General features: G+C 40.8%; 2 protein-coding genes across 2 annotated transcripts; both read left to right on the top strand.

The window, feature by feature from the left end:
- Positions 1-29,642: 29,642 nt before the first annotated feature.
- Positions 29,643-43,473, top strand: Psma1 (proteasome subunit alpha 1). Its single transcript, XM_008853520.3, has 10 exons — positions 29,643-29,784; positions 31,013-31,057; positions 31,426-31,527; positions 31,645-31,748; positions 34,124-34,212; positions 34,693-34,763; positions 35,338-35,467; positions 38,205-38,284; positions 41,107-41,217; positions 43,119-43,473. The coding sequence occupies exons 1-10, from the start codon at positions 29,782-29,784 to the stop codon at positions 43,173-43,175; spliced, it is 792 nt and encodes a 263-aa protein (XP_008851742.1). The 5' UTR covers positions 29,643-29,781; the 3' UTR covers positions 43,176-43,473.
- Positions 43,474-48,545: 5,072 nt separating this feature from the next.
- On the top strand, positions 48,546-92,617 carry Copb1 (coatomer protein complex subunit beta 1). Its single transcript, XM_008853519.3, has 22 exons — positions 48,546-48,674; positions 49,303-49,451; positions 56,327-56,556; positions 57,378-57,547; positions 59,243-59,357; positions 61,525-61,617; positions 66,352-66,489; positions 68,540-68,659; positions 69,178-69,285; positions 69,368-69,514; positions 70,248-70,393; positions 71,711-71,807; positions 72,973-73,133; positions 74,582-74,702; positions 77,999-78,226; positions 78,399-78,578; positions 80,170-80,314; positions 86,281-86,400; positions 89,196-89,341; positions 90,363-90,452; positions 91,504-91,659; positions 92,251-92,617. The coding sequence occupies exons 2-22, from the start codon at positions 49,361-49,363 to the stop codon at positions 92,308-92,310; spliced, it is 2,862 nt and encodes a 953-aa protein (XP_008851741.1). The 5' UTR covers positions 48,546-48,674; positions 49,303-49,360; the 3' UTR covers positions 92,311-92,617.
- The last annotated feature ends 10,727 nt before the right edge of the window (positions 92,618-103,344 follow it).

Here is a 103,344-nt window from a genome sequence, read left to right as displayed (position 1 = left end):
AGAACATTTGGTCTTTGCCCAACTTTATCTACATGGCACATGGTAATTAAAAGCACCAGACTGGTGGAACTAACATTCTTGGATGTTTAACAGATATACTTTGAGCTTATACTAATTTGGTAAGAGGGACATAAAGGACAGTTTTTGGCCTTGCCCTCCTAGGTCAACTAGTTCCAGGGGACTATGAGCATCTCTCAAAATGTCCTGTAATGGTAGTGGGTCACCTGTCCCCTTGATCAAAGAGGCTGAGGAGACCCCACCAGATGGACTTGAACCAGTGTCCAGTCTACAAAGAGGAGGGTCAACACAGAGGAAACATTTCCTCCATGCTTCCAAGGGAAGCCAACCATGGTCGAATAGGACCTTTGACTTATCTTCACATAGGTGGATATGGTAAAAGAAAGGAGCCAGGGGCTCCTCCCAAGCCCATGTGACCCCTGAGGAACAGATCCTCAAATGACCTTAAGAGTAAAAATAAATTGGTATATCAGGGCCAACTGTATGGCCTTAAACATCCAAAAGGAAAGTATAACCAAAGATTAAAGGGGCCAATATAATTTCTTAAGAGTCCATATGCATAGCTAAAGGCTACATAACAAGCAACAATGCCAGATAGGAGATACCTTCTTTTGAGTTGTCGGCCAGGGTGAACAAAGGGACTCCCAAATAGTAACCGAGCATAGAACTGGGAAAATGAACAGCAGACCCCAATCTTATCCAAAGGAATATTGACAACTGATTGCTGCTAGATGAGGAACAGCTGACCCTCCTAAAACAAAGACCTCCAGATAGGCTGACTAGATTCACCAGCAGGGCAAGTAGTGGGGAATGGCTGTAACAGGGATATCAGACAGTAACAGGGATATCAGCGTATAAGGGCTCTAGTGGGGGGAGGGAGGCTGTGGGAGGGCCATCTGGGAAGCGGGTGTATAGTTGAATAAGATGGTTTGGGATGTTCTGAATGATATACACACAAAAAAAATCAACAAATTTTTTTTTAAATGTACTATAATTGAGGAGGAAGCACAGAAATTTACATCATGTTAATTAGTAGAGGTGATAAACATTACCATTGAAATCCACCTGATGACTTCATAGACATACACAGGCGCCAAGGGTCCAAGTGCAACCAAGTATGACCAGTAATAATCAGATGCATACAGATTAGAGATGCATGCGTGAGCATGTCAGTGTTAGTAGCAAAAACAATGAGTCTTTCTGCAAGGAACAATATATTCTAAAATGAAATGGAGATTCTTTTTTAAAGGTTAAAAAACTCATTCAATTTTACATCTTACAGGGCTTATACTGAGTTCAATATTGTATAACTGTATTAACTCAACTGTGAACCTAGAAACTTGCACCCACTTGTGAAAGAGATGTACTCTTGCTCTGGAGCGTGTTACTGAGTATGTTAAATCTGTAGTGAAATGCTTTGTCTAATCATTTAGTTATTAAAATTTTTTTAATAAATCCCCTTAATTTTTTTTTTTCTGGTCTTTTTGAGACAGGGCAACCCCATAGTTACAGACAGTTGTTAGCTGCCATGTGGGTGCTGGGATTCGAACCTGGGTCTTCTGCAAGAACAGTCAGCATTCTTAACCGCTCAGCCATCTCTCCAGCCCATGGAGATCTTTTTTAAAGGCTAAAACCTCATTCAGTTTTATGTCTTACAGGGTTTATACTGAGTTCAATTTTATATGACTGTAAATTCAACTGTAAACCTAAAAATTTACAGCCAATTTTGAAAGAGATGCATTTTAGCTCAGAAAATTGTTATTGAATATGTCAATGCTGTTTTAATGAAATGTTTCTTCTAAGTATGTGGTTATTAAATAAATAATTAACTGGGAAAAAAGTGGGAAATAAAGAATTATGTAGAAAGAGCACAGAACTGAATCAAGATGTCTTAATTTTTATTTTAGACAAGGTTTTATGTGGCACAGGCTAGCCTCAAACTTGCTAGATAGCCTAGGATGAAACGCTGGGATTACAGTTTGTACCGCCATGCCTGGTTTTATGTAATGCTGAAGATCAAAGGCAGGGTCTCTTCAAACATGCTAAAAAAGCACTCTTCCAGCTGAGCTACACAGGCCTCTGTCTCTGTCTCACTCCCTCACTACAGAGATCTTCATCCTGGGATTGAGGATCCCCTAGGAGTCTATAAACAGAATTCCGGGTGTTCATGAACTTGGAGAGAAAACAAAATTGCATCCTGTTTTACTTCTATCTGAAACCCAGTATTTCCTCCAGAATGTGCCCCACCCCCTCTTCTGCCTCCTCTCTTTCATGGGTTTACACTGGCATATGGTCCTTCAATTATTAATGCAGCACAGAGAACCAGCAGTCCTTACAAGCTACACCAGGAGAAATCAGAGATAGCTTCCTACTGTTTTTATATGCAGGTGGGTATCTCAAAATACCATATACTCTAATCCGTACTTCAAAATCATGGTCTTAACAGGTCCACTGCCATATCTCATAGTTTAATACAGAAACCTGAATCACTGAAACTGTTTGGAGAAAACACAGACAAGATATAGGTACGGTAAAGGACTTTCTAAATCAGACATCAGTTGCTCAAGAATTAAGGTCAACAATTGACAAATGGGACCTCATTAAACTAAAAAGCTTTTGTACAGCAAAGGAAACAACCAATTGAGTGAAGAGGAAGCCCACAGAGCGGAAGAACATCTTCACTAGTTACACATCTGACAGAAGATTAATATACAAAACACAGAACTCAAAAAACAATCAAGAAAAAAGTGACCCAGTTAAAAGATGGGCTACAGATCTGAACAGAGAGCTCTCAAAAGAAGAAATAAAAATAGCTCAGAAACACCTTAAAACCTGTTCAACAGCCTTAATAATTGGGGAAATGCAAATCAAAACTACTTAAAGAGTCCACCTTACCCCAGTAAGAATGACTAAGATCAAGGGAACAAATGGTACCAAATGCTGGTGAGGATGTGGGGAAAGGGGAGCACTTATTCACTGCTGGTGGGACAGCAAACTCGTGCAAATATTGTGCAACGTGGTGTGGAGAACTCTTTAAAAATGAAAAATAAGTCTACCATATGACCCAGTGATACCATTCCTTGGCATATGAGCAAAGGACTCATCCTAACGCAGAGACACTTGTGCAGCCATGTTTGTTGCTGCTCTTTTCACAATAACTAAGAAATGGAAACAACCTAAGTGTCCCTCAGCTGATAAATGAATAATGAAAAGGTGGTACATTTTACAATGGAGTTCTACTCAGTAGTAAAGAAGGATGAAATCATGAAATTTTCAGATAAATGGATGGCACTAGAAACAGTTACACTAAGTGAAGTAGCACAGACTCAGAAAAACAAGCGATTTATGTTCTCTATCATTGGTGGATATTAGCTCCAAATCCTTAGATACAAGTGAACCTCTCACCACTCATCAAAGAGTCTTCCTTTTGCAACAGATGGAGACTATTTCAGAGTTCCACAACTGGTCAAACACAGAGAATAAGTGACTGTAATATGCCCAGCCCTACATGACACATCTTCAATGTAACCTTTACACCTAAGGCTTGGGGAACATGGTGGGACAGATAGTGATTAACATAGAAAGCCACAGTGGCCAAAACATAGAGAATAAAAGGCTGCAGAGTGCAAGTCCCTGGGTAGGGCTCCTGTATCAAACCTCTGCCACCCAGGGCTCAAGGACCATTGTAGAAAAGGGGGCAAAAAGATTGTAAGAGTCGAGGGTAATGGATGACCACAAGGAAACAGTTTTCCAGGTGGCTGGGAACTTGTTCATATGAGCTTACAGCAGTGGTAACAGAATGCACAAGACCCATGCAAACTCAAACCAGACAAAAATGCAGCAAGGAAGTGGGAAAATAGGTGAGAAGCCCCAACCTTAGCTGAGGAACTGTTTGCAACTGATCACTTCTGTAGGAGGGAGAGTTGGTCTTCTTTAAGGCAATGACGCTAGATAGGTTGACCAGGCTCCAGTGACTGAACTCACACAGAAGGACATTTGGGGACACAAACTTGACTCAACAAGCCTTAACGTATATGACAGAATGCATGAAATCCAGCAGGGGAGGGGCAGATATGGAGGGGTACAAACAGGGGGAGGGTCTAAATATGAGTAAGGTGTAGTACATGAAATGCACAAAAATTAATAAAAATTTTAAAAAATAAAATCTTTCCTCAAAAAGAAAAAGAAATAATTATGGTACAATAAATGTATTTAGACAATTCTTTATCATGAAAAATAATGATAAGGAAACACATTACCATAATTTTGATTTCTAATATTCATTAGATGTCAATAGACTCCATTTCCTTTATTTAGACTCTTGGGTATTCTATTTTTTAAAATATCTTCATTGGGATCATTCATATAAAATTCACCCATTTAGAGTAAACAATTCAGCCAGGCATGGCGATGCACGCCAGTAATTCCAGCACTTGTAGGAAGAATAGGGAGGCTGTGGGGCAAGTTGAAGCCAGTCTGGTCTCGGCAGCAAGTTCCAGGCCATCCAGAGATACACAGTGAGAGTCTGCCCCTGATCCCAAGTGTACAATTCATTGGTTTTACCATTTTCACAGAATTCTGGAATCATGACTGAAATCCCAACTCAAAACACTTTTCATCACCACAAAATAAACCTGTACCCTCCAGCAGTCACTCAAGCCTCCCTCCTCTCTCCAGCTCTTCGGAATTTTAGCTCTTAACTGCCGAGAGATCTTCCATCAACTGGCTATACCCTGCTTTATTTATTTGGCTATGCTGATGGACAGATTGTTTCCGAGGCTGGGGCAGGCTGCCTGGAACGGTTGTGACTGGAGCATGTGTTCAGCTATGGCCGCAGGCTCTCAGATGCTGGAGTGTACAAACGTGACTGTGAAGTGTCTAGAACAGCTGTGCTGCCGTGAAGGCGGTGCAACCAACGGCCAGTAGAGGGCCTGCTTGGGAAAGCTCACACCCAAAGTCGTCAGGCATAAGGCAAGGGCCTATCAAATTCCAGCTCTTGACAGTTTTAATCATTCACAGAAACCATTAAGCAGGTGGTTATGGGACTGAGGCGATAGCTTAGTCAAATGCTTGCCACACAAGCACAAGAATCTGAGTTCAGAATCCCAGCTCCCAAGTAAAAGCTGGGCAGAGTGGGGTATACCTATAATCCTAGCAGAGAAAGGTGGACCCCTAGAGCTCACTGGCCAGCCAGTCCAGTTGCCTCAGAGAGCTCCAGGGTCAGCGAGAAGACCTGTCTAAAAAAATAAGATGGAGAGTGACTGAGGAAGACACCCAATATGGACCTCTAGCCACCACAGACACATACATGTGTGTGCATCTGCACACATACATACAGGAACATGTACACACACATATACCACATACACACACACATACACACACACACACACACACATAAAGAGTGCTTATAGTAAAGACAAAAGCTCAAAATGAAGCTAATCATTCTAAAAGCATTTAAGAGTACTTTAACAACGCTTACAAGTGATTACTTAATTCCTACCTGAATGCCCCAGGGTGAGGTGAATGCCTCTGTTGTGGCTCAGTATGAACAATTCTGCTATGAACATTCACGTACAGGTTATCATTGGAGGTATGTGTTCATTTCTCTGGGGTTTATACTTAGGGGTGGAATCACTGGGCCACATGGTAAGTCTATGTTGAAAACTTTGAGGAATTGTTGGACTGTTTTCTGAAATGATTGTAACTCTTCCATCACTAGCAGCAATGTTTAAAGGGTCAGTTGCTCAGTGTCCTCTCCAGCCCTTGTTATTATGTGCCCTTTTTATTATAGTCATCTTAGTAAGCACAAATCCGTATTTCTTTGTGGTTCTAGTTTGCCTAGTGTCTAATGATGTCTAACTTTGTCCATGTGCTTAATGGCCATGTGTATATATTCTTTAGAGAACTATCTACTCAAATCCTTTGTCCATTCTTTAATTGGGTTATCTTTTTATTGTTGAACTACAGATGTTCTTTATATATATGTTCTGAATAAAAATCTTATCAGATTATGATTTGCAAAGATTTTCTCCCATTCTGTGGACTGCCTGTTCATTTTCTTGATATTATTATTTGTAACATAAAAGCTTTGATTTTGCTGGGCTGGACAGATGCCTCAGTGGTTAAAAACATTTGCTGCCCTTGCAGAAGTCCTGGGTTCAGTTCCCAGCACCTATATGGTGGTTCACAACTATCTGTAACCCCAGTTCCAGGAGATCCAATGGCTTCCTTGAGCACAGGCATATACATATGATGCACATACATACATACATACATACATACATACATACATACATATATACATACGTGCAGGTAAACACTCATACACATAAAATAAAAATAAATCTTTTTCTTCAAGACTTTTAATTTTGAGTTGAGCATGGTGATACACACCACACACCCACACCCCACCACACATACCATATCATATACACAGACCACACACACACACACACCACATCATACACACACAAACACAGTAACAAACAAATAAATCATGTTTTTAATTTTTAGACAATATATCTTTTTGATACAAGGTCTCCCTGTAGCCCCAGCTGGCCTGGAACTCACTATGTAGACCAGGATGGCCTTGAACTCACAGAGATCTGCCTGCCTCTGCCCCTCAAGTGCTGGGATTAAAGGTGTGGGCCACCACGGCCTGGCTACCTTTTTCTTTTATTGATAGGCTTCTGAGGTAATAGCTAAAAAAATTATTGCCTACATGATGCTTAATGCAACTCTGAAAGTATATGAAAACTATTGAATCATATACCATACATGGATGCCTTGTATAGTTTATAAATTCATTTCACTAAAGTTGTCTTAAGAAAAAGTCAGAATGGCATATAGAACAACCTAGGCCCTGGTCTCACTGTGTGACATTCTCTGTATATGAGCCAATAATTCTCTATACTGTTTTTTAAAAAAAAAAAAAAAATCAGGCCTGATGCTGCCTGCACAACTCTATAGACATTAAAAACAACCATATATTTCAAATGGATGAAATATTTCAGTTAAGCAAACGATCTACTATCTAATCCACAATGTGAAATGTATTCTTATGTTTTCTCTTAAGAATTGCACAGTTCTCACTCCTACTTTTAAGCATCTGATGTATTTAGAGTGAATTTTGCATATGGTGTAAGAAAGGGGTCCAGCTTCATGTGGTTTATTTTACGCTCTAAAAAATATCACTCAGAAGGGGATAAGATGCTCCCATACCACCTAAGAAAACTGCACAAACAGATGGCTGTGAGAGGGGCAGAGACACTCTTTTTCAAGTATAGGACTCTTGGTAAGTTAACCAGGCTCCAGTGGATGGACCCACACTGAAGGACATTTGGGACACAAATTAGACTCTATAGGCCTTAGTATATATAATAGAGTACATTAAATTAGGTGAAGGGGCAATAGGGGAAGTGGAGATAGGGGAGGTGATTAAATATTATCAAATTATACTCTGTGAACATCTCAAAAATTCAGTTGAAAAAAATCACTCCGAGAGGGAACCCCTAAAGTTTTCTCCCGCCTTATCAAGGTGGACAGCGACGGAGAAAAAGGCACTCTTGCTTTGACGTGGTTTCCCCGGTCTCTGAACTTCATTTTCCTCTCCGTAAAAAATCTACAGAACAGACAGAGCTGGGAAGGCCCTCCCATTCTGTGCTACTGCTGACTGTGCAGACGTTGTGAGAGGAGAGCATCCTGGGTAATTAGATACCTCAAGTAAAAGCCACTGCTTCTAATTTCGCCCCTAGAGGAAGCCATTGTCTGGTCACCACAGGAAGACTCAAGCCAGAGCTCTGAGAAGTATGCTAGGGGTAAAGGTGACACAATAGGGGAAGGAAACAGTTTCTCTTGAAAAGTTGTCAAGTGCCTGCAACAAGTTGCCAACAAACTGGAAAGTTTTGTTTTGTTTTGTTGTTTTGTTTTGTTTGTACGGCTGAATGCCAGTTTGGGGAAGGTAAATAAAGGCTAGGTGGATGAATTACAGTCACCCTCAAATGAGGGAGGGGGCTGTTTGGACAGAGTTATCAGGAGGAGAATGTCAAGTATGAAATGAGTCACTGTCATTGAAGTCAACAAAGGGAAATTAGGAAAATATACCAGATCTCCACCTCAACATCGTAAAGGCCTTCTGCCATCCCAGATCACTGCTCTGCCTTATTTTCTTTTTTAAAGCAAATGCCATAGGTCACGGTGGCACCCATGTGTAATCCCAACACTCGGGAGGCTGAGGCAGACGAATCATGAGTTGAAGGTCAGCCTGCGCTGTACACATAGCAAGACCCTATTGAGAGATACAGGAGGGGATGGGGCATATGTCATGGAGGATTTTAAATATGGATTGGTTGAGTCTCTTTCAAAGTTAATTGAGAGATGAATTGCATTTTAAACAACTTTAGCTCCAAGTTCTAGTTATTTGATGCATTCATTCTTCCTGGAACCCATTTCACACAGTAGAAGGCAAAATGTACATGTTTGCCTCCCACTAAATATTAAGTTCCATTAAATGTGGACTTTCAAGCTGAGTGAGGTGGCTCAAGCCTATAATCCCAGGTATTCAGGAGACTAAGGCAGAAAGATCAGAGTTCAAGGCCAGCCTGGGCAATGTGGCAAACTGCTATATCAAGAAAAAAAAATTAACAGCTTCTGTGGGCCATGCAAATACAGAGGGCTGGGGATGTAGCTCAGGAGTTAAGCACTGGATTCAGTCCCCAGCATCAGAGAGAGAGAGAGAGAGAGAGACAGAGAGAGAGAGAGAGAGAGACAGAGAGAGACAGAGAGACAGAGGCAGAGAGATTATGAGATTTGGAGAAGAGGTAGCATATTCTCCTGAGATTTCAGAACCATCCATCCTGATGCACAGACCATGCTAAATTCTCTACAAAATTTCCATAGAACATATTGAAATTCTTTACAACTAGTAGTCCCATTCCCTCATCAGGGAAAGGAGAAAATTCTCAGGGGCTCCACAGTCAAGACTTCTCCTTTATATGTCTCGGGCTTTTCCCCCTTCTAAGATGTACATACCAGCAATGTGGGAAGAGGAGTGTGGACAGTGAGAAACCAGGGTCAGAGCTCCTGAGCGCTGCCAATTGGTTAGAGGCCAAATGAGAAGGGACTGTCAGTGAGAGCCACAGGGAAACAGAATTGCACTTGAGGCAGCTGGGCTGGATGGCGGCCAGTCTCTATGTCCTCCTGGGTCAGAAAGGAGCTCCCCTACAGTGTTGTGAACCCCTGCACAAAACAAATCGCTCAGCAGACATAGGGTCTAGTTTCACCTTAGTAGGTGAACAGATTGAACTGGGTTTCCACAGAGGGTCAAGGGACAGAGGACAGGACGGAGAAGCCCAAAACCGAGTACGTGCTGTGTGCTGCGTCAGAAACTTGCAGACTTGTTTGGAAAGACTGAAACTAAATAAAGACTTATTAGCATAAGAGTTGAGAAATCTGGTCAAAGGGTTTTATGCAAGGATGCTCTTTTTTTATATATGTGCTTTTGTGGCAATGAAGAAAGTAGAGAAAAACACAGTATTTTAATTAAGGAAGGAAACTTGTTATATATTAACTCATCTTTCCCATTCCAGAAAAATTTTTCCTTTATACTAGAACGTGGGAACTACTCCTAAGTTTTGGAGTAGTTCTTTCCCTTACGAAAGAGAAGTAAAATTATTTTTACAAGAGTGTACTTTAAAAAGTTTTTTAGAAACTAGTAAGCCAGTATTAGATAACTTACTTTTTCTCATTTTTAGACAATTTAGTCTAAGACAATCTTCTTTAACTGAGCTTTTCTTCAGACTTTCTAAGAGGAAAAGCTGATGTCTAATTCCACCTTTGTTCCTTTTCTCCTTCCGTAAATTTTTTTCTCATATTTCCTTCATGGCGGGAATAGTATTTTATTGTTCTGTGAAAATCAATTGCAGTCCAACCAGTATCAGTTTTTGGTTAGAAAGTATGTGGGAAACTGAAAAGCAGGCGTTTACATGCAGAGAAGATGAACTGTTTTTGCTCTCTCTGTGACAGTTGGAATCTCAGCTTATTTTCTGAAAATGTGCTAGTATGGTGATATTGTACCTCTCCTGGGGACATAGTCTTTCCTAAATGCCTGTCTTCATAGTGAACTTCACTATGTTTTTCAGAGGAAAGAGCCCCAGGACTGGGTCCAACTGGGAGGAATGTTACACACACAGGGCTGGATGCACTATCCCCATTTTCATCATTTTTGTTGCAAGGAGACAAGGTCAGGGCACAGAAAGCAACTTTGTGCATCTGTGGGGACACAAACGCAGAGAGCCCCGGAGGGAGGCTGGAAACCAGGGAGTAAAGCTCTGATCAGAGCGGAGTGGGTGGACAGGGTCAAAGGAAGCATTTTAGTTGCGAAGCCACAAGCGAAGCCTGTGCCAGAGCGCCCTTTTATGCTGGCTGCAGAGAGGTTCAGCTGCTCCAGTGGCCGGCCACCCATCACTCCCGCCAAACCCTGCAAATCAGCAGATAGGGGAGATCTAGTTGGAGACTTTGAGTACTTCCTTTTCAAGACCATTCCCTTTCCTCCCATGAGTCCTGTATTTAAGCTCTGTTCTTCCCAGCACTGAATTCATTCTTTCCTCTCTTTCTCTCTCTTCTGGTCCCCTTTCTTCCTCTTCTTCTTCTTAGAGCTCTCCAAAAGCTGGCATTTTTCCTCCTTTGTTCATGCACTCTGATCTTTATTTCTTACATTTATTTATTATTTATTTATTTATTATTTATTTATTTATTTGTTTGTTTGTTTGTTTTGAGACAGGGTTTCCAGGATTCCAGGCTGCCCCTGGACTTGCTATGTATCTAAGGATGATGCTGAAGTTCTTTCCGCCTCCGCAGTGCAGGGATTACAGAGCCTTACACCACTGCACCACCTTTTGTGTCCTAGGGATGGAACCCGGGGCTTGCTTTCTGCATGCGAGGCAGGCACTCTGCCAGCAGGGCGGCAGCTCCAGCCCCAAACAAGGACTTGATTTTGGCCTGGATTTCTCAGGTCTCTAATCAACTGTGGAAAGTGGAATTGCTTGGCAACAGGCATAATAATAAATAATAACTTAAAAAACGCTGAGCACAGAGAAGTAAGAAGGAAAGCGACATGGACACAGGGTTTCATCTGGAAATGTCTCTTCTAGTCAATTATGACGCACACTTGAGTGCAAACGAGCCACTGATGTCTCTCTAAGAGGAGAAAAGCAAAGCCACCGCGGGGAAACTGCCTTCAAGTGCTAAGCTTCTGCTGTGTGTTACCTCCTGGTGCAGTTACCACATACAAACCAAACTTTCAAAGTTCAAAATGGGAGGAAGGAAGGAAGGAAGGAAGGAAGGAAGGAAGGAAGGAAGGAAGGAAGGAAGGTTGGTTCAAAATGAAAACAGTAGTAGTCACTGGTAAGATTTCCACCGGTGCTTTAAAAACAGAACAGATTTGTTTTCCTGGTACAACTGCTTCGGAGAAGTTCCCACTTAAATCCATGTTCGGTCATTTTGTATCTGGCATTATGCGTTCTTGTTTGCTGAATGTAAGTCTTGTCAACTAGTTATTTCAAAAAGAAAAATACTTTTTGAAATGACCCACACCCCAAACAGAAGAACTGCTCTGTGTACACAAATGCTCTGGAAAGGCCCAAGTCAGGCATTGGGTGTAGGCACAGGACAAACCGCACGGTCTGCCTTGGCAATCCTATCCTCACCTGCAAGCTGCCCACACACACTCCCTTCCAAAACGGTGCTTCTTTCCTGCCAGTTGGCTGGCTGGGCTGCTGTGGGAGGAAGCCTGTCTTGGGGGTGAGGGGGGGAGTGACAGGATAAATATCTTATAAACTCAGCTTCCAGCTTAAAACTTGATTCACCCTTTCAACAAAATTCACACTGGAAGTCCTACCTCATAAAAATCTTGGGCATTCAAGAGTTAAAGGGTATGGGAGCTGGTGTAGTCTGGGGCTGTCATCCAAGGCCAGCTGAACAGGCAGCAGGAAGGGTTTGGCTCTGGCGAGGCTACAGACGGGCCATCTGGAGGCAGGAAAGGCTGGGAACGCCAGCAGCAGCGTTTGTTTCTTCTTGGCGCTCAGCGTCATCAGAGTCCACCCCCGAGTCTTTAGTTTAAGACACAAACTGAGACTCGTCTTTCAACAGAAATTTGATACTAGGAATCTTATATAAAATGAACATCCACTACATATACTTTTTCAGCAAAACGGTCACAGGGGCAATGTGTGCACAACTAAGCATACTTGGAGAAATCAGGCTTGGGCTGAGGGAAGACTAGTAACACAACACCCCCCACCCCCCCACCCCCGTAAAGCTATAGAACAGATTTTCTAAACTTACAAATAGAGACTCGTGTTGAATTTAAATCATTTTGCTAGGAATATGGAAATTATTTGGGGGAAAAAGTTTTTCTTTTTCATTTTATATAGAATATTTCTCTGTATTTTTATAAAGAAATGGTTAATTATTTTTTCTATAGGCCACTTGAAAAAGTGATTTTTGCCATATGGAAATTGTCTTTAGGTCTTTAGAATTATTTCTGTTTACTTACAGTACACTGACAATTCGTTATATTAGGCATAATGTTAGTATAACCAACTGGATTTCCTTTCATAGGAATTCATACGTAGTCTTAACAAACTGCTGAAGGGAAATTGTAGCAACTTGCTCCTCTGCACCACTTGTCAGCACGCACTATAGAGCCACTGGCTCTGAAAGAGACCAATCTTCCTTCGCTAGAGCAGCTGATGCTTGATTTGTATGTGTAATTCTTAACAATTGAAGATGGTTGTAAATTCACTTGGGCAAAACAAAGCAGACTATTAGCCTCAAGAGAATTCTTATTTTGTGGAAGAGAAAATGTAGGTATCTTTCTAGGCACAGGGATTGGGGTGAGGAAATAATTTTTAAAATATTTATTTATTTATTATTTATCTATTTTTCTCTCCAAGGCATTAACTGCCACCCAGCAGCAGAGAAGGGAATTGCACACTTAGCTTTGGACTGAGATCCTAGAAAACATTTCCAAAAGGCACATTATTTTATTGTAAGCAATACCTCAGGAATCATTAGCCTACCATTAGGAACTGAATTTTTTTCTCTTTCTTTTTGAGGAAAGAGAAAGGAGCAAAGCAGATGAAAATGTCTGACTTGTTTACAAAAACATTCTTCCTATTATAAAATGCCTGTTCTGTTACCTTTGCCACCTCACAAACAGGCCCAAGGAAAAAGAACCCTAGAGCCACGCTGACTGGGACCCAGAGAAGAAACGGTTGTTTTTAGTACAGAGAGCACATGCCAAAATCTCAGGATACATCTCTATTTTTTTTTAAGTCAGAGCAGAATATATTCATTGTATAGGAGGAGGTCTATTTCTTTTAAAAAGAAGGCATTTTATACGGGATAAAATAATTTCTATATTAAACTATTATTCAAATATGTGAAAGACGGGCGTCTTGGTTTCTTTTTAAATCTCGGTTTATTTCTCTATACTTGTGTGCATGTATGATGTGTGTGTACGTGTGTGTGTGTGCACTCAGATGTGTGCATGCCATAGCATGTGGAGGTCAGAGGACAACGTCAGGTGCTAATCCTCACCTTTCACCTTTGTTGAGGCTGGGTCTCCCCTCTTCACTGCTGCATGCAAGAGGCTAGCTGGCCTTCAGACTTCCAAGGATTCTCCTGTCTCTGTGTCTCATTTCACCTGGGGAGGGCTGGGATTACAGATACTCACTACTGCGTCCAATGAGCCGCCACCTCCTGGACCCCTGATGCCTTTACTTCAAACCCTACCAGCACAGTTTTCCTTTTGTACCAGTCACCCTGAATGCCAAAGTTTTAAAGGGGAGTCTCTGTGGTGCTTCACCGATCTTGGCAGCTGTCAAAAATAAGTAAAGTTATCAAAAGAGATTAAATAAACACGAAAAATTTAGGAAGACTTCAAAAGCAAGCAATATGAAAAAGGCAGGTTTGAGCTAAAAGGGTAACTTATTTAAGAATGAGAGTGGATGGGGGCAGGTCGCTGTGAACATCTAGCGTGCCACTCCTGAGCTACATAAACAATATGCGTTGCTGCTATCCTGATTCTAAGCAGGTGTGATCACCAAGGCAACAGTAACACTGAAAGATTGATGATTCTACACGGAGTACAATGTTAGCTAAAGTTTATGGAGTACTTCCCATGGGCCCAGCAGTAAACTAAGCACTTGTCATAAGAAACATTGCCAATATGATCTGCGTTTTCCCACTGGGGTATGTTCGCTGTGCATGGTACTGGGTTACACAGGACCATTTTCATATAAGTACACAATGTACTTTAAGTGTACCCCCATATTTCCTCCCCTCCTCACCTCCCATTACTGCTTGTGTTCCCCTTTGTTCCCCTAGACAATTTTTCTTTTATTTTCATGTCATATACACATACATGATCTTAGGCATCTATATAAAATCTAGGATCCAAAAATGAGAAAAAGCATCCAATATTTATCTTTGTGATACGGACTGAATTTGCTTAAAATGATCATCTCAGCTGTATCCATTTTCCTATGAGTGTCATATTTTCATTCTTTATGGTTGAAAAATTCCATTACATATATATATATATAATGGAATATATATATATCACATTTTCTTTTTCTTTTCTTTTTTTTTTTTTTTTTTTTTTTTGTGTTGGGGTTTTTTTTTTTTTTTTTTTTTTTTTTTTTTTTTTTTTTTTTTTCTTTTCTTTTTTTTTTTTTTTTTGAGGCAAGGTTGCTCTGTAGTCCCAGTTGACCTGGTATTCACTGTGTAGACCAGGCTGGCCTCAGTCTCACAGAGTACCTCCTGCCTCTGCTTCCTGAGTGCTGGGATCAAAGGTGTGTGCCACCATGCCCGACTTTACATCACATTTTCTTATCCATCCTCTTGATGAACTAGTTTTCTTCCATAACTTAACTATTGTGAATGGTGCTTTGATAAACATAAAGGTGCAAGTATTTATGATATGCTGACTTGATGTCCCTTGGGCAGCCACCCAAGAAGAGGGTGGCGGGATCGTATGGTAGTCTCTTTTGGGGAATATTTTAAAGAACCTCCAAACTGATTTCCATATTGACTGGACTAAATTCCCACCAGCAGTGTATAAGGATTCCCTTTTGTCCACATCCTTGCCAGCATTTGCTGTTATTTGTATTCTTAATGATTGCCATCCGGATTGTGGTGAGAGAGAATCTTAATGTGATTTTAATTAGATTTCTCTGATGACTATTAAGGATGAACATTTTTTCCTATGTTTATTGGCCATCTGTGTTTCAGCTTTTGAGATGTCTGTTCATTTCATTAGGCCATTTATTCACTAGTTGTTTGATTTCTTATTAAGTTTTTTTAGTTCTATGTATATTCAAGATATTAATTTGTCAAATGCATAACTAGTAAAGATTTGCCCCCATTTTGTAGTACGTCTCTTCATTGAATAACTGTTTCCTCACAGTGCCGAAACTTAAGTTTCATGAGATCCCACTTGTCACTTATTGGTGTTATTTTCTGAGTAACTGAGTCCTATTCAGGAAGTCCTTGCCTATGTCTATATATTAAGGTGTTTCATCACTTTTTTCTCTAGCAACTTTAGAGTTTCAGGTTTTACATTAAGGGTTTTGATCCATTTGAAGTTGATATTTTGGAGCAATGTTGGGGCTCAAACTCAGCTTTGCAAGTGCTAGACACACATTTTACCAATGAACTTCATCTCCACTGATTATCTCTATTTAACATGTTTCAACAACAACAACAACAAAAAAAAAAAAAATGAAGGCATGGAGGGGCTGGAGAGATAGCTCAGTGATTAAAAGCACTGACTGCTCTTCCAGAGGACCCAGCACCCTCATGGCAGCTAACAAACTGTCTGAAATTCCAGTTCCAGGGGATCTGACACCCTCTTCTGGCCTCTGAGGGCATTGCACTTCTATATATGCAGGCAAAACACTCATACGCATAAAATAAAAATAAATAAAACACAAAGGTTTGGAGAGACACAATAAGTTACCAAAGACCTTGGAGCTTCTAAATAGCTAAGCTCCACTACAAACCTAGACCTGCCATAGCTTGGGAGCGCCCCAGCATATAGCAGCCCTTGGAGCTCTTTTCTACTAGTCTCACTCGTCTATTCTAATTAAACTCTCCATGAAAATGACCCCCACTTTTGGATTCCAGGCTGTGATGGCTAATACTGTCAACTTGACAGGATCTAGAATAACCTAAAAGACACTCCTCTGGTCATGCCCGGGGGTGAGGAGAGGTAGCTAGATTAGGTTAATTGAGGTGGAAAGATTGACCCTAGTGTGGGCAGCACCATCCCATGAGCTGGGCTCCCTCCTTGCATATAAAGGAGGAAGCCACCTGAGCACGTTCATCTCTCTCTGTAGCACGTTCATCTCTCTCTGCTTTTTGGCTGTGGATACGTGACCGGCTGCTGCAAGCTCTTGCAATTGTGACTTCCCCACCATTATGGATTAATGGGCCCTCAAGCTGTGAGCCAGAGAACACCAACTCATATGCCCACCAACTTCATATCTGCACCTGGAAGTCTAACAGATGTCTTAAACTTCAGCTGTGAAAAAAGCAGTCATGATTTCCCCGAGATCAGTCCCTCCTGTCCCTCCTTCATCCCAGTTCAATGCAATTCAATTCTTCCATTTGCTCAAGCCAAAAACATTCTCTTTCTCTTACATACCACATCCGATAGCAAAGACCTGTTGGCTCTGCCTTCAAAATATATCCAGAACGCAACCATTTCCTACCAGCTCACTCGCCACCTCTCCTTTGGGCTATTTTAAGATCCTCGACCTTCTTAGCAATCTTACCTTCTTACAGTTCATTATGAACATGAATTAGGATGATCTTGTTTGGTTTTCTTTTGTGAGAGAGGGACTCCCTGTAGCTCTGGCTGGCCTGAAACTTGTTATGTAGACCAGGTTGGTTTGATCTCAGAGATATCCACCTGCCTCTGCCTCCCATGTGCTGGGATTAAAGGTGTGTACCACCACACCCAGTCACATATTATTTCTCTTTGAAACCTTCTAGTGATTTTATATCTTACTCAGAGTCAAAGTCTTCATTATGGTCTAAAGGCCCTACGCTAGAACAGCAAGCACACTTCCTCTCTGGTTTCATCCTCCCTCTTAGGGTTTAATCTATTTTCTTTGCTTACGCCTTCTCAGTGCCACAGTAATGGTACTTGGCACATACTAAGTGTGCATATAGGAAGCAAATAAGAAATGTCTGGCTACAAAACCTATCCTTTTATCAATATATTTGGCATATATATTGGTGACTCTGTGATGGGCTAGACTCACATCAGAGCCTCACTGTCATCCAATAGAAGGAGAAGCATTTGGTTCCTAGAGGTTCTGATGGATTTTTAGCTCCTCTAAGCATCATTTGGGAATTTGGCTCAGAGTACGCCTCGGTTCTGTTGTTGTTGTTGTTGTTGAGATTTATTTTTTGTTTTATGTGTATGGCTGCTTGTATGCATGTATGTCTGTGCACCATATGCATGCCTGGTGCTCATGGAGGCAAAAGAGAGCAGCAGATTCCCTGGAACTGGAGTTACAGATGATTGTGAACTGCCATGGGGGTGCTAGGAACCAAATCCCAGTCCTCTGCAAGAATGGCCAATGCTCTTAACCTCTGAATATCTCTCTACCCCCATACCTGGATTCTTAACCAGTAGTTGCAAAATTGATTGGTAAGGGCACTTTGTAGGAACCATAGACCTGAAAACCAACACTATTCCCCCAACCACTGTTAAAGACCATTGATCGTCGATATTTTTAGAATTGAAAGCCCAGCTGAAAATTTCCCATAACGTAGGATATAATTAAACTATCTATATGTCATTCTATAATGACTGATAAATTTCTGAAAAAATCCCGAGCAACTCAAGTATGCTAATAGCTTTTGTACAGGCCCCCTTTGATGACACACACCGAAGAAGGGAAATCATACAGTTTAAATACTCCTCTAAATTATTATTCCCAAGAGCAAGAGTATTTACTAATTCCAATTTTTCTTTTTCAAGCATTAGTTCTGACCAGAAGAGAGCCTTAGCTTCTGAATAGCCATTAAAAATAGAGGAAAAAAAGACAGGCACAATACAGACAAGGCTAGTTTGGAATGAGTTACCTAAAGACCGTCAAGTATTGGCCAAGGAAATAATGAAACACTCATATGATGGAATATTTTGTAAGTAGACAGTTCAAAGTATGTGACATACACTGGTGCATGCCTAAAATCTGAGCTCACAGAAGGCAGAGGCAAAAGGATCATAAGCTTGAGAGTAGCCTGGGCTATGTATTACAGTGCCTCAAAGAAGAGAGAAGGAGGAACAGGAAGAGGAACAGGACCAGGAGCAGGAGAGGGAGGAGGAGGAAGAGGAGGAACAGGAGGAGGAGGAGGAGGACCAGGAGGAGGAGGAGGAGGAGCAGGAGGAGGAGGAGGGGGACCAGGAGGAGGAGGAGGAGGACCAGGAGGAGGAGGAGGAGGACCAGGAGGAGGATCAGGAGGAGGAGGAGGAGGACCAGGAGGACCAAGAGGACCAGGAGGACCAGGAGGAGGATCAGGAGGACCAGGAGGAAGAGGACCAGGAGGAGCAGGAGGAGCAGGAGGAGGAGGACCAGGAGGACCAGGAGGGAGGATCAGGAGGACCAGGAGGAGGAGGACCAGGAGGAGGAGGACAAGTGGCATGAAACGTTAGTGGAATAATGCTGGTTTGGTCCAAAGATGCCACCACACATATGTGAAGCTTGGCCTAACAGCTTCTCCAAACATAGTGAACTGTAACTCATCTTCACAGGTAGTATAACCTACACAGGTAGTGTAACCTAACACAGGAGTATACTCTTAGCTGATAAACAGCTGTGTCTCTTCTAATCATAGCAGCTAAACCTCCAGCTAAGCAGAGGGTAAAAGCTACCAAAACATAACCATATAAGGCAAATACCAGCTGCAGCCAATAGGATTGTTTCTGTATGCTACATCTTTATAAGTGCAGCCTATAAATGGGGTGGAAGTGCATTGTTCTGACCCCCTTTTTTAAAATTTCGTCTGTGAGCACTGTATTACATCATTTCCACACAATGCCAACTCCTTCCATGTCCTCCCCCCCCACGCCCTCTCAATTTCTTGTCTTCTTATTATTGTTACAAATACATGTACATTATGTACATATAAAATGCACTGAGTCCATTTGGTGGTGCTCCTGTGTACATGTGTTTATAACAGAGCTGATCTCTCTCTCTCTCTCGCCATTGACTGCCTGTAGCTCTTCATCTAGAGGTGGGACCTTGTGAAATTTCCCCATCCATATTGGCATGTCAACCTGTGTTGTCATTACGCAGGTCTTGTTAGGCGACCGTATCATGGAGATTTCCTGGGTGCAGCTTCCCTCTCGTGTCCAGAATGCACTATCTAGCAACATTCTTGCCCTCTAGCTCTTACAATGCTTCTGCCTCCACTTCCACAATGTTCCCTGAGCCTTAGCTGTAGGAGTTGAATCACAGATGTACCAATTGGGGTTAGGCACCACATGATCACTTACTCTCTACATTGTGATCAGTTGTGGAGCTTTATAATAAACTCCATATATTGCAAAAAGAAACTTTTTGATGCATGATGAGAGCTACACTCATCTGTAAATATAAGGCTAAATATTTAGAGTATCATAAGAAATTACATTCGTCTGGGAAAGTGGCAATGGTAAGCTCATCTCTGGGGCCTATGATCTCTCAAAGAGTGTGTACTTGGCTGTTTCCAATACCTTGCATGGATCCCTCTTATTGAATGGGCCTTAAGTCCAATGAGACAGCTGTTGACTGCTCTTCCAAGATAAAAGTGATAGTATTGTACGAATAGATACACTTTGCTGGGTCAGTCAGTTGTGGTTCATAGGCTTTACAGCTGGATAGAACTACTGATCAGTCTTCTCCTTCGGCAGCTTGCATAGCACCTTCTACCATGAGAGCTAGTCTTCAAGGAGGAGACTTCCAGCTCAAATATTCTAAGTCCTGTGTTTTAAGCATGTGGTGTCTTCAGCAATAGCATCTTACCTTCAAGTTCTTGGAGGCAGCCAAGGGCTATGTTAATAGTCTATATTATTTTGAAAGTCTCTTGTACCACCCTGACCAACAACTCAAAAGGGGGTCTCCCTGGCTTGTCACTGGGATTTTTGTTATGTAGCCTTCAACTACATGCACCCATTCACAAATATGGGCGTTTTTTAAGTAGACTTATGAAATAATACATTTCCCTATGGTTTTTCAGAGACCCTTTGTATTATTTTCACTCTCCTTCCTCCCTCTTCCCCATATTACCCTCCCCTTCCTCTCCCTAAAGTACCCCCACCCCGTTTGTCCCATTGTCCCTTGGCAGTGCCTGAATCCCACTATCCTCCTATCTGGAGTTCCTCCCCCGACCCCATGGTCCTTTTCTACTTTCTTGGCTGCTGTGCTAACCTCAGGATATCTACTCACATCTAAAAATTTGGAGCTAGGATCCACAAATGAGAGGAAATTTGTGGCATTTGCTTTTCTGAGTCTGGGTTCCCTCACGCTGTATAATATTTTCCAGTCCCATTTATTTACCTACAAATTTCATGATCTCATTTTTATTCATAGCTGACTAGAACTCTATTGTGTGCATTACCACATTCTCCTTATCCATTCATCAATTGAGGGACATTTAGGTTGATTCCGTTTCCTAGCTATTGTGAAAGGAGCAGCAGGAACATGGCCGCTCTGTAGCAGACTGTATCTGTGGTAGGCTGTCAAGTCCTTTGGGGATATGCCAAAGAGTAGCACAGCCTGGTCATAGGACAGATTGATCTAGTTTCAGTTTTTTGAGAATTCTCCACACTGATTTCCACAGTGCTGGTACCAGTTTGCAATCCCACCAGCAGTCAATGAGGGCCCCTTTTCTACACACCCTCACCAGCACTTGCTGTCAGTTGTTTTAATTGTAACCACTCTGACTAGAGTAAGATGAAATATTAAAGTAGTTTTAATTTGCATTTCCCTCCTTGCTAAGGATGCTGAACACTTTAAAGATATTTCTTGGTCATTTTTCATTTCTCGTTTTGAAAACTCTGTTCAGAACTGTAGCCAATTATTTAATTGGGTCATCTGTTTTCTTGATTTTTGTTTTGGTTCTCTGTATATTCTGGATATTAAGCCTCTATCAGATGTATATTTGGCAAAGATTCTCTCTCTCTCTCTCTTCATCTGATTGTTTCCTTTGCTGTACAGAAGCTTTTTAGTTTAATGAGGTTCCATTTGTCAACTTCTGGCTTTAATTCCTGAGCAGCTGATTTCTGATTTAGAAAGTCCTTTGTGTACCTATATCTCGTAGGTACTGCCTGTGTTTTCTTCTAACAGTTTCAGAGTTTCAGGTTTCACATTAAGGTCTTTGATCCATTTGGGGTTAATATGTGTTCAGGGTGATGGACATGGGCCATTTCATTCTTCTACATGTGGACATCAGTTTTCCCAGTAGAAGTTAAAGTCGTCTTTCCTCCAGTGTGTATTTTTGACATCGTTGTCAAATATCAGGTAGCTGTAATCACATGCACTCATGTTTGGGCTTTCTATTTTGTCCTATTGATCTATATGTATGTTTTTGTGCCAGTACCATGCCTTGTTGTTATTATTATTATATCTCTGTACTATATCTTCAACCTGGTATTGTGATCTGTCCAGCATTATTCTTTTTGTTCAGGGTTGCTTTGGCTATCCATAGTCTTTTATATTTCCATATGAATTTTAGGATTTTTTTATTTTTAAAAATATTTATTTACTTGTTTGTTTGTTTATTATGAAGTCTTTTTCAGGCAGTGTCTGCTTGTAGCCCCAGCTGGCCTGGAACTCACTATGTAGACCAGGCTGACCTTGAACTCACAAAGATCTGCCTGCCTTTGCCTCCCAAGTACTGGGATTAAAGGCATGCGACACCACGCCCAGCAAAAAAAAATATTTTATGTGTATGAGTGCATGTAAGTGCACCTGTGTCATACAATGCCCATGGAAATCAGAGGAGAGTGTCAGATCCCCTAGAACTGGAGTTAGGGATGGTTGTTAGCCTCCATATGGGTTCTAGGAACTGAACCCAGGTCCTCTGCAAGAGCAGCCAGTGCTCTTAATCACTAGGCCATTTGTCCAGCTCCAGGATTTTTTTTTCTATTTCTATGAAGAATGTCATGAGGATTTTGATGAAGATTGAATTAAATCTATAAGTTGTTTTTGGCAGGATGGTCATTTTTGCAGCATTAATTCTACTAAGCATGAGAGGCCTTTCTATGTTCTAGTATCTTTCTCAATTGCTTTCTTCAGACATTTAAAGTTTTCATTGTAGAGCTCTTTCACTTTGTTGGTTGGGGTGGGAGTGTTTCTTTCTCTACCTGCTTGCCATTGGTATATAAAAAAGCTGCTGAATTTTGTAAGATGATTTGTTAAAATATTTTATTTATTTTTATTTGTACGAGTGTATTGCCTGCATGTATGCAAGTGCACCCATGTTGAGCAATGCCCAGAGAGGTCAGAAGACAGGGTTGGATTCTCCTGGAACTGGAGTTACAGATGATTGTTATCCGTCATGTGGGTGCTGGGAATTGAACCCTATAGTGTCATAATATCTGCAAATAGGGATTTCTTCTTTTCTTATTAGAATCCCCTTAATTTCTTTTTCCTATCTTATTGCTGTAGCTAGAGCTTCAAACACTATGTTGAAAAGGAATGAGGATAGTGAACAGTCCTGTCTCATTTCAGATTTTAATGAAAATGCTTCAAGTTTTTCTCCATGTAGTATGATGTTGGCTGTGGGTTTGTCACATATAGCTTTTATTATGTTGAGGTATGTTCCCTCCAGGCCTATTCTTTCTAGGACTTTTATCTTGAAGACATGTTTGGGTCGTCAAAGGCCTTTTCTACATCTATTGAGATAAGCATGTGATTTTTGTCTTCAAGTACATTTATATGATTTATTATACTTATTGACTTATATATGTTGAACCATCCCTACATTTCTGGAATAAAGCCAACTTGATCATCATGAATGATCTTTTTGATATATGCCTGTGTGAGGTTTACAAGTATTTTAATATTAGTGAGAATTTTTGCCCCTTTGTTCTTCACAGTTTTCTTTTTCTGTCTTTACCTGGTTTTTTTTATTAGAGTAATACTGTTTTCATAGGAGTTTGAAAATCCTCCCTCTGTTTCTAGATTTTTAAATAATTTAAGTAGTATTGGTTGTAATTCTTCTTTGAAGATCTGTAGAATTCTTCTGTGAATCCATCATAGCTCATTGGTAGAGGTCAGCATGCACCAGGGCCTGAGTTTAGTTCCCAGTGTCAGGAAATAACCCAAAAAATCTAAAATATTAATAGAATATAAAATGGTATCCCCCATTGTCCCAGAAAAAGACACTGTGGGTAGGGAACCAAGGGATGATGGATCGGGTCCAATTCTTTCTGATTAGATCACCTGCTGGTGTCTTCCAGAGGACAAGGGACTTTGTTGATACAATCCAAAATGGGTAAAGCAGATCTTCAGAGGAAAGAACATTAAAGTGTAAGAAATTCCACAGTTGTGATCTATTTTCAAAATTCTAAAAAGCTGACTAGAGTACTAGAGATAGAGCTTTGGACTTTTAATGTATTTGGAACTATTCTATGACCACTACAGTATATTTCGTCATCTTCTAATAGCCTTATGTTTTACATTTTATTTACATTTTAGTGTGTGTGTGTGTGTGTGTGTGTGTGTGTGTGTGCCACAGCACTCATATGGAGATCAGAGGACAGCCTGACGGAGTCAGATCTCTCATTCCATCAGGTATGTGGGTCCCAAGGACTGAACTCAGGGTGTCCAGCTTGGTGGCAAGTGCCACTACTCACTGAGTCATCTCACTGGCCCTTCAAATAGTTTTTGTACTGATGATCGAACCCAGGGTCTTGACATGCTAGACAAGTGCTCTACCACTGAGCTACATCCTCAGATGCCCACTAACTCTTTACTTGTGTGTGTGTATGTGTGAGCTTATTTGCATATGGTACCTGCTGTATTTAATTATTCAGCATAGTCACAGCTGTGGAACAGATCACCAAAGTGAGATTAAAGTCCATGGGGAAAAAATGTCAATTTTGCTTTAATTTGAATGTTACTCTTTCTGATTCTTTAAAAGCCTGGCATTGCTTGCTGTAAAGAAATAGTGGTTTGCTGAACTGGTCTTCCTACAATATGTCTGCACTGATAAGGTTTTCAGCTGTTGGTTAAAGACCAAGACGCATCGTTGGCCAAATCCTCGTATCGAAGTGAAAGGTCATGATATCTGTCTAGGAGTGTAAGTTTTCTTTTAAAATGTTATTTGTTTATTGTATGTATTGTGTCACATGAACAAAGACAAACTTGCAAGAGTCAGTTCATTTCTTCCACCATGTGTGTCCTGAGGATCAGGCTCAGGTTGTCAGTCTTGGTGGAAAGCACCTAACCTGATGAACCGTCCTGCAAGCTGGCACTAACTCCTTTAACTAAATGTCACTGAGCACCAAGTTTGTGCACCACATTAGTATATAGGGCTACATATACAGTGGGGAACACCGCATAGTTTTTGTATTCCAGAGGCTTATGATTTAATATACAGAGACAACATGTAAACAAGTAAGTGGAATTAAGTATCGTGTGTGTAGCAGGATGTAAAATGGGGCTCTGTCTCAATTTTGGCTGAAGTTTCAAAAAAGGAAAATGTCAACTACTCTACCATAAAATGGAAAACCACCGGAAGTAGAAATTCTCATTAAAAGGGAAAGGGGCTGTTTTTGCAACTCTCAACTGTCTACTTATTCCTAGGTCAGAGAGGAAAATGGGAGTTTAGAGGATTTTTAAGAATTTGGGTGCGCCATGAGTAAATAGCTTCTTCCTCAACCCATCCCTAAGGAAAGAGCTTCAAGGCTTTAGTGGAACTCTGATATATGACTGTGGAGACAGTGCCTGGCCCATATCTGAGGCAGCTGTTCCATCAGTAGTTATGTAGTTGTATCACACACAGCCAGTATTCTAGGCAAGCAAGAAAACAGTGAGCAAAACAGAGTAAAACTCTCTGCCTTCGTAATGCCAACAAACCAGTGGAAATCTTGGCTGATGAATTGCAAAAATGAATTTGGGGTTTGGTCAAAGTCCGCAGTTTCTGAGGTATGAGGCAAACCATTGCTCTGTAGGTGTTTCTTTAGATCATAATAAGCTACCGAAAGCAGTCCCATAGAAGGATAAAGAAAATTCCACACAAAGAAACTGGTTATGTACCCACAGGTGTTAGCAATTAGCAATGAGCTAACAGCCAGATGAGACCTGTTTACCCAAGTGTGAGAGATGACCAATACTGTCTCAGGGAGGTAAGAGGTGTTTCCACAGAGCCCCAGAAGCAACAAGGGTTAAGAATAAACATGAGCCAGTTCGGAGTACCAGCCCTTAGGGAGCGACTGAAGCAGGCGACTTCAGAACTTACCTTCCTCTGCCTCACCTTAGAAGGTAGCCTAGGTGGTGACGGTGATGGGAGAGAGTGTTGAAAGAACAACGTAGGCAGACACACAGGTCAACCATTTCCCCTTCTGGAAGGCTCAAGTGAGGTAAAGCAAGAAGCCTCTCCTTCAACATCGTATTATACTGAATGTATTACTGATTTGCATTTGGTAATTGACTACTTAACTTTAGATTAGTTGACTTTTTTTTCACTTGAATGACCAAAAATGTCACAAAATTTGTGCTGGATGTCATCAAAGAGCATGGAGGCGTGAAGTCCACACTGGGTTTGATTTAAGGAGGGAACAAATCTATTTGCATATGGCAGGAGGACAGTCATGTATTCAGCATAGGGTCACGGCTGCTAAGCAGACCACCACAGTGAGTCACAAGTCCATGAGAAAACGCTTCAGTTTTGCTTTTATTAGAAGTTACTTCTGAATTAAGTGTGGTAGCACACAGGGGGGATCTCTGTGAGATCAAAGCCAGCCTGGTGTCCACAGTGGGTCCTGGGCCATCTGGTGCTATATAAAGATCCCATCCCCCACCCCCAAAAAAGCAATAGGCATATTAGCTGAAACTGAACATGTACTTTAGGACCTTAAGTCTTTAGAGGGGGAAAAAAAAAAACGACCAAAACCAATATCCACTTGGCCTCTAAGCGTAAAAGTAGAGTTTGTGACGAACCACTCTTCAGAGTCTGCTGAATGAAGGATGCATCTCAAAATGCCAGGCATGTGCTGAGGAGATGGAAATCAAAAGGACAGTTTTAGGAATGATAGTTCTATCACTCTTCATTCAATGGAGACATAGTGAGCACCTGCTATATCACATGCCAGACCTGGTCCCAATGACTATGAATGCCTGGAGAGATGCCAAGTCCCAGGAGCCTGAAGGACTCTATTTCCTTCCAATGATGCACCAACCCTGGCTCTCACAATCTTTCTACCCTCTCTTCCACAATGGTCCATGAGCCCTGGGTGGCTGAGGTTTAATACAGGTGTCCTATCCAGGGACACCCACTCTACAGTCTGTTATTTTCTACACTTCAGCTGGTTGTGGCCTTCTATGTTGATCGCCCTCTGTTGCAAGAGGAAGCTTCACTGATGCGGGTTGAGAGATGCATTAGTATTCTCTCCATCCCCTGTTCCACGTTCCGTGAGCCTTAGGTATAGAGACTCCATTGTTGATGTGTCACTTTGGGTTGGGTATCTAAATGACAAATTCAAGTTTTTTTTAAAAAAAATCTTTAACTTGACAAGATAGGAGTTAACAACATATAGTGTTGGTGAAGGCATAAACAAAGTGGCCTCTCAGGCACAGCAGAATATAAATTGATATTCAATCTTGCAACTGATCTATTATTTATTGTAATTGTAAAATGTCTTCCCTTTGGTATCACAGTTTTAGAAATTCATCAGAAAGTGGTAATCAAGAAAGTACACAAAAGTTATAATCACAAAACAGTTTAGTAAATATTTATTTTAAAAATTATGAGGCTTGGAGAGATGGCGCAGCAGTTAAGAGCACTGCCTGCTGTTGCAAAGGACCTGGGTTTGGTTCCCAGTGCCCACATAGTGGCTTACTAGCTGCAGCAACTCCAGTTCCAGGGGACTATGATGCCCTCTTCTGGCCACCACGGGCATTGCATGACATGGGTGCACTTCTAAATAGATGCAGGCAAAACACCCATGCACATAAAATAAATAAAATTAACAATAAAAATTACATATTTGCTTGAGGCACATTGAAAAGTTTCAAATTTAGAGTTCAAGGGGGACACTGACATGAACTGTCCTTTTATAAGAGATGTATTAGAAGAGATATTGATGCCATAAACAGACAGGCAAACAGCAGGCTGATAGGGGCTATGAGAAGTCAGGCCCATGTGGCAGAGTGAGAATCCTTTCTAATAGTTTTCACAGGAAGGAGGTTAGGAAGAAGAATGAAAAATTTCCCATATTTGTACTCAATTGGCCTCTACTATGAGTAACTAGTGAGTGGTTAAAGAATGTCAGATGATGGATAAACATCTTTCCTGGTCTGCTATTACTGGGGGTTGATGGGGCAGGAAAGGTAAGAATCTGAGAATCTAGAGCAACAAGTTACTTTTGTCCTGGAAACCAAACTACTGTAGTTATGGGAACTGTCACATTTCAATCAAAATAAGAGTCTGACAAGATGGCATAGCATTCCATAAATGTTTGTTCTATAACAAATTTTAAATGATCATTTAACCATTATTCAACATTTATTATTTATTCAGCATATGTATTAAGCACTTAATATGTGCTAGGCATTGTGTTAGATGCTGGGCAAACAAAGTGGACTAATCTATCAGTTTAAAATTAGTCATACTTTGTTTTAAATGACAAGAACTAATGCTGGTGAATCTCACAAGCCACTGTTGAAAGCGTATAAATTAATAAAGAGAGAATTCTGAGGGACAACGAAACATTCTTAATCCAAAACCTTTAAAAGTATCTATTTCATTTGGGCCTGCAATTCAGCTTTTAGTAATTCTAAAGAAAAGTGTATAGGTGTACCCAAAAATTTACTGTGTAGCCTATAAATGAGTTTGGGTGAAACCTATTGAACAGTGGAGATCTGAGTAAACATTGTATGTCCACAATGCAGAGGATGAAGAGAATAGCATTTGACCTGGAAAATGTTTAACACAGATTGATATTCAAAATAAATACACGAGCTCAGTGTGGTGGCTCACAGCCTGTTAACCCCAGCACTTAGGAGGCTAAGGAAGAGGACTGAAAGTCTGGGGCCAGCCTGGGGTAGAGAGTGAGACTGTCTCTGAAAACAAACAAAACACAGACCAGCAAAATGGTTCAGCTGCTCTGCAGGGCACTTGCTGTCAAGGATGATGACTTGAGTTCCATCTCAGGGAAAACGTGATGAAGGAGAAAACCAAGTCTCCCAAGTTGTCTTCTGACCTACACACATGCCCAGTAAATGAACCTCCCTGTGCTGGATAGCTTTGGTCGTCAACTTGACACAGCTGGGTAGCGGGAGCCTCAATGGGGAATTGTCCTATTGGACTGGCCTGTGGCCATGTCTGTGGGGTATCTTCTTGATTATTGAGTGATGTGGGAGGGCCCAGCCCACTGTGGGTGGTGCCATTCCTGGGCTGATGGTCATGTGTTGTATTAGAAAGCAGGCTGAGAACAGGCCAGGGGGCCAAGCCAGTAAGCAGTGTTCATCCATGGCCTGTGCTCCAGCTCCTGCATCCAGGTTCCTGCCCTGAATTCCTACCTTGGGCTCCCTCAGAGATGAACTGTGACCTGGGAGATGTAAGCTGAATAAACCCTTTCCTCCCCAAGTTGGTATTGGTCAGAGTGTTTTGTCACAGCATTGGAGAAACAAAGTAGAACCCTCCCCAAAATATACATAATAAATGTTAAAACAAATATATGTATACACACACATTATATACATACACACACGTTTAGAATGTGGTACTCAATTGCTGTGCGCTTGAACAAATCAAATGAGGCTTCTTCACGTTCAAGATTCAGCTCTCTTGGGCTCCTCCCTCCCCGAATCTCCATCCTCCCCATCATCATCATCATCAAGACACCTAACCCTGGTAGCTGTCAGGTAGGTAGCTGTTGCTGAGCTGGGCTTGATTAGAGGATTAAACGAAAAGATGCTCAAAACAAAAGATTCCGAAGAAACCGACCTCCTCCCCGTGGGGCCTCATTTTCCCCACGTTTGGGGGGGGGGCGGGGGGCAGACGGAAATCGATGGTTCCAGAGCAGTTCAAGGTCTCCCACCACCCACCACGAGCGGCGCGACCGTGGCGCCTGGAAGGATGAGCTCAAGAACCAGGATAGGAAGACCTTCCCGGGCGACTACGAAGGCCCAGGGCTCCGGGTGCTCAGGGTCCAGATGCTTGAAACACACATCCGTCGATATCTGATTTGGCGGGTATCTGCCACACGCTGAGAAAACGCGGTGTGTGACGTGGAGCCTTTCAGACCCGCCCCTCGGGCTGCCTGCCAATCTCAATTCCTCCGTCGTCCAAGCCCCGCCCACCTCAGCTGGAGGGCGGGGAAAGCGTTAACGCCTATCGATGTCTCTGGAATAGACTGCCCTACCTGCGCCGCCGCCGTCAAAACTTCGCAGGCTTCGCTGTCGATCGCCGAGCGGTAGTTCGGGCTGTGCTTCTGGATCCGCAGCTGTACCAGCTTCTTGTAGCGCCGGAGCTATGGTGCGTTGAACCCGGGTTTAGGGCGGGGGTCCGCTGCCGGGGGGCGGGGGTCGGCCTCCCGGGGCCTTCGCGGCGCGGGGCTGCAGGGCAGGGGAGCTGGGCGGACGCCGGGACCTCGGTGCTCCGGCGGTGATTCAGCATCTACGGCCTGGCCGGTGCCCGGCGGTCGGAGGCCGCGGCGGCCTTTTCCTGCGCGGCTTCGTTCCCTTTCCATGGGGCCTGGACGCGTCTTTCTGGGTCAGTTCGCCCGGGTGGTCCCGCGGGCTCCTGCAGTGGCCCATTCCCGGTGAACCTGCGCGGTCCTCCGTGCTTATGCATGGGAGGGACACGATAAAGATGGGACCTCGCCTCCTGGCACCGCCAGTGCGAGCCTGAGCCTACCGGCTGGGTTCCTAGACCTTGTCCATTTCCTCGAGTCCTTTCGGTTCATCCTAAAGCACCATCAAAAAAGCCTTCTTTCAATTTCTCTGTCCAGTTTACAGAGGCGTAAACTAGGACGAGAAGGGAAGGGATTTCCGGAAGGATGGAATCAGGTTTACAGAGTATGTCTCTGGGCCTCTTCATCCTGCCTACCATTCGAGCTCTGGATGGCCTCAACTTCCTGAATGAATATCAGACAAACTTTAATCATAATGTGAAAACTAAAAAGTTGTGTAGAGCTAGGGATAATGACACACACACCTGTAATCTCAGCGCTGGGGAGGTTGAGTCAGGAGATCAGGAGTTGAAGGTGATCTTCCTGGCTACGTATCAAGATGGAGAATAACCTAAGCTGCATGGGACTGTTTTTCAAAAGAAATAGGGAAAGAAATGTAAAGATCTGTGGGAATATGTGCTGGAAATTTTAAGGAGAAAAGACAAAAACTTCAAGAGGTAAACTTCAGTTGTTTGCGCCAATTTCAAGCAAAGGCATTTAGCCATTTATTAGGGCCTTGTGTGAGAGACAATGTAAGAAAGGTGGAAAGACTGGTATATGTGAACACCAGCAAATGTCTGCAGAGGAAAGTGCTATGGAAGGTGGCAGAATAGGAAACTGGGAAGGTCCCAGTCTGCTCCTTCCTTCAGCTGGTGGTAAATGTAGGCTTAACCTGTGACTGAGTACCATAATAATGTTCCAGTGAACTTGCATTAGCAGAAATGTTTTAAAAAGTCAAATAGAAACATATACAAGCACATGTCAGTGGCAAATTTTGTGATTTGTGATGTTCATATCTTTTTCCACTTACAGTTTCGTAACCAGTATGACAATGATGTCACTGTTTGGAGCCCTCAGGTAAAATAATTTATGCCATATCTATAAAGTGGCTTTACATGGTTGCAGTAGGTTCAGAAACTTGCAAGATTATAAACTGGGCTTGGTAGTGCAGACCTGTAATTCTAATTGCTCAAGAGGCTGAGGCCAGTGGATCCTGGAACTGGAGGCCACTTAGTAAAACCCTGTCATAAAAAAAAAAGAGAAAGAAACTTGTGAGATTGTAGGCTGTGATAAATGGAATATAATAATTTTAGATATTCCTGGAGTTTAAAGTTAGCATTAAAGTAGATTTACTGGTTCTAAATGAAATTTAATCATGCTCATCTGAGATTTGGAAACTAATTTTTAATTTGTAAAAGACTCTTCTGTGTAATTTGTCTCTTTAGGGCAGGATTCACCAAATTGAATATGCAATGGAAGCTGTTAAGCAAGGTTCAGCCACAGTTGGTCTGAAGTCCAAAACCCATGCAGTATTGGTTGCACTGAAGGTGAGTAAAGTGGTAATTTATATCTTCCTCCTCTAGAACACAGAACTGTGAAATGTACGTTTCACTGGATAAATAATAAAGTTGTAAACTAAAATATCTTACAATGTCTCTACTTAGAGGGCACAGTCAGAACTTGCAGCTCACCAGAAAAAAATTCTCCATGTTGACAACCATATTGGAATCTCAATTGCGGGTCTTACTGCTGATGCTAGACTGTTATGGTATGTACTATCATGAAAAATCAAACATCGCTTTTGATTCATAACTGATTTCTAGAAAAGGTCCAGATTATAATAAGATTGTGAACATTTTAGTGGGTTTGGGTGACGTACTAAGTATTTCCATTTTTTCATTCTTGTAGTATTAATAAACTTGTTGACAGTGTTGGGAAGTTGCTGAATAATGTGATAGTTGATGCACTGTATGTTGTTTGAAGCTGTACATGTCTAGGAAGAGTTTAAGGAGGACCTGAACCACCCTAGTTTTCTTTTTTTAATATTTTATTTATTATTTTTATTTTATGTGTATGAGTGTATTGCCTGCATGTATATAAGGGCACCCGTGTTGTGCAGTGCCCGAGGAGGTCAGAAGAGGGCATCAGATCCCCTGGAACTGGAGTCACAGCCGGTTGTTAGCCACCACGAGGGTGCTGGGAACCAAACCCAGGTCCTCTGCAAGCCGTTGAGCCATCTCTCCATTCCCCCACCCTTGTTTCTGGTTTTTTTTTTAATACATCAATATTTATTACACATCTTTCACAAAGCCCAGTAGTATATAATGTACAGTATAGAAAAGTGATTCATATATGGATCTTGTCTTCAGGGAGCTTAAAATCTCTTTTATCTATAACATGCGATGGGAAGTGAAGAGTAGTAATAAGTAAATTTCTGTGAGCATCCTGAGGAAATGAATGAAGGTTATTTCTTGTTGAGAAGTAGCATGTAAGTGAAACTTTGAGGCCACACTGATCGAATTCTTCACTTAGTATCTGAGATTGAGCCAGTTACTTAATTTGTTTTCAGTTTTTTCCGTGTGTTCAGAAGGTTCTTGTAAACCTAGTATGTAGTGCTCTTAGCACAGTGACTTTGATGGACGGGAAGAGTTGAAGATGGAAGGCAGCCCAAGCTAGTCTTTCCCGTTTGTCCTTGGATTAGGAAAGAAAGAATATAACCAGTAAAAACAAAGAGTAATGCCATTTTTGAAAGTTTTTTTTTGAGGGGGGGATCTTTTTTTGAGACAGGGTCTCCCTGTAGCCCCAGCTGGCCTGGAACTCACTATGTAGACCAGGCTGGCCTTGAACTCTCAGAGATCCACCTGCGTCTGCCTCCCAAGGGCTGGGATTAAGGGCGTGCGCCACCACCGGCATCATTTTTCAAAGTTTTAAGTTATTCAGACAGTCTCTTAAGTTGGTAGAATGGTGTCAGCATTACAAGTCTGCTCTCAAAATGTATTATGTGTTAAATGATCACACATTCTACTTAACCAGGTTATCTAAAGTTATTACTGTGCAATTGTTTAATAGGAAAATGTTATTAGTGAGATGCTATTTGTGGTTTTAGTCTTGAGTCTTTGAAGTTCGTGAAATGTGTGTTTTATACTTGCCATACATTTTAGTTAAGCTACTTTTCAAGGCTTACTACCCACATGTAATTAGTGCTTGCCATGTTAACCAGTGTAATTTTAGGTGACCTTGGAAATTGACTAAAAAATGCTAAACAGATACCTTCATTAACCTTTAATCGACATTCCATTAGGGATGGGGCCTGTGAGTGGGGGTCTTGCCTGTCTTGTATAAGGGTTTGATCTCCAGCACTACAAATAATTTAAATTAAAATGAAAAGAAATAAAACTTGGTCATCAGGTGTGCAGTATACTAGGAAAGCAGTGTGAAAAAGTAGGAGCTTATCTGTTTCTGATTATCCTCTTTAATAGGCTCGGATGCCCTTTTCCTCCTTGTTGACCTTTCTTGACTCAGCAGGCTTATCTCTGAGGTTTAGCGATCTAATGGCATGTGTCTCTAGGGTGGTGCTTTGAAGAAAGGTAACATTGGCAGGAGCAGGTACTCCCTGCTGTGGATTCTATATCTTAACTGCTGTAGTTGGGTAAATCTGCTTTCACGAAAAACAGAGTAGATAGGTCTGGTTCAAGACCTAAAGTTAAGATGTGCGCTTGCTGACAGTGGGAAGGACGAGAGAAGACGGTGCCCTTTTTTCTTTGCTCAGCCTCCTGTATTCTGTAAGTACTATGTAACCTAGGTTTTGTATAAGGATTAATTCACTTATTTGTTAATTTATGATGAGATAGTACTTCCCATAGCCTACGCTGGCTTCAGACTTCTGATCCTCTTGCCTCTACCTCCAAGTGCTGAGATTACAGGCTTGAGCCCCCATGCCTGACTGAGTCATTTATTTTGAAAACTTCATGTGGCCCTAGAGTTTAGCAGCTTTTTGGCCATCGTCTTTCCTTTCTGATGTCCATGGATGTACTCCATGAAAATGTTTGGAAGAAAGCAGAATGAAATCATACTGCTTTGTTTAAATGTTTAGACTGGATTTGTTCTCTGTAATATGAACTTTACATTGTTTTTCTTTTTTAGTAATTTTATGCGCCAGGAGTGTTTGGATTCCAGATTTGTATTTGACAGACCACTTCCTGTATCTCGCCTTGTATCTCTAATTGGAAGCAGTATCCTTTATGTTAACATTATGAATGTGAACTTTAAAGGGCTTTGGTACTTAATCTTGAAGTTACTTATTTGGAATAAGATAATTTAAACATAGATCAGATTGTTAAATTTTAAGGAATTGGACTACTCTTTTACTAGCCTTCATGTGCAATTGGTATTTTCCAGGCATAAATAAGCCCAATTTCAGGAAAACTATCCAACCATCATTTAGAGAATATTTGAAGTTTCCTACTGGTTCTAGTTAACCCCAAAGTCCTAGACCCCTTATTTCCAAAAGAGATCCTGGCATAGGAAGAGATCATTGTGTCAACATTCATTCTTGGGCCAGGTGGCAACTGAAATTTTGTTAACTATTAGGCTAAAGGAATACTAATGGAATGATTAAGGCAAAAGCGAGGAGACTTTGTTATTTATGCTTAATTTGAAAGTAAAGATAGTAATTTATTCCTTGTTAGAATAAGTTCCTTAACTAGTTTAAGAGACCCAGATACCAACACAACGGTACGGCCGGAGACCATATGGTGTTGGACTTCTTATTGCTGGTTATGATGTGAGTTTATGGTTATTAGTTACATTTTTTGTTTCTGTGACAAAGTACCTGACAAAAATAAGGAAAGGATTTATTTTGGCTTATGGTTTGAGGAGTCCATCATGTTGGTTAACATAAGGTGGCCAATCCCAGTAGAAAGCAGAAAGAGACGAACACTGCTGCTCAGTTTATTTTCTCCTGTAACTAAGTCCAGGAAAAACCCATGGGATGCTGCCATCCACACTCATAGTGGGTCTTCCCTCCTCATTTAAACCTCTCTGGAAATGACCTCACAGGTGGACCCAAAGTTCAGGTTGATCATGAAGATTATCCATCTGTATTTTATTTATTTATTTATTTTTTATTTTTTGGTCTTTTTGAGACAAGGTTTCCCTGTAGCTGCAGCTGGCCTGGATTCGCTAATGGAGACCAGGCTGGCCTAGAACTCACAGAGATCCCTCTGCCTCCCAAGTGCTGGGATTAAAGGCATGCGCCACCATGCCCGGCCCATCTATATTTTAATGATTGAAAACCTAAAAATAAATTTTAGCCCAATCACAGTCAAGAATTACATAGTATTTTTCCCTGTTTATAGGATATGGGCCCTCACATTTTCCAAACCTGTCCATCTGCTAACTACTTTGACTGCAGAGCTATGTCCATCGGAGCCCGTTCTCAGTCAGCTCGAACTTACTTGGAGAGACATATGTCTGAGTTTATGGAGTGTAAGTATACGTTGGCTTACTAGTTTGTTTTATTTTGCCTCCTCCGTTCTTTTATGTGGTGAATAATCTTTATTTTATTAATCTTTATTTATTTAGAAGAAAATTATCAGTCTTTTGAGTTTTTTTAAACTTAAGCCCATAAAATGTTGTTTCTGTAATACATACATTTTTTTTTTTTTTTTTGTCTTTTTAAAGCAGAGTCTCCCTGTAGCCCCAGCTGTCCTGGAACTCACTATGTAGACCAGGCTGGCCTTGAACTTACTTCTTCTGGTTACTAATAGAACTTTATATGTGTCTCCAACCTTGAAAAATTTTGATTCATGTGGTCTGAAGTATGCCCAAGCCAGAGTTGAAAACCATTGTGCTAGTTGCTGTTTGTAACTTTGTTTACAACTTTTGAGTGTTCTGTGAATCTGTCCCAACCAGATTTGCACAGACATTTCTGCATTAAGTAGTCCTTAAGCAGCAAGAAAAGGCAGGGCGCTGTGGGGAAGGAAGGTAAAGGATGTAAGGTCATGTGGTGGCTTTCAAGTGCTTTGCTTCACAAGGGAGGGAGGGCTGATATCAGGGCTTTAACATTTCTCTTGGGATCTAAGTTTTCCTGTGGCAATACAGTATTCTTTGAAGGCAATATCTGTGGCTCAGGGAATACAGAGAAAAGTAGTAGTCCTATTAACCATTACTTAAGCCAACTATTATAGGATAATAAGTCAGTTTGAGAAAAAGGAGCTTTAGGACCAGACAAGATTGGAAAATGCTGTGTACTTACAGTATAACATTTTAAATTATGATAATTGAATTGGGGGTTCCCAAAATCACCTTCACATTAGGTGATTTGCTAGAACTCAAAACTCAGCATGTGGTCATACCCTTCACTGAGACTTCCAGCAGTAAGAGAAGGATGCACAGCTCAGTCATTGGGGGAAAGACAAGAGTCAGAGAAGTCTGTAGGCTTCTTGTGCTCTCACCTTTTGGGGGTCACAGCATACATACAGGAGCATGTGTGTGACACTTGTATCCAGAGAACCTCACTGGAAACTCATTGTCCAAAGTTTGATTGGGAACTATCATGCTGAACTCATTTCAGTCTGGATAGAAAATTAGTAAGAATTGAATTGAACCTGTAGGTCATTTGGGGGAATACTGCCACTATTATAATACAGATGATGCCAAGGTAAGATGGCTCACCTTAGGATATTTGACTTTATGATGGTATGAGAGTAACATGCATTCAGAGGAAAATGAACTTCAGATTTTGAATTTTGATCTATCTTGGGCTAGGCACATACAGTAAGATACTCCCATGATGCAGGGCAGTAGCAGCCAGCCACAGGGCCACACAGGTAAACTGATACTGTGCAATAAACTGCATTGCTAAGCTGTAGCATTGAGTAGGGAAAGTGTACTAGATGAATGTTTTACTTACCTTTCATGTTTACTGTGGGTAACTACATGGTAAGTTAGCAACATCTATATAAGTCTCTAAATGCCTGAACAGGAGTTTCTTTCCATTTTCTTAGGTCTTTGGTTTCATTCAGTGGTGTTGTGTAATTTCCATTTTATAAGTCTTGTGTTTCTTTTGTAAATTTATTCGTAAGCATTTTATTCTTTTCATGTTATATTAAACAGAATTTTCTCAATATCATTTGTAGATTATTCATTGCAAGAAATAGCAATTGACATTTGTCCATCGAACTCTTATCCTGCAACCTTGCTGAACCCCGTAGTCTTATTTCTCACTGCCCAGTATGGGTGCGTTTGTTTCTCCTCTAATGCCCTGCCTAGAATTTCCAGTGCAGTCTGAGCAGAAGTGGTGAGAGCACACAATCTTGTTTCTGCCTGATGTTAAGGAGAAGCATTCAGGCATTTTCTATTAAGTGTGATGTAAGCCATGAGACTTTGTAGATGGACATTTCCTTCAGTTACTAACTTAAAGAGTTAATTCACAGGAGTTATGGGTTTATCACATACATTTTATACTTCTACTGAGGTGGTCATGCAAGGTTTTTTTTCCCGTTTAGTCTATTAATGTATTGTGTTATACTGACTTTAAATATTAAACTAACTTTGGATTTCTGAGAAAAATCTTGCTTGATTATATATAATCCTTTTTCCATGTTGCTGGATTCTTGTGGTGGTACTGATGGTAGTGGTGATGGTTTAGTTTTGGTTTTGGTTTTGATTTTAAGACAAGCTCTTACTCTGTAGCTGAGATTGACCTGAAAATCCCTATGTAACCCAAACTGGTCTCAAATTCGTCATCCTCCCAGTTTCTCAGGTGCTGAGATTAGAGGCATATGCCACCTATTTTTGTATCTGTATTCATAAGATACTGGTCTGTAATTTTCTGTGGTGATTTTGTCTTGGTTTTGGGATCAAGGTAATATTGACCACATAGATGAGTTGGAGACTCTTTGTGGAGAATGACTATGAGCATTCTATAGAACACAGTCTACAAAACTAGAATGGCATTTGTGAATCAGGATTTTGATTTAACCTAGCAAAAGAACAGGTCAGATTTATTACTAAAAGTCACTTGTCCTCACATTGTCTTCAGTGTTGTTAGTTGGTATTCGATTCTACCAGTAACCTAGAGAGTTACTTAGAAACTGTTAGATTTTTGGCTGTTTTTATTATGCTATATTTAATGTGTCATAAAGCTATGATTTCAGACTGTAGACTTGATAAATAAAAGTCTTATATGATGATGAAATAATTTTTAATTTATTGCATATAGGCAATTTGAATGAACTGGTTAAACATGGTCTGCGTGCCTTAAGAGAAACACTTCCTGCAGAGCAGGACCTAACTACAAAGGTAAATTCATGTTTCCCAATTGTAGATTTTAACATTGTAGTGTAAATCTTTCTTTAATAAAATCACTTTATTTATAATGAACTCAAATAAAAGCATCACAGTTAGATTAAGATAGCTATATAGCTTAATTCTTAATTATAAGTAATAAAATAGTATACGCTTAAATTTTTTAATTTGGTTGCCTTGGCTCATTCTTTCCCTTTAAGCTATTCACCAAGTGATCCAGCTTTGAGGTCTAAAGCAGTAAAACCAGTAAATTTGAATGTTCTTCAATTTTTTTTTTTCAGAAGATAGACATATCTATTTTGTTTCTGGTTTTTGTTGTTTTTCTTTTTTAGACAGGATCTCTAGGAGCCCAGGCTGGCCTCAAACTTACTGTGTTAACAATGGTGACCGTGAACTCCTGGTGTTCCTACTTCTACCTCCCAAGTACTGGAATTACAAGCATGTACCACCATGCTCTTCCTGTATTAATTACTCTAGTTAAGAATATTTGTGTATTGAGCATTTATGTATATGGATACTCTCTAGGCATTGAGAATATAATAAAATAAATGTCTTGGCCTTCATTAACCTTAGAGTCTAGTAGGGGGTAGACAATGTACACATAGTAAGTCACTTACTGAATCAGAAGGGATAGATGCTCTAGGAGTGGTAACACAGGAGAAAAAATAGCCAATTGAGTGTAGGTCAGTAATGAAGTGAGTGTAATTTAAAATACAGTGATCAAGAATGATCTCACCAACAAAGTGAAGTGAAGCAAAGTTCTAAAGAAGGTAAGTGGGCCATACAGATGTCTACAACAAGATTTTGATTCTAGGCACGTGCAGAACTCCTAAGGCCAATATTCAGGGATCGAGGGTCAGTACGGTTGGAGTCGGTGCACAAGAAGAGGGGAAGGAAAGAAATCAGATGAAATAGAGGCAGATTGTGTGTGTCCCAGAGCAGTGATAGGGAAGTCATTTGATGTTGGATATTCTGAAGTTAGAGCAAAAATATTTGCTAACTTTGTTAGGGTGGAGGTAGGATATGTCCAAGGTTTTTGAGAGTTACGATTTTACATTGTTAGGTAAGACAATGGAAGGAACAGGTTTTAGGATAAGATCAGGCAGTCAGTTTGGGACATATAAAATTTGAAATTCCACTTTGTTCAGTTGGTGATAGTAAACAGTTACCAGTGACCATGAGATTTCTATGGAGAGTGGTCCAGGTTAAAGTTTAAAATTTTGGAGTTTTTATGTAGAAATACTACTTAGAGAGTAGGGGAGAGTCCTAAATGGATCTACTAGTTAAGCAGTTTGAGGACTAGATGAAAGACACTAACCTTTTCAGAGTGAGACATTATTAGTAGGTGTCAACAAGAGATTCAGAAAGATGACCAGAGATGTGGGAGTTAAAACCTGGAAAGTGAGACATTGTTGAAGTCCAAGAAGAACCATCCAAGAAGAGCATGAACAACTAATAAATGGAGGAAGATGCGGATTGAAATTAACCATTACATTAGGACTTGACAGGATAGTCTCAGTGAACTGGAGAGGGAAAGGCCTCAGAAGAATGGAATCTGGAGAGAACAGAAGAGGAACTGAAATGGCTCTTTGGAGGAGATGGGTGACTGTTGCAGAGCCTAGAGAAATGGAATAGTGACTAGGAAAAGATGATGTGGTAAAATGGGAGGAATCACACATTTGCTGCGTGGCTGTGATAATGCAGTGTAAAGTGAAGCACCTATGTAACAAATGTGAGGAAAATGGCAGAACATTGTCCTTTAACAGCACAGAAGTGGAAAAGCTGGTTTTCCAGAGGAAATTTTTCTTTTAAAAAAAAAAATTTATTCTCATTTTATGTGTATAAGTGCGTTGCCTGCATGTGTGTAAGTGCACCTATGTCATGCAATGCCTGCAGAGGCCAGAAGAGGGTGTTGGATCCCCTGGAACTGGAGTTACAGATGGTTGTTAACTACCATATGAGTGCTGGGAATTGAACCCAGGTCCTCTGCAAGAGCATCCAGTGCTCTTAATGGCTGAGCCATCTCTCCAACCCCAAGAGGGAAATTTTTCATTCATTGTAATCAGAAGAAAACTCTGGAGACCCCTGTCTTCCAGTTGCTTATTTTTAAAAATATTTTATTATTTTTATTATTTCTGTATGAGTGATTTACCTGCATTTATGTAAGTACACCTGTATCATGCAGTGCCCATAGTTGCTAGAAGAGGGCATCAGATCCCCTGGAAGTTACAGATTGTTAGCTGCCACGTGAGTGCTGGGAACTGAATCCAGGTCCTCTGCAAGAGCAGTAAGTGCTCTTAATTACTGAGCCATCTCTGCAGCCCAGTGGTTTCTGTTTTCTCAGTGAAATAGGAACAGGGTTTTCAGCCGTAAGGTGATTGGAGAATGTTAAAAGGAAATGTCTTAAGAGACAATTGGGGCTGGGGCTATGGTTCAGTGGTAGGGTACTTGTTCTAAATCCAGTCCTCACCACTAGGGGAGAGGGTTGGAGGCAGTGGACTGTTGATGGTCATAAAAGCAAGTAAGGGGTACCTATGGTTAGCATCATTAAAGAAACATTAGCCAGCATTATAAAGGTATTTTGTTCATCTTTGGGTAATTACTATTTAGTATCTAGATAAAGACTTTATTTCTAAATAACGTAGACCTTTGAGGTTACTTGTAACCCAAAATGAATGTTGAATCTATCATTGAAAAAGCCATAATTTGCTTCTTTTCAATCCTACGTACAGTTTTAAAACTTTAAATTCAAGTGTTACATAAACTTTTTCCCAACATTTTATCATATGCACTAATTTTCACCTTTCCCTCCTCAGAATGTTTCCATTGGAATTGTTGGTAAAGACTTGGAGTTTACTATCTACGATGATGATGATGTGTCTCCATTCCTGGAAGGTCTTGAAGAAAGGCCACAGAGAAAGGCACAGGTATATTATTAATCATAACACAAGAGGCTTTACTTCTCCTGTAAACTGCTGTTCCTATCACAACCATGTAACTCCACCACTTTTGTCTTTGGTTATTGAGATAGGCCCATAGTTCAAATAACAGAATTATAGACTGAGTAAAATATTGAAGGGGCAGTGATTTCCCTAAACACAAAAATGGAGAAGAGTTGACTTGGTTTTCTGTTACTATAAAGTATCCCCAACATTTATTTATAGGCTTAAAAAGCATTTCTCATGGTTCCGTGGCTGACTGAGGCCTGCCTGGATGGTTCTGTTTCACTTGGGATTTCCCAAATGCTGCATCTCGGTGAAGGGGCACTTCACCACTCTCTTATGTTCACCTGCTTTCTAGGTGTCTCAGAAAGGCAGCTCGATGGCCACAGACAGCTAGAGTGATGGCTTCTGTCTGTCGTCACAGGGCCTCTCACTCAGCAGGGCCTCTCTGACAAGGTGGTAGCTCTGCTCGTCCAAAAGTTCAAACATCAATGTTGCTGGTCTGTAAGGCTGAAACTCAGAACTGGCACAAGCTCAACTTGCACATCATGTGGGTGAAGCGAACCCCAGGAATAGCCCAGGTTCAAATTTAAAATGTGAATCTCAGCCAGGCATGGTGGCGCACGCCTTTAATCCCAGCACTCAGGAGGCAGAGGCAGGCGGATCTCTGTGAGTTCAAGGCCAGCCTGGTCTACATAGTGAGTTCTAGGCCAACTGGGGCTACAGGGAGACCCTGTCTCAAAAAGACAAAAAAAAAAACAAAAAAGTGAATCTCAGGTTATGAGTCTTCCTGAGAATACGTATTTGCTTTTTTCTCTTTCTCAATCTTACGATCCTTTTGCCTCAACCTCTAAGGCTGGGATTACAGGCGTGCACCCACACAGATGGCACGCACTTGCTGTTAACTGATGCTTACTTAATAGCTGTGGAACCTAAAGAAAAAGTGGTGAAGAAATTTCTTCTGTAGCCAGGTGTAGTGGATCATGCCGATAATCTCAACACATAGGAGGTTGAGACGTGAGGCTTGCTCTGAGTTTGAGGCCAATCTGGTCTACATACATAGAGATCTAGGTCAGCCTGGGCTACAGAGTGAAACCTTTTCTCCAAAACCAAACAAAAACCAGAAGGAAAAAATTTTTCCAGCATGAATTTTGTTTTCTCATCTTGAAAGGACACCATGAGAGCTGTTTGGGGACAAGATTATATTGAAGTTGCTAGACTAGGGAGAGTGCTGTGTGGCTGCTCTGATTATAGTTTTGCAGCGTTTGTTGGTAAAGAGGAAAGGAGGCCTCAAAAGTGCTGGTTCTATTTTAAGTTTAGAAGTGATGAAGTAAGAAAAGCTTTCAGCTCTTAGGACGAGTGGTAGACATAGTGGGGTATTCGATGGCTTCCAGATTTTCACAACTGAAATTATGTAGTTTTAAAATTTGTTCAGAGCTGAGCATGGTGGTATATTCACCCAGCAGAGGCAGATGGATCTCTGTGAGAGCTAGGCTAGCTTGGTCTACATATTGACTTCCAGGCCAGCTGGGGCTCCAGGAAGACCCTGTCTCAAAAAACAAAAACAAAATTTATTCAGAATTTTTAACAGGAGATAAGTACTAAAATTAAACATCCAAGATGTCAGCCTGACCCCCTTTTCTCGCTCTCTCTTTTTTTTTTTGAGACAGGGTCTCCTTGTAGCCCTGCTAGCCTGAAACTCGCTATATAGACCAGGCTGGCCTCGATCTCACAGAGATTGCCTCCCTCTGCTTCACAAGTGCCGGATTAAAGATGCATGCTACCACGCCTGGCTCACTAATTTTTCTATTGTAATACTTGTGATTTAAGAGTAGATGAGTAAATATTAAGTATTCATTTTACATCTTCTCATTTCTCTTTTAAAGCCTTCACAAGCTGCTGATGAACCTGCAGAAAAGGCTGATGAACCGATGGAACATTAAGTGATAAAGGATACAGGGACATCAGGATATGGGGGTGCATACTGGTGACAGTGATCTGTACTTTGAACCAAGAGCTGCAGAGTGGTGGGATAATATGTTTTAGGAATCAGTCCAGATGTAAGTTTTTTCTGAGCAACTTCCCTGAAACCATATAAGGGAGAGCATTTTCTTTGAAAGGGTCTGTCTAATCATTTTCTAGAAAGTATAGGTATCTATACCAATGTTTTTATATGAAGAAAATAGTGTCTTTGCAGTTTTAAAGACAACTGTGAAATAAAATTGTTTCACTTCCATTGTATTGGGTTTCTGTTTTTAAGTAGCTTCTGCTGTTCGCTGTAGCTGATACCACGGTCGTCACTTTGCATATTTGCCAGATTGTACAGCAAATGACTTTTTAGTGCTATAGGAAAATGCTTCTTATCAATCACAGCCTTAAAACAAATTGACTTGCTAGCATATGGACTAGCTACATTGAAAATCCACATCTTGTCTCAGAATGCAAATTTCAGGATACACACCTGGCGATCACTCAGATTAAAACCTGAGAAGCCACACCAGGTGTGAGTGGTGCACACCTGTGATGCGGCACTTCACATACCAGGTGTGAGTGGTGCACGCCTGTAACGCGGCACTCGTGAGGGGGAAGCAAGAGGATGGAGAGTTCAAGGTGGTGCTGTTACATACGGAGTTTGTAACATAGCCCAGTCTGGGCTATGTGAGGCCTTGTCTTAAAAAACAAAAGAAAAATCTTTGTTTCCCAACAAAGGCAGTGATATTGGCTAAGGATGTACCTTAAGCAGTAAAGCCTGTTTAACCAGTGCTAGATACTGTACCCACCCACCTCCCCCCAAAATGCAAGTTATTACAATGAACAGTTGTTCTGTCTAGCCAGCAGGTGGCATTAGTTATAGCTGTGGGCTTTGGGAAGCTGCAAAAGTAACACAAGGGACCTTTAATCTCAAGCCTCCTGCCATACCCAGCTCCAGTCTAGCATAGTCTGCAGGCTGCCTTCTGTTATTCTCATGAGCCGTGCACTCAGGTATTGCAGAACAGGGTTCCTCTTACACCTTGCAAAATGAAATTAGGGGAAGTGTTTTAGTTTTCTTTTTTTAATTCAAAATTTTGCTGTGTTAAAACTTAAAGGAATTATTGTCTGAGATAGTTCATCTTTCTAGAAAAGAGGTTTATTTATGGATAGTAACCCAGATTTTAGACCTAAGTCTCCTAATTAGCTCCTGTTGGCTTTGGACAAATTACTTAGCCCCATTTTAAAGAGGCCCTTCAGAGAATTATTCAAGTTTAAAAGCAAGAATTTGAAACACTTTATAAAGTCAGTATTAATTTTTTTTCAAATTCTGAAAACTTAAAAAAATCCTGTTTAGATCCCTTTATAACTTCTTGAAGGGAGAATGGTTTAAAAAATCAGCTTTTTTTAAATGTGTATGGGTGTTTTATCTGCAAGTATCTAAGTGTGCTCATGGAGGGGGTCTGATCTTTGGAACTGGAGTTACAATGGTTGTTAGCCACTATGTGGGTTTGGGAACCAAACCTGGATCCTCTGCAGGAGCAGCCAGTGTTCCTAAAGCTGAGCCCCCCAGTACCTTCATTAAAGGAATAATATCTAATTATTTGTATATGTGTGTAATGTCAGTCTTTGCACTGTAAATAACCTCAAGAATCTGTCATTTAAGCTTGGGAATATGCTACAAGTACCGGGTGGCTATTTTGTACCCTGCCCGCCCCACACACAAAGGGACTCTTCCCAACTTCCTAGACTTGGTGTGTAGTCTGGGGAGGTAGCATAAAATTTAATGTTCAGTGTGTCTCTTCCCCTGTGCCTTTCATCATGCAGTTTTCTATTTAAAGAAAAAACTGTGCATATGTTTTTGGTTTTTTTTTTTTTTTTTGTCTTTTGAGACAGTCTCCCTGTAGCCCCAGCTGACCTGGAACTCACTATGTAGACCAGGCTGGCCTTGAATTCACAGAGATCTGCCTGCCTCTGCCTCCCGAATGCTGGGATTAAAGGCGTGCGCCACCATACCCAGCTTATTTATTTTTCAAATTATGTGTACGTGAGCACACTCGTGAGGGTTTGCACGCCAGAGGTGTTAGATCCCTCTGGAGCTAGAGTTACAAGTGGTTGTGAGCTGCCTGATGTGGGTGCTGGGAACTGAACTTGGGTCCTCTGCAAGAGCAGTATGCTCTCAACTGCTGAGCCATCTCTCCAGCCCCTTGTTTGTGTTGAGTCAAGGTCTTGTCTTGTAGCCCTGGCTGGCTCTGGCTTTAATATTATCAATTTTAATCTGTTCCCTAAATGTAAACCACTAGTCGACTAGAACTCAGCTACAAATAAAAAGTGGCAATAATCTACACTGAGCTCTAGGGGCAATTTTAGTAGGTTTTTTTGTCCCCCCCCCCCCCAATATATGTGCTTTTAATCCTAGGCACCAACTTAAAACTCCCCGCTTTGGAACTGGAGCGATGACTCGGTAGGTAAGAGCACTTGCTGTTTAAGCATGAAGACCTGAGTTTGAATCCCTAGCAGCTATGCAAAAGCTAGACACGACCACACCTGTGACTCAGGTGCTACAGGATGCAGAAGTACTGAGGGCTGGGGCTTGCTGGCTGCTAGCCTCGCTCCAGGTTCAGTAACAGACCCTGTCTCAAGGGAATAAAGCAGAGTGACAGAGCAGGGTGCAGAGCATCCTCTGTTCTTCCACTCAAGTACAGGTGTGTGTGCCTGTACACATGTGCATACACCTCACAAAATGCCATGTTAAGGATTTCATAATAAAGTTCATTGTGATGCTGTTTTATGTTTACTCTATTGAACTCAGCTATCCCATTTAGTCTGTCGTATCACTGATACTAAGATAACTCACCTGGGATTTGTTGAGCATGCTCATGTGTGGCTCTGAGGAACTGGCACAGTCAGAGTAAAAAGCCTTAAAGTAGATGCCAGGATTCCAGTTGTAAGCTCTCTGGGCATGTTTACTTTTCTTTAGGCCTTCATTTCCTCAACTTCTAACTTTTTATAATTCTTGTTACATACAAAGTTTTTACACTAAAATAAGCTGGGAAGTATTCAGCTTATATAATTACATGCTAGAGTAAGAAGTCCTCAAATTGCACTTTATAATAAGAACTGGTTGGGCTCTATAGGATCTTTATGTCTGCTTAAAAATCTCTGTTTTAGGGGCTGGAGAGAGGGCTCAGCGATTAAGAGCTCTTGCAGAGGACCCGGGATCGATTCCCAGTGCCCACATGGTGTCTACGAACCGTCCTTAACTCCAGTTCCAGCGGAATCCATATCCCTCTTCTGACCTCCACAGCATTGCACGACACAGGTGCACTCACATACATGCAGGCAATACGCTCAAACACGTAAAATAAAAATAATTTTTAAAAAATCTCTTTTAAATATGCAACTATCTACATTACCAATGACACTTTTGGTGTAGACCTAAAATGCCTTTTTGTCGTATTTTTAATAGTTTCCTTAATGACTCAGGATCATGCTATACCTTCAAATTTATCACCATGAACTAAAATGGATATGGTTAGTACACCATAGTGGTCCTAGATACTGAGTTTTTTTTTGCTAAACCTGGTGTCTACTGTGTGTGGTCTCATTTCTTGCTGACAGTATGCTACCTCTTGGTAATGCAAGTGAGCTTGGAAAACTGATGACTGCAGTTGTAATGATTCCATGTTAAAAACTAGTACACAAAAGGAACAAATTTGAATACATCTTGAATTGAGCATGGAGAACTAGGCCGAGTAAAAGATTTTGTATAATTCCATTTAGATCATATTATTTAAGGTACAAAATTAGAGAGTAGGTGAAGTCAAAATGGGAAGGTGACTGACTGTAAAAGGCTAGGGGAGCGTCTGGTGATGGAACTCATCTGTATCTTGTAGTGATCATCCAAATTTGAGCACAGTTAAACCGTCTAGAACGAAGTACACAAATGAGAACATAAAACTAGTGAAATCGGAATGAGAGGTACCAATTTCCTGCAAGATTTTACCACAGAGAAACCAGATGAAGAATATAGGATTTACTACAATCATGTCACTCTACAGTTATCTAAATTAAAAGCTTTTTTTTTTTAATGCACAGGCCAGGTGTGATGGCATGTCCCTGTAATCCCAGCGTTTTGGGAAGCTGAGGCAGGAGGGTGGTAGATGGAGAGTTGGAGCTCAGGCTGGGCTACAGAGTAAGACCCAGAGAAGCCATTGTTAACAAAGTGCTATAAATATGTAGCCTAATAAAGTACTACAAAGATGTAGTCTTTTTGATATATTTTGAATGCTCAAGGAACTTTTTAATGTAATGATTCAAAAAGAGAATTCTCAGAACAGTTTCATTCCAGGTAAATGAGATACTCTTTGTATTTGATGCCCCTAAGTGAAGCTAACCAGTCATATCCACAATAGGTAATCCCAGTAGTACACACCTGTAATTCCAGCTGCTCAAAAGGCTAAAACAGGTTCAGCTTTTCAAGACCCTGAGCAACCTAGGAAGACCCTGCTTAGGCTTTCAAATATTTTGTTATTAATATATGAACAGAACATTAGCATGGGCTATGGAATTGCAAATGAAGAAAAAAACCTAAGGTGCCAATTGTAGCTGTCATAAATGGGTCTTTGGAGTAAAATTCTTTAAAGCAGACTATCTCCCTTTAGCATAAAAAATTTTAAACTACTAGGTGCTCAGAAAGGATCACAAGATGCCATTGTTAAAATTTTTTAAAAATTATGGGTCTGAAGAGATGGCTCAGTAGTTAAGAGCACTGGCTGTTCTTGTAGAGGACCCAGGTTGAGGCTGGCAACCATCTGTAACTCCAGTTCCAGGGGATCCCATGCCCTCTTCTGACCTCCACAGGCATTGCATGACAGGAGCACTTACATACATGGCAATAAACTTGTACACATAAAAATAGTAAATATTTTTAAAAAACTGGTGAGTTGTTAACCTTTGATACTTATGTAACTCCAGCTTAACTGCTTAAAGGCAGGTTCAGATTACCGGAGATGTTAAGGCCTAAATTGTATTTTCATATAATCTAGCTGCTTTATTAAAAGAACTAAAATCATTTGCCTAGCAAGAATCAGTTCATTTTCCAGTTAGAGAGCAAGAAAAGGGCCCCTGGTTTCGCTGCACTCACTTTCATTTGTGATTTCGTTCCTGGAGAACAACTTTTAAGTAACTTCTAAGTGACCCCAGTGCTTAACCGGGAAAATAGCGCTGGGCCTAAGACCGCACCGGACCTACAGGAAGGAAACAGGAGCGCTCCCGACGCGCAGCCGCAGGACGGCGAAAGCTTGTCCTCCCTGAGTCGCCGTAGCGGCGAGGTGGCTGCAGCCAGTTGTGTCCCCGCCCCCTTCCACGTCAACCCAGGACCCGGAGGAACGGTCTGGGCCTCCGCCGCTGGCTGAGCCCAAGTCCACGGTCCCGCGGGTCCGCCCCGGCCGGCCACTGCCCCCCGGAGCCAGGTAGCCTCCCCAGCCCCGGCCGCGGGCACAGCTGCCGATAGGGGAGCCGCGACAGGGTGACGCCGGCCGGGCGACTAGGCCGTGGGCGGCGCGGGCCGGGTTAGAGCGGGGGTCGGAGAGTCGGGCAGCGGTGGGAGCGGGGTGCAGGAGAGCGGGGGGGGGGGCTGTGCGGTACGGCGCGGGGCACACCCACCCAGGGACCCGCGGGATGGGTCAGGACCACGACCGCGGTGGAGCCCGGAAGGTTGTGCTGCGTCTTCGCTTGCACGATGACCCGGGACACTGTCAGAATGGCTGCTCTGTAAAAGGGGAGGGGGTCGGGTGGGGGGTGGCCCTGTCTTGTAAAGGGGAAAGGGATCCCTGCTCTGTAAAGGGGAAGGGAAGGGATCCCTGCTCTGTAAAGGGGGGTGTCTCTGCTCCCTGGTCCTCATTCCACTGCGCAGTTCCTCACACCCAGAGGGGTGGGGAGAACTTCATGCTGGAGTTCCTGGGGTGCAGGGAGCTCAGTATACCATCCACCCTCCCTTGCTGGTGCTTGAATCCATCAGCTACGCTGAAAGAACTTAAGGTGGAAGAAATCACTACTGGTTTGTGGACTTTTTTCTAACGTCTGTGTTTATTTTTGTAGGTTTTCTGGCACCTCCCAAACTTTTCATCTTGTGTGGGGTTGATTGTAAGCAGAAACCATGACGGCTGCAGAGAATGTATGCTACACGTTAATTAATGTGCCAATGGATTCAGAACCACCATCTGAGATTAGCTTAAAAAATGACCTGGGTAATTTTTTTTATTCAAATTGAACTTATTTTTAACTTAAAACTTGGGCATTAATGTGATATTTCTGTACATGTCTGTATTGTATAATGTTTAAAATCCAGTTGACTACAACTGTCTCCTCAAACGTTCATTTCCTTATGGTGAAAACATTTCAAATTCTTTTCTCTGAGTTTTTTAAAATGTACATTGTTACTTGTAGTACCCTGGCATACTGGAGCATGCCAGAACTTCCCTGATCTGTCATTCACTACCCATTGGTGAACCTTTCACATCCCTCCTACTCCCCAGCTCTGTTATCCCCCCCACACTCCCTTGAGGCAAGGTCTCTCTCTTTAGGCTGACCTGGAACTTGTTAGTAAGCCAGGGTAGTTGCAAACTCAGATCAGTTCTACCTCAGCCTCTCACATTCTGGGGGGCACAGGCCACCACTCAGCATTTTACTTTTAACTTCTATGATGATGTAGGTCAGGACTTATTTTCAAGATTTCTTTTCATTAATTTGGATTACATGTGAGGGTATGTGCATGTGTATTCTGGGGCCCACAGGGGCCAGATGCATCGGACCCACCTGCAGCTGGAGTTACAGGCAGTTGTGAGCTGCACTGTGAAGGGGTTCGGAATTGAACTCAGGTCCTCAGCACTCTTAATGGCTGTCCAGGCCCCATACTTTTAAAATTTTACACATTTATTTACGTTTATATATTTACTGGGGCTGGGAAGGCACATATGTGCCACAGGACATTTGTGAAGGTCACAGAACAACTTTCAGGTGTCAGTTCTCTCCTACCATGTGGGTTCTGGACATTGAACTCAAGCTTGACAACAGGTTCTTTTACCTGCCGTGCCATCTTACTGGTCCCGCTCCACCTTATTTTTTCAGATGGGATCACTCACTGATCCTGAAGCTTGCTGATTTGGCTAGACTGGATGACCAGCAAACCCTAGGAATCCTCTTGTCAATACCACCCCAGTGTGAATATTTCATGTGTGTGCTTCTATACCCGGCTCTGCCACATGAGTAATGGAGATTGAACTCAGGTTCTCATGCTTACACAGCAAGCACTTGACGCCCCCCTCCCACCCCCATTCCAATAGCAGTTTTTAAAATCAAACATTCTAACACAATGCAATTCAAAGATATACTAATTTGATATACCTAAGGAATGACCATAGGAAAATATTAAAAGTCTTTGTTTCCCATAATTAAACCATTGTTTCTGTAAGAGCAAAGCATTTGTGTGTATAGTAAAAGCACTGCACCTCACAGCATACAGGAGTCTTGGTCTGAGCTGATGAATTTCAGACAACTTTCATTGGTGTTGCATGTCATGAGGGCATATACAGTATAATACAAGCATGCTGTGTGTTCAGAACCAAGACTGCAGTGAAGTCATGCACTGCCACCCAGGCAAGTGCTACCAAAAATGCCTTGGGTTCATTAAGCGTTTGATTATGAATGGTTTTTTTTGTGTGTCATTTTGTGGTTAGAAGCCATCCACTGTTGCCAAATACTATATTCAGTGATACTACCCCAAATTGGATTGTGACACATACTTTAAAAAGCTGGGATCAGGCCAGTGAGATGGCTCACAAATAAAAGTACTTGCTACCCAGCCTGATGACCTCAGTTTGATCCCTAGAACCCATTATACAAAGAGAAAAAGAGAAAATTGACTCCTAAAAGTTGTCTTCTGACCACATACACACTATGGTGTGCATGCACACACAATTTTTTTTTTTTTTTTTTTTTTTTTTTTTTTTTGTCTTTTTGAGTCAGAGTCTCCCTGTAGCCCCAGCTATCCTGGAACTCACTATGTAGACCAGGCTGGCCTTGAACTCACAGAGATCCGCCTGCCTCTGTCTCCCAAGTGCTGGGATTAAAGGCGTGTACCACCACACCTATCACACAATTTTAAAGAGAAATTAGGATCTAGGCAAACTTTGATAATATTTTGAGAATGAATTTTTGAAAACTTGAAAGGGAAAGACTCACCTTTCATGTGCTGGTTTAGAAGATCATTATGGAAGTTCCCAAGTGCTGGGGTTGGAGGAATGTGCCTGGCAGAAGTGTGTAATTTTTGTCTACAATTTTTTATGTGTACTTGTGTGTCTGTGTTTGAGTATGTGCAGCTGAGTGCAGGCGCCCTCAGAGGTCAGAAGAGAGCATCAGACCCCTTGGAGCTGAGTGACAGGTACTGAGGAGCTGCCTGACGTGGTTCCGGGAGCTGAGCCCTGGTCCTCTGCAGGAGCAGTACATCAGTACGTGCTCTTTACCATTGAGCCCTCTCCCTATCGAGGTTTTTTATCTTTTTCTTTTGTGCAACTTCCTCTTTAGGCTTAGGAACAATTTGCTCCTTTTCAGTGAGGATCATTTTGATGTGGCAGAGGTGCTATATGTAGGTTAATCCAACTGCAAGCTCTGTAAGTTCTGTCACACATCTTGGGTGATTTGTTCGCCTGGATATGTACAATGACCAGAGAGTGTACATCTAAACCCTGAAGTTCAGCATCGCTCTCTGCACTTTTAAGCATGTACAGCAAAAATTCACTCTTTTTGGGCCACCAACCTTGTGTCCGGCCCCACTGTTTGGCCTGGGCACACCTATCAACTCCATTGTTAAAACGCCGGAATGGCACACACTGCTTCTTTAAAGTGACATCTTTCAGATGCTTGGTGCTTTTCAGATATGCATATCCTTGATGGCCTGGGCAGTTTCACATGTGTTCTTAAACTGAACATGAAGATTGGAACCTCTGGATTTGCATGATTTTTGTAGGGTTTTCTGGGTCAAGAGAGTAGCAAACCATTTTCACAGGTCACCTCAGGCCGCTTACAGGAAGAGCCTATCTAGGTTTTTTTTAGAATGTTTTCAGTGGTCTTTTGTCTTTTAAAAAAGAAAAACTCATTGTCTTTAGACTTGCCATATTGGTTTATGGAAATCAAGTAACATCAGTCTAATTTAAAGAAAATCAGCTAGTTAGATGTCTCTTAAAATAGTATAATTTCTTGTGTAGTTTTAGTGTGTTATACTTACATGTAGCTGACTGTTCTCTGTAGCTAGCAGTTTGGCATAACCAAACAAATGAAGTCAGCACTGGGGTAAACATGAGCTTTCCCAAAAGGGTTTATGTTCTCATTTTAGAAATATTTTTGTAAAAAAAAAAAGTTTCTTTTGAATTTTGAAAGCCTGTGTTCCGTCTCCTTTAAATGTATCTACTGTCCATTCCCAGTGGTACAGACTTGTCATCCCAAATACTCACAAGACTAAAACAAATCCACATTCTCAAGACCAGTTTGGGCAAGTTAGGAAGACCCTGTCTCAGTGAAATAACAAAGGCATGGTCATCTCAGAATATGGCATTTGCCTAGCATTCAGGAGACCCTGGGTTCAATCCCTAATACTAGGGGGATTTTTTTAAAAAACATGTACTGTGTGATTTTGGCATGTGAGGTTGGAGGCAGGGTCTTATTCTTTAGGCCTGGAGCTGGCTTTATAACCAGGCTGGCCTTGAACTCAAGATCCTCCTGTTCTAACCTTTCAAGTACTAAGATACCAGATTTGTGTCCCTATACCAGTATACAGTGTGATTCTGCCAATGAGAAAGATTTCTTAATAATATACTTTGCAAAGTGATGATTCTTATTTAATTGAACTATTGGCAAATACATCCTAAATTCACTGAAAATTATATTTCAAATATTGAAAGTACCTTTTAGGCAGTGCTTTGACCTTTGTAAAGAGACATCCGTAAGAGTTTTTCACTTGCCCAAGCTGGGCATGATAGCACATACCTGTGAATGAAGCATGCAGGAGGAAGAGGTGGGAGGACTGCCCACAAGTTCAAGGCCAGCAAGTGCTACATAGTAAGACCCTGTCTCAAAAAACGTCCAATTATCTACTTAAAATCAGTGTTCTTTGCCCACTTGTTGGAGTCTTTGGGTGGAGGTGGGGCAGTGCTAGGGATCACCTGGAGCCTCTCTTATGCCAGGTAAGGGCTATATCACTAAACCGCCTCCTGAGCCACAAAGACATATTTTTATAGAAGGTGAAAGAAGCCCTCTTCTTAATAATATCTAACAGTACCATTAGATACAAAAGCCACATATAGTTCTCCTTTTTTTCATATTCCTTTAACATGGTTGAATAGAACACAAATTAATAAATTCACTTTCATTACTTTTTTTCCTCAAAATTTAAAACATTTTATAATTAGCTCCCCAAAATGTTTAAGGGTATAGCTAGGAAGATAAAGAACAAAACCTGTCCCAGCTAGAACAGTTTCTTATCTGAACTGTAGCAGCTTTAACCACTCTCCTCCAAAAAAAGCAAAAAATAGTGTCCAGTTTTCTGTGTATTTCTGCCTTAAGAAGTTGAAATGAAGGCCTAGAGAGATGGCTTAGTAGTTAAGAGCATTTGCTGCTCTTTGAGAGGACCCAGGGTCCATGTGGGGCAGCTCCCAACCACTTAGAGTTCCAGCTCCAGGGGAACTGATGCCCTCTGTGGCCTCTGCTCTCCACCACATACACACACTACACATGTGTCATACATAGACACACACATACACATGAATAAATATAAGCCCTTTTTAATGACTGTTTTGAGACAGGGTCTCCCTGTAGCCCCAGCTTGCCTGGAACTCTGTATGTAGACCAGGCTGGCCTCAATCTCAGTGATCCACGGCCTATGCTTCCCTTGTGCTGAGATTAAAAGTGTGCACTAGCGGCAACAGCTATAAACCTTTTTTTTTTTCTTTTATAAGTTGAGAAGAGAAAACCGTTCAGAGCTAGTCTCCAATTTTGAGTAAAAAAGACTTTTCTATTTAAATATTGAGGTGTTTAACTATTTCCTTTACCTTTAATCACATGCTCTAAACTGTGATGTTTCTCCATTCCTTGAATAGGAAGTACTTAGTACTGAAAATTCTGAAGATGTGGAAAGGAATGATATGTCTTTCTCAGTTTGAATTGCTGGACTAGAGGGAAATTGAAGTGGAGGCACTTAAAATATGGATGGTGTAGATACTTTGTTTATTCCTGAGCTTGCTTTTAGAACTGTACCTACAAGTTGAGGTTTAGCCTGTTCAGCTTTTGAAAATTGGCTAATTTTTGAAAAACAGAAGCTGTCAAGGTTTTGGACTTGTGTCCTTTAGATTACCAAACAGTAGGGAGGAAAACATTTGAGAAGATAGGAAAGGAAGCCAGGGTACAGCTGAGTGGTAGAGCTGTCATGTAGAAGGCTTTAGAGTCAGCCCAGCACCAGAACAAAAGCCAGAAAGGGAACTCTGGAACAAAGAGAAGAAAGATCTTTGAGGCTCAGTGGCTACAACTTTAGCCACTTAAAACCTTGCTTAATTAGTTCAGATAACCTGAGGATTTTCTCTGTTCTGTAACATAAGGAAATACACTTATGTATAATAATGTATAGTCTTTAAGAGTGAGAAAAGACTTTTTTTCTTTTGTTTTATGTTGTTTTAAGACAGTGTCTCATATAGCCCAGGATGGTCTTAAAATAGGTAGGTGAGGCTGACATTGGACTCTTAATCCTCCTACCTCTACCTCAAGATTGCTAGGATTCCAGTTATGTACCATCAAACCCAGCCACAAAGGACTTTTGAATTCCATAGTAGGCTTCTTCTGGAGCTTAAGTCCTCTTGTAACACTACCAAGCTGTTATGTCTCTTTGGCAAAAAATAACTCTTTAAGTAGCCAACTAACTCAAGTTAATTAGAATTGTATTTCTAATATTTAGACTGGATTCAGCATCCTGGTAACTTGACTCGTTCTTGTTATTTTCCTTGTGGTGCTCTAGGATTAAGTCTTAGCTCTGTTTCTGTCCCCCTCTTCAGATACCTGGTTTGTGATCTCAACAACTGTGCTTGCTCCATAGTTCTGCCTTTGAATTTTGGATCCAGGAGATTTTTAATACCATAAATTTTTCTGTGTGCTTTGGTAATTAAAATTATAGATTGATTTTTTTCATAAAATATTTTATATTGAATAGTTCATAGCCTAAGTAACATTGAACTTGGATTTTATTTTAAATGTGAATCCTTAATTCTAAACAGTGGCTACTGATAGACTATTTTAATTTTCTTCAGTTGCTCAGATAAACAAGAAAAGGAAGTCTAAAATTATATAACCAATAGAACACAAACTTTTAGTTTTAACTTTTTGAATATAAGGACACTTCTAAATGTTTAAATATTAATCACCCTGTTCATAACACCTCTTGTAAGAATGGTTGTTACTCTGAGAAAATACACACAAAATAAGCTATTTTGAGTTCAAAAACATTTATCGTAAAAGGATCTACTTAAATTTTTTTTTTAAAGTTCACACTGGGGGCTGGAGAGATGGCTCAGCTGTTAAAAACACTGGTGGTTCTTGCAGAAGACCTGGGTTCAAATCCCAGCACCCACATGATAGCTAACAACTGTCCATAACTCCAGTCCCCAGGGATCCAACAGCCTCTTCTGACCTCCATGGGCATTGCACAACATGGGTGCACTTACCTACATGCAAGCAATACACGCATACACATAAAATAAAAATAATAAATAAAATTTTTTTTAAAGTTCACATATTTTTGAAAACCAAAGTCATGTGATAGACCTATAGATTTATGAACTCTAATTCAGTTAGTTAGGGACCAGAAATGGAATTATCTTCAGTATTCTGTATAAAGTGTCTGAGGTTCAGAGATAAATGACGTGCACAGACAGAAAGAGCCACAAACATTCCCTCGGATTTGTAACTTTATTACCATTGCTGATAATACATACCTCGTTTGGTTTGATTACTAGCTTTTTAAACTATCTCCAGAACTTTCTTGTGAAATAATTGTGCTTGTTTGTTTTTTAAATTATTGAATCAGAGAAAGGAGATGTGAAGTCGAAGACTGAAGCTTTGAAGAAAGTAATCATCATGATCCTGAATGGTGAAAAGCTCCCTGGACTTCTGATGACCATCATCCGTTTTGTGCTGCCTCTTCAGGATCACACCATCAAAAAGCTGCTTCTAGTGTTTTGGGAGATTGTCCCTAAAACAACTCCAGACGGGAGACTTTTACATGAAATGATTCTTGTATGCGATGCGTACAGAAAGGTAAACCAAACCGTAACTATTTGCTTTGATTTTTTTTTATTATTATAAAATTGCTGTACTAGACTTTGCTTTAGTTTTCAAAATAAAATTTTTAATAAGATGAAAATAGTAAATATTTGTTATTGAAGTTGTGAACTGGCAAGTGTGGCCTGTAGGCTTAGGCTGCATGTCTGAGAACAGCCATTGAAGACAGCCCAACATAAAATTGTTAACTATTTAATGCATTATGAGCTTTTTTTTTTTTTGGAATGTTTGGTACCTATTGTATGATTCTCATTGTAAACTTTATAGATGACAGCATCATGTTGCAAAGACAAAAGGTTGGATATACCTGTAAGAGTTATTGCCAAAAGTTGTATTGTTACCTTTTCCCAATGTTTTCTGTGTATTTTAAGTGCCATTTAAAAAAACATGTATAATCTATAAGATAGTAATGAAATGCATAAAAATTGCTTTAATCAAGAGGAATTTGAAGGAAATTGATAATGGAGATCTTTCTCCTAAAACTAACTATAAATTTTCATATTGGAAAGTTTTTACATTTAAAACCCAATTTTATGAAAAGCTGACCTCAGTCCAGTGAGGTGGCTCATTGAGTAAAGAAAGATACTCACTGCTAAACCTGATGACCTGAATTTGATCCCCAAGACCTACATGGTGGAAGGCTAGAACCAACTCTTATAAGTTGGCCTCTGCCCTCACAGCATGCCCACACATATACATATACTCACATACACACAAATGAATGAATAATAAATGAATGTAATAAAAGTTTTTTTTAAGCTGAATTCAGCATTTCCTACTCTGAATTTTTATATCAGGATCTTCAGCATCCTAATGAGTTTATTCGTGGATCTACTCTTCGCTTTCTTTGCAAATTGAAGGAAGCAGAATTGCTGGAGCCCTTAATGCCAGCCATCCGTGCTTGTTTGGAACACCGACACAGCTATGTTAGGAGAAATGCTGTTCTGGCCATCTATACTATCTACAGGTAAATAAAGACCCTCCTTTGATTTATTTCTATGAGAACTTTTTGATCCTTTAAACTAGAGGTTCCAAGGTGATTAGTTCTAGAACATATGTACCTTGTAGATAGGTTTTACTGATAACACACTCTTTATTTTCCTTATTATCATTAAATTGTTAACACAGGAAGATCAAAAAGATCTGGCAATCCCAGCAATAGTCAGCTAAAGTTGAATGGCACAGCAGCATTTAAAATTGTTATATGCTTTCTAGTTGAAGACAGTGGTCATCATTCTCAATTGTATTATTACAACTCACTTAGTTCATTTACTTGGTAAAAGTATTGGGTTTTTAACCTTGTTTTAGGTTTTAGAATACTTTTGGTTTTGAGCAATCTGGGTCTTGTCTAGACGCTTTGAGGAGGGAACTTTTATAATGAGAAACAGCTAAAAATTTAGCCTGGCCCAGCATAATCCCAACTACTAGGGAAATACTGAGTAGGATGTGAGAAGGATGGTAAGTTTGAAGCCAGTCTGAACAACTTAATGAGATTCTAAAAATAAGAAAAGATTAGGGATATGGCTCAGTGAGTGAGTGTTTATTTAGCATGTATAAGGCCACAGGTCAGTCTTCAAAATAAAAAAATAAAGCTGGGGCCTAGAGAGATGGCACAGCAGTTAAGAGCACTGGCTGCTTTTGCAGAGGACCCAGGTTCAATTTCCAGCACGCACATGGTGGCTAACAACTATCTGTAAAAAACACTTCAGTAAAAAAGGTTTTAGGGTATCTGATGCCCTCTTTTGTCCTCTTTCAGCACTGTACTCACAGTACACTTATACTTACACATAAGCAAAGCACTCATACACATTAAAAAAAATAATAAAGCTGATGATGTGAACTTTAAAAACGATTGAAAGAATCAGGTAAAGGAGGCTAGAGTGTTAAATTTTGCAGTCAATACTGTCAGTTCATTTACAAGCAGATTGTAGGGACTGGGGATATAGCTCAGTAGCAGAGCACTCGCTTAGAATATGTGAGGGAGGCCATGAATTCAATTCCCAGCACTGCCAAGTTCTAATAGAATATATATAGTGTGTATGTGCATCTACAAGTTCGTGTTTCTGTGGTGTATGTGTGTGCTTAGGCCAGAGAACAACCTCAGGTTTTGGTTGTCAGTCACCATCTCCCTTTTTAGACAGGGTCTCAAAAAGACCAAAAAAAAAAAAAAATTTTTTTTTAATTTATTGTTATTTTTATTTGATGTGTATGAGTGTATTGCCTGCATGTATGTAAATGCACCCCTGTCTATCATGCAGTGCCCACTGAGGTCAGGTGAAGGCATCAGATCCCCCTGGAACTGGAGTTAGGGTTGGTTGTTAGCTGCCTTGTGGGTGCTGGAAATCAAACCCAGGTCCCCTGCAAGAGTGCTCGTAACCACTGAGGCATCTCTACAGCCCCCTCTGATAATTCTTAAAGAAAGGGTACAGTATTGTGAATATTGATAGTTTCTGTTTTTTTTTCTGGTTAAACTAGAAAATAATTTGATAACAGCAACAGAAGGTAGAACCTATGATCCCCCCTTTTCTGATTGATACAAACTACTAAAAACAAAAGAATTGTATTACAATGTTTAGGTTTTAATGTTGGTATTGTTCAGAAAGTGAGTAAAATAGGACAATAGAGGTTTATTAAATGTGAATGTTACCTGTTTTATTTAAAGAAATTTTGAACATCTTATACCGGATGCTCCTGAGCTGATACATGATTTCCTGGTAAATGAGAAGGATGCAAGTTGCAAAAGGAATGCATTTATGATGCTAATTCATGCAGATCAGGTATATGCTTTTAAAAAATACCTTTATGACTATATTTAAATGAGAATTAAAAATACTATATCATGTTTGCAATTAGTTTGGAACACCTGTGGCTTGAGTTTCTTTTTTATAGCTTGGGATTTAATGTGTATAAAAAAAATTTTAAACCCTCTTTAAAATACTACTTATGTGCTGTGTTTTTTTAAGTAAATAATCCAAGAGGTATTTCATAACAGCCACTTGATAGTTTGGGGTTTGGGGTGGGTTGCTTGATGCTAGAACCTGGTGCGTGCTTAGTGTGCACTTTACAACTGAATCATACCACTAGCACCCCTCTCATGATTTTTTTTCAGGTTTAATAACAGCACTCTACTCTAGGGCTTTTTTTTTTTTTCACACTGGTATAGTACTGAAATTGTTCAATAGCAAAAAAAAAAAAAAACAATTTTGTTACGATCTGCCCTTAACCAAGTCTATGGAGGTAGGATGACTGTCACTGGAGATGCAAATCCTTACTAGGTGCTTCCAGTTCTGTAAGTAGATGCCAACTCTACATCGAATTCTGCTTGCAGGTAAACTGTATAGATCAGCTTTAGGTTAGCAGTGACCCTGTTTATCTTAATGCCATCCAGTTTTTAAAACTTTCATTTCCTAGTGTTTATTATTAGAACTGGAAAATAGCATGCATGAAAACTGAAAATTTATAGAATCTGCTCATTTCTTTGAAATCTAGATCTTCCTTCAATGGGTTTTTCCCCTCTTTTTTGTTGTGGTAAAATACAAGTAACATAAATTTTTACCATCGTAACCATTTTTAAATATATGGTTCAGAAGTATTAATTATAAACATATGTTCAGCCATCATCACTTTCCATCTCCAGAACTTGTCTTTTTTTTTTTTTTTCCTTTTGAGACAGAGTCCATGCAGCCCTGGGTGACCTCAGACTCACTGTGCTAAGGCTGGACTTGAATTCATGATCCTCCTGCCTTTGCGTCCCAAGTGCTGGGATTACAGATGGGTGCCACCATGTCCATCTTTTTTCCCATGTTGTTTTCAGTAGCAACATACACCATTTTACATTCCCACTGTACCATGGTTCAACTCCTCAAGGTCTTTGCAACACTTGTTTGGTTTTGTGTAACATTTTATTTACTTACTTTGGGGAAAGAGCATGTACATGCCACATCACACAAGTGGAGGTTGGAGGACAACTTAAGGGAGTCAGTTCTCTCCTTCCACCATGTGGGTCCCAGAGATTAAATGTAGGTTATCAGGCTTGATGGTAAGTGCCTTCACCCCCTAGCCATCTTGCTTGCCCTAGTTTTGGTTTTTGGTAGTAGTCATCCAGTGGATGTAAGGTGGATAAAAGCAGTACTGTCATTTTATCTTCCTAAACAGTGACCCACAGTGTTTTGTCCTCTTACAAGATTTTGCTGAGCTGTACTTTTGGTGCTGTGCTGTTTACCTGCAGTAAGGAATATACTGAGAAACAGTTCACTTAAATTTATTGATGTTTGTTGGTATGATAAGTTTATGAAATTTATTGATGTTTTTACTGGAGAGATGTTAAAGTCCGTATTCTGTGTGTCACATTGTCTGATGCATGCATGAGAATCCTTAGAAGACTTTTCTTTTAGGTTTCAGTAATAGGAATACCTATATTCTTGTTTCTGATTGATTGATTGATTGATTGATTGATTGATTGATTGATTGGTTGATTGATTGATTTGTGACAGACTCTCCTTGTGTAGTCTTGGATGGCCTGGAACTTGTTATGTAGATCACACTGGCCTCAAATTTGCAGTAATCCTCCTGCCTGTTTTTTCCAAGTGCTAAGATTACAGCATGTGCCACCACCCCCAGCTTAGGAATAGCCTCACTCTTAAGTAGTTGGTTTGTTTAAATTACATGATTGTCTTTGACTCATGTGGCACCTGTTATTTTGCCCTTTGCTTTAACGGTTAAAAAAAATTCAGATTCCACATATATGGCCCATTTCTAGAAATATACTTGATTTTCTGTCTTACATTGTTATGTGTTAGTTTTTCTTTCACTTTTCTTCCTGATAACTTTCTTTTTGCCCTGATTTCTTCATTTGTTTTATATTTAGGGTAATGTGTGTATTTTTAAGTTGTTATTAAGTCATTGCAGAATGAAGAGTGTGATAAATACATTCTCGCTTTTTAGGATCGAGCTTTGGATTATTTAAGTACTTGTATTGATCAAGTTCAAACATTTGGAGACATTCTACAATTGGTTATTGTTGAACTAATTTATAAGGTAAGAGTGTTAAGTTCATTTATTGTTATTTTATGTGTATTGTCTGCATGTGTGTAAGTGCACCTGTGTCGTGCATTACCCACCGAGGCCAGAAGATGGCATCAGATTTCCTGGACCTGGAGTTACAGGTGGTTGTTAGCCACCATGTGGGTGCTGGGAACTAAATCCAGGTCCTCTGCAAGAACAGCCAGTGTTCTTAACCTCTAAGCCATATCTCCAGCCACCTTAAACTTTTTTATTATTCATTTATTTATTTTTAATATTTTGAGCTTTTGTACATTTCATACATCAGTTCTTAATCAAATTTAGACTCCCTCCCCCATCCACACCACCCCACCCAGACCTCATGCATTCCACTATACATATTAAGTCCTGTCTGGTCAGGCATTGGTACCCAGATGTCCTTTGGTGCAAGATCATCCACTGGAGTCTAATCAGCCTATCTAGAGATCTTAAGGAAGGTTTACTCTCCCTCATCCAGCAGTAGTAATCAATCTCCAACAATTCCCAGGCTAGGGCCGGCCCACCATCCAGTTCCCTCACTCCACTCTGGGCCCTTGTCTGAGTGAGTCTGCATAGGTCTTGTGTTTTTTGTCACCATTGTGGCAAGTTCATGTGAGCAAGCTTCCTGTGGCTTGAAAACCTGTTTCCCTATATTCATGGACCTCCCCTGGCTCTTACAGTCTTTCTGCCCCCTCTTCCACAATGGTCCCTGAGCCCTGTGTGGGTGAGGTTTAATAAAGGAGTCCTGTTCAGGGACACACACTGTGCAGTCTTTTATTCTCTAAAACTTAGCTAGTTGTGGCCTTCTGTGTGCATCACACTCTGTTGTATAAGGAAGTTTCTCTGGTGAGAGTTGAAGGCAGCACTAGTATTCTCTCTACCCCTGTTTCATTATGTTCCATGAGCCTTGGGTGTAAAGGTTCCACTGTAGATGTGTCACCTGGGGCTGGGCATCTCTCCGATGTATATTCTCTGTGTGTGACCAGTTATGGAACTCTGCAGTAGCCTCCATCTGCTGCAAAAAGAAGCTTCTTTACAATATACTTGTCAGGGCTCTAGGAGGGCCGGTCTGCACATTTATTAATTTATTGCCAGCAGGGTGGAGGGCTTGTGGGGCACTTGCCTCAGAGGATAACTTGAAAGAGGTGATTCTCTTCTTTTACCCAGGGTCCCAGGAATAGAACTCCTTGTCAATGTCTCATACTGAGCCGTCTTGCCAGCCCCAATAATAATATGTTTTAACAATAGAAATGTTTTATAGCATGGCTACTTAAGTCCTTTTTTCTTTATCTTTTTCCCTTGGTAACTTTGTTGTATTTCCCAAGGACTCACTTTCATCCATCAAAACCTCTGTAAGAAATTAGGGGACATTTACAGCTTGAGTCAATATAGCTTGGAGGAATCATGTTTACTGTTCAGTCGCTGAATACATTGTGACTTAGGTCTTAAAATGCAAGAGTGTTCTTTAGTGTATATCAGACTGCTTTGGAAACCTAAAAATAAGCAAAAAATAAATAAACATTTTAAATGATTTGTTTGTATTTGTAAAAGTGAATAGACGGGGCCAGCGAGATGGCTCAGTGGGTGCAGGTGTGCAAGCCTAGCAGCCTGAGTTTGGTATCCAGGCTACTGGGAGACCCGTGTAATGGTGGAAGGAGGAAGCTGATAGTGCACGTTGCCCTCTTAACCACTATGCATGCTACTTGGCGTGCCCCAACCCAGGACACACCATGGACCTGGTAATTAAAGAAAAAAATGTATTTAAAAGTAAGTACATTCTCAATAAAATTTTTTTAAAGTTAAAAAAAAAGTAAGTAGAGAAACCTAAATTACATCTTTTATTGTGCTTCACAGACAATTGGGGGTTTTGCAGTTTGAAGGTCTGTGGCAGCCCTGTGTTGGACAAATGTATCAGTACCATGTTTCCAGCATTATGTACTCTGTGTCTCCGTCACATTTTGTTGTCCTCGTAATATTTTAGACTTTCATCATTTTATCTGTTACAGGGATCTGGGTATTATTTTGTAATTATTTGGGGTACTTTGAGCCACCCCCATATGACCAGCAGCTTAACCAATAAATGTTAGTATGTTCCAGCTACTCAACTGACCAGCCCTTTACTGTCTTCTATCCTCTTCTCAGGCCTTCATAGTCCCCGAGATGCAGTATTGGCATTAAGCCAGTTAAGAACTGCAGAGTGGCCTCTGAGTTCTCAAGTGAAAGAAAAAGGACAATGTATCTCTCACCATAAATCAAATGCTAGAAAAATTAAACTCGGTGTTGTGGTTTGGATGTGATTTGAATGTGTCTCCAGAGTTCATGTCTTAAAAGAGTTGGATCTCAGTGTGTCAGTATAGAAGTGTTATATGAGGTGGCCCCTAGTGGGAAGTTAATTGGGGCCACTGCCCTCAGAAATGATAAAAGTGGTCCTCAAGGAACCCTGCAGTAGTTCTCACAAGACATTTGCTGTAGAAAGAGCAAGCCCTGGGGCTAAGGCTATATAGTTCATTGGTAGAACACTTGCCTATCTCACACAAGGCCCTAGATTTGTTCCCACTACTCTTAAAAGTTGGAGGAGAGGGAACATTTTATTAGCAGCATATTTGTTGTTGGGTGTGTGTGGTTTAGCTAGGGTCTGACTATGCAGCCCAGGCTGGCCTTGAACTCCTGGATTAAGTGATCCTCCTACATTGGCTGTACTTTAGTTTGCTATATCTTTTGAAAGAATTGATTGTGTCATAATACTGTGATATAGGCTAATAAAATATAGATCAGTAACAGCTTTATTAAATAGAAGGACAGAAACAAAACACTGTGGGGACACAGCCAACAGTTTATAGCTGTCTTTGCTTCTTCAGGAAAAGAGCTCATCTCAACAAAGTATCCCAGTTATTTAAAATCGGCATTTAAGTTTTATGAAACTGGAATCATAAATATATAGTACCTTTTAATTCTTTAATGGTTAGGGATGCCACTCAGATAGTCAAAAATAAGTATCTAGTAATGTCTTTGTTTAGAAGGGACTAGATTATATTGAAAGAAATTTTTAATTCTTGTCCAAATCATAGAGATTTCCATATATAGAGAAAACAATATGGATAATAAAAGATTAAAAGAGAAAAATAAGAGATATTTTCTTCACAAGTAATAGTGTCAAGATATATTTAGAAGTATTAGTTTCCTTCCCAGTAATAAATACGATGCAAAATAATACAGAGTAATAATTGAAAATGAGTTAGTTTTTTTTGAAAGAACTAGTATATTCCTTTTATTACCTGTTGATAGTTATGTCATCTGTCATGATTTTCTTTCTGAAATAGAACCTTCCTAATGTAGCCTAGGATAGCCTAGAACTCTAAGTATCCCAACTCGATCCTCCTGCCCTTTGCCTCCGAAGTGCTAGGATTACAGACATGTGCCACCACACCAGGCTTTCTCCTCCTTTTTTCTCTTTCTTTCTTAAGGTTCTTGCCATATAATTTAAGTTGGCCTCAAACTCAAAACCCTCCTGATAGGATCACAGGTGTCCACCACCATCCCCAGCCTGTCTTCCTTTTTGATTGATTTGGCATCTAGAATAAAAATTTAGACCAAACTTAATAAGTATTCATGTTAGTATACTTGGTTAATGTGTCCTTGGTTTTGTTATTTTGCATTTTCTCATTCACTTGCTCAAAATACACATCTCTCTCCTTTTTTTATTGTTTCGTTTTGTCTTTCTGAGACAGGGTCTCCCAGCTGACCTGGAACTTGCTTTGATCTCACTGAGATCTGCTTGCTTCTGCCTCCTGATGGCTGGGATTAAAGGTGTGCACCACCACGCCCAGCCAGAAGACACATCTCTCTATGAGCCTACTGAAAACCTTTTCTGAAGCAGTGAAAACAGAAAGTAATAGAATGAATACATGCACGAGGAACTGGACGTTCCTTGACTGGCTCTTTAATTTTAGTGTGTGTGAACAACTGTGGAGCAGGTGCTCTTCTTCCACCCTTACGTGGGTTGGACTCAGGTGCCAGGCTTGCTCAACAAGCAACTTTACCTGCTGAGCTATCTGCCAACCCTTGTGACAGTTATTTGAAAGAACATGTATGTTTCTGAAATTATCAGTGTCACATTTCATCCCCCCTTGGCCAGAATTTTAGTATGTCTTTTGGAGAGTATTCTTAGCTTCCTTTGTTTTGTTTCTCAGAGGGCGTCTCACCATGTAGCCTTGGTTGGCTAGCCTGGAACCTAGAATGTACTATGTACACTGGCCTGGAACTCACCTACCCACCCTTGCCTCCTGAGAGCTGAGATTAAAGGTGTGTGCCACCACACCTGCCTTAGCTTTCCTGTTGGGAACCTTGGCACCCTACAAGCTGACATACATTTAAAAAATTCCATCCAAGGGGCTGGACAGACAGCTCAGTGGTGAAGAGCACTGGCTGCTCTTGTAGGGGACCCAGGTTCGATTCCCAGCGCCTACATGGCAGCTACGAACTGTCCTAAACTCCAGTTCCAGGGGAATCTGAAGCCTTCTTCTGACCTCCGCGGCATTGCATGACACGGGTGCACTCACATACATGCAGGTGATGGACACTCATACACATAAAAACAATAAAATATTTTTTTTAAATTCCATCCAAAAATAATTGTCGTGGCTGGAGGTGTGGCTTAGTATTGGAGTATTTGCCTATTGTGTGTGTGTGTGTCCTTAAAATCAATTGAAGCACAGATGTTTTCTTTTCCAGGTCTGTCATGCTAATCCGTCAGAAAGGGCTCGTTTTATTCGCTGCATCTATAACTTACTGCAGTCATCTAGTCCTGCCGTAAAGTATGAAGCTGCTGGGACATTGGTAACACTGTCAAGTGCACCAACTGCAATCAAGGTACCTCTGGGGCCAGATTAGAGAGGCGTCCTGTCTTATTCCCACTCACAATTTAGTGGCAGTGCACATACCTTGTGTAGGTACTTAGCACTCTTGTGCAGGCATGTTCCACCTTTGACATCATGAACACAATGTTGTCATCTGTAAAGTTCCTGCTTCAGAACCACAGAGTCAGGTTGCAGAAAAGTCACACATAACCCCCAAAACACATAATGCTTTAAGTGTACAGTTTGTGTTGGACCTCTTAACAGCATCTTTGGCCACAGGTTGGAATTGTCTGGTAGAGAAAACTACACATTTTATAACATTATTTGCTTCCTTACATAGTCTAGCCTTTTCCTCCTTCCTGCATCCATAGAGAGAGACAGAACAGTAACATTTCTGGTTTCCATAGCATTATACTGATATTTTAAGATCTCTCCTCGTATGTACATTAAAAATTAGCTCTGTAACGATGACTTCTAAAAAAGTTCGGGAAAAGTTTTCAGTAATGGAATACCACATTCTCTTTTTCTCTTGTTTATTCCATCAAGACTTCATCAACCTAATAGATTCCAAGGATGAATTGTTCTAGAAGCCAGATGATGAAATTAGTTTACTGTTATGCCTGCTAATACTTGAAACATTTTTTAAAAATTTCTTATTTAGAAATAATTTTAAATTTATAGAAAAGTCACAAAAAATAGGACAAAGTCCCCATATACTCTTCTCCTCGTATCCCATAATATTCATACTCTGTGGAGTCATATAATTGTCAAAACTAAAAAATTAACACTGAAACAATATTGTTGAATACACTATAGACTTTGTTCAAATGTCACCATTTCTTGTATTAAAGTTCTTTTCTATTTCGTGATCCAATCCAAGATCCCATAATACATTTAGTTGTCTGAATTTCCTCTCACCTGTCAAAATACTTCAACCTTTCCTTATTTTTCATGCCTCACACATTTGAGGAATACCACTTTGTTTATACAAGATCCCCTCAATTTGAGTCAGTCTTATATTTTCTCATAATCACTGAGGTTAAGCATTTGGGGAAGGTTACTGCAAAAGTGATCTTTTTGTTATATCAAGAGATACAGACGTCTGTGAACCCTACTGCTGCTGATGTTAACCTTGGTTAGTCATCTAAGGTGTTATGCCCCCGATTTTACTATTGTTATAATTTTTTTCTCATTATATTCAAAATATAGGGAGATCCTTTGAAACTACAAATGTCCTGTTGCTCCTCAGATTGACACCCACTAATTTTAGCACCCATAAGTGGATTTTTCTCAGGAACACTAACTATTCTCATATTCTAAGAGTGATTTTCTAGTGCCCTCTTTCTACTATTATGAAATGCTTATGCAAGGAAGAACTGTCATTTCCTTCCATCCTTTTTCCTTTTATCGGTATGAATACTTTATTTTATAGATCATAATCCACTATTTATTTTATTCAAGTTGTTCCAGTTTTGGCTGTTGAGAACTTCTCTAGATTTACTATTTTTTCCTTTTTTTTTTTTTTTTAAACTTTATCATTCTAGAAACCATTATATCATAAAATCTTATTTTTAAATGTTATAGGGCATGGGGCTGTAGCTCAGTTGCTAAAGCCCTGTGTTCAGTCACCAGCACCCCCTCCCCAAAAAGGTTAAATATGTTCCAAGGCAGTTTATAACTCAGGGTCATCTCTACATTCTTGTTTTTTATGTACTGTGCTAAAAGTGTATTAAATTTTGTCCCTTATGAAATGTGCTTAACAGCTGTACTCAGGATTCTCTGCCCCTTTCTGCTCTATTTCCTTAATTTTGGCCCTTAATTTTTGACTGTTAATAAGTATTTCTACCTATCGCAGCCCTTTTCTATCCTTGTAATTTGTAATTCAGTATTTTGTAATCTAGAATATTGGTAAGGCTGATAATAATTGGAGAACAACTGAGGGACACATTCCTCTAAACAAAATGCATAAATGCTAATGCAAAGGCTAATGAGTGTATTTGACTTTTTGGCTTATTTTCAGAATCCGTGTTTGATTTCTGAGAGTGTGTTTCTTTTTTATGTAGGCTGCTGCTCAGTGTTACATTGATTTAATTATTAAGGAGAGTGATAACAATGTAAAGCTCATAGTTCTGGACCGACTGGTAGAATTAAAAGAGCATCCTGCTCATGAGCGTGTGCTCCAGGTAAGTGTGGTCTTTCAAATTTAGATCACTCCCAGGCCTTGTCATTTTGAGTAGCCTCACCTAAAACTTTTAAAGCCTCGGCAGCTTAAATTTTGGTCAATGGAAGTATAACTCTTGAATCACTACAATATCCTTTTAGGTCTTTTTATGTGACATTAATTTGTTGAAGATACTAGACTGGGTTTCCTATGAAATATTCCTTCTCTGGGTGTGACTGGTTACTTTGCTGTGGTGTCATTAGCTTATTCCTCTGACTTTTGTACTTCTGAGGAAATACAAGTTGGATGTAAAACTTGATAGAGTCCAAGTATGCATCGTCAGCTTGGATGCCTCTTCTCCAGTATTACTGCTTCCTGTCACATTACACTTAGAGACCTAGAATATCTAGTTCTTCCAATGCTAAGTAATGTCGTTATTAATCAAAGGATTAAAGTGTTGATGGACAAAAAGTACCAATGTGCAATTTTGATATTTTTCTTGTGAGGAGGAAGTTGCTCTAGTTTTTTGGTCTTTTTCAGGATCTGGTCATGGATATCCTAAGAGTATTGAGCACACCAGATTTAGAAGTGCGCAGGAAAACTCTGCAGCTAGCACTGGAGCTTGTCTCTTCTAGGAATGTTGAAGAGGTAAAACAAACGTTGGTGCCGTTTGCAAGAGCCAGTCCAAATAAGATGTAATTCTCACTCACTTTCAATTTTTTGCCCGTAGCTGGTTATTGTCTTGAAGAAGGAAGTGATTAAAACAAACAATGTGTCTGAGCATGAAGACACTGACAAATACAGACAGCTCCTTGTACGAACACTGCATTCCTGCTCTGTCCGTTTTCCAGATATGGCTGCAAATGTTATTCCTGTGGTAGGTGATTGTCTTAGTTGTAAAACTCTCTAGACATTTCTTTATTTTTTAAATTTTGGTTATTTAACACTCAATCTTCTGAAATCTCAACTACCTAGCTTCTAAAATCTTACTTTGGGGCTGGAGCGATGGCGCCACAGTTGAGAGCACTGGCTGCTCTTGCAGAGGATGTAGGTTTGGTTCCCAGCACCTACATGGTGGCTAATACCCATCCTTAACTCCAGTTCCAAGGAACCCCATGCCCTCTTCTGGCCTCCATGGGCATTGCATGCATGTGGTATACTTACTTACATGCAGACAAACACACACATAAACAGAAACGGTCTTTTAAAAAACAATAAGAAAAGAAAATGATTTTTATGGGTCTGGCATGGTGGTGGTGCACACCATTAAGCCCAGCATTTGGGGCCGAGGCAAGCAGGCCTCTCTGAGTTTGAGGCCCCACCAAGGCTACACAGTGAGAGCCTCCCTCAAAAACAAAAAAAAAGAACTGATCTTTATGTATATTCTGTGAAGGTGGGAACTCTGATTTCTTTCTCTTCATCAAAAACTTAGCTGCACATAGGGAAGACCGAGTTCATGTCTATAATCATCCTTATTTCTCAGCTTACGTTCTGTTGTGTCTTGAAAATTACTGACTTGTGTTCTCTGTTAATTTGTTAATTTATTTCTTTAGATTATTTACTTTCTGAACACTGTGTAACTTAGTCCTATTTCCCTTTTTACCTGTTAGTTAATGGAATTTCTTAGTGACAGTAATGAAGCGGCAGCTGCTGATGTCCTGGAGTTTGTTCGTGAGGCCATTCAGCGTTTTGACAACCTGAGGATGCTGATTGTTGAGAAGATGCTCGAAGTCTTTCATGCTATTAAGTCTGTCAAGTAAGTTTAAAATGCATTGGAGTGTAAGGGTGAGCACTTTATCGGCTTCTACTTTCCAAGTGTCAGTTGGTAGAAAAATGTAATCAAGAGGAAATGATTCAAGACAAGCCAAAATAAGACATATGCGGCAGGATAGTCATCCCCACCATCGTCCCAGTTCACAGTGCACAGGATTGCTTGTGCTAGGTTTCTACGTTCTAATTTCCTCTAAAACAGGGAGTCCTAAAATGACTGTGGGAGCCTATTTTTGGAATAGCATCATTTTCAGATATTATTATGTCACCACAAGCATTTATTGTCAAGGATTGAAAATCACAGCCTAAGTCTGCCATTTTTCCCTTAGATAGCCTTGCCAATGAGAGAGGGTAATTGAATACAGATTTGACTTCATTTAATGCATTTGATGGATAGACTATAGAGATTTATAGTATGTTTGCTTGGGTGGGACGGAGCAGAACAAAATCACTTCAGTCATACAGAAATGACGATGTGATGCACATGGAAGTAAACAAAATTTTTCATTTATTTGAAAAACATCAAAGTTTTGATTTCACAGCCGTGATCTTTTGGAACTTCTAGTTTCTATGACTGGTGTTGTTTTTCTGAATAATTTCAGCTAAATTCTTAGGAAAAGAATAACCAAAAACTTGATTCAATTTAACATTTTAAAATATAAATATTGTTGCTTTTAGGGGGAGGGGATCCTTCTGTGTAGCCCATGCTGGCCTCAAACTCGGGTTCCTCCTGCCTCAGTCTCCCAAGTGCTGAGATTACAGGCGTGTCCTACCACAGCTGGCTGTCATTGTTTATTTTCTCTGTGCTGGGATTAAACCCAGTAGCACCTTGTGCATGCTGGGCAAGCACCCTGCCAATAAGCTAACCCACCCCCGCTGTGTGCTTCCAGTTCTCTATAGACCATTCTGTTCAGCACTGTGTCTCTTCCGGTGATTACAGTAAAAAATGAGATGAAATTTTAAAATTATGTTAAAATAATATATTTCTTATAATAAAATATGATAAAGCCCAATTTATTTTAACTGTTCCCTAAAATGGGTCTTGTGTGAGACATTTTGGTATTTAATTTTTACTACTCGGCTTATCAATTTTAGAATGTATCTTATAATAGTGAATGAAAATAGCTGTTTCTTGTGGTTTCTGAAGAGAAAGTTTACTGTTTGGAAATGTTTTTCTGAAATGTTCCTTCCTTTGAAGTACAGAATCTTGTTTTCTTACAGTCACTTAAATCCACAAAGAAATATTTGTGCTTCAGGGGTTTTTTTCCAGGTCTGTATTTGAGGTCTTGTGATCTTGTCCTAGGATTTACCGTGGCGCATTATGGATCCTGGGAGAATACTGTAGCACCAAGGGAGACATTCAGAGCGTGATGACAGAGGTCCGCAGGTCCCTTGGGGAGGTTCGTTTACTTAAGTAACTTCTGCTTTTCATCATGGCTTGTACTTTAGAAAACTTCTGGGCTAGCATGTAGCTCGGTGGTGGAGTGCATGTCTAGCACACATGCAGCCCTAGGTTCAGTCCCTAGCACAACAAAAAGAACAACAGCAGACGTTTACATGATGATTTGCTCTTATGTTTTTGTTGACTAGTGTCTGGGCTAAAGAACACTGAAAATTGTATTTTAATTTTCCAATTAATTAAGCCTAGGGCTACGGAAAAGGAAGGTACCCTGCCTCTGTGAGAACAGTGTCACCTGTCTATATTATTTTCCTTTGGGTAAGATTTTGATTGAACAAAATAGTCTGTGTTTTAAAAGAAAAAGGCGGCTGATAAAATTCTGCTATAGCCTATGTCTTTTGAAAGAAAGCTAACTTTAGACTGTTCATGTACCAATATTGGCAGTATTCCTTCATCCAGACAACCTCATGGTAGACTACAAAGAACAATGGGCAGCTTTGTTAGGTGACGTGAGTTCTTTCTTGAATCTGCCCATCGTTAGCTCTGTGACCTTCACTTTCAGCTCCTTAACTGGCTGGACTTCAGTTTTTCCTCTGTAAAATATAAACTAGGTAATGGCTAAAGACACTTAAAGTTCTTAAATACATGATAAACTTAAAGTATCAAAGTAATAAAATATGTCCGTTGCCCTTTGATCAATTAAAAGGGTGGTTGAAGTTATTTATATAGATGAGCCCTTTCTTATGTTTTAGAAGGGTGAGTGTGGTTTGGTTACTATTTCAAGGGAAGAGTGAAGAGGAGGAATAAGGCCCAGTGAGTAGCTGCTTGAGCTGGGCACCGTCCTGTAATCTTTCTATCAAGTGACTTGTACAGAAAGAATTAAGATTTCCCTTTAACAGATTAAGAAACGAGGCTCAAAATGTTAAATGATTTAGCATCGTACAATTCATAAGTGGCAGAGTGAGAAGTCAACCCAGAAACGTGCAGATCCAGAGCTCCTGTTCTTCCCACCACCTTGTTCTGGGAAGGAAGGAGATCTGAGGGCAGAGCTCCAAGTTTCAAAAATCGCATTGGGAGAATGCCTTCTTTATAGAAATAATCGACTATCCAAATATAACATTCTTACTGTTGATGTTATTAAATCACTTCTTCCATTTGACTTTTAGATCCCAATTGTAGAGTCAGAAATAAAGAAAGAAGCTGGTGAACTGAAACCTGAAGAAGAAATAGCTGTTGGGCCAGTTCAGAAATTAGTCACTGAGATGGGTACCTATGCCACTCAGAGTGCCCTCAGTAGCTCCAGACCCACCAAGAAGGAAGAAGACAGGTAACCTGCATCTGACATGCCAGCTCAGATGCTTCCTTATTTCTCTTGGATATAAAACTGTCCTGTGATTTCCTTTCTCGTACTGGTTTTACAGCCAAAATGAAGGTGTTTGCCATTTAAGATCCTTGAAAGAAGGTAGCTATTGTACCTTCCCCTAGGAATTGTGTCTGTGCTTTTAGTCCTTTGTGGCTTTCATCTGTTTTAGTTCCAATAATTATTCTATTAAAACTTCCTTTACTTACATAGAAAATGTTAAGTTGATGATATTTGAATAATGTGATGATATTTGAGTTTGGTTGCCTGTTATCATCTAGGAAGATATTTTGAAACTTTCCTTTTTTCCTTCCCTTTTTCTTTGTTGTACGTTTCTGAAGATAAAATCCATGATTTTGCACACGCCGGACAAGCACTCTGCCAATAGAGCTCTAACCCCACTCCAGGTTTTCCATCTCTGATTGATCAGATGGTGCTTTCATGGTTGCTTCTTTATTCTGCTACTTTATAGGAAGATGAAAAAATGATGTATTAAATTTTATCACTTATGTGCTAGAAACTATGCCAAGTAGTTCGTCTCATATGGTCTTGACAGCAGCTCTTTGAGAGAGTGTAGACGATGTCCATTTTCTTTTTTTCTTTCATTTTTAGAATTGCAAATTTACATTCTAAAATACAATTACACATTTTTAGTTTGAGAATGACATCAGTTTCCTCCCTCCCTCACTCCGTCTCCTATGCCCCCCAGGCTATAATTTTTATCTCTAAAAGTTCAGTTAGCTGTTTTACATTTTCCATAGGGCACAGGTAAAGGCACACTCGGTCTGTTGAAGAGTAAAAAAACAATTATGGAAAACCTTTTGGTGCCTGGGAAAGGGAGAAGTCTAACTTCAAGGCCTGGTTGCCCAGGACCATGTGTGGATTCAAAACTACAACTGGCCCCCAGGGGAGCTGGGAAGTCTGTTCTAGAGAATCGAGCTTCTCAAGACCAGAATCTGACAGAGACCTCCTACATGGGGAAGTCCTCCATCCTCCACTCTGTGCCACCATCAGCCCACCACCAGAGGAGTGTGGAACCATGGCTCACAGTAGGGGACCAGCTCCAGGCTCATGTGAGGGGACTACACGATGTGCATTTTCAAGGAGAGTCATTTGAGATTTAGAGATGTTTGTAACCAACTCTATATGTAAATAGATAAGCTGACATTTGGAAGTAGCTTATTAGCTCAATACATAAATCCTTAATTAAACATTTTCTTTCCATTCATTTGACTGCTGGATCATTTGAAGAAACCTATAGTTTTTTTCTTTTGAGAACCAAAGAGGAAATTAACTGAGGTCCTTATCACTAAAGAGAGACAGCAGGAATAGCCTATCTGAATCATCTTTGGAACGGTACATGCTGCCTGGGACCTTTGAGTTTCATGTTCTCATGTTCATTGGTTTCTTTGCAGACCACCCCTGAGAGGATTCCTCCTGGATGGAGATTTCTTTGTTGCCGCCTCTCTGGCCACAACTCTGACCAAGATTGCATTGCGCTATGTTGCTTTGGTTCAGGAGAAGAAAAAGCAAAATGTATGATCATTTATTCTACTTACCCAACTATTGCTTATTGAATGTCTACTCTGTGTATTGAACATTGAGAAACTCAAATTTTAATGCTAAAATTCCTAACATAAAAGAGCTCATGGTTTAATAGAGGAAGTGGACACAATGACTAAAATTGGCAAAGAAATAAAAATAGTATCGTGATTAGTCAGTGAAGAGGATATGAGTTTATGAAATCACTTCTGTCTGCTAAGGTCTGTCAGGGGCCAGTGAAGGAAATCACTTGTCAGCGTCTCCAAGTACCTGTTTCATCTTAAAATGTCTCTTAAATAGTTCTCGTCTGCAGCTGGTACCTTAATTTTGGTTTCTGGCAGTTCTGAATATATTTTCATTTACAGTAGTGAACTTCCACTCCCCCCGAGCCTCTACACTGACCCTTTGTAATATTGTCCTACATTTCCTAACCACATGTCCTTTTTTGTTTGTTTTGTTTGGGGGTTTGTTTGTTTGTTTTTGAGTCAGAGTCTTCCTGTAGCCTCGGCTAGCCTGGAACTCACTAGGTAGACCAGGCTGGCCTCCATCTCACAGAGAGGCACCTACCTCTGCCTCCCTAGTACTATGGTTGGATTAAAGGTGTGCATACTACACTTGACCTGGCTGCCACATGTTCTGTTATAAACTGTGTTACATTGCTATTTTTATTGTAAATAGCAAATTCTCTTTTTAAAAATTAATTTTTTAAGTTGGCAAAGTAATGAGTTTCACTCTGGAATCTTGACACCTGTGATTGTACTTTGTCTGATCTGCCTCACCTCACCCTTCTCCCTCATGTTCTGTGTCTTGCCCCTGGTTGGTTCTCACCCTTCCCCCACAGTCTCCCCTTCTACACTCATGTCACATGAATTCCCTTACTCTCTCTCCCCCTCCCTTAAGATCTTTCTTTCCTTGCCATGATCTTCTCTCTAGTTTTGTGACCTATATACTTACACGTATGTACACATATATATAATTTTAAATTTAAGTTTAGCATGAGAGAAAACATGGTATTTGTCTTTCTGTGTTTAGCTTATTTTCCTTACTAAATCTTCTTTTTAAAAACAAAATGACAATTTTGCCACATGGTGGCGCACACCTTAAATCCCAGCACTTAGACAGCTCAGGCAGGGGGATTCTGAATTTGAAGCCAACCTGGATTACATCATGAGGTGCTGTCTCAAAAAAGAGAAAAGGAAAGAAAAATGTGAACATTCCCTCTGAGTTTTCTTTCTGGTGCCCAAACTGAGATAGAAAAGAACAGATACTGAGAGTTGGGAGCAGCACAGAGTTCATGCACCTTCCAGGGCGCTTCCCCTGCTGGTTTTATTCTGGTAAAATATACGGAGCTTGAAATTGCCATTTTACCCTTAATTGTACATCAGTGGCATCAATTCTACATTTAATGCATCATCTCAGTTATGTTGAGTACAGTCACGTGATTAAGCAGCCATCCTACCCTCCCTCTCAAGTGCTTTTCTTATCATCATAAACTGAAACTTTGTAATCAGGGACTAATAACTCACCCTCTCCCTGCCCCAGTCCCTGGTAACATGTCATACTTTAAAAAATTTATTGTTTGTTTGTATGTATGTGTGACATTTTCTTTATCTCTTTGTCATAAATAGTCAATTACCTGTGCCATGCATGGTGATACCAACCTATAATCTGATACTTTCCATTTGATATTTTCTTTCTACCTAAAGAACTGGATCATTCTTATACAACAAGTCAGCTGGTAAACAGTTCTCTCAGAACCAAGATGAGTGGCACATCCCTGTAATCAAAGCACTCAGGAGGCTGAAGCAGTAGCATTGCAAGATTCAGGCTAGACTGAGCCACTTAGCAAGACCCTATCTGAACAGATACATAAATAAAAGAAAGGAAAAAGAAAAAAATCTCACAGTTTTGATTTACCTAAAACTTTACTTTGCTTTCACTTAGGAAAAAAAGCCTCTTCCTAGTGGGATTCTGAATATATATTTTATCTTTGTTCTTTTCAAATTTATTGTTAAGCTAAATGAGGAATGAAGTAATCAAAACTGAGGATCTGGTATGTAGCTTGGTGGTAGAGCACCTGCTTGATATATATAATGCCCTGGGTTTGATCCTCCACACCACAAAAAGTAATTAATAGTAACTTTGGGAAAAAAGTCACACAGTTGTAACAGTGAACTATGGATGTTAATGTGTGGTGGGGACGGGACATCAGTGGCAGAGCAGTAGAAGTCCTTTGGGGTTGTGATTGGCTTTTATGTAACCTTTTTTTCCCCTAGTGAAAAAAAAAATCATTTCATGTTTTATGAACTGCAGGTTCATTTAGCATTGTAGCAGACATTTTTCCATGTTTTTATCCACTCTTCCTAGTCTAGTATTTAGCATCTTTGTAATCCAAGTCTTCAGCAGTTTTTACAGCAGTGTTTGTTTCAAGAGTCCACATTGATTTTCTTCATGAGTGGTTGCTTCACTTTTAGAGGTTGGGAGAATGTTTGCTGACACCAGCTAAAAAGAGCCAGGTTTCGTGTAATGTGTGTAGTTAATACACTGCTGTGCTTGGTACAAAGGAGGATGCAGCTTGAATTTCCATGGTCTTCATCAGCACTCCTGTATGTGTGCTATTCGCATCTCTTTGTTTTCTGTATGTAGACAGGAGTGCATCTGGTATCAGTGCAAGACCCAGTCTCAAATAAAAGGGGGATGGGGCTAAAGAGATGGCTCAGCAGTTAAGAGCACTGACCGCTCTTGCATAGGACCCAGGTTCAATTCCCAGCACCCACATGGCGACTAACAACTGTTCATAACTCCAGTTCCAGAGAATCCGACGCCTTCTGATCTCTGCCAGCATTGTATGTCAATACATGCAGGCAATACACCCACATAAAATTTTAAAAATGAATAAAATTTCTTTTTTTAAATAAAAAGATGACTTCTAAGAACTGATACCTCAGATTGACCCGTGGGCTCCATGTGAATGTGCGTGCACCCCTAGACGTGAACACACACAGAAAGCAAATGTAGCAAAATGTCAGCAATTGGTGAAGTGCATCAGTCTTTGAGCTTTTCTGTTGGGCTCAAAGAGAAAACCATTAAAGTTGTTGCTGTTTTTCAGCTAAGGGTCAGTGAAGCCTTAGAAGATTGACAAAACAAAACAGGAAGAAAATGGGGGAGGGGTAGAGAAATAAATGTAGAGGATTTGAAGTCTTAAGTCAAGTGAATCCTTTGTTAGTTATAGTAAAGCGACATTAGTGCACTTGAAGAATCAGCAGTGACCAGTTTCTCTACTTTTCTAGTCTTTTGTTGCTGAGGCTATGTTGCTCATGGCAACTATCCTTCATTTGGGAAAATCCTCTCTTCCGAAGAAGCCAATTACTGATGATGATGTAGACCGAATTTCCCTGTGCCTCAAGGTCTTGTCGGAATGCTCACCATTAATGAATGACATTTTTAATAAGGAATGCAGACAGTCTCTTTCTCACATGTTATCTGCCAAACTTGAAGAAGAGAAACTATCCCAAAAGGTAAGGTGTATGCAGTAGGGCCATAAAGGACTTTATACGTTGGGCTTTTTTTCCTTTTTAATTTTGTTGATTTTTCGGTCTCCATATGTGATGCTGTGACCCCATGAAAGGTTCTGAAAAGCTGTTGTTCTTTCCTTATAAAAAAGACATGTGTATCGCTTTCTCAACACAGAAAGAATCTGAAAAGAGGAATGTGACAGTACAGCCTGACGACCCCATTTCCTTCATGCAACTAACTGCTAAGAATGAAATGAGCTGCAAGGAAGACCAGTTTCAGCTGAGTTTGTTGGCAGCAATGGGTAACACACAAAGGAAAGAGGCAGCAGACCCACTGGCATCTAAGCTCAGCAAGGTAGCAAATACGAAAAATCAAACGGGAATTATTGAAATTGACTACTCAGTCTAGTAATCAGAAAGCCAGTGGTCCTGATGTGTCTATATTTTTTGTGATTTTTGTTGTCGTTTTAGTCTGTGGTGTTTGTTGCTGTTGTTGTTAAATAGTTATATAGAATGGAAGGGGGTGTGTGCACTTGTGTTCTTGAGGTGGGGATGTGCTAAGTATCCAGCCCAGGACCTTGATAATGCAAGGCAAGCCACGGTACCACCGAGCTGTACCTCCAGTCCTTTCATCAGTCCCTGTGATTGATAAGTTCGTGAAACTTGATTAGAACCAAGCGTGGTGTAATGTAACCTCAACACTGCAGAAAGATTGCAAAGTCAAGGGCAGTCTGAGCTACATAGCAAAAAGAAAGACTCCATGAGCCAGGTTAATCCCATGAGTAAACAGTCTCAAATTGATTTTATTATTTCAGGTAAAATCAGTAGCAGAATTAGAACTACTACAACATTTTTTCTCTTAAAATTGTGAATTGGCATTTGAGAGCTGAGACAGGAAGATCACAAGTTTGAGGCCAGCCTGGACTATATAACCTTGCCTCAAAAAACAAGAACAAATTGATAGCAGCAATCTTACATTTATGATCTTTTAAAATTTTTCTTTCAATTATGGTAGAAATTATGGAACATAAAATTAACTATTTTAACCTGCTTTTTTTTGGTGAGGTTTTCTTTTTCCTACTGTTGAGAATTAAACCCAGGATGTTGCTGGAAGTAGCACTCTACAGCTGAGCTGCTTTGTTTTAACTGTTTTAAGTGTATAGTTCTGTTGTATTGCTTAAATGTACATTATTAATGTGCAGCCATCTCTAGAACTTTTTCATCTTGTGAAACTGAAATTTTGTACCCATTAAACAATAACACCCCATTCCTATTTCCTCCCTGCCCCTGGCAACCACCATTCTACTTCCTGTTTCTATGATTTGGACTCTTTCTACCTTATACAAGTGGAATCACTTAGTTTTTTTTCTTTTTGACTTGCATTTTTACTTAAAACAATGGCCTCATTGTTCAACATGTTTATAGTATGTAAATAGAATTCTTTTTTTTTTTTCCTTTGGTCTTTTTGAGACAGAGTCCCCCTTGCAGCCCCGCCTGGCCTGGAACTCACTATGTAGACCAGGCTGGCCTTGAACTCACAGAGATCCGCCTGCCTCTGCCTCCCGAGTGCTGGGACTACAGGCATGCACCACCACGCCTGGCGAATTCTCCTTTTTTAAAAAAATTCTTGACATTTGTTTTTTTGTTCTGGGGGTGTGTCAGTGATAGAACTCTCGTCATCAGGCTTGGCAGCAAGCACCTTATCTGCTGAGCCAGCTCACTAACATGCGTGTGGAAGTCAGAACATTTTACAGGAGTTGGTTCTAAAATTCCAAACATACTACTTGTAATTATCCTGTTTCCATTTCTAGAGTCTAATTTCATTAGACTTAAAATAGATTTTCTAATCTAAACACATCTTTAATTATCAGATTTAATCCTTTTGTTAGGATATGTTTAGCCAAATCATTTCACTCATTTGATTTTGTCTATTTTTGTTTTGATAGGTTACCCAGTTAACAGGTTTCTCGGATCCTGTCTATGCAGAAGCTTATGTTCATGTCAATCAGTATGATATTGTCTTGGACGTACTCGTGGTAAACCAAACAAGTGATACTTTGCAGAACTGCACACTGGAGTTAGCTACTCTAGGTGAGGAGATTTATCATAAAGGAAATGCTATTCTTTATTAAATAGAGAGAGGCATAGTTTTCAGTATAAAAATCTTCTTGAGTTCTTAATAATATTTTGGATCAGTTTAAGATTTAAAGTTTTCTCTTTTTTTAACTTTTATTTTTTATTTTTATTTTATTTTGAGTGTTTTGTCTGTAAGTGCACCATGTACACAGAGGCCAGATGAGGGTGTTGGAACTAGCTACGAACCAGTTATCTGGTAACTAAACCTGGGTATTCTGCAAGAGCAGCCAGTGCTCTTAACTGCTGAGCCACATCTCTCCAGTTTTCGGGACCTGTGTCATGCTGACTTAACTTGTGCTCTTGATGTGTGCAGATGGGTTCTGAGTTTGATCTCATATTTTTCCTAGACATAATGACTTTTGATTACAAATTCATGGGTTGGGAAGTAGCTCAGTTGGTAGAGTAATTGCCTAGCTGCATAAGGCTTTAGGGTCAGTGTCCAGCACTGCATTAACCCAGTATGATAGGTACACACTTGTGATCCCAGCAGGAGGCTAAGGCAGAAAGATCAGGAGTTCAAGGTCATTGTCAGCTATACCACCATGTTGCACTAAATTTTCCCCTCTCTGCTGAGAGACCCACACTCACTCAGGGTCTTGCGCTCCTGACGTGGTTTGACAAAACTGACACAACACATTCTATTTGGGTTTTGCATAGTTTTTGACATTGGGGACACTACAAAGGCCTGAAACACTGCCATCAGCATGTCCCGCCCCCAGTGTTTCCCAGATTTTTGTGCATGGCTGCTCGTCTGCCATTCCCAGCTCTGTTCCCTGTGTTCAATATGGCAGTGGCTCTACCTCTTTTCCCAGTGTACTCAGCATGGGTATCTAGATGCCCCCCCCCCCGATAAATTCTAGCCTTTTGGGGGTACCTCCAGGTTACACTCCACCCCTTTCTTCCAACTCTTACACACTTTCCACCCATCTTTTCCACAGGGGTCCCTGAGTCTTGGAGGGGGTGATAGAGTCTTGGAGGGGGTGATAGGTGCAGGATGATCATGGCGAGATACTGACCTCTTGGGCCTCCCCATCATTTGTCTTCAAGACATAGTCACTGATCTATCTCAGTGGTGTCTCCCTTACTATAAAGACAAATGGAAGGAAGCAGACACATCTAAACAAACATGGGTGCAAATGCAAATGTCTAGAAGATGTCCCGACAGGTGTACCATAGTCATACTTGCAGCGGCTTCCCCGCTAGGGCCTACAGCCTTCCCTGACAACTAGATGCCCCCCCCCCCGATAAATTCTAGCCTTTTGGGGGTACCTCCAGGTTACACTCCACCCCTTTCTTCCAACTCTTACACACTTTCCACCCATCTTTTCCACAGGGGTCCCTGAGTCTTGGAGGGGGTGATAGAGTCTTGGAGGGGGTGATAGGTGCAGGATGATCATGGCGAGATACTGACCTCTTGGGCCTCCCCATCATTTGTCTTCAAGACATAGTCACTGATCTATCTCAGTGGTGTCTCCCTTACTATAAAGACAAATGGAAGGAAGCAGACACATCTAAACAAACATGGGTGCAAATGCAAATGTCTAGAAGATGTCCCGACAGGTGTACCATAGTCATACTTGCAGCGGCTTCCCCGCTAGGGCCTACAGCCTTCCCTGACACAGCAGGTTGGCCTGGTCTGCAGCACCAGATATGTGTTCCAGCCCTAGGAGTGGGCCTTATTCAATTAGAAATTTGTCAGTTGTGTGTATGTTAGTCAAATCATTTTTGCATCAGCAGGAATTGCTTGACATGTCCATAGCGTGCAGCACACGGGTCCATTATTGAGTAGAATCATTGGGGATCCTTTTCCCCCAACCACCTGCATTGCATTTTCTGGCACTACAAAAGCCATCCATCCAGTGGCATGGAGTTTTCACCTTAGTCTCAGCTCTATCTGTCCTCTATGCTCACATTATGCTGTGTCTTCAGCAACATGGCCTTACCGACCTTTCTAGTGTACAACTGACATTAGTGGCAATAGCCTTGTTAATTTTAGGACCTCTAGGATCTCTCTGGCCAACAGCTCATAAGGGGGCAACCCACCCCTGGTACTGTAAATTTTTCTTAATGGTTGTACAGTTTTGGGAGCCTTTGTTTTTATTTTTATACCGGATTAGATGTTGTAGGCTTTTCCCAATCATCCCAGTGGGTATCATTTGTGTCTTTCCCAACCATAAAGCTTTCAAGAATCTTACAGCTGTAGCTGGCCTTTCTTTCTTCAGGAGTACTTGATATCTTTCAAATGGGTTTCACATCTGTAAAACACTGAAAGGTTAACATCCTATATTAAATCAGTCATAGACAAGGTCTAACAGAGCATGAAAAGGTTTTATCTATTTGTATTAATTGGTTTCTCCATAGATTTCTGTTGGGTGCCATAGCATGGGTAAGAGGCATTAACTTGGTTAGTTCTTTCCTATCTTTAGTTACCCCTTTGGATCCGTTCGTTCGGCATTCTGGGGATTTTACATGGAGTCTCTTTGTATCTTTTTATCCTTGATGAATTTACAGGTGCTGGCTCAAGTTTCCTGACTTTGAACAGGGCTAAGGAGGCAGAGAGTTTCTCCTGTTCTTGCTGCACCTGTTGGTTCCCTGAGTCAGGCAGGTCCTGGGTCCGCCTCCTGGCTGTGGACATATATGCCATCTCTCCATTGACCATACCTGGCTGCTCAGGGAGGCCCTGGTGGGAAAAACTGCCTTCACCCCTAGCATAGCCTTTCTCAGGAGCAAAATGTACCTTATTTAATCTTTAGGGATCCTTAACCACCCCTGGGACAGTTTTTATCCTCTGAATGCCTTTTCTGAACTGTTCTTCAGGTTTTAAAGCCTTCCAGAAACCCCTTAGTACCAAATTAGGTTTTCTATCAATTTTTTCTTTGGGAATTTGGGCTTCACATAAGTCTTGCCACATTTATCTTTGAGTGACTCAAACAGACCATTTCTTCTGCCTGGGCATTTTTACATCTCTTGTAGGTTGTTCTGTTGTTCTACAAAGACATTTTACGTGCTGGTTTGAGTCACTTAGATCTGCCAAAGCCTCCCTCACTTTACAAAGACCTTGTCCTGTTAAAGGACGTAGCAAAACCATTAAAGCTCTGTACCATTCTCAAGGTCCCAGTTGAATTAAGCTTTCCTTTATATCTCTGGTGAAAATAGCCCTATCTGGCCCAGTGAACTGGGCATTATATATTGGTTTTCTCATACCTAGTTCTCTCAGTAACTCCTGTGCCTCTTTTATAGTCCTCCAGCCCCTGCTAATCATGGGAGTCCCCACTGGTGATGACCATGTATCTTTAATACTTTGCACAAGCCATCACGTTAGGGATTGCTCCTTCCTGAATTGGCCTAGGTTAAACAACCTGTCTCAAGGATGGATGGGTGGTTATATAACTCAGCTATGAAGCATCTGAAGGACTTATACTGACATTATTTGCTCCCGTGTCCCATACACTCACAAGCCATGTAGTGAGGGGCTCTTTAATTGCTTGTTTGAAAGTCTTTCCTAGCCCCAACAGCTCCAGTGTGGAATATTTTCTCCTAACTATTTTCTCCTAACTATTTTCTCTTTTTGTATTAAAAGTTAAATCTGAGGGGCAGCTTTAGCTACTTTTATTTCTAGGTTGTTTCTTTTCTCATTACTATCTGTCTTTTACTCTGGGTCCTTTGACTCCTGGTCCCCTAACCTTATGCAAGTTAGAATCTCCTGTTTTTCCTCTCTCAAGCTCTGAGACTGAGACTTAGCCTTTTTAGCCTCCCTTGAGGCTGTTGCCTTTGCCTTCCACAAGTCTTTTATTATGTAAAGAAGTGGCCACACCCTCCTCTGGATTCCCCTTCTACTTCCAATGCTTGCAAAATGTTTTCTAGACTCTCCACAAGCCTTAGGGAATTTTCAGACCCAGGTGGCAGCCCCTACCTCTCAAGCAACTCAGCTATTTTCCCACATTTGCAGGATGGCTGTGACCCAGAGAATTCCCCCTTTGAGGCCATCTGCCTCTGCGTGGCCCGCATCATTCTAGTTACATATTTTATGATCCATTTTGGGACCCATGTGACCGCTACCAACCCCATTGCTTTTCCTGAACTCCTGTGGTTTGTCGTTTCCAGCGTCATCCTGCTGGGCTGTGCCAATTTGTTGCACTAAATTTTCCCCTCTCTGGTGAGAGACCGGTGCTCAGTCAAGGCCTTGAGGCCCTGACGTTGATTAACAAAACTGACATAACACATTCTATTTGGGTTTTGCATAGTTTATGACATCCAGTAAGGGGTGACTTACAAAGGGATGAAACTGCCATCAGCATGCCCCGCCCCGCGGTCTCTTCCAGCTTTTCACATGTGGCTAGTCTGCTGTTTGCAGCTCTGTTCCCGTGTTCAATATGGCAGTGGCTCCACCCTTTTCCCAGTGTGCTCAGCATGGGTCTCCAGACATACCCCCCCCCCAATCAATTCTAGCCTTTTGGAGGAACTTCTGGGTTACAAACCAGTTCCTAACCAACCTGTGCAACATTACACTGTCTCAAACATAAATAATAAAAACATATTTACTAAGTAGCCCATTTAGTTAAAATTTAATTGCCCTGGCATATGCTTAAGTATTTTCTGAATCCATACTCCTACCTGCTACACGTGGCCAAGGCAGTGCGTCATTATTTACATTTGCAACATGTGATTTTTTTTTTTTTTTCCCTTCATAATAAAACTGTATGAGCTTGTGGAGAGATGACTCAGCACTTAAGAGCATTAATTGGGATCCCTGGTTCAGTTCCCAGCACCCACATGGACTGTATATAACTCTAGTTCTAGGGGATGTGACACCCTCTTCTGACTTCCACAGACATTGCATGACACAGATGCACTTACGTACATGGAAAGCAATACACTTAAACAGATAAAAACACATTTAAAAAATCGAGAAAATATTAAAAAATAAAGATAAATGGATCACGTTCTCTGTGATTACTTTTCTTTCTAGTTTTGGAAGTGTAAAATGTATATAGGATAGCACAGTGCCGCCAGCAAGTTCCATGCAGGAGATATGGAAGTACATTAGAACAGATGAGAAAATGTACTTTGCCCCGTCTTCCTCAGCATGGCTGTGCCTGCCGTGAATTTACAAGTCCTGGGCTGGAGAGATGGCTCAGCAGTTAAGAGCACTGACTGCTCTTGCAGAGGACCTGGGTTTGATCCTTAGCACCCACATAGTGGCTAACATCTGTAATTCCAGCTCCAGAGGATCTGACACCCTATTCTGTCCTCCACAGGCATTGCACAACCTGGGTGCAATTACACACATGCAGACAGTACACTCATACAAATAAAATAAAAATAATAAATATTGAAGAAAGAACGTATAAATCCTGGGGCTGGAGAGTTGGCTCAAGGGTTAAGAGCATTGGCTGCTCTTCCAGAGGGCCTGGATTTGCCACTTGGTGGCTAACAACCATCTGTACTCCAGTTCCAGGGGATCTGACACCCTCTTCTGTCCTCCACAGGTGCTGCACACATAGAAATGCTTACATACATAGAGGCAAAACACACACATAAAAATAATTTTTTTAAATTCATAAAAGAATTTACAAGTCCTTTAGCACATCATGTTATCTCTTTGTGATGGAATAGATAGTTTAAAACAAGTGTTTTGAGACGTTCATATTTATTGACATAAAATGGTCTACTTAAGGTACCCCTCCCACACATACATTAAATATAGAATTATTTTGAGATGCCTATTATCGTTCAATAGAAAATATGCAGATTAATATGAATAACAAGATATTAGATGATTTCTCTTTTTGTCCTTATAATACTTGAGTCACACACTTCTCATGGTCCTTATTTTACTAGAAATTATTAATTTGTGTACATTTTAACATTTTATAGTTAATACATGTGATTTTATCTATGTCCAAACTTTTTTGTTGTAGGGGATCTGAAGCTTGTGGAAAAACCATCTCCTTTGACTCTTGCTCCTCATGATTTTGCAAATATTAAAGCTAATGTCAAGGTAGCATCAACAGAAAATGGAATAATTTTTGGCAATATAGGTAAGATTCTGTTTTATGACTTGTGATACTTGAATATTTTTATTAACAAATTTGATATTTTGCATCTGTGGTCATGGCTTGAGGAAATGACCAGAGTTCATTCAATTATTTATGGGGTACTCTGTGTTCTAGATACACCAAAATGAGCTAGGCAGAGTCACTGTCCCCAAGAAGCCACCAGGCAAAAGAGAAAGAGAAATAATTAAATAATTTAATTCTGAATTCATTAATTTAGCTAATTATTTAAAATAATAAAGGACTACATGCTTTGGGGTCATATAAAAAAACATAAGTATGGAAAGCTGTATAAGGTAAGGCATGTTATTAAAGGATAAAATTTGAACTGAATCGGAAACTCCACATAGGCACATGTGGCCAAGCACACACAGTAGTTCAGATACTGAGGTAAGCTTGTACAAAAGCTTTCAGTCAATACACATGTTATCTGGCAATTTCCATCCTAAGGATAGTCTGCCATAGCAAGAACCAAAGGATTTGTCTTCAGATGGTGTCAAGTCAAATAAGGGAAAACAGATGCAAAATAGATCATTACATACGTAATGGCAAGTGCCTGTACTAGGTTTCTTTCAGTGAGAAGGAATTTGGTCAGTTCTCAGAATGCTGTAGGAGATTGGAGGAGAAACTTAGGAAAGGTTTTCCAACTCAGCTTGAGTTGGGTTTTTATAAAATCAGCCAGTATTGTGCAGATGAAACAAATGCAAGTCATTTGCTGCCTAGACTTAGAGTAGGCTGGAGCAGAATAGTAGGGAAAAAACATGAGAAGGTCACTGAGAACTTCTGTTTGCCACGCTAGGGATTTAGGCGCTTATCCATGGAAAAGGAAGACTGGGGAATTTTAACGAGTGAGTTATATGATTAAATATTTCTGGGACAGCATGTAGTGCTGTAGAAGATGATGAAGATCACCTGCCTAGATTATTGCAGAAGCCTCTGTGAGAGAGGAGAGAAGGCCTGAACCGGTATGGTAGTGGTTTGAATAGAAAGAAGGGCTGATTGTAATAGATGGTAAGGAGGTGGTTACTGATTGTACAGAAAATGGCCAAAGTAGCCCTCAGATATCCAAATTCAATTGTTGGGTGGCTGACACAGGAGAGAAGAGCAAATTTGAGAGAAAAATGGAAATTGATCTTGAGCAAATTGAATATAAAGTAAATATATTCAAGAGAAGTTAGTCATAAATCTGGAATTTGAAAAAAGTCACAGCTATAGACAAATACTTGTTTAAATCCATAGGACACTGGAGATACAGCTCAGTTGGTAAAGCTTTGCCTTAAAGGTGATAGGTTGGGCTTGGGTGGCGCACTCTAATTCCAGCACTCAGGAGCCAGAGGCAGGTGGATCTCTTGAGATCAAGGCCAACCTGGTCTACATAGTGAAGTTCCAGACCAGCTGAGGTAACAGGGAGATCCTGTATCAAAAAGAAAAAAATAAGTGTTCAAAGTGACATGAAGTCTGAAAGCTAGGTCCTCTGGATTTGTCAGCTGCTGATAGTAAAGCATTCCTGTGGTATGTCTTACAGGTTAAGACTAAAAGACGAAGCAAAGATGAGATAGGGCTTTTTTTTTTTGGGGGGGGGGGGTCTTTTTGAGACAGGGTCTCCCTATAGCCCCAGCTGTCCTGGAACTCACTGTGTAGACCAGGCTGGACTTGAACTTGCAGATATTCGCCTGCCTCTGCCTCCTGAATGGTGGGATTAAAGGTGTGCGCCACCACTCCCAGTGAGATTGGGCTTTTTTATGATCCAGGTCTTGCTGTCACTCAGCTGGCCTAGAACTCTGGATTCTCTTAACTCAGCTTCCAGAGTGCTGAGATTAAGGACATGCCAGCTAAGACTTTTTTAAGGAAAAAAAAAAAAACCTTGGGTACATTTATAGACTGTAGGGAACAAAGTTGACAGAATGGAAAAGTAAAGACATAAGACTGAAAGAGATAATGATTGTTGGAGTGAGGTCCTGAACCAAAGCAGGGATCACAGAGGAGAGGAAGGTAACTCTTGAGGAGGAGAGCAGCACTTCTCTGCGGAGGTAAGAGTTGCTTTAGAGATGTACTTTTAGATAAGGGGCCACAGACTAAAGGAGGATGTTCTTGGTCACCCTCGGTTTTCTCTGGAAGTACAAAGAAGAGATTAGAAAAGAAGAAAGGTTGATCCCGATCAAATAACTTTTTAAAAGTTTGTTTTGTACTTTGAGACAGTCTCACTGGGTAGCCCAGACTAGCCTCAAAAGTGAGGTACTCCTCTGCCTCAGTTCCTGAGTGCTGGAGTTACAAGCAAGCACCATCACACCCAGTCCAGATTATTTCTTTCTACTATGGAAGAAACAGTCACGGACAGATAATCTTTTATTACACAGAACAAGGATTCAACAACACGGCTTCAAAGTATTAGGGAAAAGGAGTGGATGGAAGATGGGATAAAAATTAGCCAGGTACTTGCTATGGGACACTGAGCTGCTCGTGTCGGGTGCAGTATCTGACCCGTAACAGCTGTTGTATACATACTCACTGAACTGTGAACTGTTTGCTTAACAGCAAAAGACAAGATCTTACCTGAGTTTAAGTCCCAGTTTTACTGCTTATCAGTTATGTAACCTATTTGACTTCTGTGCTTCTCTTATCTGTAAGATGGAAAATAGTAATGTAGAAGTGGTGGGAATATTCAATTGTAATATTTATAAATCACTTAGAGCATATATAAATATTTGCTAATATCATTATTTGTAATTTTTAATCTCCCTTTGCCCTTGTGATGGGGATCTTTTTGTTCCGTGTTACAGTTTATGATGTCTCTGGAGCGGCAAGTGACAGAAACTGTGTGGTCCTCAGCGACATCCACATTGACATCATGGACTACATTCAGCCTGCAGCCTGTACTGACGCTGAGTTCCGTCAGATGTGGGCTGAATTTGAATGGGAGAACAAAGTTAGTCTCTGATAGATTTCCTTACACTCCTTGATTTTCTTTTGCCTGGTGATGAGGGATTCTTTAAAATTCATCCCACTAAAAAGTATCAGATGTGAAAAGCAAGTAATTTTTATCACCTGTTCTTATAAATTGTCATTAACTAAAAATTATGCAAGTAGGTTAGTAATTTGCTGTTGTTAATTGAATTGAATAGCAGTTCTTTTTATATTTTTGTTGTTTTGCTTTTTTAAACATTTTATTATTTAATGTGTATGAGTGTATTGGTACATGTATGTAAGTGCACTTGTTAGTGCACATGGAGGTCAGAAGAGGACATCCAGTCCCCTGGAACTGGAGTTACAGACTGTTGTTAGCTGTCTTGTGGATTCTGGGAATCAAACCCAGGTCCTCTGCAAGAGCAGCTGGTGCTCCTAACCACTGAGCCATCTCTCCAGCCCCTTTTTTGTTTTTTTGTTTTGTTTGAGACAAGGCCTCACTATGTAGCCCGAGCTGACCTGGATCTCCCTGTAGACCAGGCTGGTTTTGAACTCATAGAGGTCTGCCTGCCTTTCTCTCCTGAGTGCTAGGATTAAAGATACATACCACCATGCCCAGCTTTTTTTGACTTTTTAAGACAAGATCAGACTGTGTAGTCCAGGCAAACCTCAAATGCCCAATCCCTCATCCAGTGTCCCCTAAGTCCTGGGATTATGGGTTCACATTGTCACAGCTGGCTGGAGTTCTATTGTGTGAATGACACCTTACCACTGCTCTGAAGGCCGTATGAAGCTGGTGGCCTGGTGGGGAGCTTTGCTCCTTGATTTTTCTTTGAAGCCTCTGCATGTCTACATTGCTGTCAAGTCTCTGCATCGTCTGCACCGACACCAGCCTGCGAGTTGTTGGCACTGCAAGTGTCATTTGCTTTTCTATTGCCCACTCTTCCCGTACCAAGTCAGAGGGAGGTTCTGATACATAAAACACCAGTAATCCACAACTTTCTCATTGTAGGGTTTATGATCATAACTTTTTTCTTCTACAGGTGACAGTTAACACCAATATGATAGATTTAAATGACTATTTACAGCACATCTTAAAGTCCACCAACATGAAATGCCTGACTCCAGAAAAGGTAAAATGTGACTGGAAGGTTAAGTCTGAGGAGAACACTGCAGTGGATCCCCAGCCTCTCGTGTTTAGTGTGTTCCTGCTGTAGTTTGTCACGGGAAAAGCAGTGTCACTCTGGAATATCTAAGTGAATACCCAGAGGATGCTTGAGTCTGCTTGCTTCTTTCTGCTGAAATGTAGCATCCTAGGTGTTCGCGGTGATGTTACTCAACTGAAACAATCAAATTAGGTTTTCCCTTTTTGTCTCCTCTGCCTTTTAGATAGAGACTTATCCAAGATAGTTTATTTGTGATGCTGGATGAGCAAATGTTTCTGACTTCTGTGAACAGACTACATCAGAATAAATCCATTATACAATGGCTTTCTGCTATGCCTTTAGGAAAAAAGACTAGGAGACAAAATTGAAGTTAAATCTAAGTTTCTTTTTTCTTCATAAAATTTCCCTTAGTGTCAAAATGTGCATCTTAATAATAAGAGAATGTCTGTGGTCAGGCTGTGGGGAGTAGCTCAGTGATAAGAGCGTTTGCCTAGAATCTACCACAAACAATACGTACAAAGTAGAAAGAAAGAAAGAGAGAGAGAGAGAGAGAGAGAGAGAGAGAGAGAGAGAAGGAAGGAAAGAAAAGAAAGAAAGAAAGAAAGAAAGAAAGAAAGAAAGAAAGAAAGAAAGAAAGAAAGAAAGAAAGGAGAAAGATGGAGGGAGGGAAGGAAATATGTTTGCTGCCATACAAGTAGGGTTTAGTTCAGTTTCTTCAGTGAATACTGAGTTCAACTAAAGTCTTTATGAAGGTTAAAAGTGTGGTGCAGGAGGCAAACAAGTAAATAGTATTGAATATGTAAATACAAATTTAAATAAGTACTTTCTAAAGTCAGGTTTACTGACTATAATACACAGAAAAATTCTCAACTTTTGCATAGTTGTTTTGAGTTTTGGCAAACTCAAAAGGTCCTGTACCTGTCAGCACATAAGTAATAAGTAGTATTTAAATGACAAGTTGGTTTGGCCAAGGTATAGTTCTAAGTAAAGCACTGAATTTATCCCAAATTCTTCCCAGGCCCTTTCTGGCTACTGTGGCTTCATGGCAGCCAACCTTTATGCCCGTTCTATATTTGGAGAAGATGCACTTGCAAATGTCAGCATTGAAAAGCCAATTCACCAAGGACCAGATGCTGCTGTTACTGGTCATATAAGAATTCGTGCAAAGAGTCAGGTAACAATACCCTTTTTTGAGGACATATCTGAACTTAGTAAAGAGAGGAAGAATTTTATGTCTTATTTCTTTAACATTTTCTGTTCTGTGCATGAGATGAATGTGTGTGTGTGTGTGTGTGTGTGTGTGTGTGTGTGTGTGTGTGTGTGTGTGTGTGTGGACGTGTGGACGTGTGTACGGTGTTTTCTGAACTTCATTTAAAATGGCCTATCATTCTGGGATATTTGCTTAAAACCAGATTGATTCCTATAGGGTGTTTTTTAAAATGGATTCTCTAGAGTTTTGACAGAGTATAAATCTAGTGACTGTTAAATCTAACACTAATCAACATTACTAAGGTCAAACTTTTAGGAGTCTGTTTTGTACATCCTTAGTTTTGTTTTGAATATGTTGTCTGTCATTGAAGGGAGGCTTAGTTATGCTGAGATGACCTACTGTTGTGCATAGTTTCAGTAATTACAAACATCTTTGCTGCATCTGGGGATATAGCTCAGTGGTAAAGTCCTTGCCTAGCATGTATAGGTCCTGGGTTTAATCCCCAGCAATACAAAAATTAGATTAAAAAACAGATTTCTTCACTCTTCTTTACAGGGAATGGCCTTAAGTCTTGGAGATAAAATCAACCTGTCTCAAAAGAAGACTAATATATAAGACTAAACAAAAAGGCGTTGGAAGTCTGTAGTTAAAGCTTTGGTGTGGGCCTGCTGGACTCCAGCCTCTTTGGTGTTCTTCAGTCTCTGTGTTTCAGAATCTGAGTTCATGCTAACTGCATTCCAGCCTTTCCCCTAAATCAAGAATGAGTTTAAAATTACAATTCGTCTTTTGTCTTAGCAGTTCTGAATGCTGTCCTCAAAATATATAATGTCTCTCATAGGTACCAAGACCATTTTCACAATACAATAAACAGATCTATTCATAAGTTTTTGTTATTTTATAAATAAATAATTACTTCATTTTAGATTATGTGTCTGGGCTTTTTGTAACTTAGGTTGTAAATTTCCATCATAAATTTACTTTTCAAATTGTTAATATGCATCCCTAATAAGAGAACTTAGAAAGCCATTGATATAAAATGAAGCAGGTCCTGGTTTACTTGATTATTACTCTATATAACAGCATCAATATTTCTAAATATTTCTCATAATATTTCATTATAATTTAAGATAATTAAGAACATGCTGTCTCCTTCAGCCGGAGTTCATAGTAGCTCCTCTAAGGTCTTTTCTCAAACAGTACCAGGGAGAAAGTGTCAAAATAACTTGAGAAATGAGATCCATCTTTACCTTAGAGGAGCTACTGTGAGCTCTGGCTGGAGGAGACATGCTGTTCTTAATTATCTAAGTTATAATGAGAAGTAGATAGTCCAAAATAGATTTTTAAAAATCATTCATATTCATTTAGTTTTGGGGTCCTGTGCTGCTTAGTAATGAAATTGGTTTTAGTCAATTTCTGAGGCTACTCTGGAAGGATTAAGTTTAGAGGGTTCAATAGGCTGTTCTATTTACAAATTGCCTATTTTTTACTCCTTACCTGTTTATCACTTTCACTGGGGCTGGGCACTAGCCTGCGTGCGTGTACGTATGTATACACACACACACCATTAAGATTCCAGTGTGGTTCTAGGTGACGCTCCCAGTCTGTGCTGTCCATTGGCCTTCTCTGGAATGACTGAGGCTGTCTGTTCTTTCTGCTAAGTCTGCACTGAAACTTAGTCTTCATCTCCTTTGTAGGCCTTCAGTCTCCATCCCCCACGATCCACAGATAAGGTCTGTGAAACAGTGAAAGCAGCATCTTCTACTTCTAGCAAGAACAAAATGATTTGTCAGCATGTGTGGAGGCTAATACTTACAACGTCTGTCATAAAACTTACAAGCCACTTGCATTTTTAGTCGGTACACCAGAGACTGACAGGCCATTTGCAATACTAGAGCACTGAGATGTTCAAGGCAGTAGCTGCCAGTGAGGAGATGGATGACGAATGCGGGAAAGGTGTCATTTTGATGTACTTATTGGCGAGAGCCGAGAACTGATGTGACGTGGTTTGGATCCTGAGAGGTCCTTCAGTAAAGAAAGCGGATTACGGGGCTGGAGAGATGGCTCTGTGGTTAAGAACACTGGCTGTTCTTGCAGAAGACCTGGGTTCGAATCCCAACACCACATGGCAGCTAACAACTGTCTGTAATGCTGTTCCAGGGGATCCGACAGTCTTTTCTGTCCTCCATGGGCATTGCACATCACAGGTGCACTTACCTACATGCAAGCAATATAAAAAATACTTTTTAAAAAAGCAGATTAGTTTACTTTAAACTTGAGTACCCCAATCTCACTTGACCAGGGACCCCTTTCATCACAGAACACCTATTGACTTAGCATGTGAGGCTATAGTATTCACAGTCAGTCGAATTAAAATCTCAAGGAATTGTGCAGTTGTGCTCCTAGAGTATTTATTAGACCAGTAAAGCTTAGTCTCATGTAGGCTCGAATCTTCTGCTTCCATTTCCTGAGTACTGGTCAGCAGCCCAGCTCACTTACATTTTTAACTCATAAAGAAGGAGGAAAACGAAGGAAGGACGTGAGTGCACTCGTTAGAAATTAGTTGCAGTGGAAGCAGTTAATTTCATTAGTTTTGTGAGCCGAATGGGACGGCACTTGGTTCAGAGAAGCAGCCGAGTGTCACCTCTCCGTTTGGATGTAATATGCATTCACAGGTAATGGACACTCACAGCAGAAGATAGTGTGTAATTAGAGCCATGACGTCTCATAAGAAAGTAAACACACTGTCTAATACCAAGTACATGAAAACGTTAATGTATTGGATGAATAAACCTAAAAGTACTAGGACAAAGTTCATTACATTTCACTAATGACTTGACACTAGAGGGAGCTCTATGCAATTATTTTCATTTGGGGAGTCTGTATGATTTCTTTGAAAAGTTGTCTTTTCAAAGCAGAGGGTGATTTTATTAGCAAGGTAATTCGTAGAACAAAGACAAGTTGATATAACTTAAGAGTGACCTGATTGCTCACTTTGCTAATAGAAAAATTACCTTATTCTTCACCTAGGCATCTAGGCATGATAGTGTGTGTCTGTTACCTACCCCAGTTCCTGGTGTGCAGGAGGGGCTCGAGTTTGAGACCCCTTTGGGCTACAAGACAAGACCCTGTCTCAAAACAAACAAACCAAAAAAGCTCAGATGCCAAGATTAGTAGTGATATTTTGCTACCTCTCCACTTTTCTAATTTGGAACTAATACAGGAAACAAACCCCATTTCAGGATATGTGAACGGTAAGAATATCCCCTTGGCTGACCTGGATCTCGCTAAATAGTCCATGCTGGAACTCAAAGAGATCTGCTTGCCTCAAAATTATCTTTAAAAATTCAAGTAAGTAGCTGGGCGTGGTGGTGCACGCCTTCAATCCTAGCACTCGGGAGGCAGAGGCAGGTGGATCTCTGTGAGTTCCAGGCCAGCCTGGTCTACATAGCAAGTTCCAGGCCAGCTGGGGCTACAGGGAGACCTGTCTCAAAAAGACAAAAAAAAAAAAAATTCAAATAAATGCCAGTGAGATGGCTCAGCTAACAAAGACACCTCCGCCTACCAATGACGGGAGGCAGAGGCAGGTGGATCTCTGTGAGTTCCAGGCCAGCCTGGTCTACATAGCAAGTTCCAGGCCAGCTGGGGCTACAGGGAGACCTGTCTCAAAAAGACAAAAAAAAAAAAAAATTCAAATAAATGCCAGTGAGATGGCTCAGCTAACAAAGACACCTACGCCTACCAATGACCAGAATTTGGTCTCCATGTGGTAGGAGAGGGCTACTCCTGAAAGTTGTCCTCTGACCCCCACACACATGCTGTGGCATACACAGATGTACGCACACATACAAAATGTATTGGGTTTAGTACATTTTACTGCTGGCTTGTTCCACATTAAAGTCAGCTAATGACATAAGGCCTTTTAAATCAAGACTGAAGGTCTGGGAAGTCGTGTCAGTGGATAACGTGCTTACTGTGTAGGCATAAAGACCTGAGTTTGGATCCCCAGCACTCATTTACAAAAAAAGAGTGGGTTCAGTGCATGTCTGTTATCCCAGTGCTGGACAGACAGATCCTGGAGGGAAAAGATTCAGTTTAGTGATGGTCGAGTGCTCCGTTCTAAACAAGTGGTCTTTAGAGCACTTCCTTCAGGCTCAGGGAAGAAGAGGCAGGAAGGACGTAGGAGCCTGAAGGATGGGGGAAGGGCTGAAATACTGTCTTCTGGGCATGACGGGGTCGGTGCAATCATGACCGCACAGCAGCTGTAACTGCCTGCAGTGAGTCTACACAAGACGGCCTAGCAGTGGTCAGTTGTGGATCAGGGAGGGGTTCATCTAGCCAAACCCCTCTCTGTTGAACTACTGGCTACTGATGAATTCTAGGAAAGGGGTGGTTATTGGTCTTCAGTTGTGTACCACTGAGGAGTAATGACAGGTGGGAGGGTGATTGAAGGGGTATAATAATCATTGAGCACATTATAAATGGCTGAAATTGTCAGAGAACAAACTCAATAAAAAGTAAAAAGAGAAAAAGATTGAATTTAAGACCTGGGACTATAGGTCAGTGGTAGAGCACATACCTAGAATGTGCAAAGGTCCTGGATTTAATTCCTAGTACCAACCCCCCCCCAAAAAAAGGTTGAATTAAAATTATGGTTTATCTTGAGGTAGTAGGGTTAGTCAGACCAACCACGTGCCTTCCTGCCCTCTCGCAGAATCTCAGTACACCTTCAGTGTTTTCTTTCTCCCCAAGCTCTGCTGTCTGCCTCCAGATCACAGGAGCCTAAAGACACAATAGTGTAATGCGGAAGTTCAGTTTAGAATTAACTAAATGTACAACCCTGTCTGCCACTTACCTGCCCTGTGGTCTCATACAGCTGTAAAGTGCCGGCATTGTGGCCTCAAATAATTTAACATCTCTTAAAACACTGTGTTTTTACAGCTACCTCTTTAACAAACTCTATACTCAGGTGGGATGCTTCTATCTGGGTATTACAACACCTCAAATCAACCTTATGAAATGGGGGAGGCAGGTAGGTCCGTGAGAAACCTGTTGTTTAATGTGCATGAGACTCTGGAAAAATCCCAGCCCTGGAAAAAAAGAGAACTTTTCTCCCCTGCTGTATTTTCTGGTCCCTCATGCTGGAAACCCTCAGCTCCTATATCATCAAATGTGTTCCCTTCTTCAATATTTTTCTAGTCTTTTTATCCCAGACACAGTGTCATTGCCCTGGTTTAGATTCTTGGCATTTTTAACTTGGTCTGCAGTAACCTAAACATAAATTTCACATGTAATTTTTTAATTAGAGCCTATATATTTTTTTAAAAAAATAGTAACTAGGGGAGCTGGAGCGATGGCTTAGTGGCTAGGAACACTAGTTGCTTTTCAGAGGACCCGGGTTCAATTCCCAGCACCCACATGGTGGCTAACAACCATCTATAACTGCAGTTCCAGGGGATCCAACACCCTCTTCTGGCCACCGTGGACATTGCATGAATTGGGTACTCTAAACATGCAGGCAAAATACACATAAATTTTTTTCTTTAAACAAGAGTGGGGCTGAAGAGATGGTTCAGGGCTAAGAGCACTGGCTGCTCTTGCAGAGGACCCAGGTTCACTTCCCAGCACCCACATGGTGGCTAACAACCATGCATAACTTCGGTTCCAGAGGATCCGACACCCTCTTCTGGCCTCAGGTATTTCACAACACAGGTGCATTTGCATGTATATGGATAAAACACATATACATACAATAAAATGTGAGTACTATACAGTTCCCTGTCTTCACAAACTCTTCCCTGCCAGTACTATTTTGAGAGGCATAGTTAAAAAAGAAAAAAAGAAAAAAAATTGAGTTTAATATTTTTAATAAAATCAAAATATATTGTATGAAACTCAAAAAATTCAATAAACAAAAATCCTTTTGAACTGTTTAAAGAATCATGACTCACCAAAATGAGCATTGACTCTGGGTACAATCCCCAGCACGAAATAAAAAAGTCTGTAGGTCCAGTGAGATGGCTCAGTGGGTAAAGGCACTTGTCGGACCATGCAGGTTGTTTTGAGGCAGGGTCTCCCTGTAGCCCCAGCTGGCCTGGAACTTGCTATGTAGACCAGGCTGGCCTTGAACTCACGGAGATCTGCCCGCCTCTGCCTTCGAAGTGCTGGGATTAAAGGTGTGTGCCACCATGTCCAGCTGCCCCATTGATTTTAAGTCTGTGGATTACACCATACATATATACTTATCAAATAACTGAGGGGAAAAAACACTACATAAGAATGTATTTGTCTTAACACTAAGAATTAAGATATGTTAGGTAAGCCACCAAGGGAGTAGCTAGTTGACATCTCACATGAGTTGTGTACCTAATACAGCTGAAAAAAATGTGAGCTCCCCCACCTCCCCTGCTGCTCCCGTGCTTCTAGCTCTTACTATCTTTGGATCTGTGATCTTGATCGCTGAGATTTCAAAGTAGCTGAAGCCTCAGTCCACCCCAAGACCTGGCATCTCCTCATGACAAACCACTGCATTCTCCCAAGGGGGTGAGGAGGAACTGGCCGTTGTCGAGAAGCCAGGTTGTCAAGAAAGCCCATCAGATCCCAGTGAGTCTGGGAAAGTCACTGAACTCCTAAGCTGTGCAGACTCCTTAAAGACCAGCAAAATAAAGTGAATTTAATGAATCTTAAAGTATTCTCTCTACAAAGTCATTTAAGGTCACACTGGTTTTTCAGTGACTCCTTGCTGTCTGTAAAGGTGTGATTGTTTTTTCAGTGAAGAGCTGGTTTTTCGACTGTCTGTACTAGAATGCTAGAATTCCACAAGCCAGACCAGTGTGTTCCCACAGCTGGAAGCAAATAATGACAGTCTTTCTCCCAAGTCCACGAGAACACAAATTGATAGTATTTTGTTGGTTTCATGTTTCTTCTCATAATGTTTTTTAACACTTTAATACCTACTGCTAAGTTTTAAAAAGAATTAAAGAAGTGTTATGGGAATATTGGACTAGCTGACTGTGGTCTAATTACTCTGTGGCTGTGTGTGCTACTGGTGGTTTTATATTGCATACATGTATTTTTTGCTAGTCAATCATTCCTTGTTCATCAAATTTAATTAAATGTATCAACATTCCATGGTGGCAATAAAATGACAACTTGACTTCTAGGTGCTCCACCTCTGGCCTAGGTGTCTGTGTAAAATATAAAACCGAAGCACTTTAGGCTAGAGAGATGGCTCAGCAGTTAAGAGCACTGGCTGCTCTTGCGGAGGACCCAGGTTCAATTCCCAGCACCCACATGGTGGCTAGCAACTGTCTGTAACTCCAGTTCCGAAGAATTCAATACCCTCCCTCTTCTGACCTTCAAGGGCACTCCACAGCACAGGTACACTTACTTACACACATGCACTTACACATAAGATAAAAATAATACAATTTTTTTATTTAAAAAAATCCACGCACTCATGTATTTTATATAGCTCACATACTCACAAGCACTATTTAATGAAATAAGCTTTAGTACTAGAAGCATAAGTCTAAGATGAGGCAGTCCCAGCTTATGCCTCCAATTTAAATGCTAGGAAGGCCCTGGAAGAGAATGCCCTGGTTTATTTGCTATTCAACCTGATTCCTTTTCATTGTCAGTAGAAGGCACCATCTGGGGCCTTCTCAAGACCCTTAGGTTCTGGTTAACATCTTCTGCATGCCTGCTGCTGTGCTGTCTTGAAGTTAGAGCCCACACAGCCTGGTGAATACTCCAGGGGCACAAAAACAGTGAATCAGAGTTATTTAACTATTTGAATCTTACGGTAGCAACATGTACTAAACTATGGCTATCAGAAGTCAGGTATGGTTTCATACGGAGATGCCTTTGAACTAAGCCATCAAAAGCATAATTTCGTCTGCTGAATGTCAAATAAGGAATAGGAATGTGGGTCAGAGGGCCGTTCTAGCCACAGAACAGTTTGGGTAGGCAGAGAATGTGTAGCACAGAGAGGTGGGTTCTGCCTGACATACAGTTTCATGAGGCAGCTAGGCTGGTAGTACGCACCTATAAGCACAGCACTTCAGGCTGAGGCTGGAGGGTCTTGGGTTGGAGGCCAGCGTGGGCTATGTTGCAAGACCCTGTTAAAAAGGAAAGAAGGAAGGGAAAGAAATGGAAACAGGAAAGGACAGGACGGCATGTAAAGGGTAGGCTGGAGTGAGTCAGGAGCAGTGGACAGGTAGGAGCCTTTGAAAAGAGCTGGAGGTGTCTTTCTCTGGGGGCAATGCTGCTTTGATCAATGAGTGGGATTTCCACATCTTTTTTTCATTCTATAAAATGGACTGTCTTTGTCCCCTTCGGGAGAGGTCCTGAGTTGACCGTGACATGTAATCTGTGACGCTTGAACACATGGGCAGTGAAGCACTTATTAATAGTATTATTAGAGTGATCTTCATTCTAGAGTACCGTGAGTCTGAGCTGAAATTCCCTCTTCTGGGGCTGGAGAGATGGCTCCATAGTTAAGATCACTGGCTGCTCTTGCAGAGGACCTGGGTTCGAGTCCCACCACCCACATGGCAGCTAACAACCATTGGTAGCTCCAGTTCCAGGGGAATCTGATGCCCTGTTCTGACCTCTGTGGGCACTGCAGGACATGGATGCACTTATACACATGCAGGCAATACACTCATACACATAAAGAAAACATTTTTTTAAAGATTAAAAGAAAAAGAAATTCCCCTTTTATGGGTTAAAAAGTCAAATATCATCAATTTCATATGGATTACTTAGCTTTCTTATTACTTCCTGCTTTGCCTCTTTTTTTAGGATGGCCAGTACATTTCATCAGAGGGGATTTCCAGGCATGCTGGGGAGTTGAGTGTGGCAAAGAGAAAGTGTGCAGGCTTTGGAACCACGTAAACCTGGAATTCAATTTCCCCCTTAGTTTGTTAACTACGATCTCGAGCAAGTCAATGTGTTTCAGCCTTTCTTTGCCCCCCCAACCCTGCCACCTCCATAGGAAAATGGAAATAAGTCCTGCAGCCAGGCTTGGTGGTACATGCCTGAAATCCCAGTCCTCAGAAGGTGAGGAGTTGTGAATATGAAGCTAGTGTGGGCTACATAGCAAGACCGTCACAAAAAAAGAAAGAAAAAGGAAAAGAAAGCTACATTATTAAGTGGGAAATACAAAAGATGTTAATCAAACTTAGCACAAGTGTGGCAGCTCATGCCTGTAATCCCCACAGTTAGGGTACCGAGTCTGGAAGGACTGCTGCTAGTTTAAGGACGGATTCAACTACACAGTAAGACCTTGGCTCAAAAAAACAGATTTTTAAAAAGACCTTCAAAATTTTGTCTCCAGTGTTCCCTCTCTCCCCCACCCTCCTCTTTCCTACCTGGCATAGAACTCAAAATTATCTCTTTCCTATGTCCAAGGAAAATCTAGTTATACCAGGGATTTCGGTGCGTATGAGAAATGTTCAGCTGTCTTAACTTCAAGCCCCAGTCTTTTAAACTGAGTGGCCATTAAAACTATCAAATATTCCATGAAATTGGTTTGGTACACAGTTTATGTGGAGTTTTTCTGGAATGCCACGAGCCTCGTCGCTTCTCACATCATTCAGGAAGTTACTCACTTAGCCTAAAATTCCAATAAGCTCATACACACAGACTGTGTCATATTCCCCCTCAAAGTCTCATCGGCGTTTTTTTTAATGTAATTTTTTAACTGCTCCCCAGCCCCAGTACCAAGGGTTAAAAACAGATAACTGCTTTCTGAAAAGGAAAAGAAGAAGTTGAAATGGCCTTTATTACCTATACTTCCGACTCAGTCTAATGCCAGATGTGGATCACAGTTACTAACCCTTCTACCCACAGGTTCCAGCAGCGCAGATGGATCTCTGCCTCAGTCCCCTTCCTTTTTTTCCCTTCAGTGACAGAGCTCAAACCTAGGACACTGAACACACGAGACAAGTACTCTACCCCTGAGCAACATCTCAGCCCCTTCCTTGCTTAACATGCGTGCCCACTGATGAGGCATTGTGACTGCACATTGATTCAGTTTTTGGTTTGTTTTTTTTACCAAGCACCCAATTTTGTGCAAGTACTCATCCTGTTACAGCATGTCAATGGTGAACCACACAGACAAAATCTTAGCACTTGGGAGCTTATATTTGGAGGTGACAACTTCCAAATAAGGGATTCTCAGAGTGAATGCGTGATAGAAAATAAGCAGCTAGTGAGATGGACAGAGGCTAGTGGATAGGCTTACTAGACAAGGCAGTACGGCAGTCACAAGAACCTGGGTGGAAATGAGTTTGACATACTTGAGGAACAGAATTGTTACCAGAATTGGAGCCAGAGCCTGTGGTTTGGCAACCCTAACCAGCCAGGCTTGGCTACCCATCCTCAATAAAAGAGTCGATAAAACACAGAAAAAAAGGATTTATTCCATGAGGTCACATTGGGAAGGGGGACAAAGAGATCCAGTGACCGCCCTCCCAAGTCCACCTTCCAGGGCTGTTTCCATGAGGGAAAGTTTAAATAAAAGGCCAGAGTTATGTATAGCAAAGCAGTCAAAGTCAAAGGTCAAGGTGTGGTCTGGCCCATCATTGTCTGGACTTCAGTTTATCCTTCAAGGAGCTTGCAAAGTAGTCTAACACAGTTGTTAGAACTGTGTGAAATTTCTTGTTGGGAGACAAGCTTGTCCTCTGACTGGCACCAGGCATCGGTGTTTTCCTCCCAGCTTGAGATCCTGGTGTCTGACAGCTGAAGGGAAGGACATAAGTATCTCTGGAATATTCTCAATTCCTTCCAGGCTGAAAGGAAAATTAATTCCATAAATGTCTCTTTAGAACATCCTTTTAGTTTGCAGAATGGCTAGGATATTTTGTTTTTCTTTTCTTTTTCATATGTATGTATGTACAGTGTGCATGCATGCATGTGTGCATGTTTGCACATGTGTGGGCCCATGCATATGCAGATACCTGTATATGTTATGCCCTGTGCAAATGAAGGTCCAGGGTTGTGAGTCTCCCTTGACTGCTCTCCGTCTTGTTCATTGACATAGGGTCTCTCAGCTGATCCCAGAGCTCGCTGATAGGGCTGGTCTAGCTAGTCAGCTTGCTTCCAGGATCCTGCTTAGGCTCTGGAGAACTGGAACGCCAGGCCAGCTGCCACACCCACCCTGCCTTCCTGGGAGTCTGAACACAGGTCTCTATGTTTGCGCAGGAAGGGCTTTGCCCCCAGAGCTGCCTCCGCAGCCTTGTTTTTTGTTTTCTGTTTTGTGACAGAAGGATAATGTGGAGAAGAGATGGGCAAGAGTCATAAAAATTCCTGAGCTTTGACCCCAGCCCCCATGAAGGACTGGATTCTGTGTCTAGCTACTTCACTCATTCACTCCGTGCTGAGCCTCAACCCAAGACATGAGGGTTGGGGGCAGGTAAAGGCTTAGTCGTCTGAACAACACCGGCAGCCCCTGCCACTCATTTTAAGGTAGAAGCACGCTGTCCACAAGGCTGACATGGCTGTCATCCTCAACCTTCTCCTTTGCATGGAACCTGGCCACTTTGTCATAGCTCCTTGATTTGGTTTCTGATTAAAATCAAACCAGAGTCCTTGATTGGCCACTAAATTATGGCATTTTAAAATATTATTTTGGTCTTTTTTTTTTTT

This window comes from Nannospalax galili, unplaced genomic scaffold (genome assembly GCF_000622305.1).
Source record: "Nannospalax galili isolate Female #2095 unplaced genomic scaffold, S.galili_v1.0 scaffold44, whole genome shotgun sequence".
NCBI classification, from domain to species: Eukaryota; Metazoa; Chordata; class Mammalia; order Rodentia; family Spalacidae; genus Nannospalax; species Nannospalax galili.
Note: the sequence above shows the minus strand (reverse complement) of the source record. Positions and strands in the feature narration are given on the sequence as shown.

Excerpts from the sequence above, each read along its gene's own strand:
- Copb1 (XM_008853519.3), top strand. The coding sequence starts at position 49,361 with ATGACGGCTGCAGAGAATGTATGCTACACGTTAATTAATGTGCCAATG. Across the intron at positions 74,703-77,998 it reads AGGAGAAGAAAAAGCAAAAT|TCTTTTGTTGCTGAGGCTAT; the intron begins GTATGATCATTT and ends CTACTTTTCTAG. Across the intron at positions 89,342-90,362 it reads AATTTGAATGGGAGAACAAA|GTGACAGTTAACACCAATAT; the intron begins GTTAGTCTCTGA and ends TTTCTTCTACAG.
- Psma1 (XM_008853520.3), top strand. Across the intron at positions 34,213-34,692 it reads TGTATCTCTAATTGGAAGCA|AGACCCAGATACCAACACAA; the intron begins GTATCCTTTATG and ends AACTAGTTTAAG. Across the intron at positions 38,285-41,106 it reads AGCAGGACCTAACTACAAAG|AATGTTTCCATTGGAATTGT; the intron begins GTAAATTCATGT and ends TTCCCTCCTCAG.